This window comes from Lagopus leucura, unplaced genomic scaffold (assembly GCF_019238085.1).
Source record: "Lagopus leucura isolate 7727_CA_CO unplaced genomic scaffold, USGS_WTPT01 Super-Scaffold_73, whole genome shotgun sequence".
NCBI lineage: Eukaryota > Metazoa > Chordata > Aves > Galliformes > Phasianidae > Lagopus > Lagopus leucura.
In genome coordinates this window covers 32,438,764-32,582,942 of record NW_024962252.1, presented here as the reverse complement: position 1 = coordinate 32,582,942, position 144,179 = coordinate 32,438,764, and the positions used below count along the sequence as shown (strand labels likewise).

Genomic DNA, 144,179 nt, shown 5'->3' with positions numbered 1-144,179 from the left:
TGAGGCTAAAAGGGACATCTTCTCCCCTTGTTTCACAGGGACAGGTAAGGGGGGGTGGAACACAGAATAGGAGCTTCCAGTGCATCCTTCACAGTGTGTCAATTTATCTGTTTACACAAAAGGTATCATTGGTTTCAGTGAGGGAATAATATGTAGATAGCACTAAAATTAGGCTGTGATTATAGGCTTAGAGCCTTAACCAGACTGTGGTTCTTAACTCAGGATGTTTCAGTGAGATTATGACTGCAACTCTTGGCTGGAAGTGTTGAGAAAGAATAGGAGGAATCAGGGGTCCAACTCTTCCATCCCAAAATATTCCACCTGAAATACTACAACACTGCAATTTTATCACATGAAGGGAAACAAAGGGATATAAAAAGTTAAGAAAATTAGAACCTTTGGTTAAAGGGTAGATCCCTTTTAACTTGTAAATTAATTCTCATGCATTCTTCATCATTCAGTATATAACATTTGACTCTCACAATTGAGATTTAATTACAAAACTGCACCTTTCACAGGTAACCTCTAAATGCAGCCATCATTTCAGCAGGACAGACTGAAGGGAAAGACGTTCTCCTCAATGATTTATGAGCAGCACGTATTAAGTGTCCAATGCATGCCAGGTAATTGTACTGAGATACTAGGTTTTCACACCAGGTAAACAAATAAGAATAATGGAAAAACAACTGATTAACAGTTAGCTAAGTGCACCTGTGGGCAGTGTGCTTCGGCTCTGAAATGCAAAGCTTATCATGCAGACAATAGCTGCTGTCCCTTACAGGTCACCAGCTCTGCAGGGGTGAGAGCCAGAGGCTTGCAACAGGAGACCCTGAGAAAGGGAGGAAAAGATGGAGTGTGGGTGATGGTTTTTGTGGTAAAAATGTGGGCACCTTGATGTCAGAGCTTCATCTATGGCAAGTTCAAGCATGACAGAAAATGTGCTGGCTCTGGCCATGCCATGGACAAGAGCACCAGTGCCTGACAAGCTGTGAGCATCCACATGAAATTATGCCTGCAAAGGCCCTGCTAGCGAACAGCCCTGCCTCAGCCCTAGATTTATTCCATCTGTTATTAATGATGACCCCGAAGAACTGAAAGGAAGCTGCCCCTGCTCCTCCTGAGGGTCACTGACACACCGGTGAACCCAGTTTGTTTTCCAGCATCAGGTGTCTGGGCCAAGGGCTTGCCGGCTGTCCCTCCCCAGCCAAGCTGTAGGAGCTCAGGGCTTGGCTGCCTGCAGCCCCTGGGCCTGGAGCAGGTCTGGGTGGGCTCACACATGGGATGTGCAGCTTCCCAGGGTTGGGGTGAGGCTGAGGGTTCTGCTGGGGTGCACCCAAAGGCACTGCTTTATGCGGCAGCATGGTGGTACTTAGAGCATTGAGTTGAACCAGCCTATGGCGGGGACACATTCGTTTTTGCATGTAAAACTTCACATCCATTATGTCAGGGATACAGCATAGCGTTCTCTCAAATTGTTTGTAATTCAGCATTTAAAATGATACGGTGTTGTAAGTTAAGCAATTATCAAGACCTCAGTTCCAAGACACAGAGGTTCCAGGTTATAGGTCCCCTGAGTTTTATTTACTTTAATTCATGTCAGCTCATTATCAACCTCATCAGCAAGTGCAGACTTAAAAGTAAGCCTGGATCAGTCATTATTCTGGGTACACACATGTGGATTAGGGCTCTTTTCATCTGTGCAGTTTGGGAAAGGGGAGTGGAAATCTACATTGTTTCACTTTCCATTATTCAAATTTGGAAAATAATTTTTAAATGAGTCAGGAAGGCCACGGAGATCACTAATAACATCTTTTGTATCAGAAGTAATTTGGTTTGTAACTCTCTATGATAAAATCAAATAATCTTTTTATATCTGACCAAAATTACTTCGTAGAGTTCATGTTCTGTTGCTAATAATTATCATCCCAGTGTGTCTTTGAGCCATTAGGCAGTATGCTATGCCAATTTTCATGAGGAGGGTATGAGAACTAGAGACCCGATGGCTATGTCTGATGGATTCTCTGAGATGCACAAACTTTTCAGCTGGCTCCTGAGTAAGATGGGCACAAGTGGCCGAGCATAACTGAAATATCTCACAGACTACAGTCCACTCTGCATGTCCAGGAAGATGTCATAGTTCTCCATCACCCCATCCTCCTCCATTCAGCCCAGCTTACTCCTTTTGAAGGATAACAACCAACTTTATAAATCATGTCACTCGGTCACTAATTAAGCACTATCATTCTCATTTAAAACCATGTTGTTTCAAACTAAGAACGCTGGATTTCTAAACTTCTGTGGGAAGGTGTCAACTTGAGATTGAACTTATTTCTTTTGTAAAACTGTGGGCAAACTTCTTCATCTTTGCAAAGTCATGTCTCTGTCCCAAGGGATTTCTTGCTGCACTAAATCTCATAGCTATGTTTCTCATTTTGGGCATCACTCTGCACAGGTGGAGAAATATGATTCTAGTTTCTTCTTGAAAGCTTTACTTTATTCAGATTTCAACATAAAACATAGTATGTATTGGTGTTCTAGTCAAAATTTCATAATTTATTGGCCTTGTGCTGATGAATGAAGAGGTGAAGCCTCTTTACTTTCCCTTCCACTCAGAGGTCAATCAAAAACCTACAAAATACAAGCTGTTCTCTAATGTTAGCCACTGTATTAATTTCAATGTGGGGATGACATCCCTATGTGCATTTTCAAGATGCATCCATCACCAGGATTTTGCCTGGAGCACAGGGCTGGTAATGCACTGCATATCTGCTACCAGAATGTGCACCGTGCATGTGGTAACAGCAATGGGACAGAAAGAGAAGCCCTCATGTTGCACTTTTAGAAACTATACACTCTTCTTCCAAAGGGCATGAAGTTGCAGAGCCTTAGGGTTGTCTGCAGCAGTCTCTGCCAGCTCGGCCATTGAGCTCAGCATGCATAGTGTCCTATTTAAAAGCAAATGTAAAAATGAGGCAGGCAGGGAGAGATCATTTCTCAGATAATCTGGAGTCAGGCCATTTGGGCCTCAGCAGATTGTAACTGATATCTTGATTTTCAGCAGGAAGGAAATGGGTGACCAGGACAGTGTAATGAAAGGCTTTATTACCATATGGCACCTTACAAAGCTTGACTATTGTTCAGTGAGAAAGAATGAAAACTGCTTATTCAGATGAGCCCAAAAAGGAGAAAATAAAATCAAACTTTGCCAAGAGCCTAAAGACAGTGTGAAAAAAGACCTTGGCTGGCACATCAAGTATGGTCCCCTCCCTTGTGGTCCTTGCTGAGATACTCCACTGAGGTGACATTACTCTTCTATCTAACATGGTATGATACCAAAGTGCAGCTTTTGTCTGTGCAATCGCTGTATGACTGCTGGACTTTTTTTTCTGTGGCAGAGCAATAGCAGGGAAGGCCAGCAAGGAGCAGCAGGTGCTGCAAGGAGTGCAAAGTTCTGGAGTGCGACAGAGCCTTGGCAGCAGCGGCTGGCGCTTGTTTTCCCTTACTTTTGGTGGAAAAGTGTGTCAATGGATGTCAAGGTAAATTCGTCTCTTTCTCTCTTTCTTCCCTTCCCCCTCACCTCCCTCTCTCAAGGCTGTCTTTGTGTCATCTCTTCAAAGTACACTACCTGTAAAATATTGATTCACAGCAGGCTGAGCTGGCAGGTTTAGATTTCTTTTTCACTGGCAGCAATAATAAACTACTACAGACAGTGCAGACTCAGTACCAGTCTCATCATTGCACCACAAGCACATCAGTCTGTCTTCTGCGTGACTCAAGATAATGAAAAAAAGACCCAAAGGTATGTGGAAAGGAAGAAGCTGAACAACAACCACCAGAGACATCAAAGGTGCCTAAGGAGGCTGTAAGTTGAGGATGTAGCAAGTGCCACCCTAAATAGCAGTAACGGCAGCTCTGTTTATTCAAAATAACTTGTCAGAAAAAAACAATACAATAAAACAACCAGTGCCACCTGAGACAACAAACTAGAATAAACAAACCCTCTCCTTCCTCTGTTCAGCTTGAAAACAGGAATACCACCCACTCCTAGCTTGGTCTTTATGTTGTTGAAAACAGTGTCAGGAGTGATTACAGGAAGGTAAAAAGACCCTCAATAGCTTATGGCAGTGCTACGAAGATTGTGCCTGGTGGGAATGCAGGTAGACATACGTGTGCTATGAAATGTGTTCTGTTTTGATCACAGGCATTGCTTCTTTGGCTTACTAGCAACGAAAGGAGCAAGGAGAGGTCTTGACATAAGCCAGGTCCTGCTCTGCTGGCACTGCCCTACTCTGCAGAGCTGAGGTGACAGCAACACACAGGCAGGGGACAGAGCACATGCTGTCTGCAAACAACTGGGGCCTGGGGACATGCTCAGGTTAAGCTGGAGCAGTGTATTCTTTTTTTTCGGTTAGCACACCTGCTGTATTACTGTTCTGCTGAATATATATGTATATATGTATGTATGTATGTATGTATGTATGACTTTTTCCATTCAGCTGTCACTATTTTTATTCTAAACAGTTATCAGGTAGGAAATAATAGGAAAACATTATCATTTCTGTTTCTTTTTTTGTTGCCATCTCCCTCACATTTAAGAGCTTGGTGGAAGGAAAAGCAAACTGATGATGCCTAGGATGACAGGGAGAGGCCAGGTCTCTAGCTCTGTGTTCTGCTTTTACTGAAGCTTTTAGAAAGTGGTTCAAGCAGTCTGGACAGAAATTGATCTAAATGTGGCTGGAGGCCTCCTCAACTGTCACCGCATGGGATCTTGTCCTCTGATGTCTTTCTTCTTCTCAGGGGCAAAGAGAGACAGGCTATGAGAGGAGAGCATTTTTGCAGCAGGTTGTCCATTGTGCAGGCTAGTCTCACCATGCTGCTTGTGGGGAGAGGTTTGCCATGTGAAGAACTAATCATACATTCTTGTTTTACTTATTTTGAAGGGTGTGGGGCAGCTTTTGGTTCTCCTTATTTAATGTCTGAGATTTGCACCTTGCACAGCTCCAGCAAAGTTGTTGATCAAAGGGGCCAGAAAGTATCTCTGAGTCCAGAAGAGACAGTCCTGCAGGCTACTCATCTACTCCTCTTAACTTTCAGAGCCAGCACTGCACTGGGGAGCCCTTCCAGCAGGGGGACCTGGCTAGACCAAGGAGCCAGTGCTACAATGTGGCCAGTGAGATGGAATTTTGGCTGTTTCTGAACGGACACTGAGGGACTTTGGAAGGTGATGAGAGGAAAAATACTGCCCAGCTTTGGGTCTCTCCCCAGATGTCTGTGTCTAACTGATTCCCCAGATAGTCTGATGAAGATGAGCAAGCACTTTCAGTGTGTACTTTGCCTGGGCTGCTATGGGATTCTTGCTCAGGGAGTCATATCACAGCAATGTCAGTGCCCAGCCTCTAGTGGAGGGCTGTTCAGCTGCCATCTGACAAGGTGACCGAAAGGTGTCACACTCTGACAGTGCTGTAAAGTCTGTCTGAGTATGAAGTACTCAGAGACTACAGATGGTGTGTCCAAAATAGTGAAGTTGCCTCAAGAACCCTTGATGCCTGGCCAGCAGTGCTGATGGGCCTGGGGCTTGCAATGGATGTGTGTGCACCCACCAGGCATCCAAGGCCAGGCAGCATCTAACTGTGGAGCCCATGCTGAGCACAGCAGGGATTCATGTCCCTTGTTATTACTCAACCATTAATTTTCATGAAACCTGTAGGAATATGGTATCTTTCAGAAATCTTGCTCCTCTCATCAAGGGGATCAGAATTTACTAAGGAACAGCAGGTACATAAACATCATTTCCTTATGAACCAGGGCTTGTACTGAACACAAACTCACCTGGGTCTAGGAATAAAGATTCAGGTCTCAGCAACACAGACATCAGGAGGTGGTAATGCTGTGGTTACAATTTTGATGGTAATGCTGGGGTTGCAGTTTTCATGGGTACTACCATGGCTTTGGTGCTTGATGTCAATAATTTAGCATCAAGTTTTGTCAGTGGAGTTTTCTTGCAGCATCCACCTAGATGCAGACTAGAACTGGATGCAGGCTGTGTCACTGTGTGTAGGGAAGGAAGCAGCTCCCTTCTCAGGTATCCTCTGCTTATCTGAATGTGTGTATTGCTGGCCAGGACTGTGGGCCTTCATTTTGTGCTTTTCCTTGGCAGGAAGCCACACTCCCCTCTACAGGAAGGTGAGGATGAGGGAAACAAGGGGCTTGCATCCCTCTTGAGGCCATTCCCTGACTGTCTCAGCCATCAGGAAGATCCTTGAGCTTTAAGTGATCTTGGTAAACAGCTGAAGACCCAGTGGTTTGCTCTTCACCTGTGCCATTTACTCATTGCAAATACATGCCAGCCCTGCTGAGGGGGAGCTGGAGGCAGTGGTGCAATCTGGCCCCAGAGAGAGGGATAAGGATGCTTTGGGCACATGGTTGGCAGCAAACATTTATGAAATTTTCCTTTTTCATTCATTGCCAAATTTCAAACTTCTCTAAAATGAAGGAGAATAAGTGCTGGATAAGGCTCACAAGATAAAATTCTGAGAGAGAGTGACACATCTGAAATGAAGTCATTCTTTCTTTAAGTGTGGGCAGTGCCAAAGGCCTCTGCTCATGGAAAATTTCTTCCCTGCAGCTCTGGTGAGGACCAGCCCATTTCCACCCCACACCCATTCACTCTCACTTCTCCCCCTGGTTCCTGCATTCCCACCTTCAGTTCTGGGAGCTGTTTAAAGTACAAAAACTTCTGGGTTCATTAAAAACAAGTATGAGGGAGGAAACAGCAGCCCCCTCTCCTTTCCTTTGAGAATGTCTCACCATTTATGTACTGCCTCCTCTTAATCCCCTGTGCCTTTACGTGAGGTGGTGGAGCAGCTTTGGTGGAAGCTCTCCAGTCTGCACTACGCTGCACGGGAGTCCAAGCACCTCCTCTTGGTTCTCTTCTGGCTGTGGGCCCTGTGGGAGGAATTGTCTTCATGGGCTTCTGGTGAGAATGCTGGGTTTCAGTAATGCCAGCTTTCAGTAATGCCAACTTTATGGCAGAGGAGGCAATGGAGAAGCAAGGATGCTCTTGGTGCTTCTCCCCTGATGCCTGTCACTTAAGGATGTCTTCTGTCATTTTGCAGAGGGGGCCCACCACGAGGCAGGTGATACTGCTCCTTATGATGGTGAATTTGACTCTGCCTGCACCATTCAACACATTTCATTCCATGTGAAGTATATTTTCATATCATTTCAGTTGAAACATGTTTTTCTCCTTCCTCTTCATCCTCTTCTCCCTTCCCCACCCCTAGGCCACAGACTATCTATATCTGTTTTAACTTCTGCTTCACACCCCCTGAAACTTAAAACATTAATAGCCAAGCACCATGTGCTTTATCTGCCTGAGCCTCTCTGGGCTGCTGCTATGATGTCTTCTATTGCCACTGATCAAGGCAAGACAATGTTTCACCATATTCTCATTTGCACTGCATTTTTTTTTTCATTTATTCTCAGTGCTTGCTTGCTTGCATTTGGGTACAACAATCATGTGGTGCTGCTTCTGCCCATTGACAGGATATCTCATGCAATAAGGCTACTACTGCAAACACTTGCTGAAAGTAAATGTTTGAAACGTGTTTCTGCCTCGGATAAAGGTGTTTTGATGAGTGAGGCTGAAATTTGCTTTCTGTGGTCATTTAGCTCAGCACAGCTCAGTGAATGAAGCAGAATTCCAGGCCTGTCATTTACAAATTCTATTTGTAATCTGGTGTTGCAGTGAAGGCTAGACCACCATGTAAATGGTGAGGCAGTGGCACAGTTTGCCCAGAGAAATTGTCGATGTCCCATTCCTGAAAATGTTCAAGGCCAGGGTGGATGGGACTTGAAGCAACCAGGTCTAGCAGGAGGTTGGAATTGGATGGTCTTCAGGGTCTCTTCCAATCCAAATTATTCTGTGATTCTATGAATTTCGGACTCCTCTATTAAGAAGCGATATTGCTCCAAAGAAATGAAAATAGAGACCTTTGCTTTTTCCAGATTCTGTTCAAAATGCTGCATCTAATAACTACAGAGTTGGGATTCAGGTTGAAAAGAGTGATGGGGATTTCTTATGTCAAGACCCTGGAGAAAGCCCCAGCCTGGCCACAGCTGCAGAAATGAGCTGCAGTTCTCCTTGATCTTAAATTACATTTAGCAGGTCAAAATTATATTTTGCAGGAAAAAAATAATCTTTTTGCAAATTATTGTTTGTAACTCACCTTCTTTTTTTATGAATTCATTTCTTTTTTTTTTTGTCCTAGGAAGAATAGTACTCACAGTCTTTCCCCTTTATTCCCAGTTTATAGTATATATTGAGCATGTCTGATTAATTTAGACTTAATTCAATTTCGTGTTTTAAAAGCTTTTGTGTTTATATGCTCAGGCCTCCTTACTGGTGTCTTTGGTGTCTTTTAAATTCATTCTTGGTTGCATGCTGTAGACTTCAAAATTTTGCTTGTGATTTAATTCTGGGTTCCTGTTCCTTGTTCTTCTTGGTTATTAAAAGCAGAGCCATTCACTAGAGGTTTGTCTCTTCTGGAATTGTGTTTTTTTTTTTTTTTTTTGGTCACAGATTCTTTCCTCACTGAGGGAAGAGCCTCAATGAAGAGAAGTGATTTAAGAATTAATGTGATGGCTCTTGGCAAAAAGCATCCCAGAAAGCTCTTTTGATTTACTATTTTCACATGAAGGCTTTAAAGGATTTTTTTTGAGGGGGAAATCCTCTGTTTTTGTTGAGATAGGATTGATAACACCCCTGGCAGTGCTGTCCCAATTAGAGGGTAAAGTCATTCTCAAAATTTGAAGCAGAGCATATTGTCACACACAGTATTTTTACTGTTTTCTCTTTCTCCAGCACTAGTTCTTCCTCATAATTTTTTTCTTGCATGATAACAAGGGAAAAAAAACATCCAGACAATTTCATTTTCATCTTCTTTTTCATTATTTTCTTCATTTACATCAACTTTCTCTTTTCTGCACTTGTTGACTCAACCACACCACGGCTTATCCATAACTATTCTACAAACATAAAGGAGTCTGCAGAGATGCAGTGTATTTTTCCATAACTAGCATCCTTCTCCAGCCTTTCCCAAACTGCTTTTCATGCTGTTAATGTTACATATGTGCAAACACTGTGCATGGCACTGAGAGCTTTACCATTCCTTGTGCAGGGCTATTGCTGAGAGTACTAATGCAAAGGGACTAGGCAGACTAGACCTAGTCAGTGCTAGGAAACAACATAGGAGAGAAAGAAACTCAGGAGTAAATAAAAAGCACTAAAAGCCATTTTAGGACAGTAACTTTGAAACAAGAAGTGGAAAGATGACTCTCAATGTTGCCTGACATTAACTTCCAAAACAAGCAGCTTTTAACTTTGGTTATGAAAATAGACGTCTCTATTTTCTGCTTAGGGTAGTTTAGATTTTGGTTTTCCCAATGGGTTTATCTGCTTGGAAGGTTTTCTCAGTTCTGCCAATATGATCATTCCTGCATTAATGGCTGTTTATTGGTTAGTTTAAGCAGTCATAAGCTGAAGTGATCAAAAAGAGCATCTGCAGTGGGCTCTCAGCAAGCAGCAGGAAAGTGATGCCAGCAGTGGTGTAGCAGTGAAGGCCACATCTTGCTCTTGCTTTCACATACTTCTGCCCTTCCAAGTTATGGAGACTTGTTTATTTTACAGACGTTGGAAAGAAAAGTAGGCACCTTCTGTACCACACTGCTGCAATGGGATTCTTCACTCATCAGACTACACAATTAAGAGTGGCTTGCTGAACACCAGATCTACACATGGAGCCTCCTGTAGCCAGTGTTCTTGTCTGGCTACTGAGCTTACTAATAGGGGATGCCCAGGTGGCTTGTGTACTTCAAGCGAATGCTTTGAGAGGAAAGCTGAGCAAATCAAGGAGAAAAGAGTATTATTTCATGGAAACAGAATTGCTGTTTAAATTATCACCTGTTGAGAAGCCTACATCTTCTAAAATAATACAGGGTAAACACTTGGCTGCCAGGCAATTAAATCTCTTTTTAATTATTATTTTTCTTTTAGAGCACTTCATGCAAATAGCAACTGAGGCAGAATCATGTCTTAATATTGTTAAACTCTGTGTTTCCTTGTGCAGTTCTATATACTGATGTATCAGGGAAATTTTTAATCCATTGTAGTGTTTATGTTAACAAGAACACATGCAATGAATGCCAATAGCCAGAATTAAGGTTACCTTGGCTGCCAAATGGAAATTACCTTTTAACATATGGAAAATTACATAGAAGCATAAAAAACAGCCCTGCTGGCATGTAAGAGAGCATGAAGCATACACAGAAGAGACCTTGGGTCTGAGCAGCTCCTGCATGGAGTCAGTGAGGGTTTTGCCAGGAAGAAGGGGGAGAGAAACTAATTCCTGTGTGCTGGAATGAGTGCTGGGCCACTGCATCTTAACACTGTTAATGGTAGAATACAGTGCAACTTGGAATTGGACCTGCACAGCTGTAGCCATAGCACATATCTGTAGCTATCTGAAGCATCTGAAGCACTTCCAGCCTTGGTTAGGCATCTGCCTTATCTAGCATGGCTTGGGGCAGAAGCTGATGACGCCAACATCATTTTGAGAAGGGGAGTTCCCTTAGTCTGACTCGGGTGATAGATAGCACTGAGATGTGGGTGGTGTAAGGTAGTGACCCAGGTGGCAGAAAGGAATGGGTGAATGGTGGCTCTGACTGAGAACAGCAGGAGCTGGGGATATTCCAGGAGTGGTGTCAGATCTGGCAGAGACATTGTCCCCAGGCTGGCGCAGCACGCAGAGGGCAGTCTGGGCGCTCGCCCCTTTGCTCCTGGCTTGCAAAGGGAAGGACAAAAATGCACAAGCTGTTCTGAGCATTTCCAGCATTTAAGAGCTGATTGACTATCCTTTGCCGGGAAGTGGTGAGTGAGCAAGGGCAGCCAATCAGTGGGTTATGCTAAAAAAATACTTGGGCTCCTCCTTGCATCCTGCTGGTACTCACAAACTATAGCCAACCTGCTTTTCCCATGGTTTTTTTTTTTCTTTTTTTCCTCTTAAATGAGATTTGAGTGCTGCTTGGTAGCAGTCACAGTTTTCTCATTATTGATGTTACTGTATGAGCAAAGCACACTTGGAAGGAGATGCAGAACCTGAATAGTTTTAAAATAGAAGCACCAAGGTTTTTCTGTGAGTGTATATGTTTTCTCTGCCATTTAATTGATGGCCATATTCCCAAGAAAGCAAGTGCATGACGAGATGTTGATGTATCTCCCTTTTGTTAACCCTAGCACTGATCTGTTACAATTACTCCACAAAAAGGACCAAATAAAACAGCACAGTAAAATGGCTACTCACTGGAAATGTGAAAGATGGGACCCTGCTCCACGACTTGCACCAGAAAGCCAAAGCATTCATTGGGAAAAGCACACTGATAAAAACTGCATTGAACTTTGAATAAAGCAGAAGCATGGGTACTGCACATCTGAATACAAAATAAACAGCTGTGAAGATTTTGTTCTCATTATACAGATGCAAGATGATGTGACTCAAACCACTGAAGTCATTTCACACTCAAGGCATATTCATAGGACCTCTCCACAAGATGGTAAGCAAAAGCCACATATAGAAATTTTGAAAAATATATAAAAATCAGTCTCTTAATTATTTGGTTATTATTCAAAATATTCTAGTGTTTGTGCAAGAAGATGTGATGGACAGATGAGCCAAATTTTTACTATGCTAATCCCTTTTTTTTAATCATATTTCTGAATTCAATGTAACACAATGATGATCACTCCACAGAGACACCGCTGGCCAACAGCATGACCAAAGCAGAGCGGAGGGTCACATTGCTTAGCTATTCTCCTGAAACAGTTTACTGTCTAAACCCTTTCTACACATGGGCATTGTGACAACTGCAATAGACACGTTGAAAACTTAGAAAATGAGGTGGTAGAAAGTCTTTGGGGGCAGGGCATCATCCTTGATCTTTTGCAAATCTTTTGCTAGGCATCAATAGTGGTCCCTGACAAGGGACATTACGAAGAGCCCATTGGCCCTGCTGTTTGCAGCAGAGGTACAACCCCTGTATTCTGTGCGTGGAAAAATCTACCTCAGCTGAGTCTTAGGATGCAGTCTGCACAGTCCAGGAATGCTCAGACATCCTTGCTTGGCTGGTGCACACCGGCCTGGGGAAACCTCCTCTGTCATCTCTGGGCAGGTACAAGTCTGCTCTGTCACATCCTCTTGTGTCTTTTTGTATTCCTGCAGTGCAAGACCAATACTTCAATGAAAACATAAGTCCAGAACAGTTAGAACTGAACAGATGAAATACTGTGAATGCAAGGATATGTCTTATTCCTTTGACTAAAGGTAGATGGCACAGGAAATCTTTCAGCATTTTCGGTACAAATAGTTTCTGCCAGTGCTAGATATTGATTGCAGAAATGTATCTGCCACAAGACTGCTTTCAATTAAGCATTTCACCTTCAGAAATGAAAATATCCATTAAACTTGTTGGCTACACTTCAATTGGCTCCCAAAGTGGAGTATAGGTTTGCATTGTTTTCTCTAGTCTTATTTGCCTGTTTCTGTAGTACCTGTTGGTCCAGTGACACACAGAGACTGCTGCTTCCTATGCTCTCCATTTTGCCAGTGGCAGGAAACACATCTGAGCGGGGGTGCTCCTGCAGCTCCTTGTTGTCCCTTTCCTAACTATCCTCTTGTTCAGGACCTGTGCTCTGGTCATGGTACCCTTGTATCCATGCACATGGCAGTGGGCTGTGGAGCTATTATAGGCTCATTCTTCTTGTTTCAAATTGATGATGCAGGTGTCCTGCTAACTATCATAGAATCATAGCATGGCTTGGGTTGGAAGGGACCTCAAGGATCGTCAAGCTCCAACTCCTCTGCCACAAGCAGGGCTGCCAACCTCCATACAAAATACTAGACCAGGCTGCCCAGTGCCCCATCTAACCTGACCTTGAACACCTCCAGGGATGGAGCATCCACAACCTCTCTGGGTAGCTATGACTCTGTGTGGCCCTATGGGCTAATTCTCCTCAGGGTCAACAGGAGCCCTTGCACCAGTGCTGCCCCAGTGAGAGCCAGCTGTCATTGCTGAAGCCCTGTGATGCTGTTTTAGTGGTGTGAAGGGTCTCTAGGACTTGGTGTATCTCTGCCATCATTTCTGAAAGCATAGATGACCAAACCCTTATTAATAAAGAACAGTGGTGTTTAACATCACATCAGTAAGGGATTGTTCTTATCAAAAATATTGCAGTAAATGTGATTGGCAAAGGAGGTAGGATGTTATTAAATAGAAAGTGTTGTGATTACTTGTCGGACTTAAGTGTCTTTCATATAAAACAAACTGACACACAGGAGATTGGATTAATACTCCTTCTATTAGTGTCATGATCTTTTGCAATTTCAGATGTCGCAAAATTCCCCATTGCTTGTAGAACTGTAAATACGATATCAGGAATTATTGGTGTGATTATATTAGTTGATTGAAAGGCTGGCAAAAAGACACTGTTTCAGACTATTTAGAAGAGTATAATAATAATCAGCTGTGATTATATACCACTGTAAATTGAGGAGAAGTTAAAGATTTTTGCTCAGAAGCTCACAGTCCGTTACTGAAATTATTACCTTTAGACCAAGTACTTGTCAACAGAGTGCATGTTTGAAAGTATCAAGCCACTGATCTTGGAGAATGTTTCTGGACATTAAGCCCCTCTTACAACATAATTCTGGGAAGGGCAGCACTGCTGGGTCCTGCCCTCCTCTCTTGGGAATTGATGGCAGTTGTCTTCTAATGAGAAAAGCACTGAGACTCCGCACCAATGTCACAGTGGAGTCCCTGCTGAGAAAATGACACCAACAGAGAAAAACGTTCTTCTTTTGGTAGGGTGCATGAATATAAAGATACTTATAATTGGATTTCCTTAAAGACTTGGAGAACTAACACTCTTACAACTCTTCACATTGAAAGGAAGTTCTTTTAAATTCTATTAGTTCTCCAGCCTACATTTTTTAGAAAAGTGAGATGAACGGCTTCTGAAGCAAACCAGGAGCAATGAGGTGAGCAGCATTTGCATTCACAAGTAATTCTGTGGTGGCACATTGTCATCTTTTGTTGAAATATCGCAACTTTCAAAAAGAATCATTTGAAGCTAAAGAATTATGTTTCATCCTGTTTTCTAAAAAGTTACTCTGAATACACACTTTGAAATGACAATGTGAGATCTGACTGCCCTTTAGCATTGGTCTGTCACCTAAGATGCCTGTGTTCAAATCAAGGTCATTGTGTTTTCTCTCATCTTCTGATCACAGTGTACATGAAACTGTATCTACACCACTGACATCCCAACATTTGGTCTGAAAGTCTGTGACATATTCCATTTAGAAAATGATCAAGAGTGAACTAATAAGGGCACTGGATTTAAATACCAATCTCTGCATTAAATGGTTCCTCCAGATCAAAGTTAAAATCAGTGCAGATAGATGTGCTATACAGTATTAATGCCTTACAAGATTGAAAAGGCGATGTTTTAAATATCTGAGGAGTGTGGTGCTGAAGGACTTCTGAGCTTACTAATTGGTGGGAGAGCGTTGTCCCAAACTTTTAAGACAAAGCAACTACTGCAGAGTTAGGAAACATAAGACTTCTCTAGTCTGCCAACAGTTTCTGCCTTTAGGCAAATTGAGGCAAATAGCAACAACAGTGTACAGTCTGGCTTAAAATGATCATTAAAAGTGTATCTGTTTTAGTATTGCAGTCTGGATCAGGTGTATGCCTTTGAAACAAGCCTTTACCCCATGCTGTGCTTTAGCTGTGCTGTGTGAAAGCCTCTGTTCTTACAAACTTTTAAATGAAGCTACACTTGCAGACGAGCTCCAGGAATGCACACCAGCCACACATGGGCATTCAGCTCATGGGACCAGACTCAGAACAGCCTGAATTAAGGAAACATGTATGGGATCAACATTAGATTCTCCAAAGTACCTGTTTCTCTCTTGCATCTGCAGTTTTCGCCCTGGTCTGCACTGTTGACTAATGTAATTGGCACAAATGAAAATATTTGGGCCTTTCACTGAAAAAGACCAAGAACTTCTGGATTTTCATTTACTTATTTACAGTCTCACTGCTGTCTTATTTATTAGCAGTGTGCTTTTGTTCAGAAAGATGTTTCCAGAGTCCAGTCCCATCTTCCATAACCTCTTCTCCACAACTCAGGCAGAAATCTTGCCTCAAGTACTGGTTTTTCCCCATTTACTAATGGGAGAATGGTAGATTTGGAGAAACTGGTGAGCCTTGTTTTATCATTCTGGGGAAAACAGGTTTTGAAAGTGAGCTATATAGGGATATTGTTTTCTTTTTTGTTATTTTTGGGCCAAGTTCTGAACACCTTACAGAGGCAAAGCCTCTGAGAAGAACTGGTGACTGAGCCAGTGTTTCTGATATCAGTTTGGTGCTGCACCAGAATTGCCAGGTTGATGAATCAATGAGCACTAGGTGAGAAGACATGGCTAATCCAGGAAGCTCAGGTGCAAGCAGTGCACCTGAGTGATATGGGTCCACCCCTCCTCACTCTCATTTAAGTGTTAGAAGCCAAGGGAGCAATTCTTTAGGTGTTTCTTGGAAAAGTCTGTCTAGCATCTTTTTCCAGGTAAGGGAAAAGCAACCCCTTCTTTGTAGTGCTGTACGTCTTTGCTTCAGTACTGGAAGAACTTAGTTCCCAGGCCCTGTGATGCCTCCAGTGAGGTCTCTGTGTTTTTCTTTCTAGTTTTTCTTTCTAGGGCTGAATATCTGCACTATAGAAGCATTGGGAAGATGCTGGGGTGCCAAGCATTTCAGTACCTAAATTCCAGAAGGATTTTAGCCCTTTTTTGGCTGCTGGGAACTCTCCATCTATTTGTGTGTCAGTGCCTTATTTATACAGTGGAAATAATAGTGCTACTCCATCCCATTTTGCAAGCTGAAATCCATGAATATAGTCCTTGGGGTTAGCAGAAAGACTATGAAGATTGGGACTGTATAAATAGCCAGATAGATCTCTTAAGGAAACAGATGGTGGAGATATGGGAGGGATTTAATTTCCTTTTGAACAATTAAAATGAGAAAATGCCATAGTTCTACCTTACAAAATAAGGGAGTAAAAGTGGACTGGATTTTACTCTGCTAAAATGAAGTAATATGCAGATTTTGTAATTAGGAAGTGAAATTCTCTGATACATTGAGTTGCTTTTACTATCCAATGGTTTACAAAATCAGAGTTATCTCCAAGACTTATTGTAATGGGTTTAAATATACCCAGTGCCAATTAAAATGAATGGAAAAGGTTGTACCTGAACAATCACAGGTCTGGAACAGTGCGACTGTTAGTAATGTAACTTATGGAGAAGTTAGTTAGAAGTTAGCAGAATTTACTTGAGATTTAAGGAGGAATTAAATAATTTTCTGGTTCCTGCTGCTGAAGATCAGTGGGAACTGATGATAGGAAGGCACCAGATAAAAACCATACTACAGTGGCCTATTTGGGCATTAGAAATGAAAATCATTTTAAAATCAGCAGAAAAGAATGTGTAGGCATTATGTCTTCTGATGCATGCTACTCCATTTCTACTCTCCTGAGCTTCTATGCATGTGATTGCCATGCTGAGTCAGGTGACCAAATAGAGGGACCTCAGCTCAGCCACTGCACAAGCTTTCTCTTGATAGCAGTGTCTTGGGTGAGCAGATAGGTCCTGGTGGGCATTGTGTACCAGTGCCACAATGTACACTGACTTTGTTGCAGTAAATGCTGATGACATCTGCTACTGACACTGTCTGTTGGTCCTGCTTCTTTTGGATTGAGTATTTCTTAACGTACCTCTGGTTTTTATTCTGTTTCCATCAACATTCATTTTGCAGTCTCCTAGCTTGCAGTTATAAAGACTGAATGTTATGAATGATCACTCTTTGCTATAATAGCACCACTGTAATGGTCTCAGAATAATCTCAACTCTGTTGCTGTTTATTCTACTGACCTACAGAGATCTATGATATGTGGCTACCACTCATTAAATCCTACCTGCCAGGAGCTGAACTTGCTGTTTGTGTCAGTCCCAAAATTAATGGGACGGTAGTAAGGAAACTCCTGGTGTATACAAAGGAATAGAAACTCCATCATCTGCTTTCTTTGAGTTCCCTACTTGGTAGTTCCTGGTAATTAAGAGAACAGGATGCAAGATGGGAAGATGAAACCATTTCCATGTGTTGCAGATGTTTGCAGGGCACATGTGGAGGAATGCAAGCAGAACCCCAGCATCTAGGAAGGATGGCATCCTGAATTTCCAGCCACCTGTGGTTGTAACGGAGTTTGTCAATAAAGATTAAGTAAACCTATGTTCAAGAAAAAAGACTGCTAGCTGGTAGACTGGCAAATACATTAGTCCTCAAAACTGAGCTGACAATTATACCTTTTAATAATTACACTCCTATAAAAACCTTTCTGCTAATCTTAATACCTAGCAACCATTTTGAGACTTGTAATCTCATAAGCAAGTCAAGGAGTGAAATACTCCCTCACCAACTTTGCAGCTTAGAATTTGATGCTTATTGTCTGTGTTCAAAGCGGCCTCTCTGCATGCTTGCTGCACCTGTGCCTCCTGCACCAAAGTCATCTCTTGACAGAGCTCCTGTTAGACCAGTTCTCATGGTAGCTTCATGGATAGGACTTGACAAAACAGCCTGTCACTTACCTAGGAATCATAACATCCTCTCTTTTATTTTTTGTTTTGTGGAAATGAGACATTGGGATGAATACAGGTGGGGAAAAAAAAGAGGATAATCAGCCTTTGTTATAATGACAGCACTGGTGCATCTGTTCGCATGTTGCATGAGAATCTGAAACAATATGGTAATGTTAATGTGTGTGGGAAGTAAGCTTAGAGATTTCAGATTGTTCATTGCTGAAAATGCGGTCTGAGAGGAGAACATGACTGCATTTTATGTTTACTTCTAAAATCTCTTTTCCCCTGGGTTGTGTCCATAATTCAGCCCATTAATAATCAGGAACTTCCCATGAATCTATTTTATTTGGAAGCAGAACAGGTGTGAGGATTTAGTCACCCATTTAAATTGTATCATCCAGTGCGCAAGCTGGAACATATAGTTACACAAATACTTGCTGACATTTCACATAAATAAGGTGATCAAAGGCAAGACAAGTTCTCTCGGACTCTGAAATTAGGCAAACTATGTTTCCAGAAGACATCCTGTTCTGCCAGCAGCCATCTCCTAAGAGATTTTACCACGCACAAGGTACAATTCTCTAGGAAAATGACTTGGAAGCAAAGGTCCCAGGAGCAGCGTGTTCAATTAAGATCAACCAGTTTATTTCAAGCTCTGGCACACCGCTATTTCCTGCGTATGAAAGGAACAGTTCTGCAGGAGGAGGTGCTGGAGGAGATCACTTCACAACGGGGCCTCTGGAGGGGGCTGGGAGCTCGGGCCAGGAAGGAGGATGGGGAGGCACCTGCTTCAGTGGGCTGAGGAGCTCTGATACTGCCTAGGGAGGCAGCTGATGGGGGCACCGTGCCTTATAGAGCGTGTGGGCATTGTCTTTGACTCAATTGTCTCAATTGTCATTGTCTTTGGTGCTTACTTCTCTAGGAAAGGAAAGGCTGCATCCGCCACCTTTCTTTGTTTGAATTCAAATAAGTCATATACAAGAGAGCTTCACTGAGAATCAGCTAGAAGGAGGGAACCCAGGACTTAGTTTGGTTTGTTACAGCCACGCATCTCCCATCTACACTAGCCATTATCATTATTTCGTTCCAGTTAATAACATAATGTTTCTATCAGAAGCTTTTGTTTGGTAAAATCATGTTGCTCAAAGTGACTCCTAACTTTTCCAAATGTTGCATTCATTATTTTCTGCTTAATGCAATTGGTAGATTCTCCCATGATTTGACAGGAACGTTAATAGAAATCACAGTTCCCTTTTACAAGAACAGACCCTTTGTGATTGCCTCTTACCCCCTTCTGTGGTTTTTCAGAAATTCTGTTTCAGAAGTCTTCAGGAATTGTATTAAATACTACTGTTGTCATTTCTTTTCATTGAACACTTTCTTATTCTGAAAAGAGATACCTCATCTTAGATACAGGATCTGCATAATATGAACAGCGAAGCCCAGCATCCAGGAGACCTTCCATGTTTTTTTCCTTGTTTTCTTTCCTCCCCCTCTTGCATTATATTCTTCAGGTGCTCTTCTACTTGCTAAAGAATAAATACTCCTTGCATAACTTAAAATTTGCTCTGAAAGCAAAGGCATTTGGGTTAAATTTAAGTTTTGTATATGCTTCCATAGCCTTCCCTATCTTCTCTCAGAGTTGATTATATAAAGATAAAATTTCTTTTTGAATCCATGTGTACTTGAGACAGTACTGAAAAGCATTTAAAAGTGGGAGAAAATATGAAATTTTCATGTTGCAAGAAATTCTGGAGGGTATTTGCTGAGAAACCTGCTGTTGTGCTCCACATCTAGGCATTGTTATGTTGAAAATGCTCCTGAAAGTGCAGTGTGCCTGAAAGCATGAAAGCATGACATAAATGAAAAGTTGTGCTGGTGCTGGTGTATATATATAAATACCTGGGCATTTCTAAGATTTAGAATGATTGAAACAATTATAGGCAACACCAGCACAACTTTTCATTTATGTCATGCATATATATATATATATATATATATATATATGTTTTTTTTTTTTTTCCTTTGCCACTTTATCTTGCAAATAAGTCTGTTTAGAACACAGTAAAAGACTGGACTGAAAGTATCAGCCAGAAGGAAGAAACCCCACTCAGCTTCCCTCATTCCCATCTCTCCCAATTTCCACCTATGTTTTGATATCAAAACACTCCTTTACTTCATATCCCATAGTTGGAGGCAGTGAATTTTCTGCACTTTTATTCATTTTCTTCTGTCTTAAGAAAAAGAAAAAAAATCCATGTTCTTGCCAGAGAGGTACAGAGTGGATATTATCTAAACTTCCAGTGAATCACAGCTGACAGTGTTGCTATTTCTGGGCCACAGAATCACTCTTTGAACAAAATGCAATCGCTATGTCTTTTCAACCTGTGCTTCAGCAGAGTGAAACAGCAGGATTCCCGTACTGTATAATAACTGTCAGAAACAATTTCTGCTCTGTAAGTGAGGTGAAGCAAAATGTCAAAATATTTGAATACATTTCATTGAGGATATCTTCTTTTAAATTAGTGAAGGCTAGAGAAAGAGAATCCTATTCTCTCACATAATAAATATGCATGGAATAGAGGGGACAAGTGAATTCTAATAAAGCCTGGTCCTCGCTCGTTAATATGTTAGAGAACCACAACAATAAAACACAATAATTGTTAGTTAAAGAAATGCCAGCATCTGCCTTTTACCAGCACTCCTGAAAATATAAATTGCTATAAATTTAGCCTGTCTAAAGGCACTGTGTTAATTACCATATTTTATAAAATGTTGTGGGTAAAGGGGGGCGATCACAGGAATCCAGCCTAAGTATGTATATCTTGTCATAAGATCCACTGCATTCCTTGCTGCTCATTAAGTGACCTGCATTAGCTTTGCTTGTACACAGAGAAGAACGGTGAGGAAAACTTGCTAAACAAAACCTCATGGTTTTACAAGATTTTCCATCCCTGCACATCCTAAAGCGTCTTGTGAAGGAAATGGTTGAGGCTTTGCAAACTTATAGACTTGAGTTTCTTTCAGTACTGTCTCAAACTTGCAAGCAACTCTCTTGTGTTCTCATTTGGTGCTTGTGCGCATGAACTGGAGAGAAGGCACGTGTGTTAACAAACCCCGTGCCCTCCACTTAGCAGCTGTACAGTGGATTCATGTTCAAGAGAGTGCATAGGTTGAATACCCAATCTATATGCCCCAAGAGCTGCCAGCCATAAAACCCTTTTAGAAAAATTAATACCAGAGTCATGAAAGCTATAGAGTGCCACAAGAAAAGAGCTGCAACAGTGAAAGGTACAGCTGGCACCTGAAGTCCCCGCAGCAATGATGAAACTGTGCAAGTTCCTCAACTCTAAGAGACTAGACTTGACATGTGCCATAGACAAATGGACCCGCTATTCTTCTAGAGTTCTGCCAATCTGGTGCACCAGAACACTAGGAACAGAGGTGCAGCTGACATGTTTAATCTCCAGCTACAGCCAGTCTGGCAAAATTCCCAGGGAAGTGAAAAAAGCCAAACTAAGTAATAAGGAAAGGAGAAGGTACTCCTAGCTCTTGCAGTCATCTGTGGAAAAGGAAATGTCACTGTGGTGTTATGTTAAAAGCAAGCTAAAGACGTGTTTGTAAGTATGATTCCAGTAAAAGGAATATGGGAGTCTACAAAAATTTTCACTCCGTTTTCCTGAATGAGTGTTCTTGGTGACTATATTGAAATGTTGAAGTGGCTTTATCATTATGTTGTCTAGCAGAAATAACGAGTGCACTTTAATGAGATAGATGTACGTGCGCATGCACACATCCAAAGGCAGGAATTCTCTGTGTCAGTGAAAATTTGACTTGCCCCAAATTGATTTAGGATTTATTAGTTCACAGAGCTAATAATGGCACACTATGAAATAAGAGATCAGCCTTATTTATTGTTGTATAATTCCTTCAGTATTTGATACTGATGGACAACCATCTAATTCCTACTGTTTGACATTTTATCCTCTGCCTATCTAGAATCCACTCTAAAAGTCTGAGGATATAATCAGACCTTGCTATTGCAAATTACCATACTGTTTCAGAATGAAACACAAAAATTCTTTGTTAGCAAATATACATTTATGTAGATATGAAAAATAACTTTGTTGTGTGGTTTTCTGCTGAAACTAGCATCAGTCAATAATGCTGTTTTGAAATGGTGATCAAATTGTTTGCATTCCCAACCTGTGGTATTAAGCTAGATTAAATCTAGTGAATATCTAGCTACCCAGCTATCAGGAAGCATTTTGAGAGTAGTCCAATGCAGAGTGAGTAATGATAGATTACAGCACAATGCCTGCACCGAGTGCACTTCCAGTTCTACCAGTCCTGACAAAAGACATTATTATTAAAGTTTTGGTTTTTTGGGGGGATAGTTTTGGGGTTTTTTGCTTTTTTTTTTTTTTTTTTTTTTTTTGCATCTGACTGATACATTTCCCCTGTAGACAAGAAGAAAGCTGTGATTGCACTCATTTTGGGCTTGTTCAGCCTGGAGAAGAGAAGGCTGCGGGGTGACCTCATTGCAGCCTATCAATACCTGAAGGGAACCTACACCCAGGAGGGGAGTAAACTCTTCAAAAGGGCTGACAACAGCAGGACTAGGGGAAATGGATCCAAGTTGAAGGAGGGAAGATTTAGGTTGGGTGTTAGGGGGAAGTTCTTTACTAGGAGAGTGGTTAGGCCCTGGAATGGGCTGCCCGGGGAGGTTGTGGATGCCCCGTCCTTGGACGTGTTTAAGGCCAGGTTGGACGGGGTCCTGGGCAACCTGATCTGAATGTGTATGTTTGGTGGCCCTGCTAGGCAGGGGGGTTAGAACTACATGATCCTTGAGGTCCCTTCCAACCCGGGTGATTCTGTGATTCTGTGAAATGGGCTGTTTTATTCTGAAGGCAAGTGATAGCAAACAAATCATTTTGTTTTCTTCCAGATAAAACCTTCCTTGTTTGTGAGAATTCTGATTGTTGATATGATTGCTGAACTGTATTATTTAAAATCATGTATCTAGAGATTACAGGTTCTTTGGTAATACTGGGATGAAATTACAAACTATTTTGGCAGCATTCAGGGGAAGATAATGGCAACTCTGGGTAATGTACAGCAGTCTGTCAAAATTGCTGAAAAGAAATGGGAAATATCATCTAATCCACATAAATAGAGTGTAGGGAATATCAGACTCTCTGGAAAATGCTTGCTTTAGTTCTGGTGTGTCACAGGTAGCTATCTAGGGTAGAATTTTATCTCAGCTCACCAAACCATAGCAAATGCAGGATTGGTCGCAATTGCATGTTTGCCAGTAGTTTGAGTAAATTCAATAATCATCATTGCCTTGTTTTCCTCCTCATTTCTTTCTGTTCACCACTCTGCCTAATCTCTCCCTTTTTCTTATATTGTCTCACCCCTAGAATCAAGGTTTTGTCACTAATATGGTTCAATACATCCTTCATTACCCATTTCTTCTCTTCTCCACGCCATTTAAACTCTGGCAAATTAAATCTTATTTTGTCTATAATATCCCTGGATATGGACTCCTTGGCAATTGCTTCTTGCCTTGCTTACACTTTTTTGCCATCAGCTCTGATAGCAGGTTCCATAGGACTCACTTTTGAGCCTATGCTGTGCATGTAGCCAGATGGAAGCCATTCGAATGAGAAGTTCAGTACTTTTTTCTTAATGAACAACCTTTCAATGCATACTACTCTTTTTGCTCATTGCATAAAAGGTGCACTGTTGTTTTTTTTTCCTCCTTTTATTTGAAGATGATTGCTCAGGTTTTAGTGGTCTACCTGTTACTTTCAGGTAACCTTTCAGGTCAATCACGATGAGCAAATTTAAATGGTAGTTATTGCATTCAGTTAACATAGAACCATAGAATGATGGCTATTTTCACTCATATATACACAAGGGTAACAACTTGCTTTTGGAAGAATTTACATGGCATATATTCAAATGGCTTAAATTCCTTGAACAGCATTTTAAGTGTATGAAAGAATATGCTCCTTGGTAAGCATTAGGGAACATGCCATTTGCATTTCATATGTCAGTACTTTTTTTTGCTGTTATCCTGGCACCAAAGTATAGACACAGTATTACCGTGAGGTTTTCAAAAGTTTAAAATGTTTTTCTTTATGCTTATTCTAAAATGTTGATGGGGTTCTATCTGAATTTTCAGAAAATGCTTTACTGAGAAGGAAATCAACCATAAAAAGGTTTGCAAAGGTGGATATTTTGCTAGAGTCATAACCTTTCCTTACTTGCTTACAATAAAAAAGTCTTTCAGACTTGAATGTGGGAGTTCGATAGACTCAGTGGAATAAAGATGGTTTTCAACAAATAAATAATCGAGGAGGTACCGTAAGTCTGCTGTTGCCTTTCATGTATGCAGTGAGTCCTGGCTAATGTCCCTCACAGAAGCCAAAGCAAGAGCTGATGAATATAATTGACCCTATCCCAATTTAAATTTCCTGGATGATTTGATGTAGAAGGTTTGGATCGAATGTATCGAAGCAGGATAGCAGGTTTGGATCAATGCTTTTTTATATTACTGTAAGAGTAGAGCATCAAAATTCCTGTAAATATTTCTCATGTGGTTGCCAGTAATTATCCATGTAAACTACAAATGAAAAGCTTTAAAACTCTCTGTAATTTAAAGTATTAAATCAAGTGTATTCCCTATCTTTCTTACTTGTCCTGGGCTTTCATCTTTTTATCTCTTTCCTACCATAGACTATCTTTGTATTTTCTATATCCCTTTTCCTTCAGTCTTTATCTGGTCACACATTTGTTTTTGAATACCAGCCAGATCCTCAGGTCTGTGGTCTCCTTAGAGCCTTCCATTTAAGCAACAAATGGAGTGCAGTGCAATAGAAACAGGACTGTAATGAGTGGATCTATAAACTAATTGCAAAACATCTCATATTGCGCCTTGGATGAAGAGTGGGATGAACAGCAGTGAGCATCAAGGTGAGGCCCCTGTTTTTGGAAAGGTAATATTTTGCTTGCCTGGGACAGCTGTAACTGTGTTAGCTCAAGAACCATCACAGTGAAAACCTTTGGAGGATGTTAAACGTGTCCAAAAAGTTGTACCAGTTCCCGATAAATATTACATCTTTTGCCTTTGTGCATTTGTAGGTTAGCAGAAATAACAGCTGCACACTTTCTCATTTCCATAAAGAAACAAGGTTTCTTTTTCACCTAAGTCTTTCAAATAATCACAATATTCTCCAGTGATATTCATTATGACTAGAAATATCTCTTTGGAGGTAGATTAAGAACTTACGTGTTTTGGTTACTAATAGGATTCTACAACTTCTTTCTTAAATTCCAGTACATGCAGTTCCTTAAAGACTACTAGAATTGGTAAAAGAAACAACCAGATTTCTAGAAGTATCCTAAGTTATGAAGTCTGCTTTGCTGTAGGAACATCATATTTCTAGTGAGATATATTTGTTGTACACCCAGTGAGTTAAATGTTGTGTTTCTGGTGTGTATGATGTCTAACATGAGACCTGGGACTTGTGCCATCCAACCCATCTCAAGGCTTCAGCCATCAGAAGAGCCTGAAGATAAGTCAGGTACAAAAGGATACAATCTGTGCAAGTTTTAACTCACTGAGATGCAGAAGATAAGGCAAACAAATTGTATCTTCTAGACGGAGCGTTTTCTCCCTTGGGCACAGATGCAAAAAAAATCCCCCCCCAAAATCTGTATACTGTGTGAAGATTTATTTCCATGACTGAGACACATATAGCTTGGAAAAAAATGTTGCTAATGAAAAATACTATTCTGAAGAGCACAAAAAACACAAAACAAAACAAAAAAACCAACCCAAACTAAAAGTAACTGAGTAGAGTAATCAATAATGGCAAAAGGCTAATTAGCTATGAAATTGAGAATAAAAATGTCTATAGGATTTGACAGTAGAGCAGCATCTTATTGAGAAAAAGAAAGTCTTGGACCCTCTCAGAAGGATTTTGGTGCAGACATAATTCAGGAGAAAATGAATTCATTTAAGGCACTTCCTTAATCATAAGATTCTGTGTTACAGGAGAAACGAGACCTACAAAAATAATTAGGGGCATAGAGTGAATTCATTTACAAGGCGAAAGATAACTAGTTATCTTTGGTAGGTGATGATTAAGAGCGGAGAGGGATGAATAATAAGAATTTACAAATATTACAGGCATAAATATACAAAAAGCAGATTATGAATATGCAGTGAAGTATTTTTAAATCCAAGGACCAATGTTTGGACTGTAGGTGACTTATTTGCTAAGGGAAAAAATACATCAAATAGAGCCTTTCCTCTGCTCGAATCTGTCCCTGACATGGTGTAACTTTGTTATCTAAAGGCTATTTAGGATTCTGCTTGAAATGAATTTACTCCTCTTTTGGAAGAAAGTGTCTTCATTACAAAGCCCTTAGCGTGAACCTGTGCTGCTTCTCATTGTCTCAGCAAGGCAGCAGTGGAGTGCCCTGCCCCTTCCAAATGCTGTTGTACTGGCGTGGAAAAGGCTGGGAGCCTTGTATCACCCCTGTGCACTTGCTCTTTTACTGGGTGCAAGGAAACTGTCCCTCAGGAGCATCAGGAACTTACCTGTAATAAGCACAGGTAGGTTGTGAACCAGAAAGTGGTTTTATGAACTCACATTTCTGCAAAAATTGCCCATGTATGAAAGTCAATGGGAAAGTCTTTGCAGAAACAAGTTGTCATTAATTGCATGACATGGAGAATAGCGGGTATTAAATTCCAGACAGATGAAAGAAATGTATTAAGTACCTCTCTCATATAATCCTAAAGTTTCATCATAACAGGAGTTCTGTGCTCCTCAGTGACACCCAGACCAGCGTGAGGATTTTTTGAAAGCATCTCTACTTAAGGATTGAACCATCTGCTGCACTGGGCAATGTCAGCACAACAAAGAGGCATTGCAAGCCAGCGTCCTCCCTACTTGTCTTGCCACCAAGCCAGAAGTGTCCAACCTAGCAAGCTCTAACCCATTGTGTAATTACAGCTGATCTTCTTGGTAGGCAGGATGTTTCACAATAGCTGCAGGCTGTATCACTGGCATGAGCATCCAGAAGACACACTAAGAAAACAATAAAACGAGAATAAACAACACTAGCAGGTAGTTTGGTTGCTGCCAGCAACATCTGTGAATTAACTTGTTCTTTTAGAGTAGGCTGGAAAGCATTTCCTGTAACAGAACTAAAAGCAGTTTTTGAGCTGCCTTCTTTCTGACAAAATCTGCTGTGTACACCCGTTCTAATCCTGGTGACATGAAACACTCCTCTCAGAAGTGCTGCATGTCAATTTTATTTAGAAGGGGGAGAGTAGCTATCTCATTTGCTGAAAGTGAGAAAGGTTTGTGGTGTTCCCTTCTGCTGCACAAGAGCAAAAATCCAGTGCATTAGCTCTCCTCAGATAGATATTAATTTGCTGTGAAAGAATTCTGAAACTTAGAGTTCCTTAGAAAGTGGGTTTGATGATAATTAAATACATCCAAATAGGAATAAGCTAATCTCTAAGAAATATAGCAGTATATTTAATTTCCCAGTCCTCAGGTTCCTTTCCAGACCATAACATGCATGATCCTTTTAAGCAGAAGTCTCCACTGATTTGGGCTTTACTGTCTTTAATCAAGCAAATCCACCTCTGCATCAATTAAGACCTGAAGAATTAGCTCTGAATGTCATAAAAAAATGTGTATTTTAATTACATCTACAATGCATAAATTGATTACATAAAGCAATCTGTTCCCCCAGTTTTCAGCTCTCCTCGTGTGTCCTCCATCCTGCCATTTGAGTAATACAGTTTGGAGCAAGAAAGGTCAGGATTTTGATACCTGTGTCAATGAGCTCCTCTGCAGTACGACAAGGGACCTCTTTTTATTCAGTTTTAGAAGTCAGAATATATTTTTTCATTTCTTCATCACTATGCTTAGGTCTTCACAGTGTGAAATGTGATCTCTACCTGTTTGAATTATCTTTATTGATCACCAAAGATTTTTAAAGAGATGATGGAAAAATGCAGGCATCCTTTACTGCTGCTGCAATTCTAAGAACTGATGTTTTGGAATTTCCCTAAAATATCAGAGCATGCATTTTGTCGTTGTTTGTTTGTTTGCTTATTTATTTTGTTCTTTGCTTTTAATTTTATTTTAATCTTTCTAAGAAAGCTGGAGTTTGGAGAGCGGGCAGAGATTGTCTTCTGTGAATTAATGCCTACAGCTGCAGGCCACATGGGTTGAAATGAAGCTATTTCACAGCTCTTTTTCAGGTAAGTGGTTATGGTTGGAAGACTCTCTTGTTACCAGACATAGTCCTAATAACTATTATACGAGCTGGCTTTCTTCTGCAAATGTGAATACACAGAGATGATTTAAAATGTTGTACCTGCCCTGGCTTGGGAATAGCCATAAATGGCCTATTTCCTTTACACTAGCTGCAGGCTTTCTGAAGAACTGCTTCTATGTTGTTTTCAGGGAGTCCAGATGCTCAATAACAGTGGGAAAAAGAAAAGGTTCTTAACATTTCACTCTCAGTTTTATCAGCATATTAATGCTAGTACTGTTGAAGGCTTCTCTTTTGGCCCTTTGCTGTCAATACATTTTAAACCCAGCATCTAGCGGTACAAGCCAATTAAATCCCAAATTCACTTGTCAGAGCATTCCCTCTATGTGTCTGCCATGTTCTGGAGCCAAGTTCTTCAGTTTCTTGGTTTTAGTCCAAGAGGAAACATTAACAATAAATAACTATGAAGATCAATGTGCTGGGAATTAAAATGGTATCTATTAAAAGCACTCCATTAAAATGATCTTGAAATATATTATGTGAAAATTAAATAAAAGCTGTAATATTAAATCTCCAAAGAAATAAATGGAATAACTCCTGAAAAAAAAAAAAAAAAAAAAAAAAAACAACCAAAAAAACCCCCCCAAAAAAACCAAACCAACCCAAACCAACTGTAAATGAGGTGCCTGGTGTTTTTAAACTGTTCAGATATTTTTGGCAGCTTACACAGTAAGGCAGTGCTGTAAATCAGAGAATTCCAAACAACTTTCAATTGCCTTTAAGCGTATTTTGGCCTCAGCTCTCAGTGTGGACAAATGTCACAGAGGAGAAGAAATCTGGCTCAAAACTAGTGAAGTATGAGCTCTGAAAAAAACTTACATATGCACAATATGTGACATTCTATTATATTTTTAACAACATTTCAAGGTTGGATACATAATTCATGGCATTTTTGATGTCTTGAGAGAAAGTGTAGTGGTGTAAAATTTCTGGATCAGCATATTTTGGCTTGGGAGTGTACCCATACCTCTGAAATTTTTTCAGTTCCCTTGAAACTATTATGAATATAAAAACTCCAGTGCTACGATCCAAAGCCCACCGAAAAATCATCCCACTTATTCCAAAATGTCATCTGAATCTGCGTGCACTTTTTAACAGAAGGGATTCATTCCTTGTGCTGAGTAGGTTACGTAAAAATATAAGGCAATATAGCAGCATCCATTTCAGTGAGCTGCTCCTTCAGAAAGCAGTCATCACTTAGAGAGGGGCCCACGGTCTTCTGAGTTTTCTATTGTACTTTTCACCACAATGGTAACACAAAATGCCCCATACCCAGCAGGTATTCTTGGCTTGGCATCGCATGAGCTTTGTTTTTAAGGCGATGTCCAGACAGTCACTGCCCTCAGTCCACTCGCTGTCTTGGTGTGATGCTCTTGCAGCATCCCCCATGCTCATCCTACAGCTGGGCCTTGTCTGGAAGTGTTGAGAAATGAGTAAATCTCCATGTCAGCAAACTCCTGTGAGTTTGTTTTCCCTTGGGTGGTCTAAATCTGTTCATTTTTTTGTTGTTGGAAATGAAAACTGAGTTATATGGCTGTATACAGCTCTGACTCACCTTGGTGCTGAGGTCAGCCTGAACTGAAGCACGGTTCACCCCTTTGGCACGCCCTGGCAACCAACCAGGAGTGAAGCACTCACAGTGCAGACTCTTTCGTCAGCTCTGAGAGGCTCCCTGGACTGTCTCAACTCCCCTGAAGCTCTGTCATGGAGGCTTGCCATCTTAGTGTGCTGGGCTGGAGGCCCATAGGGAAGCCCTTCAGGGAGATCAGGCAGTAGCAAGCAGCAGCAGAAGGAAGAGGGCAGGAAGAGGGAGCACTGTGACAATAAGTACTGTGTTATGTGCTTGAGACTTGAAAAGAAAGTGCTGTTAGAAATGAAAATAAAGAATAGGTAATGTCCTTAGTCTCAGGAATGAAATATCCCTTTAATAACCGTTTTCCTTTGCTATTTTTATGGTGATGTCAAAGTCTTGTGATTTTGCACAGATCTCTGGTGGACTAGAATGACTCAGGGCCAGTCACACCCAACGCCCATAGCACATAACAACAGAACAGTCAGATTCTTATGGAGCTTCTGAGCGTCACTCAGTTGGTGCACTCTTCTCTCCCTCCCCACAACAGATCAATTTACAACCAGGAAACATAATAAATATAATAAATATTATAATAATATAAAATATTATATATATATATAATATTATAAAATATTTCATATTATTATAATAATATAAATAATAAATATAATAAATATCCACCCTAGAGACTCTTTAACTGTAGATGTCCCTGTTCATTGCAGGAGAATTGGACTAGATGACCTTTAAAGGTCCCTTCGAACTCGAATGATTCCATGATTCTATTATTCTAGGGTGATTCTTTAATCCAACTCCTTGCCATCGTGCTTTATTGCTTTACTCCATGGTGATGCATTCCTTGGGGTTCAGCCCTGCAAGTTGTCCCCCTACAGGTGTGGTTGCTGTGAGAACAAGACTGGGTGGAGAGTTCTCATACAAGTGTAGTGTGCACAACTGTTCTAAAAAGCCTCTTCCATAAGTAGCATTAGCAATAGGGAGTGCCAAATTAAGAGCAATGTGAAATCCTTGCAAATAGTGTCTAAATGATGGAGACAATAACAGTGTAAATAACTTGGTAATTTAAATAGCTGGTTTATAAATAAACCAGAGTCAATATATATTCCTGCTGGTCTCTAAAGAAATTAGACCAGTAAATTCCTGTGAATCACAATAAGGAACATATTTTGTGCATTTAAAATAAATCTCAAAGCTGCATGATGAAGTACTTTTAATTATTGCAGAGTGGTACAGGCAGCAGCTTTATATATTTTATCTCTCAAATCAATAACAAAAGAAGTGCTCTGTAGGAACTGATGCAGTACTTTCACAAGAAAAGAAGTTGTACTTAAAATGATACAGTCAAATGCTAACCTCGGTTTGTCCTTGCTAAGTCATTTTATTTGGAATAGATCCTAAAATGCAGTTGGTTACTTCATGAAGGGTTACCATACTTAGAAGAATGTGATGTACCTCAAGCTGGCTAAAATTTTGGTGGGGTTTGCATTTTAGTTATAACTTAAAGGAAAAAAAATGCAGAAATACTACTCCTTGACTTTATAAGCAACAGGCATGGAAGCAGGGATAATTTCTCTAAACACTCTTTTTATTTAAAATATTTGAAAGGAGCTCTGCAAGGTGGGCACTTGAGAACAGTATTTTATTTTAAAAGAAGCTAAAAAGTGCTCACAGTAGGCAAAATCCCCAAATGGAGCCTTTAGGCCATTGCATTCAGCAGGTAGCCTGGATTGTTAGCATAATAGTAAAACTCCAACAGTGACACTTGAAGCAAAACTTTATGCATTTTTAAAGACAGCTAAAAAAATGAATCCGATCCTTGCATTCCTGTTTTCAGACATGCCACTGGAAAAAATAAGCCAATTTACAGCCTTGGTAAACCAAGATCAACATTCCAGAGTGACCTCTGAATGCCTCCTATTCTTGCAGCACGGATGCTTAGGGGATACTGGTGCCCTCTGAGGTCAGCGTAGATCCATCTTCAGAAAATTCAACTTACTTATAAGCTTCTTCATGATCAAATGACCCCCATCTGTCCTACAGACCTTCATGACTCTTTAGGGCCATTCTTTTGCAGTCTCTTCAAAAATACGTGGTCAGTGTTTGTTGCTGAGCACATGTGCATGAACTGCATGTACACGGGGCACCATGTAGCACTAAAGAGCAAACGGCTGTGATGTCTTCTGCCCAACTTGTCCCAGCCAGCCTCTCTCCTCCCGCAGGAGGAAGCACAGCAGGAAGGAGCACTTTTCCCAAGAAAAGCTTGGCCATGGGAGGGGCACTGATTTCAGAAGGCACACAGGAGCATTGACTCAGCTCAGGTCATCAATCCTCACCCAGTAGAGACAGATGCACTGCTTCAGAGTGAAAGAGAGCCACGTTGTGAATAGCAGCACTTTCTACTGCTTTTTCCTTTCGCCTATGTGTGCCAGCCAGGCTCCATGCAGAGTAACTCTTTTTAGCTGACAAGAGTCAGCATGATCTCAGTGCAAAGCGACACGTTTGCCATCTGCAGAAAGCCATGGGTTAAAGCACAACTGACCTTCAAACTTTGCCAGCATTCGCAGTGCTCTGCTGAAGCTAAATGCTAGGCTAATTTATGAATGGGACAACTCATCAGCAGAATTGTAATGAATAGACGATGTGCCCATTCATTATTTTTCCATCTCTAACTGTTCATAAACAGCCCAGTGATAATTAACTGAAATTCTGCCTTTATAGAAAAGTGACACTCCATAAATGCCAAATTGTGCTATTGTCATATGTACACACTGGGTTTCCATGAATGTATAAATTCAGCAATTACCTCTGGAAAAGTAGTTTATTAAAGAAGAGGAAAGTCATACAGCAATTAAAATCCAAGAAACAAACAGAACGTCCTCCTGATTCAAACATTCAATGACAGTAAACAGGGCAATACAATCAGGAAGAAAGGCCCTGCCCTAATCAGTGAAGGTGATTTTTCACATAGCTAAAGATGCTGCTCAGTGAGGGATGGTTCAGCCCATCTGCAATCAGCTGAGGGAGGCTTTGAGACACTCAGCATCAGAAATTTATGCCTGGGGAAGCAGGACCTCAACTCACACAACTCTATCAGAAGGTCAGCTCTCTTTTACAGAACAAACAGAAGCCCCCAAATTTTCCAGCCTTCCTAGAAAATTACCCTCCAAAAGATGAACTGACCTTTACCAGCCCTGGACTTCACACGTGGCTGAGGGAGGTGTGAGCTGCTGCTTTCATCTCAATGAGATGTTAATTCTAATTTCTTGTTTCTCAGGGGAAACACTGACTCCCACCAGTAGGGGTGGCTGTGGGAGTTGGGTGGATGTAGGAAGTGGGACATTTCTGGGCACTTAGGGTACAGCTGTGACAGGAGAAGGGAGGAGGATGCTACTGCTGAGAAGGAAAATTTTCCTCTAAATGCTGATGAGCTGTGGGGTGGCAGGGAAAGAGACTGTGGCTGACACCTTGGTTCATCATCTCTGGAAAGGTGAGTAAAAATAGAGTCAGTTGAATAGTCAGCATAGAATTCTAGAGGAAACTGAGGAGTACAAAAAGTGATGCTGACCCCAGCTCTGTTAGTGTGGGTGCACGAGCAGTTCTGGAGCCAAAGCTCTCCTATCCTGTCCTCAGTACTGGCTGTGTTTGGCTGAACTCCCCACCAGAGCTGTGCAAGCTGGGAGCATGCCTGCACAGAGCGGCTAACGGTGCCTTCTTGCTGGACCGAGGTGCTGTGCCCAGCTGCTTGAAGGAGTTTGTCCCGTGTCTCCATCTCTGCATGGGAAGGTGGGGGACACTGACGCAATCAGCTAGTGACACTGGTGGCACAAGCATGTTCAGCTGCACTGCCCTTTCCCATTGCAAAGAGGTGTCTTGCCCCACAGCACTCTTTTATCAGGGGAATACCTGGGCTCTCCAGCTCCCACGTGAGTGCAGGTGCTGGCGGGACGAAGAATAGCACTTGGGAATAGTGTGAATTAGTTAATATATTATTAATATTATAATTAATAATATAAATTAATTTATATTATTATTTATATTAATTAATAATAAAATAATATAAATAATTATAATATTCCTTATTAATATAGGAATAATAGAATGGGAGTGAGGAGCAGAGGATTTTCTGTTTTTCCAGACATGCCGCTTGGCTTATATTGCTACTTCACTTGCAAGCCCAAAGTATGAGTCTGGGGCCCAGGACAGTCAGGAAATGGATCCCCCATGCTGACTTGGTGTGTGCACACACAACTTGAACAGTGTGGTGCTGCTTTTAGACAACTCTTTGCGAGCCCTTGTCTGCATGCAGCAGTTTTCCAGCGGCCAGAGTGATGAGGAGATCCTCCTGTCCACAGCAGGTGCCAGTGTTGATTCATGGCTCAGCCTGCATGGTTGCTTAGCTATGCAGCTGCCAACCCCCTGCTTCCCACATCTCCAAGCAGTTCCTGAAGTGAAGACTTCTCCAGCGAGGGAATGCACTGGGCCTAGAGAGGCAACTTCTTTTGATGAGGACCTTTCAAACCTCTTTGACCTGACCTCCCTGACAAAAGAGCCCTTCAAAGAAGATGAACTGTTTCATGTGGCAGCAATTTCTCACGTCAATCAAGAAGATTTTTTTTCTTATAGCAACAACTCTCTATCCTTTCCCCACAAAATTATTCACTTTAATACAGCTATCCTCCTCTCTACAGTGAACACCCTTGGGTAGCATCTTCCAGTGTGTCACAGACACACTTTTCTATTCATAATTTCCATATTTTATTTTCTTTTAAAAAGGGGGGAAAGGGAGTGAATTGAGCTTTCTTTGATTAATATTCTTCTTTTGCATTTTTAAAATACACATCTTGTGAAGAGCAAGCTACTGTTTGAGATCTGGTGGTCTTCTGAATATCTTTTAAGGAATAGATGCTCAACTTTCTCTTTAAAAAAAAAAAAAAAAAAAAAGGTGGAATGTTTGACCTGTTGGCCTTGAATTTTTAACTCAGCTTTCTGCCTTAAAATATCACTGCAGCACTATTTGAACTTCTGTGACATTGGGAGATAGAAGTCAGATAAATATTTTTGATCTTGAAATAACTACTAAATTGCAACGGGAATCTGTAACCTTGAACCCATATTTCAGCCATGAAGGAAATAATATGGCTGCACAATTCAGAGGAAGTCATAAAATCTGCTTAAAATGCCCTACAACAGATTTCCAGCACACGAAATTTTCCAGTTTTGAAAGGCCATTCTCTTACATTCCTGCCAGGCTCAGAGGGAGCCTTGGCCTCATCTGTGACTCAGGAAACTTCCATGTCTTTGGGATGGAGAGATTTCCTTCACGGTGATTTAAAGCATCTGTCATGATCCTTGAGGAGGAAACACAAAAGCAAGAAGAAGAAAAGAAATTCTCTAGTAGATTAGTACGGAAGAAAATAATATGTCCTCCTTAATCTGTTTAGAGATCTGCAACACCTCAAGAGCTTCAGCTGAGATGGATGGATGGTCAGGAAGTCAATGAGGTGGTCAAATACATATCCATGGTTTAGTTGTGTTGTCATTGTTCCAGGACTTCCCTCACATTTCCACTTTCCACCATATGGTTGTCATTACCTCAAATGTGCGATATTCATAAGTGCTGGAGATGTTCATAAATAGAATTCTATGATGCTAATAGTTAAGAATGTGTACAGCCTATGTCCATCCTCTTAGCTGCTGCTAATTACTCTCCACCTCCTCATTCGTTCAGTGTTTTCTCAAATTGAGAAGTAACCATTTTATCTATTTATTTGGAAGATAAATTGACTTAATAGGCTTTACAAAAAAAATTAGAAAAACTGCACTTTCAGAATGAGACCAAATCAAGTCTAACTAGTTAAGTCTCCAAAATGGGAGGTTTTAAAGAAATAAAAAAAAAAAATTCACAGGAATTCTCTTGGATTATAAATGTTGCAAAATCAAGGGTTATAAGGCTGGGAAAAAGGGTAGAAAGGCAGCTGATCTTTAATTCTGGTCTCTGAGCTAGGTTTTTTGTTACAGTGTGAAGCAGTTTTGCCAGAATTCCTGGTTGCTGTGAATCATGACAAACATTTGTTTTGTGGTGCTTGCCACCATTATGCTTAGCCCCTGTGCAACAGCAGAGCATCCTGACTGTCACACACAGCTAGAGCTGGGAATACTGCTGCTAGCTGAGGCTGGGACAGAGTGGTACATTACTTCTTCCATTGCATATCAGAGCCTGAGGAAAACTGAGGCTGGGTTTTAGTTATCTAGTCATTGAGAGCAGCCCTGCAGAGAAGGACTTGGGGATCCTGGTAGATGGGAAGCTGGATATGAGCCAGCAGTTTGTGCTTGCAGCCTGGAAGGTCAACTGTGTTCTGGACTGCATTAAAAAAGGGTGGCCAGCAGGGAGAGGGAGGTGATTGTCCCCCTCTACTCAGCTCTTGTGAGGCCCCATCTGGAGTACTGCGTCCAGGCCTGGGGCCCCCAGTACAGGAAGGACGTAGAGCTCTTGGAGCAGGTCCAGAGGAGGGCCACTAAGATGATCAGAGGGCTGGAGCATCTCTCCTGTGAGGAAAGGTTGAGGGAACTGTGCTTGTTTAGCTTGGAGAAGAGAAAGCTCTGTGAGGACCTCATTGTGGACTTCCAACATTTGAATGGAGTGTATTTTACAAGGTTGGATAGTGATAGGACAAGGGGGAATGGTTTTAAACTAAGACGGGGGAGGTTTAGGTTAGATATTAGGGGGAAGTTTATCATTTCCACAGAGGGTGGTGACACACTGGAACAAGGAGGTTGTAGATGCCCCATCCCTGGAGGCATTCAAGGCCAGGCTGGATGTGGCTCTGGGCAGCCTGGCCTGGTGGTTGGCGACCCTGCACGTAGCAGGGGGGTTGAAACTCGGTGATCATTGTGGTCCTTTTCAACCCAGGCCATTCTATGATTCTATGATTGATCTCCTGCCCAAACACGGATTTCTAACTCCTCCTGCTTATTCCCCACGCTGCATGCATTGGTGCACAGGCATTCCAGGGAGCGAGCTGAGCATGCCCATTTCACCCTAGTGGAGTGGGAGGCTAACTGGCCTTAATCAGTACTAGCGAGCTGCCCCACCAGTGCAAGTCCAGCTGCAACCCCATCCCCTTTCAAATCCAGCTTTAAGCTCTCGGCATGAGCCCTGCTAATTCCCGTCCCAGAACCCCTTTGCCACTGTGACATAAACCTTTTCCATGCATTACTGTCAGGTCTGGTGACTTACAAAACCATCCACTATCAAAGAACCCAAAGCCCTGCCTGTAGCACCAGTCTCATAGCCAGGCATTTGTGTATTGGCAGAGGCTCAACACCCCGCCAGAAAGGCTGCAGCCAGCAAGGCGCGCACACCAACACCGTTTGCTCACCCTGTGCGCTCTGTGGGTGGCAGCTAGCTGCTGCCCTCCCGGAGGCTACTTATGGCCAGGTAGCCTGCTCCACAGTGAGCAGTGCCAGCTGCGCCCTTGCGAGCTTGGCAGCCTGACCACAAGCTGGCAGCCCCCTGACACAGGCAAAGCACTTTTGCTGGCTTCTAGAAGCCCCTAGAGGAGCATTTCATCGGCCCTTTTTGCTTCAGATCCCTTCCCCAGCGCAGTCTTACATGCTCTGAAGCTGTTCATTGCAGAAAGAGCTTGCTCTTATTGCTAGAAGAAATAAGGATAACAATTCTCTGAAGGGTAGCGAGACTTTTATTAAATTATGTTTTTAAAAATCTGAAAGATCTCAGTCTGAAATGGTATGATGCAAACGATGATCTTAGGGCTGAGATTCAGTTCTCTATTAATATGTCAATAATAAAACCATGACAATGAAGGCAGAGTCTAGGCACTGGCAGGTTTCAGTTCTGTGGTCTTCTTTTATCCAGGCCTGAAGCTGGTGTTGTTTCTGCAACTGCTCAGGCTTCCATCTAGACTCTGGGAAGTGCTGGGGAGGCAATACAATACTCAGAAGACCACTTAGTCTTGCTCTTCCACCAGCATTTCCCCTCCTCTGTTTGAAGGATGTTCTCATGCTCGTTTGTCCCTTTCACTGGTGGCAGCGTGCAGGAAGAGCTGTCAGGTGGTTGCTCTTCAGTTCCGCTGCCTGACTTGTAGCAATCGTTGTTAGTCTTGGATTGTTTTAGGGACACCAGGAGCTGCCAGTACAGCCTTTCCATAGCGAGCAAGTCCGATTTCTCTGTGCTCCTCACGGAAGCCAGAGTTGAAAGGCTGGTGGGTTTCAGTTTTGCCAACTGCTTTTCTCTCCAGGCTCAGAGCTGGTCCTCGGGATGGTCTTGCTATTGGTCCTGCTTTCTTGTGCACTTTGGAAAGTGCTGGGGAGAGCATATGCCAAAAACGCCTCTTGGTCTCGTAGTCCCACCAGCGTTTTCTCTCCTCTGTTTGAACGAGGCCCACCTGGAAGACCTTCCCTTTCACTGGTGGCTTTGTGAAGTTGGAGATCTCAGGTGGCAGGTCTTCAACTCCACCGCCTAGCCTAGGACGCTGACGGAGCGTCCTGGGGGTCCCGCGTGCCACCAGAATCTGCGGGCGCTGGTCCTGTCTGGGAAACCTGCCGGGTTTCCCCGCAGAGCTCGTGGTACCAGTGGCAGAGTCCGTGTGCAGAGAGGGGCACCGACTGCGCAGCAAGAAAGGCCGGATCTTTCCTGGCTGGATGAGATGGGGCAGGATGGGACTGCCCTGCCGTGGCGATGCTTGCTGCTGGGAGCAACGTGGCCTGCACAGGGGGCTCCTGTGCCTGCCTGCCTGCCTCTTAGCACCTGTAAAACAGGGAGCGGGCGTGAGCCACAGTAGGGCAGGGGGGCACCAGGGATCTTCCAGGCCCACCCGGCCTGGCTGCCACGTGACAGAGGCTGGTACGAGGTTTGGCTTCTCCCGGGGGGCTGGCCCTGCCTGGGAACATGCCAGGCTGACCCTCAGGGGACTCACCTGACTTCGATGCCACCACTTGCAGACACCATGTCCACCATTGCTGGCGCCAGTCAGAACCCTACGGGCACACGAACGTGGCACAGTGAAAGGACTTGCGGGGCAGCCCTCACCCCCACCCCAAAGCCCTCAGTCACCTAGCCTCAAGTGACTCCCATCCTCAAATTTCCCTACCTGTCGGCGCCAGGAAACGGTGAGCAGAGACACCCCAGCCACCAGGAGCAGGAGGCTGGGGACAAGGAGAACGCTGTCGACAACCATCGCTCAAAGCAGGTCACGACCGCACTGGCAGAAGCCAAGTACTGGCCGCTGGATCACATGGGCAGAGCCATGAGATCATAATCCAGCGGGTGGGGATAACTCTGTGAGGTCACAGCCCACACGGAAGTAGGCTGGCAGTAGCCCCCAGCATGGGGATGGGGGGAGTTATGGACATAACTTGAGTATAATAAAAAATACATAAAATTGGAGCTTTGACAACAAGTGAACATGTGTCCCAGTTTGGGGAGCATCCTTGAGATGCGCTGCTGCCATCCTTGCTTCAAACACCTGAGTTAGGCTCAAGTTAGAATGGGAAAGCGGTTTGAGATGGCTTTTAGTTCTCACCATCCCAGTTCTTTTTTAATGGGTAATTAAATGAATCCTCTTCAAACTGAAACTGCTTTGTGCAGAGTTGTACCTGGTGTGTGACCTCCCCCTCCTTATCTGAGTTGTTCCATCATATCGTTCACCCCACCACTGTGAGCAGGGTAAGCAAGAGAGCAGATGGGGGGCGGGGGCATGGCAGTCAAGGACAGTGCCCCCACAACTTCAGGATTCTCATAAGGTAGCATTCCAGGCACTGGTGTAATTGCTTTTGTCTGAGCAATGCAGATCTGGGCTCCTCAGGACAGCCTCCAGCACTACAGACAGAGACAGTGAAGGCATTTAGTAACTCCGCCTTCTCTGTATCTTCTGTTACCAGGGCATCCACCTCATTCATCAGTGGGCCTACCCTGCCCCTGCTGTTGTTTTGTCTGCAGTGTACTCGAAGAAGCCCTTTCTGTTGTCCTTGCCCGCTCTTGCCAGGTTAACCTCTAAGGAGGCCTTAGCTTTCCTAGTGGCCTCCCTTCGTCCTCTGACAACAGTCTTATATTCCTCCCAGGTGGCCAGCCCTCCTTCCATGATCTGTAGACTCTCCTCTTCGACTTGAGTTAGCCCAGCAGTTCCCTCTTTATCCACGCAGGTTTCCTGACTCCCTTGCTTGACCTGCTACCTGTTTGGGATGCTCTGATCATGAGCCTGGAAGCAGCAGCCCTCGAATGCTAACCAACTATCTCGGGCCCCTTTACCTTCAAGTACCCTGTCCCATGGGATTTCCCCTAGCAATTGCTAGAAAAGGACCAAGTTGGCCCTACTGAAGTCCAGGGTGGTGAATCTGCTTAGTTTTCTATTCCTGCCACTTGAGATCCTCAACTCCATCATCTCCTGGTCACTGCAACCAAGGCTGCCCTCAACCTTCACCACTTCAACTGTGCCCTCCTTGTCAGTGAGAACAAGATCCAGCAGCGCTCCTCTCCTACTTGGCTCATCCACCGTTTGCATCAGGAAGTTATCATCAGTGCACTGGAGGAACCTCTTGGGTGGCTTGTGGATGGCTGGCTGAGCAGACCTTCTGGCAAAGATCAGGGTAGTTAAAATCCCCCCTGATAACCAGGGCTTGTAATTGCGAGGCTGATACCAGCTGCCTGTAGGAGGCCTTGTCAGCTTCCTAGTTCTGATCCAGCGGCCTGTAATAGACACCCACAACAGTGCCACCCATGCCAGTCTGCCTCTAAATTCCCACCCACAGTCTCTCAGCCCGCTCCTCATCCAGCCCTGGACAGTACTCCATGCATTCCAGTTGCTCTCTCACATAACGAGCAACTCCACCACCTCGCCTTGCTGGCCTGTCTTTCCTGGGAAGGACACAGCCATCCACGAACACATTCCAGCCATGTGATCTGTCCCACCAGGTCTCTGTAATTGCCACCAGATCTCAGGGTGGAGGCCAGTCACAAGCGGCGTCCCCCAGAGGTCAGTCCTGGGACCGGTCCTCTGCAACATCTTCATCAGTGACACAGATGAAGGCGCCGAGTGCACCTTCAGCAAGTTTGCAGGTGACACCAAGCCGAGCAGTGCAGGCGATACACTGGGAGGAAGGGAAGCCATCGAGAGGGACCTGGACAGGCTGCAGAAGTGGGCCCATGAAAACCTAATGAGGTGCAATAAGGCCAAGTGCAGGGAGTTGCACTTGGGTCGGGGCAATCCCAGGTATTTATACCAACTGGGGGCACATCTCCTTGAGAGCAGCCCTGCGGAGAAGGACTTGGGGATCCGGTAGATGGGAAGCTGGACATGAGCCAGCAGTGTGCGCCCGCAGCTCGGGAGGCCAACTGTGTTCTGGGCTGCATTAAAAAGGGGTGGCCAGCAGGGAGAGGGAGGTGATTGTCCCCCTCTGCTCGGCTCTTGTGAGGCCCCATCTGCAGCACTGCGTCCAGGCCTGGGGCCTCCAGTACAGGAAGGACATGGAGCTCTGAGAATGGTCCAGAGCAGGGCCACTAAGATGAACAGACGGCTGGAGCACCTATCCTATGAGGAAAGGTTGAGGGACCTGGGCTTGTTTAGCATGGAGAAGAGAAGGCTCCAGGGAGACCTCATTGTGACCTTCCAGTACTGGAAGGGAGCACATAAACAGAAGGTGGAAGAGCTGTTTACAAGGATGGATAGTGATAGGACAAGGGGGAATGGTTTTAAGCTGAGACAGGGGAGGTTTAGGTTAGATATTAGGAGGAAGTTTTTCTCCCAGAGGGTGGTGACGCACTGGAACAGGTTGCCCAAGGAGGTTGTGGATGCCCCATCCCTGGAGGCATTCAAGGCCAGGCTGGATGTGGCTCTGGGCAGCCTGGTCTTGTGGTTGGAGATCCTGCATATTGCAGGGGGGTTGAAACTTGATGATCATTTCAAAGCTGGCCATTCTATGATTCTATGATTCTACGATTTTTTTAGGTACCAGTAAACACAACCATTCTGTGCTAGAACATACCTAACCTGTGTATTATTTCTTTAAATGGAAAATGAGAATTTGAAATGACCTTTGTTGTAGCTCTTCTTTGGACACGTAGATACGGGGCAGGAATTCTCACCCAGGTCTCTAGTTTCCACAGAAACTTGCACTGCCTGAACTTCCACCTCTAATATATGTATATATATATTTCAATCCAGAGATCATTGATGCAAGCAGTTTTTACAGACTACAGCTGTCCAACAGATGAATTTATGAGAACTCTTGAGGATCAGCACCTGCACAGGGTAGTGACAGGGAGTGCTGTGCAGGAGGTCTCCTGGTGGAGGAGCTCGGAGGCAGGAGTGGGAGCACCGCAGCAGCCGCGGCCGCGGCGCCCGGCCACCGGCTGCTCGCTGTCCAGCCCTGGGACACGGCCGCTTTGGGATGGCAGGGAGGTGACAAACGGGGCGGGGGGCGAGAGGACGAGGGGGCTGGGGAGTGCCAAGGGAGGGTGCTGAGGCTGTAAGCGGTGCGCGGTGAAGATTTGGGGTTGTTGCACGCAGGCGGAGGAGGAGGGGAATGAGAATATAGGACACGGTTTCATCGTAAACTAGGCTTCGCTAATGATGCGGCTCTCAGAACTGCTTGTTTTCGAACTTGCAAAGAGTCTGTCAAGTGCTGCCTTTTTTTCTCTCTTAGGCTTTTCTCCTCATTACTGTGTTCTTTTCTTTATTGCCGTCCCATGCTGTGACTTTGATTCTCCTCTCTGAGTCACAATGCATCAGCTGCCTCTTCATATCTCGAAACACATTTACATCAGCGTTAATATAAAAGTGTATTTTGGCATAGTAATTATATCCAGTTATTGACCATGTAATCAGTAGTGCAGTTCTGGTAGAACCTTTGCTGTCAGCTCAATCAAGTCATCAATCAAAGCAATAAGAGTTTGAATATATAGCCCTGCAAAGGTCCTAATAGTTGCTTTATTTTCAAAGGGCAAAAGGGGACATGAGTTTTGTTTTTTCTCCTCCTGACCACATACAAAGCTGCCACATAAGATGATTTCATCCTTTTGTTCATACTTCAAGCCACCCTGGGATGAGGCACAGACCACCCCAGGTGCTGGAAGCAGATCACAGGGAGCCCTGGGCTGCACAGAGGAGAACAGCAGGCCGCATCACACCTGGACATGGCAGGGCCTCAGGGGGAGGGGGGGGGACCTCAGCCCCCTCCCACCATGAGGGCATTGCATTCCCTCAAGAAGTGAAAATCAGGCTGTCACATCAGCATGGGGCTAGGGAGCAGGCCTGACCTCCCGCCAGCCACACACCTTGGCATGCCCTTGGTGCATGGCAGATTCTTTCTTTCCCCCCCCCCCCCAGTACAGCTGAGATGTGCCTAGCCCCTGTTCTCAGCCCTCCTCTCAGCCATCTTGCACCAAGTCTGGATTATCTGTCCGTCCTGCAGCTCCCCTTTGTGAGCACCAGGCCTCTGCTTCCTGCTGGGACAATGCTACTGTCCCAGTCTGCAGGTCCTCCTGTTGTTTCAGGGCCAAATGCAGTAATGGCAAAACCAGAGTGCCACGTTTACCTGTTAGGTCAGTAGGAGCATCCCAGCGGGCCCCCAGTAGACACAGCATCAAGTGCCACACAGTGTGTGTTGGTCAGTCTGTGCCTTTTTGAGCCTTAGAGCCAGAGCCAGCTTCTGGATAGCTGTATAGACACCACGGCTGTGGCTAGGCAATGTGAGCACCTGGGTGGAGCACACTTCTGCAAGAGTGTGTGAACTGGTGGGAGGCAGTGCACAGCTCTCTCATCCTGTATGAGGTGTCTGAGCTATTCTGCTGTCTTAAAGGAACTTGATGTTCAGGCAAAGTGAATTAGCACTATAGAATCTAAGACACTTAACAGAGCTTTATGCCAGGCATCCAAGGGGACTGGTTTGCTGTCTTCTGCTCCTATAGGATACGTCATTATGATATAGGAGAATCTCTAAATGATGCACTCTTTCCAGCAGCATGACTTGGTTCTTGCACATTCCAGTTTAGAGGTGAATTACTTTAATTAACAAGTTTTACCAATATGAAGTTTCAGTGCCAGCACACATGAAATAAGAGGTGGACGATGGTTTCCAGGATTAAAAAGAAATTGCCCACTGCTAGCACTAACCTCTCTGTTGCCAGTTGTCAGACTGACGCCACAGCAGTTCCATGTTGGTTTGTACTCTTTGCAGGGTATATGGGCTATGATAGATGTGTACACATCCTTAAAACTCTTCAGTGCATCTGAGACTGCTTGTTTGATCAAAGTGCTTCAGGAAAGCTGTGTTTTTAAAAGGCAGTTCAGAGACTTTTGAGAAAAGAGTATACAACGTGTTGCTTTTGTTCCTTTAAGACTTTCAGTATAATGAAGGCAACATTGTTTATGTACTCCAGAGTCAGCCTTGCCCTGTGTGCATAACACCTGTAGCTCAGGCTTTGCGGTCTCACCCTCTGCAGTGAGATTTCCTGACCATGGGTTCTCCCTCCTTCATTCACAGTCATCAGGCCAACTGAGGGACACAGGAGAGTCCCCAGAGTTGGGCTGCAGCAGGGTTGTTCAAGGTACCTTCTAGGTAGGGGCAGCTCCCAAAGCCCCTTGCAGATCTCTCCCCACCTCTCATCTCAGCCCTCAGTCCACATGAATGCTTCCTGTGTCAGCTGGGACTTTCACAGTCTGAACAGGTGGCACAACGTGGTTAAAGCTATAGTTCAGATGTGAATTTAATGTACGACATAAATGCAGCCTGTGAGTAAAACAGGGAGGCTCAAAGTTTGGACTGTAGTCTGAGACACTTGTTATGTGTACTTTTACAACCATGAGCTGGCCATAAGTGGTCCTCCACTACCTGTTTACAGATCTTTCTGAAATCTGACTGCAGCATCTGCTGGCAATGTTGTCAACATATATGTTAGTTTTTTTGTTTTTTTTTTTTTTTTTAATGCATATTCATGTGGTAGGTCACTTATACATAGTATAAACAATAACAGACCAAGGACTATGTCTGGTGGACCCCAACAGAACTAGGCTGAAAAGAAGATTTAGTGCTTCTCGCAACAATATTTTGTTGGCAATTTGACAGCTTTGACCTAAGCCAAGTGACAGCGTTAGGTGATACACAGTATGCTGACAACTTATTACATAAAGTATCATGGTTGGCTGTCAAAAGCTTTCTTGGAATCTAGAAATATAGCTCTGGCCAATTTTTATGGCAGTGAAAATGTGTTCAGTAATTTCTACCAAGGCAGTTGCTGAGTGGGAAGGCTGAAAGACAGGGCTGATGGAGAGTTATTTGATAGCAACAACAAGTTGGCCACCTACAATTGGGCAGGTTTATCCACATGGTTTTGTAACCTTCTCAGCAGTGATTCAGACTTTATGATAGTGTGGATGATTCCCTTTATTCTCAGGGGGGAAAAAAAAACCATAATCCCAGAGAAAATAACATGCTACCTATTTCCTTTTTAATCTAAACGTGCATTGGGCAGGAGTAGCAATGGATGTGAATAATGAAGCGATGGCAGGTAGAGTCTGTGACTCAGAAATAGAGGGCAGCAGGCTCATGCTGTGGAGCCGTGGAGCTCTGTGATGGCCAGTGGGCTCTGGTAGCCTTGTGTGACCTGCTAGAGTTTAAAGAGCCCAGAATCTGGTCCCACAGGAGTCAAAGGTTTTCTGTAATTTTGCTTGTAATAAAGAAGAGATGAAACTTAGACTGTGTCATACAGTTTTGATAGGAGGATTAATATGACAGGAGTGGTCAGTTTGGGGCACCAAAAGCCCAAAAGCACTGGGGCTTTCCTGAGCATCCCTCCCTTTGCTCTTGCAGAGTTCAGTGCACATCCAAGCAGCTGGAAGAATGCAAAGTGCACAGGAAAGGGCAGGTAACTGTACTGCAGAAGCATAAAGCAGCAGGCACACGACCCACATACCCATCAACAGAGGTACCCTACAAACTTTGTCCAGATTGAGGCTTTTTGATGTAGTCCCTTTCCAACCTCAACCATTCTGTGACACTATGAAGACCCACTGCCCATTTATGCACCTGCTAGTTGCTGGCCACCAAACCTAGCTCTTTGGCCATGGTTTGGTGGCTGTGCAGGAGCCTGACCCATGGGACATGGAAAAGAAGCAAAACTGGAGTTGAGGCACAAGGGTTATCAGTGTCACTCTCTCCTTTATGTGTAGCATTATAAAACAAACCAGCATGGTGACTGAGGTAGCCACAGGCAAACATTTTTGACTGTCTGCACATGATCAGACAGGCAGACCCATTCTCCTGGCATGTCTGGCACAGCCTTAATTAAGGAAGTCAGGAGCTGGAGTTGAAGCTGCGGTATCACATTTCACATAATGTGAGAATTGATGGTTTCCTACAGTCAGCACTGACAAAAATCTTTCCTTCCTCCAAGTTCAAAGCAACTGTTGAACATGCAGATGGGTCGTATCTACACCTTTCCCCTCACAGCAGAAAGTGCGTTAGATGATTAAGAATTTAAACTGCATGGTGAGTGAGGATCCCTGCAGTTTTGAGGAATAAGGGTTTCCTTAGAAACCAAGAAATGTAGTTTAGGAGCAGACGTTTATGAGGGTGAATATGTACACCATCAATTAACACCTTGTTTCGTTCACAAGTTCAGTTATATTTACAACACTGCTATGAATCAGTGAAAGCAGACAGTTTTGTGTGTGCATCAGGGCTGTGAAAGATATACTCTGTGCTACCAGACAAACAGGGATTCACACCATATGGCTGATTCAGGAGTTTTGACCGATTTAGAGCAAATGCACAGTAATTTCCCCCTGGGCTGGTTAGAATGAATATTAATAAAGATCAGAAATGACAAATAGGGGAATGGACAGTGATTGTTCCCAGGTTACAGCCCTCTAAACCTCATGCAAGCTTTTGAAGCTGCTAACTTGGCAAAGCCAGTGGTTTGCACCTGGCTTCCGTGGTATTTTCGTCTGGTCACAGTAAAATCCCACCAACTGTTCCCGGGTCAGAGTGGAGGACAGTTGGCTGCAGTCTGATGTCTGGAGGAGCTCGTAGGCTGAACGTGCTCAAAAAGCAGCCAGGAAGGCCACAAGGAGACTGCGGAAGATGAACTCGGCACAGACAACCAACCTGTGGTGTTGGTTTCCCTGGAGCCAGTTCTGTGTCCATCCTGGTACTTGGGCACCCTCACATCACACGTCCACAACCTGAGATATGGCCATCACAGATAGCGCAGCAGTGCAGCTGACAACCAGAAGAGTAAACGATTGTGGATCCAGCTGGCATAAAATTAACTCTGGTTTTATCTTACTTTCACTGAAGGAGATTTATTCTCCTCCTTTGCAAGAAGATAATTTAGAAGATAGTTTATAATTGGCTACGAGAGTGTCCTCAATTCAATTTCTGATCAGCTTGTGTAGTGGAAATAATGAATAATGGGTTTTGAGCCCAAACTTGAAGTCCATATTTGGTGCTAAAGCAGAATTTTGTGTCCCCCCTGTGCTGACCAGCTGCCACGATCAGAGCACAGCACCCCCTGCCTGCAGAAGCACCACCGAGGCTGCACCCAAGGCAGGCTGATCCCTGAAGGACAGACTCTGCTTGCAGCTGGAGGAGGTGGGAGATGAAATTTTTCATCCAGTGGCTTATTTCAGGACAGGTGAGCTGAAAGAATTCAATTAAAAATGGCTCAGCTAATTCTGAGAGGTGGTTAATAGAAGGAATGCTTGCCTGTGTTAAAAAATTCATCTGTTTGAGGAACTTTCTCACAAATGCTCTGGAGTAGTGTCTTCCTATTTGGCAGGATGTGTGACTTCCCTATGAGAGATTTGGGTTGGTTTTTTTTTTTTGCAGTAGTTCTGAATATTCTCATATACGGGTAAAACTGGAATTAATACACACTCTCTAACGTGAGAGTTGGTTTTCTTAAACTGAATGATTAAGTAAGTTGATGACACTTTGGGAATTTTATATGACTTCTTGATTTTCTCTTCTATTAATTCTCTATTTGGATTTTGGGCACCAGTGTTCTACAGTATTCATTTTGTATGCATTTTACTTCCCAAGAGAATACATGAGGGAATATTAAGTTAAAAATTCAAACATTAAATAATACCCAAACTTCATCATCCCTTGTCCACCAGTGTGCACACCAAACTGTAAAGAAAAGCAACTTTTTCATCAACTATGTGCCATTTTATGGTTAATAAATCATAGAATCATAGAATGGCCTGGGTTGAAAAGGACCACAGTGATTATCAACTTTCAACCCCCCTGCTGTGTGGAGGGTCGCCAACCACCAGACCAGGCTGCCCAGAGCCACATCCAGCCTGGCCTTGAATGCCTCCAGGGATGGGGCATCCACAACCTCCTTGGGCAACCTGTTCCAGTGCATCACCACCCCCTGAGTGAAAAACTTCCTCATTTATTTCATTTCCCTTTTTCAGACTGCTTTATTTTATGCTATTGTGTTTTCTATATGTTTAATTTCTGGTCCAAAAGTAAGTTTTCTTATTTTCCCATGGCTTGCAAGGTGCTCCTCATGGAAATAGCTTCCTGATTCAAATACAGCTTTAATTTTGCAACACTATTGACGTCAGATAGGAGTGGAAAGACAACCACAGCCTGGAAATGGTCTCCTTTCTTCTGGAGATGCACTGCCTCATCTGCAACCACTTGAGAAGAAGAAGCAGAAGTCCTGCACAGGCTGCTCTGTTTTGGACACAAGCTTGTTTCAAAATCTTCTGGCTGATCGTAGTAAAATCAGTTTTGAACTAAAAAATATAGTTATGAAAGTAACACCTAATGCAGATAATTACAAAGAGTTCAAGCTAAGGTTTTTCAAACAGTCTCCACTGTTGCATAACCTATGTTTTAGGATTTGATTTCCCCACCTGTGCAATATTCTCATTCAGCTGCTGTGTAGCAAGTAGATTGTCTATCCGTTAACAGGAAATAAAAACATAACAGACCCAAGATCTATGTAATCAGAAGAACATGTAGGAAAGAAAAGAAAGCATGGCCAGGCTGGGCGTGAAGGACCACATCGTGAATGGGATCTTTGCAACTTTTGACCCACTGCAAACATGAGACCTCAGTCTGTGAAAATACAGTGGGCGTAAAAATCCAGTCAGCCTATGGCAGCTGGGTGAGCCAAAGAGTGGCTTTCCATCTGCCTTTCCATCAGGGAGGCTGGTGGGCACCTTGTGAATGCTTCCATCAGGCCTCTGGCAGATGTGCTTGCGTGTGCTCTGTCTGCTCAGCCCAGCTCCCAGTGCCTCTTGGCAGAGCCACGACAAAGATAAATGGAGGTGTGAAAGCTATATTTACACAGCTTTAAACATACTCTGTGCTGAAGATTTAAAGGCTTGCTGAGAGGTGATGCGACAGGCTTCAACGGGGAGCGCGTCCCACGGAGCCCTGATGCCTCATTCAGGTCATGCCTCTCCTATGACTTCTCTGAAGAGAAATCTTCCTGAGGGAAGAGATGCAGCGTGTTGTTTGGATGTTTGAAAAACAGACTTTTTTTTTTTTTTGTGGGCAAAATCCATTTGGTAATGAAGTTTGATCCCTAATCTCAAGAAAGCAGGAACGTTGCTCTCCCAGAAATGTTCTTAACTATTCAAAAAATCATTTTAATCTTCCAGATAGCAAATAAATCATATATGAAAAGAAATGAACACTGGAAGTTGAAATCCTACAAAAAAGTTACTTTAAAAAAGAAGTTGATTTCGCATCATTTGTCAAAAAACAAACAAACAAACAAAAAAGCAAAGGTAGAAGTATTGCATTAAGTTTTCATTGTTTGCCATTTAAATAACATCTTAATTTGGCGTACCTTTAAACATTAGTCTTACACTTTATAGCCTTAATGTTAATGCTGGAAAAACAGAAGCTGCAAAAAATCTTTGTGGCAATGTACATTCTCACTGAGTCTGTTTTCAAATTCACATAATAATGACAAAGCTGGAGTAAATTGTTGATATATTTTGAGGACTGTCAACCTATTTTTCCTTCAGGATGACTTTGGAATTTTATGACAGAGAGTGGCATAAAGCAGATATCGAGACAAAAACATGTCTTTAATAAACAGTACTTTACTGCATAAAGAAATCAGCATCCATTCCACATCTCCTTTCAAGAAATCCCTTTTTGATTCCGATTCACTGATAGAAAACACAGGGTATGAATGGCAATAAACATCGTGATATAAAATAAGAAATAAATTTTCATTGTAAAATATTATTTGGCTAGGTCTTGGATGCTGAATAAAATATTCATGAATCAAGGCAGTCAAAATCTTCATGCTGCTGCTTTGCATGTGCAAGGGATGAAGTACTGCTGCTGTTACCAGACAGTAAGAAAGGGATGTGGGCCATTTGTGCTACTAGCACAGGTAGTGAGTCGGCACTAGCTTTTACACTGAAGCAAATGAGGTGGGATTCAACTGTCCAGATTGTAGCCAGAGGTATGTGAGAGTTCTGGCCACTGCTGTGGGAGGCTGTTTTTCTCAAAAGCCAGTTCTGATCCTCAGAGGATGCAGTTCCAATGAGTCTGCAGTCCATGGAGAGATGAAGGAGACAGTGACAGAGAGGTCTGGCTGCTCTCCATTGCATGCAGGAGTTACAGCCCTTCCAGCTCCGGCTCTTCTTCCCTGGCCTTATTGTACAGCAAAATAATTCAGCAGAAAGAAAAGTAAAACGCCTGAACCAGGTGAAACTTAAATAGTATAAAATTGTGATTTGTGAAGCAAAACTGCTGAATGAGTAAAAGAAAAAGAAGCATGAAAGATCTCATATTAGGTTTTCCATTTCAAAAGACCTGGCTGTAGATTGACCCTCCCTGCGTTCTTCAGGCTTTAATTAATTAAAAGCAGGGAGAAAGTTAGGATTTTGGTTCAGGTTAAATATTCCAGACTCGAACAGAAGATGTTGCTTTAATGACCTGGACACTATCCAGGAAGTATGCAAAGGCTAGCAGGCACTTTTGACAGCTAATATATCTGATAAAAAAGAGCATTCTGGCCAATTAAAGAACTGGGGTGGAAATAATGGTTTGTCACCAAGTGTGTAGCTGAGGCCAATTGGTCCAGATTAACCAATGGGTTATCCTTTGTAAGTGAATTTAAAGGTCACAATGAGCTGTCTTGGTGGGTAAAAGATAAAAATGTTAAATTAATATGGTGGCAAAAGATTTTCAAATGTGAGACACGGAAATAAAAGTTAGATTTGCAAATCATGCAGAATCACCTGGAGTGGACTAAGCAAATTGCTCTTATGGTAGAAGGTCATTAAGAAAAAAGTGTGAATAAAAGTACGAATTCCATCCACTATAGAAAGCAGAGGTTTCCTTAAATGTATGCAGGTAAATATTCTCCTGAAGGTCTTCAGTATAAACTAACAACTGGGAGCATATGCATCTGTACTCTTGCACAGAGCAAGGGGGGACTTTTTGGGGCTGTCTAGTTTCCACTTTCTACAATACAACACATCATTATATTATTAATAGCTGACCTACACAACACTACTTTATCATGAAGGGACCACCTCTATTCTCACTGCACATGTCAGTATTTTTATTTTAGTTAGTATTTTAGCACAGACTGGTCTGGGGACAAATCCCACTAAGGAGGACTTTTCCATCCTGTTTTTCTCTACAGTTTTCCATTGCACAGAGAGGTGAATTTTGACACTTGCTCTGGACAAGCAAGACTCCAGCATGTCCATGTGTTGTATTGGGAACTCTAGGATGGCTGTGGTGCTACTGCTTTGGTGTCTGTGTTTTGGCCATGGTAGCCTGTAGTCTAATGCAGTAACAATAAGAATAAGTCTAATGGTCAGACCAGAGTCACTAAGGTTGTGTTGATTGAGTATATGGAACTAAATCCAGGCAGCAGGGGATAAAGAACTGAACACAAAAGCTTACACTCGGTGCTGGGTGTGATACCTGTTCCTCCCAGCCTTGCTCTACACCTGCTTCTTGCTTGGTCCTGCTCACTCCTGATACTCTGATAAAGGTGGGGATGTGAAAGGCCACTGTGGGCTGAAAGGATGTTTATACTGTAAATAGTGACTGGTCAGCCAAGAACTGAACAAGGAAAGATTGCATCTTCCTGCTCCTTCCATTCTGGTACTGTTTTGTGCGCATATGTGTATTTCAACATCCTTCTTACAACCGCAGGTCCACCTGAGGTGTGCAAACCGCCATTCCAGCAGGACTGGCCACCAGAAAGCAGCAGAATCCCTGAGGGGGCTCAAAACTCCTTTTAAAAGCATCGAACTCCACTTGGGCACATAGCATTGAAATACTGATGCCAAGCTTTGAGATTTTGGGACTTCAAGAATGGATTATTACATGCATGCAACCAGTGATCATAAACTGTATTTATTTTACTCTATGTGAGTGCAAAGAATGCCCCAAACACACATAAAGCAGCTATTTATTTCTTTGTGGAGCGTTTAAAATACTTGTTCTTCCATGGATTACCCATATGAGTGAATGAACTTAAACCAATAAGCAGCTGATTCTGAGCCAAATTTTCAGTGGATATTAAAAAAAAGATGTACACGTATCTATGAAAGTGTGCATTGCCACATGAGGTAAATGCATGTAAATGAAGATATCCAAGTACAATGTCCATAAAGTGTTGATGAAAGGTTCTTTATTGATACTGAAGTCACCTTGTTGAATTGCAAATTTTGGCTTCATTTCCTTTTCTGTAACCAGTGCAAAAGCAAAGAAAGGATCTGATTTCCTGGAAGCAGGTTTGTCTTATCTGTTAATATATGGCCCCACCTTTTACACTGGATGAATATATTTGTACGTCCTTCGTTGGCATAACTTGGAACAAAAAGGAGGAGATATCTTGATTTTACAGAGAGAAACAGCTATTTTGAGAATGAATTCTAGGGAAGTATTCTAATATTTCTTTAAAGAAAATGTGGAAATAAATCACATCTAGCCAGAGCAGTAGGAAATTGTCCTTTCAGTAGAAGGAATTACAGCTTTTAGTATATGGCAGGGGAATATATACTGCTTTATGGGGATTTGTAAAAGACAGCCATGTTAAAGTTAGTTAAAGTTATGGGGGAGATTCTTTAGGATGGGAACTTTAAAGACAGTGAATAATACATTAGTCTAATTCTCATTTTTTTGAAAGTAATTGAAGAACTTGGACCTATGCTGAATTTAGAGAGCACATGAGAGCACACCTTGGTGATGGTGTTGAGGATCCCAACTGCTGCTCCAGCCCTGATGTGATTTATGCCAACCTGCAGCAGCGCATTCAGCTCTGAGGTCCCTAGCATAAGAAAAGCATGGACCTGTCAGAACAAGTCCAGAGGAGGGCCATGAGGATGATCAGACGTCTGGGGCACCTCTCCTATGAGGACAGGGTGGGAGAGTTGGGATTGTTCAGCCTTGAGCAGGTCATGGCTTTGGGCAGACTTCACTGCAGCTTTCCACCTACAGAGGGTCTATAGAAAAGATGGGGAGGGGCTCTTTTTCAGAGAATCTAATGATAGGACAAGTGGAAACGGTTAAAAACTGAACGAGATATTATTACATATTATTAGATATTATTAGATATTATGAAGAAATTCTTCATTATGAAGATGTTGAAATTATGTTTAGTACTTGATACTCAACATTGTTTTCAAGACAGCACTCAGGCAGTGCCATTTTACCATTTTCTGCACCAACTTCGTTTTACCAAAGTCCTACTCATACTTAATTTAGTGCAAGCTCCTAAATGCCTTGCTCATTTTTGTAGGATTGTTTAGGATGCTTCTGAAACCCCGAGAAAGTGAGGTAATTGATGCAATACAAAATACATAAATATACCTATTCAATATTTGACATTTCAATGAAAACACTATTCTGCTTAGAGATAGTATTGTCTAGAGTGCTAGAGTGAGAAACATCGCAACTTAAATTCACAGAACTGGCAAAAACTCCTTCTGAAATCAAAATATTTCTTTCATGAGATGCAAAATACAAAGAAATAAAGCTCAGTCAAACTTTTCCTCCACTCCTGGTAAGTAATGTGTAAAATGAAAAAAACCCCTATCCAACAACAACAAACAGAGCCTTCTTGACCCAGCTGACTTCACTTGCTGGTGCTTTTTCTCCCTATCCCCAGCTGTCATTGCATCTCACCTCCTGTAAGCAGCTCAGTCTCATTAAAAGCAATATGGTGAAACTAGCCACATCATTATACTCACTTAGACCAAGCTCTTGTAGGCAGCACTTACTGCTCATAACAACTGCCACTTAGGATTTGTGAACCCCTATTGGCACCTTCATGGTGGTTTTTTGTTTGTTTGTTTTTTGTGCGTGTGTGTTTTATTTTTTTCTTTCTTGGAAATCTACATGTCTTCAGAACAACTAAAATTCACAAGAACAAACTAATTAATGGATTCCAATTTTGACAGCTACAAGAAGACAGATGAGAAAGTAACATGCTTCTGGCAGCGTGTTATCAATTGGGAGGCACCAGTGCATTGCCTCTACGTGGCACAGTGAGCTGGAACCGACACTGACAGATGACACAGCCCTTGACAGTGAAGCCTGTATGAGCTGACAGCTCCACTCCCGCTCAGGCAGGTCCACATTCGGCACTGGAACTGAACCAGGATGATTTGCAGAATATGCTTGCTTTTATCTTCCCCTGGATATACAGTGGGCAAGCGGAATAATACTGCCAAGTTCTTTACATCCAGCAGTGGATCCCAGGATGTGCGCTAGAAAATTACAGCTATAACATGCATTAAGACTTTACTATCTGAACATAAAAATGAACTAAAACAATTAACAAGCATAATTACCTCCCTGGCTTCCCACAGACTCGTCCGTGTCTCCTAGCTGAGCTCTCCAGTATGCACCATGGGGCTTGCTTCAAGTAAGCCTCTGCTGCATCTAGGCACCTGAACCGACCCCTGTTACGTGGATCCTGCAGTGTCAACAAAGGGGTGAATACACACTCCTGCCTTTCTTTCAGGTGGATATTAATTGGGTTTCTCCTCAGACTTGTAGGAACTTGTACCTGCACCCCTCTGTCAAACTTGGTAGCAGTTGGCCAAAGGCTTCAGGGGTGGAGAGAGGATGTGGATGCACATTCAAAGACAGAGCATGACAACATAAAGTGAATTTCCTGCGAAAACAAGGCTAATATGGCAAAGTCAGGGTTTTGTCATTCCATCGATTCAAGAGAGATATCTACTCTTAAGAGTAAATTTAGTTGGAGTGCAGAGGCCCTGACAGCCTTATCTAACTCTTCTCTAAGGGGACAGGGATGCTGGAGGCACCTGCGTAAGTGAATGCTGTGGTGAATTACATCCCAACAGCAAGTATCTCATCATTAGTATGATAGGTGATAGGTCTTAGTATGATAGGTATTTGTTCCAGTTCTCCTCACTTAGAGTACATATATGAACTCGGGCAGAGACTGTACTTGTTCAAATGGAGCAGAATACGGAACCAGTGTTCTCTTGTGGATTTAAGTTTTGTCTTAATGAAGAAACAGTCCAGTCAAATTAGCTTTAATCAGCCCAGATCTTCAAGAAACTTTTTTCCTTCATCTCTAATACTATATTTTTTTTTTCTCAGATAACATTACAGAGGAACTGAGAGCCCTATTAAAGGGAAAATGCATGTTTTATGGCCCTGGTGAGGAGGTTTATTGCAGCCAGCATATCTAAGTCCCTCACTCCCTACAGCTCCACACGGCCCCTCTGGCCGCTTCCATCCTGTTCATTACGGCCTCCTTTGGCCCCTCAGAGCAGCTGTCAGTGCTCCCCTGGCCCTGCACTGAGGTGACACGGGCAATAATGCCGGCATGAGCCAGAGCAGCATTGGGCACACTTGGTCACGCTCAGCACCTGTCAGTGGGAGCTATTGAGAAGATTGATGGGGGGTTATATAGCCTTGTTTGTGCACATGTGCTTCAGAATAGGGTGTATAACTAGAGAGAGCATAATTCTGCTAGCTTCAGAGGGACCATTTGTATCCTTAATATCATGTTCATGTTTTAAGGACTTAGCTGATTTGGGACCTAAATATGAAATTTGTGTTGGAGGCGCGTTTGCCTGGCTTTCTCTGTGAGAGCATGGCCCATGCATACTGTCATTTCATCTGCTTGGGGTTTTGTAGGACCACAGAATAGGAAGTGCATTTCCTACAGCCTGTTTTTGACTTTTTTGAAGTTTGTAAGAAAAGAAAAAAGTTCATTAAAAGATGGTCTATACCAAGGCAGCTGTTTTCTTCTTTTAAGTGCTTTTCTCAGTGAAGATCTATGATGAAAACAGTAAGTGTTTTTTTTTTAGATACTGATATTTTTGCTTACTGTTATGCTTTCAGGTGATGTATGTAAAAAATTCTGCTGGATGTTCTCAGGAAAAGGTATTTAGTGAGGATCCAGATCAACAAGACTTCCCCTTGAGTCAACAAGAAGGAATCTGTACTTCTTCTTCCAGGCTGCCTCTGTGCATCACACTCTCTTTCCTGAGAAAGTAAACAGAATCCACAGCCTGGGTTACTCCAGCTTCTCAAGTGGATTCTGTCATTGGGAAAAAGCATGTTAGTATTACTGCTTGTCTTATGCTAATGTGCAGACAGTCCTATCCCAACTTCATGGTCAAGGACAGGGAGGGAAAAAGAAGCATTTCCCTAAAGCTGTGTTATCATCCCGTGTCAGGCCATGAAGCTCCAGGTTCTTCTGAAGCAATGGCACAAGGCACAGAAAGCCATATTCTCATCTCAATTTGTTCTGAGTGCAGAGTTACTGCTAAGTACTTCCTTCCAGTACCTTATAACTGTCTGAGAAGTTTCCTCCCACAAGGAAATTTCAAATCTCTCTCTTCTTAGCCAAAAACTGTTTGAAACAGAAGAACAATGGCTTTCACCATGAAATTATTTTCAAAGTCAAAAGCATTACATTTCCTGGATCTAGGTCCTCAAACACATATGTTGCGTCAGGTTAATATTCTAAGGAGAAAATGTTTGGATAAGCTAAGGATATGTGAGGAGATCTCCTTCTCTCTTAGTTCATGCCAGTGAAAACTTGTTTCATAGAACCAGATAGAAAAACATCAGTGGTGTTCTTAATTTGTAGGCATTTAAAAAAGAAACATACCCTTGTATGGGGATAAAAGTACCTTATGGATACTGCTTCTGATTTAAGAAAAGCCTTCCCAAGCACAAAACAAACATGCTGTGGAGGTGCTCAGCAGCATTATAACTGGGTGCCCTGGATGTTCTTCTGTAAAGGTCAACAGAAATAGTTATTTAGAAATCAGGTCCTCACTTCAGTCCCTCCAATATGAAAATGAGCAGTGAATTGACTACCCTTCATAAAGCACCTTGTGACAAGAAGCTCAGCTGTTTGGCTATTCAGTACTGAAAGTATTGCCATTCCAGGCTTTTTTTTTCTTCGCTCTGATATCAGTTGTGAGAGTTGCATCCTTGTACACTTACAAAACAAAGCAAGATCACTCAACAGGCAATTTGTGAACTCTGCCTATCTAGGGTAGGAGCTGAATCCAAATTCAAACTAGATCCAGATGAAATATTTATGAGTACTCACAGATAGATATTTGCACAGAGGTACATGGATATAGACAAATTCAGATTATCTGGTTTTCTCCCCCATAATCAGACTGTTCCTGGATGACTCACTTAGATATATTTTAAATGGCTTGTATTTATATTCATGGTGTTATACATATCTGTGTTCTTGCTGGCTTAGATAGATTTTAAAATGCCACAATGAAATTTCATGGAGCCTGATAAAGCTGGATAGCAAACTTTCTTAAACAGAATGAAATAGTACTAACATCATACAAGGCTATCCAAGACATTCTTCAGCATCTTTAAATGCAACACTAAATGTGCTGTTATTTTTCCTTGACATTTTTTGATCAAGTTTTCTTTTTTATATCTACAGCCCAGGAATACAGCAATATTTCTTTACAGCCTTGCTTATCAAGAAACTCTTGAACAGGGGAAGCTATGGTGAGCCATGTTTTGTAATGCTGTAAGTGAGGAAGCTCACTGACCTCACGAAGGCTCTGGCAGTTCAACTCAGTAGGACCTGACTTCTCTGCTGGATCCAAATTATGGAGATCAACATAACACACACTTAACATACACAAGCTGAGTATGTACTGTGATACTGTCAGAAAAAAAAAAAAAAAAAAAAAAAAAAAAGGTACATTATGCACACAGAAGGAAAAACCAGCATAAGTTTTTTCATGGCATTTTCACTCTCTTTCCTCCATCCTGCACTGAGACACGTACAAGTGGTGTCCTTGATTGTTTCCTGTCTTTGCTAGGAAGCCATCCGTGGAAGAGAAGTCCACCAAAAGCTGTTAAAAGCAGAACAATATCTCTGTCTCAGAAGAGATGCAAATTCATGGTTTCTAGGAGAGAATTTGGGGAAATTTTGACTTTATGTTTTCCCTATTCTTATACTTTTCTGTAGACACCTGCCCTTGGACACTGCTGATAAATGGGTGTTGGGCTAGATGGATCTTTTACTCTTTAGAATCAAAGAGGCTGAGAGCTGATGTAAACCCACACTAGTTTATATTCTGAAAGTAGAAATGCTAGCTGATATTTGGAGTGCATTAAATGCTGATAATGACATTTTGCTCTTTTCTAGAGAACACACTCTCCAGGATTTTTGTTGAGTAATCAGACTCACCTACTTGGAATATTCTTGCAAAGCTCCTTGTTGTTTGGCTCTTTTATCTGGGAGGGGCTAGTGTATTGCTTTTTGTGGTGAAATCACAGCTGGCATGTGGCTGATGGGATTCCATGCTGCATGAAAAGTTTTTCTGCTGTACCTTTGAAAGACAGAAATAAGCAGTAGGGAAAATGCAGTGCAGATAAAAAGAAATGAGTAAGTGGGAAAGAGTTTATTCTTCTGTGAGCATTACACATTAATGACATTGGAATAGCCTTTTTTTTTTTTTAAACGTGGTTTCTTTCGTGGTGAGGAAGAGATTTTCCAGTGGTTGAGTAACAGAGCAGAGGTTCAGGTTATTTGGCTTGAGTTTTTGCCCTCTCCCAATAACTTCATGCACATCTATATTACTAAATGAACAAGGACCAAAGATGAAGGACCCTGGACCCCAGCAACCCACCCTACTGGCTGTTTTCCTACTCTTGGCTGTGTTTGGATCCCTGCAGACAGCTCATTCAAAGACAAGGCACCAGCACCTTCTCCACTGAACTTGTTCCCTGAAGGGCAGTGGGGAGGGGACTGCCTTAGCCCTGGCTCTGTGAACCCAATGCAGCCCTTGTCTGCAAAGTGGAAGTGATAACTCCTTCTGCTGTCCTCTCTGACAAATCTGAGTCAGGAGCTGTCTTTAACAACAGTTTTTAGGCAGCTATATTAACAATGTCATGATCCCAGCTGAAAACAAGAAACACTACTGTAAGCTTACTAAATAATAAAAATGTAGGTAGTTTTTGATAAAGTGACTCTAGTAGAAAATTACAAGATTTCCCTTTACTCTTCCTGAATGCGACTGCTTTTGAAAGATGTTTGGAGGGATCATCAGAAATAAATACAGGAATTCTGCTTCAAAGCATTCTCAATAATTTCCTCAATTAGCCATCCATGTTTACTGTACTCATAATATGTGCTGTGTTACATTTGTTATCTGTAATCTCTTTGTTGTTTTTGATTCTCCTGAAAAGCATTTTCCCTTCCAATGAGAAGCAACCAAAAGGACTTTCATTCAGGGAAATATGTTTGGCATCCAAACGTCCGGGATACGTAGGAGTTGTATCCTTTCTATGCAGTTCCATTTAGTGCAGCTTAACTCTTTCCTGTCTCTGCATAGTGAGGTCAGACTTAGGAATGCTGCTGTAGAAAATGATGCTGCTGCTGCACCGGAGTGCCTGCCAGCTCTGACCCAGCTGAGCATCTGCCCCAAGCTGGGGCTGCGGGAGGCAGGGAGCTCTGTGGGTGCTGGCAACACGGGGCTGGCTGACCTGAGGAACTGGCTGAGATCCTTACAGGCTTTTTCACTCTGAGAGAGAAATATAGAAGAGAAGGCAGGAACTAGCATCTGGCTCACCAGCAGAAAGGTTTCAAGCCAAATGACTCACTTCTGGAGGAGTCAGAGCTCTTCAGAGAATATGACTTATGAGGGAATTCAGTAGCTGGGATTTATTTATTGTTCAGGACTTGTTGAGCTTTTTGTAGATCTTAAACAGTACTGCATACAGAAAGAATAAAGACTTCAGGTTCATGTGCTTTACTTTGAGGACAAACTTCATAAATGGTCACTTGCTGTGAAATACCCATAACAAATAGCCAGTTTTAAAATTCTTATTGTTTTCCGGATCGTAAGAGCCTGATACTTATTTATGTGAAGATGGGAAAACAAGCACCCGCCTATGTTTGTGGACATGTTGTTTGTGAAATTGTTCTGCCTGGATGAGAGAAGGACCTTCTTATGAGGTCTCCTCTTTTTTTTTTTTTTTTCTTTTTTTTTTTCCCTTGGTTCTGCAGATAAAGCTTTGCCAAAGAGGTTGTGTAGACATCGATCTCACAAAACTGAGTCACCTCATGTACTAACCACTCTGCTTCCCTGCCTCCTGCAGCCCCCTCTTGGGACCAGTGTGGTCAGGAAAAAGCTAAACTGATGAAAATGTGAACATCCATTTCAAACAGCTGGACACAAAGTAAGATCATAGACTCAGAGGATTGTAGAATCATAAATTTGTAGAACCGTTTCAGATGGAAGAGATCTTTAGACATCATCTAGTCCAACTCCCCTGCAGTGAACAGGGACATCTACAGCTAGGTCAGGCTGCTCAGAGCCCCATTCGGCCTTGAATATGTTCAAGGATAGATTTAGATTGGAAAAGACCCATAAGATCACAAGGTCCAACCATCACATAACAAGACGTACCATTGTAACACAACGGATTACTTTGAGCACAATTTGATTTTCATTACCTTTAATATTTCACATGATCTGCAACAGCTTATGCCTTTAGGACCTTCAAGTGTTTGCTGCAGCATAATAATATATATCAGAATAAATCCACAATTTACTCTGGGTGTCACTGAAAATTAAATGGAACGTAAGCCCGAAATCAGAGACATTATCCTATGTAATAATCTTAGTGGAGCACTTACCTTTGCAGTAATAACCAGAAGTGATTATACTGTATGATTTTCGAGAAGAACCTCCCCACTGAAAATTGCTTGACACGTGTTGATATCTTTTCCCTTCAACAAGTGACACAAAAGATTTTTTGAGTAGCTTTTTCCACAACACTTCGCAGCTTCAGAACAACCCCTTCCACATGGGACAGAGAATGATCTGATATCTGCTTGTGATAAAATTACTGCATATCACTGCTGCTTCACTGCAATATGACTTGAAACAATCTGAATTGAACTCTTTAACAGCAGCAGTCCCAGCATGGCAGTTTTGGAGTAATTTGCAAGTCTATTTTTAATTAACTGATTTCATTGTATTCACTATAACTGCAAACAAAACACACTAACAGAAAGATTTTGTGTTTAGAATTTTTAAATTTACTGGTAAAAACCTTGCCAGACCATTGTCTAGGGGAAAAAAAAAAGTTGCATTTTTCTGTTCTGTGAGTGTTCATTGTTTTGTTTGTCTGTTTGTTTTCTTGTCACAATGAAGGATAATAGGAAAAGGTGATCTAAAGCAACTTCATACAGTCCACTGTATGAAGTCCACTTGCAGGTGGCACTTTTACTACTGCTGTCCTGATTTACTCATTTCAGTAAGTTTACATAGTATTTCCATATTTATCTGTTATGGAAGTGAAGAATGGTCATAAATAATGCAAGAAGTCTCCTAATTATGAAGAAAAACATATCTAAGAAATTTTAAAACTATTTTACCAACAGACTGTAGCTGCATTTTATAATTACAAGGAAGTGTAATGTTTTAATGAGCTAAATAGTATTGTTTGTCTAAGCACAAGGAGATGAGCTAGAAGAGTAAAAATTTCTGTCAGTAGCTGCTATTCTTGGACCACATCTCCTACTCTATTGCAAGGTAGAGCTGACATTACAAACATTTGCCTTTTGACACCAAGCAAGCCAGAATAAAAGAAGGCAAAATTGCTACATGAAGTTTTATCTCTTTCCCCCTGGAAAGCAGATGCAGGCAAAGAAAATGATTTTGAAGGTGTTGTCCTGGTGATGGAGAGCTGCTGGCCTCCCACACACTGCGTATGATCAGACCCTGCCAGCTGTATTTGCAGCTAGGAAAGGAGCAGGTGGAAAGACTTCAGTGACGAGGCACCCTGCTAAGCAGACCCTGCCTGGGCCCTGCAAATTCCCCTATCCAAAACACAAGGGGTTTCCTCTTTTCTGAATGATGGGTCCCCCAGGGATCCCAGATCTTCTGAGAGGGCAGGGCTAGGGCCTTCATCTTCATAGCTGCAATAAAAGGAGGTGCTGGCAACGCTTCTGTGATTGACACAGTATAATGCTACTGTTCCCCTGCTCCTTGTCCCAGCAGCAAGAAAGCAGGAGTGGGGATGTGCAGGGAAGTTGCTAGATGCCCAAGAAGCTGCTTTAATGTGCTATTTTCCTGCCAGCAGCAGGGTGTGGCATTAGGCAAACTGCCTACGCATGCAGCCAGCTCTAACCAGAGCACTTGGGTTTTGGTGGGGCTGGGATTTTCAGTGTTTCTGAGTTTGGACACCTGAGGAAGGATTCATTTGCATTAAGATACATTTATTTAGGGTTGAAAACATGGGGGTTTAGTGGCAGCTTACACTAGGCTTCCAGCTGCTGGTCCAGAGGAATGAGAGTTGCTCATAGGTGCTAGGTCATGTCTGCCAGTCACAGCATCACAGAACGGCCAGGGTTGGAAGGGACCTCAAGGATCATGATATCACAGGACATCTCAAATAACATCAAGTGTTTATATTTAGGTAACTAAACATGGAGATTGCTACAGGTGTCCACCAACAAGATGTCTATTTATTGAGACAAGAACTTACCTACCCCCTATGCAGGCACTTAAACATATGCATATGTATCTGGAGCTGAGAACCCTCCCACATTCTTTTTTCTTTATCCATCTAATTGGCCATCCTTAATTGTTGATGAAATTGTGGTGACGTCTAAGAGGTACACAATTTGAGATTAAGTAGTGAATTAGCAAAGTTAGCTTTAAAGACAGGTGTGATGGTGGCAGACAGAGAATACTCATCTGTAGCACACTGGCTTACATGGCAGCAATATCAGCTACTTACTGCAGAAGACTACAGAGAGTTAACTGACTTTTAGTGTCAGCATGCAGGTTGTCCTGCTGACAGTAAAATGGACTGCTGTGGAAAGCAGCATTTCTTCTAACTGAGCTTTTACCATACTCCATTGCAAGATAGTCAGCTTTTGTCAGTCTGCCAAAATGTGGGTCTACTACATAGAAGGTGTACCTGGTTGTCTGTGCTTGAATTTGGACAATCCTGTTTGTTCCTGTTCAGTCAACACCACATCAGATCAGAAATTTTAAACATATATCTGCCAATGTAGGAATCATGATGAGATTTCTTAATTTCTTTCTGATGCTGCAATTGAAAGTCCAAAAAGGAGAACAAGAAATAGTCTGTTTCATCTAGATGTTGACTACATATTAGAGAAACAGCAGGAGAAAAAAAAATTAATACTAGACTGGGCTGAACTTGAAAAGTCTTGGTGGGTGATGAAGAAATGCCATTGGATAAACTTGGAAAGCTAAAGAACGTTGTGCAATTTATCCAAGCAACTTTATTCACTTGCATTCAGCTCACAAAGCTTGGTGCTTAAACAGGATATATAATCCCAAATTTAGGTGCTGTAATGGGCAATTATCCCTGGGTGAATAAAAATAAGACAGAATTTGTGCCCCCTATTGCAAATACCTACGTATGAAAAGTTGGATTCTAAATATTTGCTTCCCTCGCTCAGAACAATTATCAGACTTCATATTTTAAGTACTACACTTTATAGCTTGCAAACAACAGTCATGGGTTTTAATGTATTTAATTTTACTGGCCTGGCTTTCACATATTTTAAGAGCTTTCTACATTGCATTGGCAGCACCGAAAAAAAATTAACTTGCCAGAGGGGTATAAAGGGTCTCTAAATGAAAGTCAGGTCTCAGTTATTCTATTTCCCGACATCAAAGTCCTGGGTATTAGGCTGTTTGAGGTTTCTGCTACCTACCCTACATCCATATGAAAGTGAAATTATGCAGTGAAAAATGTGCTAGGATGAATGAAATATTTTCCCCTTCTGTTGTTGTGTTTTGTCTCCTTGCAGTTAAAAGCAGCATAAAATGTGCAATTGAATCCTGTTCGCTTGATATTAAGATAATAATTTCATGCACTTGCCCATACAAACAATACTGCAATGAAAACTGAATACATTCCTGCAGCCTAGAAGCACTCATAGTAAATAGCTCTGATCTAAATTAAATAATAAAACTTTTCTAATTAGGCATGGTAGAAAGGCTAAAGAAGAGTGATGGCAGGAAATACCTTTTTCCTCATGCTATGGGGATGGAAATGCAGTGACATCATTTCTGTTGCCAAGCTCTAGAGGAGATTATAATAGGATATAATTGTTGCTTGCTCATTTGATTGAACTCCAAAACTATATCAAATAACACTTAATTATACACATGAATATCGTTTCAGAAGAGAACTCAGAACTGAGAGCTCAGTGTAAGCAGAAGCATTTAATAATTATACAACTCCTGTAGATGCAAATAGATAACTCACTGCTAATTAGTCTGCAGTTTTATGCTTGCAATATCGTAAGTAAATTTGTTGAAAATTAGTCAGGAGCCTGAACATACAGTTTTACTATAGCTCCATCTGGTACGTGCCCTCCGATTACCCAGCACGTTGGCTAGCTGTTTGAGGGATGCATTTGATATCTGGCCAAGTTGAAAGGTCTACCGGAGGTAAAACAATGCCCACCCTTTTACAAGGGGATCATTGTTGTTTAACAATAAAGCTCTCTGGCTTATTTGAATGTCAACAATTCAGAAAAGTTGATGTTTGGAGCCATCAAATAAAATGTTTTTGTGAAACAGTTTATTATTTCAGTGGTAATTATTTGAATCATTCATGGTAAAGGATGTTTGCTAATGAGAGCTTGGCTGCTGTAAATTCCAGGGAGACTGAATGCTCTTTGTGCTGACAAAAAGGCCCAAATCACTGGAGAGAGACTGACTGGACAAATCATTCATCTATGCAAATGCCAGCTGAAATGGTCAGATGCATTTATTACCCTCCTCATTATAGTAAACAAGGCAGAAATCGTGACTGGCAGTTATCAACTTGCCCTGAAGTATGATTTGTTCTCCTACCACTATTTAAATGAGAGGAAGAAAGGCATGCCACCAGGGACTTTGTCGGTTTATAAAAGAGTAAATGTCACATAGCTCAGTGCTTAAAGACTTTTGATTGACAAATGTTTTATTTGACATATCAAACAATAATGGTTTTCATATCAAATAGTTCATATTTGTTAGCAGAAATTTAACCCTTGAAAGAGCGAGCACTGACTTTTCAGATTGCTCTGAATCCAGATGGAAAGTTACAAGTAAAAAGAAACTCCAACTGGGTGCACTGGAAAGACTCACACAGCATCAAGAAAGATGTTCTTTAACAGAGGCTTCAAAAGAACTGCTGTCATAAGGAAGTGGTATACAACTGAAGAAAATGAAAGACCTGAAGAAAATACTGTAGCAGTTTGAAGAAGCTCTAAACAGAATCTGTCTCACCCTCTGACCACGTTCCCAGGACATCAATGGCTATATCAGAACAGGCTACAGCCCAACTTGTCTGAGGAATGTATGAGCTTTGATAACCAGAAATAATACTGAGGGGGGAAAAAAAAAAGGAAAAACAAGAAATAAAAAGAGGCAAATAAATATAAAAGCAGTTGTGGCTTATTTATTTATTGTGTACATTTCTGTGTTGGTGATCTGTCATTATTGAATATGAACCTATTATTATATATATGGTTCTGAGACCCCATATAAATGTCTACAAAATCATGCCTCGTCTAGTGTAATTATATGTCACTAAGTGATGTATTTCACATCATTTGCTGATGATATCTTTTCACCTTCGTTAGTTGGTACAAGAATCAGATGGAAAGAGTATGAATGCTATAACCAAAGGTGAATGCACAGTTTTATCATTTGAGAATGATCTCTTTCAGCTTTATAGGAAAAGAGGACAAACTCTAAGTCGGGTCCTTTAAAGCTTTTTCCATCCAGAACACTGAACTAGATCTCAAGAAAAAAATCCTGATGCAGAGGAAAAATGAAAGATTGTAAGGTATTGTAAGAGGAAAATAAACTTCTTTGATAGTGACTTGATGGGAGAGAGAAAACCCACAAAACTTCCTACCTACCTATATCTTCTAACATATGCATACTGTTGAGATGCCATTCTGCACTTCAAGTAGCCTTGTAGAGAAATATTAAGTGGAAAAGAAGCAAGAAAAAACCTACCAGAAGGATGCTCTGCGCTACTGCTGGAATATAATGTGATTTTAATAATAGCATGAAAATGAATAATACTGCCTATTAGCTAGCATGATAGAGCAACGAGTTAAAAGCAAACAATGTCTATATAATGCTTTATGGCTCTTGTGAATCAAACATTAACTGATTCGTTTTTTCATTAGCTCTATGAAGTAGAACTATTAATCCTCCTTTGTGATGGGAGAACATCTGCATATGTAGATAGGTGATAGATATTTAAGGTCACTTAGCTAGCTGCAGCAGACCCAGGTGTTACTACTTAGAGCATCTGATTGCTGCTTACATGCATGGCTATTACAGTATGCTAAGACTATGTATGGAGACATTTCCTGCTGAAAATGGATTGCCACAGCATTTACTTGTACTGCATCTCTCTGCTAGGATCATTTAAAAATCCCTCTCATTAATATAATTTTAAAAACACTTCTTGTCATCATAGCTGTTGCTACTGTCATTAGAAATGCAGTATTTTTCATTGCAACCTGAGTTACTGATTCCAAGTACCAGTTTCCTACATGTGGAAGCAGGCTGGCCTGGCACATCAAAGTAATAGCCTCTGACAGTTGGGCTGTGACACCAAGTATATGGCAGGAGAAGTCCTCCTCCGATATGATGGAACCACAAGGACATCTGACGAGAAACACATTAGGACAGAAGACTGCGAGCATTCTGGCTGATCATAAAATAATCCGACAATGCAGAGAAGAAAACATCCCCTCGCCCTTTTTTTCCCTAACTTAGCTTCTATTATTATATACAAGTTCCTCTTGCATTCTGTTCCTAATGCAGTCTGAATACACCTATAAAAGTCATTTGTTACCAGCATTTTATAGGCATTTTGAGATTACCTTTCTGTCTCAGGATACAGCCAAATTTATTTATGAGAGTTCCTGCTTCTCCTTCTTTCTACACCCCCATATTTCCCTTTTATCATCCTTCTGCTCCTAAATCCTTCCTCTGTCTCAGAATCTGGGGTGTTTAACTACTCCCATTGGCCCTGTGTTCTGGCTGTCATCAATCTCCTTCAGAACTGCCACATCATTCCAGAGCCACCCTTTCTGCAGGTGGTAAGGGTGCTGTCACCACGGTGCAAGAGGCAGACAAATGTTTAGTTGTGGAGACAGGACAAGGCACTGCAACCTTGCAAAAGCTATAAATAGCATTCTTGGCTCCAAGATTTTGCAACTGAAGAGGAAAAGCAAGGTGCTAATGAGGCAGGGTGGAGCTCTTGCTCTTTGATGACATTGCTGGTCTCCATTTTCTCCACTGGAGAAAAAGCTAAAGAAGTTGATTAATGTAGTGCAAGAAGGTTTCAGGATCAACTTTCAGGAATGTGAAGTAAACAACATTTTCTCAAGCAGTCAGTATGTCGCATCTACAGCAATGCCACCTTCAAGATTTACAGAGTGCACAGAAATAGTGATTGTCAGGAAACTATGAACAGGACAACATTGGGTCCACAGGATTGTAACATCAGGAGAGAGGGAAAATCTCACTGGCAAAGCTGAATAACTTGCATTAGTACGTACTGGAAGCTAACAGCAAGAAGGAAAAAGCTGTCTCATCTTGCCAGCTGCTCCAAGTGACTTGGTGTCACTTGGAGGTGAGTGTGTCACACATACACAGTTTTCTGTACATCCCAAGCCTCCCGAGGTTGAACAGGAACTGCAGATGTCACTGCAGCTTCAGGCTTGGACTGCTGGTCCCTAAGTATGCCCTGCAAATAGCACAGAAAGCTTTTGGTACCAGCAAGTACAGAAACCATAAGCAAAAACAAACAAAAATCAACCAAACAAACCAAACCAAACCCCACTCTTCTGGTGACTCTGCTGTATTTAAAAGCTGAGGATGAAGTAGTTCTCCCATGAAAAGACATTCCAGTGCTCTTAGCAACTCCACTTTGTTACCTTGTTTTTGGATGAACCAATTATTTACAGTACCAGTAATTCACTGGCAAATCTCAGGCATGACATATTGGAGGAAAGAGCTCCGGGAAGAACTGACCTACCTACAATCTTCCTTAAATGACTTTATAATGGGGTAATTCCAGACACTTCAAAGGACTTACCCTCAGTCAGAAGTGCATAAATCAGTATGGAAGTAGGCCAAATATTTATATATATTTGTAGTCCAAAAAATATTTAACAGTATCGTAATTATCTGAAGTCATTGGCAGATATGCTGAATAGCCTCAAACATAAGAGAGAGTGGAAGAAATAAAACAAACTGCAAAGGCAGTTTTACATTAAAAAATGGTTACTTACTCAGTCTGATCTGTACCCCATACAAAGATATTAATATCAGTATTTTCATTATTCAGAACTCTTTCAGTAACTGCATCCAAATTAACATAACCATCTATTTCCATGTGAGCAAGAATTCATGCTAATTGTACATTAATTCCGAGGATGAATAATTGAGGTATCAGATGCAACAGCTCAAAAACCTAAATCTTGTTTAGTGCTAAAGTAGCAAGTTCTAAGCCTTAAGTTAATCAAGAAAACTATACGTAGGTCTTCATTAACACACCAGGAATCAATCCCCAGCTGATAAAATCACAGACCACACAGGCTTAACTCTATCATACTTCAGTTATTCTGAACACCTCTGTGTGTTTCAACTTCCACAGCACTGATAATGCTACAGTTTGAAACTGCAGCCACACATTGTGCTTTGAGTCCTTTTTCCAAAGCAATAATGGAATGCGTAGATCTGGAAAATAATTATTTTTAAACTGTGCCTACTCTTTTTTGTTTGTTTTGTTTGTTTGGGATCTAGTTTGTTTGGAAGCTAGCAATTACTTCTGCTTCTTTAAGTTTCTCTATAGCAGTGCTGCACAAAGAGCTATGTGTAGATGTCCTGCAGTGTATGATTGTTCTACATACACATATGACATTATGTTGCTTGATAATGTTGTTTATTCATGCTTTCTCTATAAAAATGATCTACATCACAAACCTTCATCACCTATGAAAAACAGCCAAATTCCTGCAAGAAAATATGATGTTTTAAAAAGCTCTAACCATACAAAATAGAAAGGAGCTGGCTAAATAAACTAAGATGCAAAAGCTGATGAACTACTTTTAACTAAGAGCTAGCTTATTAATGTCTAGATGTAAGATGGAAAGAGAGAATTCAATTCACTAAGGTAGAAAATCCCACTGTAATTAATAGATAATAAAAAAGTCAGAACCTTGAGTTCTACGTTCTGACTGCTGGAATACTATGGTGGTATCCAAGCTCACTGACGAAATGTCAGTCCAGTTGTTTCTGTTGATATAGAAAATTCCTTCTTAGATGGAGATCCAGATATATTATTTTGTACTTGCACCATGTCTCTAACTTGTGGGACATCAACAAATTGAAAAATTAAAGGTATTTCCTGCAAACATATGTGCGTGTGTGCACACCTACTACAGTGTAACTTGGAGCTGTTGGTTGCAAGGAAGGGGAGGTGGCTACAAGCTCCTTAGAAGCCAGAGCTCATGAAGTCTTTCCTGAAATTGGCTGCTAAAAGCTTATATATTTTATATATTACAAATTATCTGCTGGAAACAAAAAGTAGAAGAAACACCAGAGACTTCTTGCCAGTAGCAAGTCCTCTTTCTCAGTACATTCTTCTAGTTTGCTCGATATTCTGGAAAAACGCTTAAATGACAAACTCAGATGGATCTCCTGAACCCACTTACCCCTCATCTGGGAGGACTGAACTTCTGATGATGAATAAACCTTATCTCTTTGAGATGTGTTCCTTTTTTTGTGTCCTTGCATTCTGAAGAACTCATTAGGTTAATCAAGAGGCCATTAGGTCATTAAGTGCCTAAATTTTGTTAGATTTCCCACAACTTTTTTAGAGTTTTTCAGGAATTATTTTGTTTTAGAACAAGGCAATAAAATAAAATGCTATATTGTAATCTGTAGTCTGATCTGTTCCATCACAAAATAAGTGCTGCAAAATGTTTTCTGTATTTCCACTTTATTCATTTATTTATCTATTTATTAATAAAACATAGCAAGAAGTAAAACCTCCTTCAATATTTGTGGGTAATATTTTCAATACTGCTTTTAAATATATCACTTTTGGTCTCATGCTGATGCGATATCTTTAGCAGTGGATAAATGTCCTAGTTAATAAGCATATGTCTTTACGTTAGCGTATTCATATAGGTGACAGTGGCATGTAGTTGATGCACACATTATTTCTGAAAGAAAACTTCTGCACATCTGATCCTTCATTGGAAGCTTAAGACACTGGTTGAAAAGCACCAGCAACTCTGAGTTCATTGGCACTGATAATAATGCTCCTATTGAACTGACTGGAACAGTGATAGGAACTTTGCAGTACGTTTCACAGTTCTCCAGATTTCTGACCCTTGGGTGGAATCAACTTACTGTTTGCCTTCTGTAAGCATTCAGCTTTGCTGAGCTCTTCTCTGACTGATGTTGCCATTGTGAGATGTGACAGCATTTGGATGAGCCACAGATAGTTTTGCCACCATGGAACTCAACTGGCATATAAAAATATATCTGGTCACATGAACAAGTTATAAAGGACTGAAAATAGTTATGTGATGCTTGATGAGAGGCTAACAATGTGTTTTTGTGAAGCTAAATGACATATCTCCATTGAAAAAAAATGTGGTATTGAAGTACTGCATTGCACCTGTATATATTCCCTTGGCTTTTGTGCTAAAAAATAAATAAATAAATAAATAAATAAAGCAGTGTAGCCTTTACACATAACTATTTCAGAACTACCAGTCATCTGCCCCTTGCTGCCAGTCAGGCTCACACAGCCATTATACAAGAAAATATGAGAAACTACTGGAGTGATAAAGGAAACTTCAGCCGATCAACGATTACAACCGATTGATACAATGAACTCAATAAAACAGAGTCTTGCTAATTATTAGGACATTCCTTTCACCATGAAAAACAAGACCTTGCTCAAATGTACCTTACATCTCTTTCTAGTTGTAATGTGAAGAGAGAATCAACTATCCTCATTCCTTGAGCACAGACTCCTGTGATACTGTTCTGCACTCCTAGCAGCCTGCAAGGAAAGCCCAGAGACTAGAAGCAGCTGGCAGTGCAGCAGAAGCACTTGGCTTCAGAAATCTGACATTCAGAAGGTTAAAGCAATGGGTCCGGTGTGAAGAAAGTAGGTGTTTTGCCAGAACTGCCTCTGGGAAAGTTTTTACGACATAGACACCTACAGCATTTACTTGTCTGCTGGAATAGAGAAGGGGTGGTAGCCCAAGGGCCAAGGGAATTTCTTACTTATTCTTTCAATTGTTATTCAGGTTTCAATGTTACTGTATATCTTACTAAAATGTTATACAAGCTTTACATTCCCACTCTTAAATTTCAATCGAGTACAGTAACAAGCTGTGCAGTGTCAACACAAAAGCTTAATAAGATCGTATCTCTCTCTGTCTCTTTAGATCCCTATACGAAGACTATTGCTGGTTAAAATTAGCATATTATCCTTACTGGATCCTGCTGTTGCTGACAAAGGATTCTGATTTAAAACTTGTCTGAAGATTCTTGCACAACAACCTCCTTGGATACAGTGCTTTTTATTATCTCACATTTCCTAATCCTCATTAAAAACCTTAAGAAATCTTCAGTTAACACATCCTTTCCAGGCTTCAGGATTACTGCTCATAGGTATATTTCTGCAGAAAGATAAAAAAGAAATGACTTTTAACTATGATAAGACAGGTAATGCTGTATTTTGTTAATTTTTTTTTTTTTTCTGATTCTTTCTGCTTTTTTAAAAAAAGTTTAATTACATCTCAGGCTGAGTGCTTCTGCATTAGCTGCAGTCTTTAGGTACTCAAATGCTGCAGCATATCTTGTTGTATAATTTGATAATACATACTAGGTGCTTTGCAGAAGACAGAGCAAGATATTGCTCCTGCCCCAGTTACTGCAGAGTCTAAATTGTGTGTGACCTGCTGAGAACCAGTGCCAAGCAGCAGAGAGACTGTTAGATGAAGTACTGCAGAGGCTTAACTGTATATAATGTTTAAGGACATACTTTGACTGTGGCATATCCTTCTCTTTATCTTTTAATAAAAGCACAGGAGAAAAAAAAAAAAAAAGATAAAATGCAGCAAATGTAATTAACTACAAAATTTGGTGCTTTCACAGAGCATAGCTGAGGACGCTATGCAAAACAGTGTGACGTGGGAAAACATAAAAGAGAAAATAAAAAATTTCCTCTGCAAAAACAGCCAGAGAAATAGAAGGGAATTCTTTTCTCACTTCATTCAGGCTGGCATGGAAAGCAAGGACTTGTTAGCCCTGGTTCATGAAAACACTTACAAACATTTAAATATACTGAGTGAAGAGTCTCATTGACTTCACATACTATCTCTTCCACTTCAAAGAATATATGTAATTTCACAAATCAAAAAGCAGGAATGCTAGCCCAAGAGGCAGCGATTTGTTTCCTGTGGTGGGTTAATATCCTGGGATGCGGAGGAAAACAGAGAGAACAACTCACTCCAATAGCAACAGTGCCCTGTGTACACAGTGCTGCTTTGTGGTTAACACTTGGCTAAGTCTGTTGTATTAAAAATAATCCACTGATTAAAATGATCTCATCATTTTTATAGTTTCACTGAATACTTAAAATACAAAGCTTTGCTAAGGGGTAACAATATCCAGTTTCCTACTGGGAGCAGAAAATGATGACTTTTAAAGTCGGGTATTTTTTTCCATGCTTTATTTACAGAATGTTTTCAGAAAACGAACTCAGGTCTCCCTCTTTCTTGGCAAATTTCAGTGAAGTGATACCCTGTTTCAGGAGGAGCTGTTTTATGACTCTTTACCCCAAGCTCAGGTAAAGCTTCCTTGCTGAATAAGCACATTTTTCCTTCTCACTACAAACATTTTTGTCACATACTTGCACTTCTGCTATGAGGAAAGGTTGAGGGAACTGGGATTGTTTAGCTTGGAGAAGAGAAGGTTCTGGGGAGACCTCATTGTAGTCTTCCAGTACATGCAGGGAGCATATAAACAGGAGGTGGAACAGCTGTTTACAAGGATGGATAGTGATAGGACAAGGGGGAATGGTCTTAAACTGTGACAGGGAAGGTTTATGTTAGATATTAGGAGGAAGTTTTTCACCCAGAGGGTGGTGACGCACTGGAACTGGTTGCCCAAGGAGGTTGTGGATGCCCCATCCCTGGAGGCATTCAAGGCCAGGCTGGATGTGGCTCTGGGCAGCCTGGTCTGGTGGTTGGCGACCCTGCATGTAGCAGGGGGTTGAAACTGGATGATCACTGTGGGTCCTTTTCAACCCAGGCCATTCTGTGATTCTATGATTCTGTGATTTTATGGTATACATTTTCAAAGGTCAGCTTGGATGTTTATAATTGTTTTGAACACGTGGTCAAAGTCAGAACCAGTATTTCCTGCCCTAAGTGCAGTGTGTTGGGGCAGTGCATATGCTAACATGACTTTGGGTGATATTTGCATCTGTTTCAGCTTTATTTCATTTTATTAATGTGTGTGTATCTTAATGTAATACTGCTTAAGGATTGGGAGTAAGTTAAGAAAAGGTACTCATTACGTTTTGCAGCTTTCCTTTAGTCACTGTTCGGAAAAGATTAAATAATAGACCTCTTTTGCATTATGTCTCACAATAGACTTGTTTTGCGTTATGCCTCACAACTTATTTCTTGTGCCCGTGCTGCAGATTGCCTCATTTAATGATCATTGTTTTCCACGTGCTCTAATTGCCTGCACATGAAACCGCTGCATGCGTACAAAAAAACAGATATCGATGAGCTTGGGTGGTATTTTCCAAAAACATTAAAGATGATTAAAGATCTCTTACCTAAAGGCAAGTGCCAGGCAGCACAAGGACTGCCCAAGAGCTTCCTAGTGGCAGGCGCACCACGACCACAGCCTGTCAATGCCTTCTGCAGCCCCACCTCCTGTGGAGCGCAGCTGGGAGGAATGCATGGCCTGACAGTCATCTCCGTGAGCACCGCAGGACCTGGAAACTGGGCTTCAAAAAAGCACGAGTGCTTGGGCATGTGTATCAAATTAAGGAGTACGGAAGCAAAAGATGACACTTATTTTGCAACGTGCCAGTTAGGGCCCCCAGAGCCACAGCGATGCGCTGGAGCAAGTACTCATTAGGCTCAGCTAAAATCAGGGCTCCCTGATGGCATGCTGGCACCTCAGCACGACGTTAAGAGCCTGGTCAGGCTGGGGCTGGAGTTACAAGCCGCTTTTTCCCAAGTCTTAAGGACTAAGTACCACGGACACAGGCCGGACAAGAGCGGAAGGGCTTCCAGACAGCCGTGACAGCCAGCAAGCAGCAGGCAAAGGAGAGAAAACAAGGAAGACATAAGCAAGAAAGGACTCAGCTCAACCCCCTCCATTGCTTTGACTGCACGCGGCAATTAAAACCACCGAACGCCGGGCCGGGCACACCGCGCGGCCCAAAGCCCATCCACCGCCCCTCCCCAGCGCCCCGCCCGTCACGGCCGTAGCGCCCGCCCCCGCCGCGCCGCGGGCACGCGCAGCCTGCAGCCCCGCCCCCTGCGGCGACGCCCCGCCCTCCCTCGCCGTGCGGGGCTTCCGGCGGCGTTAGGCGCGGCGGCGCGGGGGGCTCCGCCCTGCGCACGGGTACGACGGCGGCGGCTCAGCGCGGGGCGGCGGGGCGGGGCGGGGCCGGGCGGCCCGTCTGGGCTCCTCCTCTCGGGGCAGAGCGGGGAGGGGGTGGCCGGCGGTAGGCCGGGCGGGCGCAGGTGTGTGTGTGCGCGCCGGGCCGCGTGGGCTGACGGGGCGCGGGCGGGTGGCGGCGGGGTGCGGAAGCTCGGCTGCGTGCCGGAGCTCGGCTTCGTGCCACGCTCCGGTGTGCGGTCCTAGTGGTAGGCCTCGGCCCGGAGCTGGGGAGAGCTGGGCGTTGGGCGGGCAGCTGGGGGAACGCACGTGTGTGGGGAGCTCGAAGGTGTGCCTACGGCGTGCGTAGCGGGGCGTCGCCGGTGGCATTGGAACGCGTGGCGTTAATGTGCTCGGAACAGCGGGCTGTCCGCTGGTACCGGCTGCTGCCCGCGGGGGGCACGTGTAGTACTGCAACTGGCGGGGCGAAGCAAGGCCGGGGGGTACTGCCGAGCGGTGGTGGGTGTCTGCGTTGGGCTGATGCGTGCCGTGTGAGCTGTATGACATCCGTGAGGTCTGAGGATGGGCGGTCGCAGCGTGGCCTGATGGCCGCAGGGCGATGACCTGCAGGAAGGAAGCGGTTGGCCGGCCGGTCAGCGGTGTGCAGAGTATGAACGTGTGGGGTGGTGGGAACTAACAGTGAGAGAGTGGCCTCGGTCTGCTTACTGAGAGCGGTGCTGAGTGAGGTGGTGCACAGGTTTAGTGTGCTGCTTGTGCGTTGCTCATACCTGGGCTTCCTGAAGCTTGGGGCTGCAAGGTGTTTTGCTTTTACACAGTGAGGAGAGAGCTGGCTGGAGCAATGTGAGCGACACGTGGCTTTCCTTTTTCCTGAAAGTGGGGGTTTCCAATGCAGGTAGTAGGCCAGATGTTCAGAATGAAGTGGTACAATGCTGTTGGCTTTATGCTTTGTTTAGGAGCTATTTTTAAAAAGGCTTACCTGGTGATTTGCACGTAGTGGGAAGTAGTTTCTGCGATGTCTAGACAAACTCCAGCAGGCAGTGTGGTCACCTTGGATACATAACAGATGCTCAATAAACATTCGTCTCAGCAGTACTTGCATTCTAAGCCATTCAGTGAGCGCTGGTCCTTGCAGGGAGGAGGAGCAACTTGTGAAATAATTTGAGATGCTCAGATTGTGAATGTTTTGTTGCTCATGACAACAACACAGTCAAGATTTTAAATGGACAGAATTGTCTTCACATTCTGTTGTTGTTGCAAGCTCTATGTTGAGAAGTTTCACATATGTAAAATGGCAGAGTTTTACTGCCAGATGACATTGCACGAAGAAACAGAAAGTAGGGCCTGAGTATAAACTACATTGTAAGAGCTTACTAATTTCTAATCAATATCAGCTCCAAATCTCAATAGTTTGAGTGCAGACACTGATATAATCTTCATAATCAATAGTGACAGATGCTCATCTATGGTAAAAATGCTCTGTTTTAGCCTATAATGTAAGGCTCCAGTATTCTCTCTGTGCATTGATGTGTGAAGAGATTTCTCCCTGACCATCTTTTAGCTGATACACATACACTAAATCACATTAATCTATTGTTTCTGTCATTTATGTATTCAAGTTGTCATTGTTGCCGTTTCTTTTATATTCAAGTGAAAGGAAAGTACAGAGACACCAGTTTGAGATTGGCAAAGCTGCTGTAAAGAGAAGTTATTGCCTCTCTGTCTTTTAAAAATCAAATTTGGTGTACCAGTGGCTCATATATACAGCATTTACTTCTCTTGAAACAGGATGAACTCTGCTCTAACACAGTGTGTTGCTCGGGGGTGAAATACGCCAGCCTCTATTTTTCTAGGTATAATGTATGCTTTTTACACATATCCTTTGCTTGGGTGCCCTCCAATATTTTTGGTATGTACTTCCCACATTTTTCTAGCTTTCTGGCTGGTAAATACCTATGTATTGCCCACATGCCCTACTTCTGTACTTGTGGGAGAAGACTGAATACTAGCGAGTGGAATTGATATGCCCTGTAAAAGAGGATGAAGTAGCATAGAATCAACAGGGTAGGAAAAGACCTCCAAGATGATCTAGTCCTACCATCCACCTACAACCAATATTTCCCCACTACATCATGTCCTTTAGTGCAATATATAAACATTTCTTGACCACCTCCAGGGATGGTGGCTCAAGCACCACCCTGGGCAGCCCATTCCAGTTCTTGACCAAAGAGTCACACAAAGAAATCTAGCACTCCTGAATGCTTTTGTTTAGTCAGTGCCTGTTCCAATTAAATATGTGGACAAACAACATTTTTCTTTAGCAAGATGTGTTGAAAGAAGAAGAGGTGAATTAGTCTCAGAAGGCTTTTCATGTGTATAGTTAATTGTATAGAAGGGAATTTTCTTGCACAGTTGTCAATTAAGTAATTGATGAATTTTGAAAGAAAGTAGCATTTCTTTACAAAGGAAGTTTTACTCTAGATCTAGCTTAATTTGATTCTCTGAGTCCCATCTCTTGTGTAAAATTGAAGGCACCCCTTCCATGGTGCTTTGAGCTTGGTGGCTTGGGGGTGTTGTAGTCTGGCTACCCCTTTGTGCCAGCCCTGATTTCCATGAGGCAGCCATATGTTGGTTCAGGAGCTGAGCTGCCTGAAGTTGGCCCTGGCAGGAGAGAGGCAGAATGGATCTGAGTAGGCCCCAGAGTTGAAGCTGCTGCAGAAACAGGGTCTGCTCTGTGGCTATGAAGCAGGAGTGAGGGTGTAGGCAGCTGAGCTGGGGGGTGCAGGGGCAGCCCTGCCCAAAGCAGGGGGTTGGGGCTGGGTGGACCTTAAGGTCTCTTCCAGCCTGAACTGTTCTGTAATTCTATGAATTTTCTATGAATGTACAACAGGACAGAGGTACTGTCAGTGGTTGGAAGATAGAGCTGAATGTGTCCAAGTGGATTTCTTAAAAATTATCAAGCAGTTTAGGAAGGAAAAAAAAATTCTCCACGTAAACTCTAGAGATGTTTATCCTGATGCTTTGCCTAGCCCTGGGCCTGCTTTTTTATACTTGCTGGATTAGATCCCTTTAATCAGAAGTCTAACCAAGTGGTAGTTTCTGAACATCTGTCTGTATCACCTGGCCATACTCATCTATGTTTAATGTAATTCTTCACTAGCTTATTATCCTTCCACTTTCTCGGCAATTTTTCGTTGGTCTTTTAAATCCACATAATTCTTAATGCTTTTAAAATGTCAGAGGAAGAATTTATACTTTTATGGTAGTCCTAGTCTTTATTTATCCTAGTCTTTATTTATCCTTCTTTTGTGATATTTTTCTCTTTCCTCTTACTTTACGTAAGCTATTATATCCTGTATTACTTTTAACTCTTTAATATCCCTTTACTTGCATTGCTCAGACTAGAGTGTTTATATGAAAAGCCATGTTCTGTGCTCTTTTTCTTCATACTTCCCAACTTGAGCCTGTTGGCCCATATCAGCCAAAATAGAAGAAACAATGTCAATCTCAAGGCTATCAGATTCTTATCGATTTTACGAAAGTCATTAAAGTTGACAGGGGGAATGGCCCTCAGCCAGCTGGTTTCCCTCCTTGTTGTGAGCTATTAGGAAGCATGCCTGAGTTTGTGCTGCTCATCACGAGCAGGTCGGTAGTGTGTTGGGCTGTGACTGGAGGAACCTCAGAGTTCACACTGCAGGCGTGAAGTCATGCAGGGTGCTTGCGTGAGATCAATGGTTTGCAATTCTCTTGACATACTCCGAACTGGTTGACTCAGAATTGAGCTCTGTGAAGTCCTAAGTTATGTGGAGCAGGTTTCAAACTGTGCTCGTCAGTGAAACTTTGTGAGAAGCTCATGTCTGTGCTGATTGACACGTGATGCTAGGGCTTGGCACCAGTGAGTTTGTTGACGTTTAATGTCTGTTGGCATAACTGTAAGGAGACTTTATTTAAGAGGATGGAAACTGCAGAAGAGGAATGTATTTTTAAACTTCACTTGTGCCTTATGGCAGCCCCATGCCCAAATTATAATCTTATTATTATTATTTTTATTTTAGAAGAGATCAGGAGGGTTAGCACTTTTCATTCCTCGGTGTCTTTTCTAAAAGATGGTTCAAATGGGATGTTTGGGGAAAATGTGACATTATTTGGCTTTGGCATTCCAGCAGAGCTTAAAGTGGATCCAGAATGCCATCTTATGCATTTCCTTCTGCTCTGAATGTCAGGAGCAATTCATGTTGTTGACAGCTATGTCAACACGTGAAGCTGAATGAAGGACAGGAGCTAAACAACAAGCTAATAATAGAAGAGGCAAAGAAGTGAGAACTGAACACTTCGTTAGTAAACTTTCTCACTGTCATGAGTAAGAGGACCAAACAGTGCAGCCAGCCTTATCCACTTCTGCATGTGCCTTGTTGACAGTGTTCTAACGGAAGAGAGCTGTTCATATGTGCATTTTGTGAGTATAAGTTACCCAAGTAACATGCATGCTGACCTGCATACAAAAGCTACTCTGTTTCCTGTCTATTTTGCTTATTCATGTACTGTAGTTTAAACTTCTACTTTGAAAAGAACTCTCAAGTCTGGCCCCTTATCTACCCATTCTGTATGGCAAAATATGGCCCCACATGCACCCATTCCAAATGGTGCAAGTGCTTTTTGTCTCCCAGGCAATGAAGAGGCATCATGTTAATTACTGTTTGATACATTTTCTGCAGTTGAAGAGTCATCGCTGTTGGTTCAGCGGTTACGACATGCTCTGAGATACGCTAACTGGCAACCCCAGCACAGGCTGTTGAAGACATTTATTCTGAGATAGGCTTAGTCATCTCTGTGCCAGCCCCTAGCAGGTTGCAGGCACTGCTCCTTGTTTTTCCTAGTAAAGCAGACAAATAAGCTAATCTGGAAGCCGGCAGAAAAACAGTCTGCAGTAGTGGAGGGTGTGATTATGCAGTGCTGTATTATTGTCCTAGAGTGTGGTGTACCACTAGCAGAAATCAGAGAATACAGTCCAAGTTCTGTTGTGTGGTGGTAAATCTAACAGTTTACGTCATGCAGGTATGGAGTGGCTGCTAAATATGGGACAAGCATGTGTAAGAGGATCTGTATTAGTAGGGAGTATGATACAGCCCTTCTGTGTCCTGAAAAAAACAAACAAACATTCAGCTATGAATATTTCTTCACTGTTGTAAAGCTTTACTACAGAGGCTTATCTTGATTTTGTCTTTTTCTAGTAGTTAAACCTACTTGTTTGTCTTACTTGTGGCTCAGTTTAGGCTATGTAAAACACACTGGTATCCTTAATTGTGCTGATTTTTATTTTTATTTTTTTTCAGGGTGGCTCTCTATGTAAATATACTACATCTTGAGTCCTGTTGAATTGTTACATAAATTATTTCCCTTATCAGAATTGAAATGCTTTCAATGGGCACTTCTGCTTCTGATGCCTTCACTCTTCTGAAGACTTACTTTGTTGCGTGGCTTAAAAGAAGATGATACTGTTAATGAATTGTGAACATCCTTCAGGAGGCTGGCTACCCTTCAGTGGTTGGTTAATGCTGTCATGGACAACTTCAAAGGGTAATGGCAGTATTTTTGTGAAACTGTTTGGTCTAGTTCTCTGATCTGGGAAGGATTGAGTTAAGTTTATAGTTTAGATGAATTGCCTGTAGCAATTTTGTTTTACTCTGAATAAAAATGACAAGCTGGAGTAATAGGTTTGCTGTCCGACTTTTGTCCGACTTCCTATATGAACTGTCTTTGAGCAGTGTGTTTATTCTCCAGACTTCATTATAGTCTAGATATATTTGAGCTCTCTTTAAATTAAGTAATCTGGGTCCTGGGAACAGTTTTGGTGGGAATTGCAAGCAGTGAAGTAACTTAGGTTTTGTTGCACTGTATTTTGCTGCAGCTTGTCTAGGTATCCAGCTACTTATTTCAAAAGTTGGTTTTTCTTTAAATTATTTTAAAAGTACACCACGGGTAGTTTTATTTGTAAATTTGGAAACAACTTCTGCAGTTGTTTACTGTAGAAGTTTTAATTTCGTACTTGACTTTGTGAGTCAGTGAAAGATTTTTTCTTTTATTGCTCTTGGTAGATCCTTGAAAATAACAATTTCAGTATTAATGTTTTTGTTACTTGAGGGTTAGTTTTGGCTAATATTTCTTCATAATCTTCTTTTTTAAATGCAGTAAGTGGTAAGCCACACTTAGTAACCTGCAAATAAATAATTGTTATAAAATGTGATAGTTTGTTAATGTTTTAGTAACAGTATGTTGTTTAAGAGATACTTGAAAGACTAAAGTTTGTTTCCTAGGACATATTTTATCTGCTTACTGTGTTTCTTCGTTCTGTTTTGTCAGCTCTATTTCAAACCACCACAAGCTGTTATTGCACCTTATAAAGGACTCCTGACCTTTTGCATCTTCATGAGTCATATCTAGATGCCACCGGTGTTTCCCATGTTAACAGTTCTGAGCATGTTTTACTATATGTGCCTTCGGCGCCGAGCTAGGACAGCTACAAGAGGGGAGATGAACAGCCGGAGGGCTATTGAATCAAACACCCGAGCCTTACCTATCAATGTTGAGATAGTTCAGTATGCCAAAGAAGTGTTGGATTTCAGCTCTCATTATGGTAGTGAAAACAGCATGTCTTATACCATGTGGAATCTGGCAGGTATTCCAAACGTGTACCCTAGCTCTGGTGACTTTACTCAGACTGCCGTGTTTCGAACTTATGGGACCTGGTGGGATCACTGCCCTAGTGCTCGGCTGCCATTCAAGAGGACTCCAACCACCTTCTGTAGCCAGGACTATGTGGAACTTGCTTTTGAGGAGCCAGTGTATCCCACTGCAGTGCACATTCTGGAAACGTATCATCCTGGAGCTGTAGTTAGGATTTTGGCGTGCTCTGCAAATCCTTATTCACAAAACCCACCAGCTGAAGTAAGGTAATTTTTCTCTTTCTTTTTGTGCTTTAGAACAGGCTTTTATCCTATAAGATGTTAAATATCTGACCCCCTGACGTTTTATTTCTATGTGTGTTTAAAGCTATGGTGACCTGTCTTTGTAGCGACTTCAGAGATGTGGATTTATTTCCTTGTATCAGTTAACACAGATCCTAATATCAGATTTAATTTGGATAAAGACAGTTTGTGTTGGAATTTTCGGAGCAATTATTGCTACGTATGCTCAAAAGTCCCTTGTGAATTGGCACTTCTCAGTAACTCTCCAATAATAAGGGAAAATTGCCCAGAAGGTACTCGGGATTTGTGGCTGCAGTATCACCCTGCTGCAAGTAACCATAAACTGTTCTCTCTGCATGCAGTAGGTTGTAGGTTGTATGTATGGTAGAATTAGGCACTGTAACACATTTCATGTGGAAATAAGGATAAAACCAGAAGTATAGAATGGTCAGACAGAAGGTGATGTCATCTGTCTGATATTTATTTTTGATCTGATCAACAGGTGTGAGTCGCACTTGATTTTAAGTTTGTTTCACAGACCAAAAGCAATCCATTTGTTTTTCCTCATAGCTGGAACTTGTGATGAATCACAGAATCACTCAGGTTGGAAAGGAACTTAAAGATCATGAAGTTCCAGTTTGGGAGCTGGGAAGATGGAGCTGGGGAGAAGAAAGAGTAAGACTGGGGGAATGTAATTACGATGATAAAGGAAAAGTGTGGTGTGATGAGGTGTGAAGCTCATAGAGAGGAGGTCTGGAAATAAGACGAAGAGACAACATGTTAAAGTACAGTGGAGAAAAGCTGTAGATACATGCAAAGTATTATCAAAAAGAAATTAAATTATACCGGACTTCCAAAGGTAGGGAGAACTATTGGACGAAGGACTTAACAAGACATGTGCAAATAGCAAATAGCAGCAAATGGTATATTCACCTGAAGTGCATACTTTGGCAGTATAAGCCAAAGTATAAGCTAATGGTTAGGTGTTGGATGTTTTTTCTCTAACCTGTTTTTTAAAGATAAAACTAGAAAGCATACTTTAAAGTTTTAGTATTCCATGCTTCCTACTAGTAGTCTGTTGATATTTATTCAAATGTCCTAGAAAATAGCTGTCATGTTATGCATTCAGAATTCCCGGGTAATCTGTTTTGTGTGGTTCTGTCAATTATTGTTGATTAGTGAATTATACAGCTCTGTAATGCAATGTGTAGATACTGTGTGGGTCTAAATTAAACTTCTGAATTGAAGGAACAGTGATAGGTCAAACTATTAATGGTAGGTCTAACTTAAGAGGTAGGAGTGTTTGGCACTAATATAGAACTTATTTATAGTACTGTCTGATGTAAACACAGCTTTTCAAATTTAGAACCTAATACGTAATGACATCTGGCCAATTTTCTGTGAACTTTAATTTTACTTGTTTCTTTAATGATATAGGATAGATTTTATGTAGAGATTATTTCTGTAACTGTTGACAGTATTGCATTAGAGCCATAGTAAGATAGGGTGCTTCAGTGCAATGCAAGGATATACTTTTGAGAAGTAACTTATGCTGTCTTATGGAAGTCTCTAACTAGTTCTTTCTTCCTAAAATTCATTTTGTTTCAATTTAATGTAAAGATCCAGAAGTGTTCAGGAAATGTTGTGAGAAGAAGCTATTAGTATAGTGCACCGAGGAAAAAAAAAAAAAGTAAAAGGTGCAGATAGCTGAAAGAAAATATAAGAGAAAAATACTCATTAAAATCTTTAGGATTTGTTTTATAGCTCTTGGGGTGTGGTCAGCTCTGAGATAAAGGAGACCAAATTAATTGTGGAATCTAATCTGTTGTAAGAGGGAGAAGGTATGTTGAGATGTTTAAATGTTGTACTTAGTGGGTTGTACTAGGCCAGCTGAATAATCTTTTTTTCCTCCTTGAACTCAATATTTAAAATGTCGCCACATCCAAGAATTTGCTGTGTGCAAAAGCTTATAAACTGCAAGAGGCTCTGTAAGGACTTGGTGTACTGCAGTCCTTGTGTAAGAAGATTTCATGTATTTTTGTAGAAAAACATCTGTAGCCCATAGCTGGCCCACAGGTTGCCCTTTTGTTCACTAGATACTTATGTCAGTGAATCTTCTGGGGAAGAGGAGGCTAAGGGGAGACCTTATTGCTCTCTTCAAATACCTGATAGGGGATTACGGTGAGTGTGGGGTTGGTTTCTTCTCACTGGTGGCAGGGGACAAAGTGAGGGGAAATGGCCTCAAGTTGCACCAGAGGAGGGTTAGGTTGGATATCAGGAAAAACTTCTTTACAGAAAGGGTTGTTAAGCACTGGAATAGGATCCCCAGGGAGGTGATTGAGTCAACATTCCTGGACGTGTTTAAAAACCATATGGATGTGGTGCTCAGAGATGTGATTTAGTGGAGGGTTGTTAGAGCTAGGATAGTATGGTCAGGTTGTGGTTGGACTTTGATGATCTTGAAGGTCTTTTCCAACCTGAGCAATTCTGTGATTCTATGAATGATGGGTTGTAGGTGTTCAGAAAAGGATTCTCAGTGATGCACTTCTAGTAGTGGTGAATTATATATTTTTGTCAATTACAACTTTGCATGGCACTACTCAGATCAGGTTTTTTCAGTCTTTTTACAGGTGGGATCAACTCTTCATGTAGTGGGAGAAAGCATTAATTTATGTTTGAGATTGGAATGTAATTGTGTCTAATTCTAGTGCTTACACACAACAATTAATTTGATCTTTTTTCATTATACTTTATCCACAACTTTCAGCATTTACAGTACTGTCATCTAATCTTTTTTGTGATGAAGAAATCTCCCCCTGGTTTTGTTATATTATGCTTATTTTGTTATATATGATATATTTGTATCATAATGCACAAAAATGTTTGTTCTGGACTTGCTGGTGGAGATGAGTCCCTCTTCAGCCAGCAGAAGAATCACAGCTCTATGCAGCAGTAATGGGGCTGTTCCAGCTGATCTGGCTTCAGCTGAGCCTAGCCAGGAAAGGGAGACCTTTTGTTTTATTTCTCATACTGTATTTGATGAATAAGATATAGGTAGATTCTGTAATGAAGACAGTGTTTTGTTTTCCTCCTCATCTATCCGGAATGTTTACTCCTGACAATTCCCTACTGGCTTCTTTGGTATCAATCCTTTTGAAACATTCTGATTCTCCCAGTGCTTTGTTAGTTGCTGTCAGACAGGAAGAGTTTGTGTGTGTTTAAATGGGAGCTTTCAAGTCAGAATTTTTTTTTTCCTGAAGTTTTCAACTTTTTCCCTTTACAAAAATAACTTTGATTTTTAAATTTAGAATATAAAAGAAAAAATGGTCCTTGTTCTTCTTCAATCATTGTTTTTTTTTTTTTTTAACTTAATTTGACAGTTTCTCTTATCTCATGTACCTTATAGTGACACCACATATTCATGTACTTTTATAAGAGCTCTAAAGCAGCTTTCTAACTAGTCTGGGATATGTGGCAGTGCTTGGGGATGTTTCATACTGTATGTCCTCACTGTTATGCAATGATTACTTTTTTTTGTAGATTGGGATGTTTTATGTTTTTTTTTTTGTTTATTTACTTTGGTGTCTTTAAAACTTTTAATTCCTCTTCCCCTGGCTTGTTTTCCACAGATGAAGTATAATACTAATAAGGTTGTTTTTTAAAGGTGAGATGCTAAGCATTCTACTGGCTGGGAGCAGTTCCAGAACTACCAGTGGCAACATTCTGCTTCTTGTAGTCATACCATTTCACAGAATCAGAATCATGGGGGTTCAAAGGGGCCTTCAGAAATCAAGCTCAATCCCTCAGCAAAGCAGGCCCCTACAGCAGGCTGCACAGGTGGGCATCCAGGAGGGCCTTGAATACCTCCAGAGAACATGAATTCACAACCTCCCTGAGCAGCCTGTTCCAGTGCTCTGTCACCCTTACTGTGAAGAAGTTCTTTTGTATACTGGTGTGGTTCCTATGCTCCATTTTATGGACATTTTCCATTGTCCTGTCCCCACAGACTGCTGAAAAGAGGTTGGCCACGTCTCCTTGACTTCCACACTTAAGATATAAAGATTAGTAAGATCCCCTCTCAGTCGTCTTTTCTCAAGGCTGAACAGATCCAGGTTGCTCAGCCTTTCCTCACAAGGGAGATGCTCCAGGCCCTTTATTATCTTTGTGGCTCTCTGCACATTCGTTACTGTTTAATTTTTTTCATGTTTAGAATTTTGCTTGATGTTCTTACGAAGTTGAAGTTCAAAATTTGATTTTGTTTTTGTAGATGAACAGCCTGGCTCAGTATTTTCAGCATTAGCTGTGCTTGCTGCAGTCAAGTCTCATTCTCTTTAAGGTCTTGACACCCATAAGCTGCTGCAAAGAGAACAGCAGGCTAAGGAGATTGGATAGTGTGGAAGATTCAGTGTCCTTAGTTAAGGGAACTCATTTTATATAGGCAATAGTCTCTCTAGAAGTCTAAACCAGGTGTGAATGTCGTTAATTTCTTTTGCTAGCAGACATGTTTGAATTAAAAAATAAGAAAATAAAAACCTTCTATAAATGGATAAATGGAATGAAACTAGGAAGATAGTGTACTGAATTCAAACAATAGATCCATGACATTTTAAAGACAGTGGCATTCCAATGGTGATTCTACCATCTGTTTCCTGTGAATCTCAGTTGAAAGCACCCCAAACACTGCTGTTACTATCAACACCTTACAATGTGGTAAGGGGTCTTCAGGGCTGTATCATATTTGTCTAGCTAAGTTCTAACTGTTTGCATTCTTACTTCTTGACATCCTCAGGGAAACAAATTTTAATCTTGTCAAGTTGACTGTTGCAGAGGAATGAGTTTTGGGTTTTTGGGACAGTCATTTTTGAGAAACACTCAAAAAGCTCATTTGGAGAAGGCAATTATTTCAAATAACTTTTGCTATTTTATATACCCTTTGAGCATTCTTGTACTCCTGTTTGCTGTTCTGCCACCTCTGTTATTTCAGAATTGAACTTGAAGTAGAAATGAAAATCTACGTATTCCTTTATGGTAATTAGACTGCTTAGGTGCTGTGAACTCTGCTTATCACCTTATCACAAACTCCATAAAATCTAAATGGAAAAACTTCACTGAGGTTCCCATTTTGTCTAGTCTCTTAAACACATTACAGATGTGACTTCCTCTCTGTCGCTGTAAAGGCTGTGGCTTCCTGGCATATTGCTGGTAAAAGCTTCTTATTGAAGCAGCATTAGTGCTTTGGAGTATTTTCATGAGCCTTGACTTGAGGACATCTGCTAGAGTTGAGGACAATGTCCTACCTTCAGTAATTTGATTTAACTTGATTTTTGAGAGCGCAGAGAGCCTAGTTAAAGAAGGGGGGAAACAGGAAATTTTCTTTGAATTTTCCAGATATTTGTTCAGAGGCAATTTCTTCTTCTTGGTTTAAATAGATTCTGGAGAATTTTAAGGCTGCCTCTGTTTGTTCCAAACTCAGTAGTGAATCACAGAATTGTAGGGGTTGGAAGGGACCTCTAGAGATCATCGAGACCAATCTCCCTGCCAAAGCACGTTCCTTAAACCAGGTTGCACAGGTAGGTGTCCAGGCGAAACTTGAACATCTCCAGAGAAGGAGATTCCACAGCCCCCCTGGGCAGCCTGTTCCAGTGCTCCGTCACCTCACCGTAAAGAAGTTCTTGCGCACATTTGTGCGGAACTTCCTATGCTGCAGCTTATGTCCGTTTCCCCTTGTCCTGTCTCCACGTACCACTGAAAGAAGACTGGCCTCACCACTATGGCCCCCACACCTCAGATATTTATAAACCTGGATTAGATCCCCTCTCAGCCTTCTTTTCTCAAGGCTGAACAGACCCAGTTCGCTCAGCCTTTCTTCATAGGGGAAATGCTCCAAGCCCTTCACCATTTTTGTGGCCCTCCGCTGGGACAGGGCAGAGTAGAGGGGGAGGATCACCTCCTTTGACCTGCTGGCCACACTCTTTTTAATGCACCCCAGTAAGCCATTGGCCTTTTTGGCCACAAGGGCACACTGCTGGCTCATGGCCAACCTGTCGTCCACCAGGATGCCCAGGTCCCTTTCCGCAGAGCTCCTCTCCAGCTGCTCATCCCCCAACCTGTACTGGTGCATTCAATTATTCCTCCCCATATGCAAGACTCTACACTTGATTTTGTTGAACCTCATCCGGTTTCTTACTGCCCAGCGCTCCAGCCTGTCCAGGTCTCGCTGAATGGCAGCACAGCCTTCAGGCGTGTCAGCCAATCCTCCCAACTTCGTATCATCAGCAAACTTGCTGAGGGTGGCCACTATCCCCTCATCAAGGTCATTGATGAAGATGTTGAACAAGACCAGACCCAACACAGACCTGTAACCACTGGTTACAGGTCTCCAGCCGGACTCTGCACCACCAACAACGACCCTCTGCACTCTGCCAGTCAGCCAGTTCTCAACCCACCTCACTGTCCACTTGTCTATCCCACACTTCCTCAGCTTTGTTATAAGGATGTCGTGGGAGACAGTATCAAATGCCTTTCTAAAATCAAGGTAGACTATATCTACAACTCTTCCCCCATCCACCCAGCATGTGACAACATCCTAGAAAGCCACAAGGTTGGTTGAGCACGACCTCCCCTTGAAGCTAGACTTCCCCAGAAGCTAATCAGGTACCCATCCTCAAACCAGAACTAACTCAAAACCCTTTAGAAGAGAGGCATTTTAGATAACTGTAATGAAGGATACTCCAGAACATAAGAAATGCAGTTCTTTCTGTGGCTTCTTGGAAACTTAAGTTTCTTTCATCCATTTCCAAGTATGCAGTCTTTGTTCCCATTCGGATTGTAGCACAGTGAGAGTCAAAGCACTGATCCTCGATGAAGAGACTGCTTCCAGTTGCATCAGTGGGTGTATTAAGAGAATGAGTACAGTAGGGAAGAGCATATCTACCAACCCCAACTCAGAGCAATTACAGTGACCTGATTTTGTGTGTGGTGTCACCAAGGGAGAGAACAACAACAAATGCAACCTTGTAGACTGGAGGTTTTGTAGTTAAACCAACACCTAACTCCATGGAAGATGGATTAGTGAGTGGGCTGTTGATGAAAAAGAGAGAGCAGTATGAGGATGATGGAAAATAGTTACTGATCTTGTTCATCAGCACTTGGTTTGTAATGCGGAGTCTTACAGGACTGTAAAAGTCCTGCTGTGTCTTTGATTTACTGTTCTCTAGTTTATTACAAAAACTGGTAGCTGGAGGCACTGAAGGAGATTTTTGCTTTGCAGTTTGATGAATCTAGACCTCCAGATGCATTTTTTTTGTAGAGCTACTGCTAGTTAATCTTTTCTCTAGGGCCTCAAAAGAAAAGTCAGTAACTAAGGCATGTTCTGTTAAAAGCAGATGATACTGTACATGTTATTTAGTGAGGAAAAAAAATAGCCTTGAGTTTCCCTTAGGATAATCTGAGTGGGTATATGAAAGTGTTTAAACAAAATAGCAAGTGGTGATCTGAGTATGTTCAAGAAAGGTCATGTGTGGTGCCAACATTAAATATTTGCATAGGGAATTGACCTGTGCAAGAGAGTGTGACAGTGAAACTAAATCTTATACTTTTTCTGAGAGTAGAAGTTCCTCTCCTAAATTAATGAAATGTTTTATAGCTTCCAGTACCTTGGGGACCTACAGGAAAGCTGGGGAGGGACTTTTTAGAAGGGATGTAGAGACAGGACAAGGAGAAATGGTTTTAAACTGGAAGAGGATAGATTTAGTTGAGATATTAAGAAGAAATTCTTTGCTGTAAGGGTGGTGAGACGCTGGAACACATTGCCCAGTGAGGTTGTGGATTCCCTCTCACTAGAGGTATTCGAGGCCAGGCTGAATGGGGCTTTGAGCAGCCTGGTCTGGAGGAAGGTGTCCCTGCCTGTAGCAGGAGGGTTAGAACTAGATGATCTTAAAGATCCCTTCCAACCTAAAACATTCTATGATTCTCTTAGTAGAAAGTCTCTCACAAAAATGCAAAATATTGAAAAAACAAACCTGTTGATCTTACAGCAGAGTGTGTTTGTACTGCTGACATGCCGTGTGTTCACCAATCCTCTATGTTTGGTTTTAGTTCATTGCTTTTTGTTTCCTTTTGACAGAAGACATCTGCAAGCCTCCAATTGTGCTGTAAGGTATTTGTGGTCAGTGCCATGATGCAGGATAGGAAAATTTATCTGTGCTTTCCTAAAAATGTCTGTTGTGAAATGGAAGTTTCAGCCAATATGGATTTTCATATCCTTGAAATTGGAGCAAATATCAAGTTTCTCTGCCTTGTTAATATTGTATTATGTTTTAGTGGAAGTCCTTTCATATGTTTTGCTTTCTGTTACAATGGCCAGAGTTTAATCTATTCTGGAAAACAAACCATGTGTAATATTTCTCTGCACTCTACCGCACCTGTCAGTCCTGAACAATATTTTAAAGCTCATGTTAGTGACAACTGTTATGAGGAGCAGAGCTACTGAGATGTTTCCTGGTACCTAGCTTTCTATCAGGCCTTGCATCTCTGAGGCCTGTGGGACAAGACAAGCAGGCTAAGAGACATCTTTGGAGTTGGGATTGGGCTGATATGAAAAAGGTGGAAGAGATGGGGAAGCGTCTGGATTTTGCACTCCGATGGCAGTAAGCATAAACCAAAGAATCACAGAATCAAAGGGAGTAGAAGCAGTGACTGCTGGAGGTTTCTTTCTTGACTAGAAACTAGACTTGAGGATAAGGGAGAGGAGAGAAGGTGCTCATCTAATGGAAGAGATTTGAAGTTTGTGTGCAAGTATGTATGCAAGCTCTGTCTGTGCCCTGAACAACCTTCTGTCACCAAATCAAAGATAAAAATATTTTAGTTTTGCAGTAAGACAATTTTAGGGTTTTTTTTTCAGCAGACTGTTTTAAAGAATGATGTGAAGATTATATTTCTCTGGTATTATTTAACCATTACAATTCATGAGATAATTTGACAAATAAATACTTCTAAAAGTAATATTTTGCTTACTTTAGATAGATAAATCAAATACGGGTGTTTTTTATAAAGGAATTTGTTGATATTGCAGTTTGAACTACTTTGATGTGAATGAGTGAGAACTGTGGGTTTTGCTTTTTTCCCCTCTTTGTATATTTTGTGAAAATCTTGTGTGGGAAGTGAAGTCAACTGAGTGTGTATTTGAGTTGCTTGACAGGACTGTTCCCTGCTTATTTGTACTAACAGGCAAATTATTGTCAAGACATCTTTTATCATTTGGTTACAATAACCTTACCTGTGAAGTGTTGGAATAATTTGTGTGTATATAATGGTAATCTAACACAAGTGCATGACAATGAGTATACAGTTTGCTTGGTTAGCAACGCAGAGAAAATGTGCTATGATTGTAGTGTGTCCTGTTAAACTCATCCTTTGGAAATTTACCAAATCTAGTGACAAACATTACTATTTTCATTGGCCTTTCAACCGTTTTTTCTCACTTCTTAAGTAATTCTGGCAAAAGCACCCTGTCTGTGTTCAGAAATTGGATTTGTAACTTTAATCTTAATCTCTGTATTTGCATGCACTTATTTTTACAGGTGGGAAGTCCTCTGGTCTGAGGCACCTACAAAAGTGAATGGTCCCCAGGCTCGGCAATTCACACCTAGTATCAAACAAATCAACTTTCCCACAAATCTAATTCGGCTGGAAGTGAACAGTTCTCTTCTGGACTATTACACTGAATTAGATGCAGTAGTACTACATGGTGTGAAAGAGAGACCTGTGCTCTCACTTAAGGCTTCAATGATTGATATGAATGATATTGATGAAGATGAGGATGAAGAGAAGTATGGCTGTGGAATGGATACTCTCAATAAACAGTTCAGCATCGTTGCCCTCAAAGAATGGCCAAGTAATGGATATTTTGATAAGCTGCCTTATGAGGTAAGAAAATCATGTTTATACTTAATACAGTTGTCTTAATGATTGAATGTAAAGGTGATGTATGGAGTAGTGATCAAGACTGCTGTTTTTTCCAGTTCCTTGCATTCTTTTGTGAGTCTCCTGCAACTATTGTATAGATATGCCTGAGTTGCAGTAGTCAGTCTGCTTCAATGGGTGGCTATTAACAAGCCAGTTTGCCAGTATATGCATAGTTATGGTACTTTTATTTCTCAGGAGTCTCTTTGCTCATGCGCAGTTTCTTATGCCTGTTATTCTTGCCTTTCATCTCTGGCTTTGTACAACTGGAAGATCCTAAGTTCATGATACAAGTAGATTTAGTCCTTGATAGAGAAGACACAAAAGAGAGTAAAAGAATGAATGTGACCTGGAAGTAGGGGTAGTTTGTAATTGGTTAAAAGTTTCTTTCCCTGATCTTTTTATAGAATGCCCAAAACTTGGTTCTTGCAGCTGCCATAAAATGTTCATATTCTGTGCAGGTGTTTTGAATCATGATGCAAGTTACAAAAAAAAAAAAAAAAAAAAAAAAAAAGCTATAGCTGAACTTCTGCACACTCTTATTTTGATGCGTTTGCTACTTTTTAGTCTATTACTGGCACAGAAAATAGTTGTAAAGTGCTCTTTTCAAATCCCCTACCAGTGGAGCAGTTGCAGGTAGGCTCAGCATCTGTGCAGGTAAATATCTTTTGTCCTGTCGTTTCCTATGTGGTATTGCTGAATATTGCATGCTGACCTGTAACATGGGAGGCTGATACACCAGTGAGAGTAAGAAAGGAGAGTCCAAATGATCACCTTTGCCTCTTCTAAAATAAGCTGGATTAGCAGTGGAGAGGAGCTTCTACTTGGTGCTCAGAACTCTGGACTTCACAGTTCTTCCAATTGACAGTTCTTGTTTACTGCAGTAATGCATCAAATGCAAAAGAGTGCTTTTGGCTTGAATCAGGTAGGTTCATTTATGAAAGCAGAGAGGAGGAGGATGAGAAATGCTGCCACTGATTGCAGGACACATTCAGAAATATGTGATTTAATCAGATAGTTTTGTGTTTTTTGTCATGTCCTTTTTTTTGATCTGTGGGATTTTCTTCTGTATTGAAGAAAAAGAAAATACGCCAAAAGGAGAGGGAATAATTATCCCCTCTTTTAAATGTTTATTTCCATTCATGAGTTGTTGCCAGTGCTGCAATGGAACAACAAATGAGGGTGCTGATTTCATCCTGAGTTAGCAGCAGCACTGTTGTTTTTTAATTCTCTAGGGTGCATATAGTGGTCAGTGTATTTCACTGTTGGTCCTTCTGTATCTGTAAGGTGGTTTAGTGGTTATGCAGAGGTGTGGTTGAGTCCAGAACATGTAAATGTCTCTCTCTCTCTTTTTTTTTTTTTAGTGTCTACAATTAATTACAGAGAAAATGTGATTTAAATCTGGGAAGTCTTTTTTGAAAAGGCTTGATAAGTTGATTTGTAGTATAGTTGCCAATCAGAGAGGCAACTATTAATTAATCTCATTTTTGTTCTGCATAATTACACAAATCATCAAGATTCTAATATGTATAATTATATGTGGTCTTATTATTCCTAAGATCTTCTGTCTGTATGTACTTTATTGTGCTTTTCTGCTTACTTTTTTTTTTTTACTGGCTTTCTTTTTTATCCATTTTTTAACAAGTTTGCTTTCATGAATGCATTTATATGGTCTATCAATACCAAACACTTTTTTTTTTTTTTTCTTCGATTTAAAGAACCTGAAAATATGGCTAGAATACTTACCAGGGAACTACAAAAGAGTATTCCTGGACAGGGTTTGTGACAGTAGCAATACCCGTCTCTGCTTTCTCTGTCCAGCTGGAAGGCTTGGTTACAGAAACAACAAAAATGTTGTGCTTTGTAGTGTGGCAACGTTTTATCCCATCTGAAATGGGAACAGTATCTACATGCTGTTTTTGAGAATGACAAGTGTCAGATTTTTCTGGAAGTGTTCAGAGAAAGTACTGGTGAAGTAAAGAAAGCAAAGCACCAACTCCTTCCAGTTTTGACTTTGATATGTTACATGAAGAAGATGTATCTTTTTATAGGTTCCTGCGGCACATTATGAATGTGAAGCTGTTCTTAGTCTTCATACTTGCCTGTTTCTTACTTCAGCTGTTTCAGGCTCTTCATACAACCCTACATAATTCACGAAATGTTCAGCCTGAATGGTCTTCTATGCTGATCTTAAAGTAGACAGCAGTTCTTTTGCTTTCCATGCCTTTCTGAAACTTCTGTAGACCATGCTTTCTTAGATTATGTTGCTTTCAGAATGGCTTACTGAGTGTGAGCTGTAAAAACATTGTTATGGTCTAATTTGCACAAAATAAGAGGATGCTCACATCCTGGGGCAGAGAGTTCCTTAGAAGTAAAGAGCTTGATGAGAGAATTTTCCTTCCTTGCTCATGCACTGCTTAATATTTTTAACATCCTTAATATCTGTAGAGTACTTGTTCTCAAAATTAACTTAACGTTGAGAGAGGATTTTGTAGGAGCATCTTCATGTCCTTGCCTTTTGCATTTGATTAGCTTGTGCTGCTTGTAAGGTCGAAGGAATAAGGCCTTTGTCATATTCAGATTTGCAGAGTGCTTCAGACCTGGTGGCCTGAACAAGTTGAGAGCCTTCAATAAAGGGGAGAAATGCCTGCCATGGTGTGCTGTGTGTGCAGTGTGAGACTCAATATGGTACACCAGGTCCTGAGAACTTAACTCCTGTTCTCCTCAGCAAAGCAAGAGGAATACTTTGGACTGCAGCATGCAGTATCTTTCTGTTTTGAAAATTTGTATAAAGAAATAAAAGAATCAGATCTTTGTCATCCTTGAAGCTGTTGTAAGCAGCTTCAGAAAAAAAGAATAACACAAGGTTTATGAGCAATTTGTGTCTGTTGGGAAAGTGAGTTTTTCCACTAAGTGTGGATTCAACACCTGCATTCCATGAGGAAAAGGCCTTAAATCTAAGAGATGCATTGAATGCAAGCCCTTAAATGTAAGGCCCTTAACTGATGCTTAAAAGAACTGAAATAATAAGCAGGACCATTTCTCAGTCATATGCTTTTTCCCCCCTCCTCCCAGTAAACTTCTTGCATCATTCCAGAACAAATGCTTCAAGAGTAAATATTTGCAGGCTTTCAGATAATTTGTAAGATTTTGTGCCTCTCTTTGGATTGAGAATCTCACAAGGGTCTTAAAGGCTGTTTTAAGCTTTTTAATCACCATATGGCATGAGATCCCTTCAGGTAATGGCTAATATACTGCCAGTTGCTGTAGCAGACTAGGCTCTGAGTGATGGCTCGTGGAGATCTTTGCAGCGTTAGTCTTTCTGAAGCCTTGATAATTTGTCTATCAGTCTATCAGTAAGATGCTTTCTGTTCTTCACATCAAAGTGGGGGTTAAAACCTTCAGCCTTTCATTTCCGAGGGGTTGAGTGCTTGTATGCTTGTGTTATAAAATGCTTTGGTGCAGCTGAACTTGACATGAGTAGAATAAAGGAAAGGAGAGATTAAAATGGTAGCATGCAAGCTATAGGATCACGGAACAAGGGACTGTGTTTTCTTAAACTATGCTGAGGAATGCCAGTAGTCACAGGATGTCATCATCTGCTTCCTTTCATCCTTCTTTTCCTTTTTGTGCACAGATCCTTTATCTGAGCATTTCTTGATGTCAACTCTAGTTCTTTAGAGTAAGTTGTGGCAGCTCTGGCTGCAGAACAAAAAATAAGTATTCCTGAATTATAGTTTGTATAGGCCGATGTGTTTTCATATTGGAAGGGCTCAAATAGAAAAATGGAAGGAGGAAATTCATAGTGCAGAAATTTCAGGATTGACAAACATTTGAGGATTGTCTTCTGACCTGATCAGTTTTTGCATTATTGTACTCTAGCCAAAGAAATTGTATTATTAGTTATAAATGATTATTTCTTGCTGTGATTCATATTAAAAAAAAAAAAAAAAAAAAAAAAAAAAAAAAAGCTGGAGAAACGTTATTGGTAAGTGCTATTAGAAGCTGTGTGCCTGGGGTTTTATCCTGTGTGTGAAGTGTGTGATGGAGATCCTGTCTGAGCTTATAAGTGAACTTTGCACTGTATGAGATTTCTGTTTTTTGAAGATGTATGTTTTGAATTTATAATTCAAAATGAAGGTGAATGTTTAAGATGCTACAGTCAGGGACTGCAACGATTTAAACAAAAACAGCAGGCAAATCAGGTGTGACTCAGGGTCTTTTTGTTGTGCAGATAGCACAGCAAATTCATATGTTGATGTTTGCTGGGTTGTTGAGAGTTACTATCTGGAAACCTCCAATTTTTGGATGTTCTCTCAAGCATTTATTGATCTCATCACATCTCTGAATCTGGACATACGCGGTGTGTTTTGCCTAGAAATGGGACAGAAAGTACTTCTGTTTTCATTTTTGATCCATCAAAGGCAAGCAGCGTTTGTTTTAGCTATATTTTCTTTTTATTTTTCCAATTATCTGTGTTTTTACTGAACAGCTTATGAGAGTGTGAAACAACCGTGGTTGTAATAATTTTTCATAAATCCGGAGTTAAAGCTAAAATGTGATGGCAGGAAACAATGTTGTAAATAGATTTTCAAAGTAGATATTCCATTCTGTGGCGTTCATGGAATTACTGTAAGCACAGCGTAGCACAATGGGAGCACGTTTTGTCACACACAGTGGTATCAAATGGTATTCTGTGCTGGGATATATGTACGCAGATAGCAGACTGCTGACAGATGCCAGCAGTGGTTAATGGGTATTAGCATGTAGATTTGGATCCTGTTATATTTGTTTAATCAAAAGCAAGAAAAAAATTATCACTACAACAATATGAAGTATTGCATTATATGTTTTTAATCCCAGATATTTCATCTTGGGTGGGAAGGATTGCAGTATCTCTGTGTTATGAAATACTCTTTAAAGTTATCAGTGAGTGTAAAGTATATTGAGGCATCTGTGGTTTCATTCACCATTACGTTTGCTGCTCAGAAATCATAAAGAAATTTTTTTTCCCCAATGAACAGAACTAGTGTTTCTCTGCACCAGACATTAATTATACCAAATTAATTGTAGACATAAATTTAGCTAACTGCAGCTATAATGGCTGAGCTCTTTGCTATAGAAAACTTAATAAATAAACATCGGAAAAGTCTGAGGGAGAAGACAAAATAGATATTTAGTTGGATTACAGAATGCAAAGTAGCTGAAAGGTTGCAGGACAGCTTGAAATTGTTTTCAGAATATTGAAAAATTGTTCAAAGTTAATAGATGATCTTTAAAATATGTGTATGTATTTAGATACATGCTAACAGGATGTAACAGTAACTTCTAAGGTTGAACAGTAGGTCTGAACAAAGCAAAATAACCCCCAGATGTTAGCTTGGGATCACATGTGTGGTAGCTCCTAGTCAGCTTGCGATGTGTTGTATCAAAATGCCAGCAACCGAAGTGTCAGTCTAGGAAGTGACTTTTGTTGAGTGGTGTTATGTGGTAATGTCTGCCTTGGTCTTCAGCTTCCAGCTGAGGTAAAAAGCCAGAGGTGTTTTTCGGACAGGGAAGAAGACTTGAAATCAAGGTTCAGAAAACCTCAGTATATGCAAGCACTTCTCTGGCATTGGATTTAATGTTAAGTTGCTGAAGAGTTCGTAGATATGTGGAATGTTTGATGTCCAAACAGTAAATCTGGGGCTGAGTCAGAAGTAATAGGGCTTGCTTCAGATTAAGCTGTTGTTGCTTTAATTTACACTGTCTCACTGATTCATTGAAGAGAGTTAGTTTTCCTCCTCTGCTTGGAAGCGATTTACTCACTTAATTACATAACCAGAGTGCTGGTGCTGATAGCTGTGAAAGAGCCACAGTAAACTAAAGGTAATTTTTAGACAGAATTTTACAAGAGCGCTTTCTCTCAGATTTCTAAGCTAAGGGAGAAATTTTTATTGAAGGTTTTTGTTATTCCCTGAAGTGATTACTTATGTGTATTTCTGTTAATCTTTCTTCAGAAAGAAAACCAGAGCTTGATAGGAGATGGGATTTTTCTTCATCTGAGTGTAAAAAGTCTTTTTAAAAAGGTATACAGTGGTGCTAGTGAGAAGGGCTGGTGATTATTCTGAAGCTGAGATGATTCAATTTGATAAAGGCAAAAAGGGGTGATACTTCTCAGTTTTGACTCTCGCATACAACCAGATAAGAGATTACTTCATAAAAGACAAGCTGAATCTATTTGATTTTTTTTATCTTGTTGCGTAGTCCAGCACTGGTGGGAGAGTGGAAAAGGATACCAGGTAGAAGACAAAACACTGATTTATTTATTTATTTTAGAGAAGGGTGCAGAGGAATAACTCTGAAATCAATTCAGGTTGTGGGGAAACTGGGGCACGATCTGATATCATGTACTCTTCAACTATGCTACCACCTTATAACTAAATCCAGAGAATAAAGAGGATCCCAGCACAGTGTTATGATCAATGAGAGTACAGACATTATGAAGGGAAATATGTAAACATAGTGTTTACATATGTATTACTGTTTGAATTAGCATAGGTAAAGAAACTTCTGATTTGAAAGCTTCCTGTCACTTTTATTTGCTGATCTGCTTTTCCCTTTCTTGTTTATTATGTTGTCAAATCGAGAAGGAAGTGCAATCCTACTTAATAGTTAATCAATGTTCTATTTGAGAAGTTACTTTTAAGTAAAAGAACTTACCTTTCTTTGAAGTTAAAATGCGTTTTCTTATTCCTTTGCAGATTTTCCTTAGCATTTCAAGTGCTGTATGACCATCTGTGCCTTTTTTCCCCCTGTTTTTAATATAGCTCATCCAGTTGATTTTGAGTCACCTTACAGTACCAGACCTGTGTAGACTAGCACAAACCTGTAAGCTGCTGTATCAACATTGCTGTGATCCTCTGCAGTACATTCATCTCAGTTTACAGCCTTATTGGGCAAGAATTAATGACACATCTCTGGAGCACCTACAGTCTCGCTGCACTCTCATCCAGTGGCTGAATTTATCTTGGACTGGAAACAGGGGAGCCATCTCTGTTTCTGGATTTAGCAGGTCAGTGCTAAATGTTTGTCAGTATTTTGACAAGCTGTTTGCAGAGCTGCTGCACAGCACTTTGTCACTGAGTAACTGAAACCTTGCTAAAAGACAGGAAATGTCTTTGATTTACCAAAAAGAGTGTGATTGTTATGATGTGGGAGGGGACGTTAAAACAGTAAGAGGTGCTAAATAGGGAAGTAGGAGTCTTTTCTGTCTGTAGTCTGCGAGATCCAAACTGCCTGTGATTGAGTGGTTTCTTCCAGTGGGAGAAGTGTTTTGCTTTCTTCTGGGATTCTGAAAGACTCCATGAGAACTAAGCAATAGGAAATTCATCCTATGAAGAAAGCATCTGTAGTTGTTCTGTGTACAAAGGAGTCATCAGTAGGACTGTATTAGAATGGCTGCAGTAGTAAACTGATTACAGTGCATGGTTACAAGGTATGGGCCCTAAGTAATCACTGGAGTGCAATGTAAATGCAAATATTTTCATAAAAATGATTTAAAACATTAGTCCTTTTGGAAAGCAGGGGGTTTGCGTGTGCGTCTTCACACTGAGTTGAAAATATGTCTATGCTATAGGTTATTAAAGCAGCAAATATGCAGGGATTCTTCTCTGTATAACATCAGTGTTCGCTGCTTCCTTAACATATCATTTTTTTGCTGCTTCACTCATTTGCATTAGTTAAACAGCATTTATCAACACATTTCGTTTAAACAAAAATTGCTGTTTCAACTAAGAGATGATCAACAACAGCGGGTGAACTTGACTGATAAGAAACAGAAATGTTTAATATATTTAAAAATGTCTTGGCTTTCATTTGTTTTCTGAATTAAAAGGTTAAAAGGTATTGGAACGTTTTCTTTCCTTTGGTGTCTGAGTGCCTTCCTTGAGGCACTAGAGGACAATCATTTGAAGAAATACTTCATCAAGATGAGAATGTCACTTCCCTTTTACTGACCTTAAGGTATAACCCAAGGGCCCTATGCTGTGCTCTTTTGTTCTTGTTGGGAGAAAAAGGAGATGGGCATCACCTAGTTTAATTGGATACAAGATATCTCCTAAATTTGGATTTCACGTTAGATTATGCTGAATATAAATGTATAAGCTTTAATTCAACTCTGAAACAGTGAAGTGTTTGCTTTCTGATGTTTAGCTTATTAAGTTGGTCTTTATGAAAACTTAAAGATGTGTGTCTTCATATGATATTTTTCATTTTTTTTCTTTTAAATATGCAGTGCTGTTAAAAATTTTGCGTAGCATTGAAAGAAATGAATGTCTAAGCTCAGCGAATTGTGAACTTGCAATCCTGTCATTTGGCTTCCAGTTCGTTGAAAACATCTTTTAACTAATTAACTGTTTTTACTTTCTTTTTTTTTTTTTTTTTTTTTTTTTACTACTAAAATAATAGCATTTACTTTTAGTCAGCATTTCTAAAATTACTGTATCACCGTGACGTGTTAATTGCATGATCCAGTACATGCTAGTCATGAACTCCCAGCTTTTCCTTTTGGATCTCTAGACATTTCTCACCTTGCCTGACTTTCGGGATTTATTAGCCAAACCAGAATTTCCAAAGAATGGAATTACTTTGACTTTTTTAGGAATTCTATTTCTTTTTAGTTTACTCTTCAGTTTACCTTCAGTAGAGGAGGTTTGGCAGTCGTCCAGGGAGGATGCATTGCTTGTTTTCTCAGTTACCAGCTGATGCCTTCCTGAAAACTTATTCATGCTTTTGATTTACAATTGTCCATTGCAAGAATGAAATACTTATGACTCTACGTATGAAAGCAGAGGACATTACCACTATATTATTAATGTAAAGTCTTTATTAATGTAAAATCTTATCTTGCTGCTCACTGTATGTTTCTGAAAACAATTGCTGGCTTCTCTTCATGCTTCTCTGACTTTTTCCTGTTCTTGGTATTCTTTCTTTCTGCAAATAAAATTTTAGGTATGGCAGTGAGGTGTCCTGTAGAATAATGAGCTGTGGTTTGTTTGTTTGTTTTTCATTTTGGGTTTAGTTGGTTAAAAACAATAAAGTCTTCCTGTAACTTGAGGCTCAAACTAACCTAAATTGCTTGTTCCAGTACTTCAGGTTTGATGCCCCATCCCTGGAGGCATTCAAGACCAGGCTGGATGTGGCTCTGGGCGTCAGCCTGGTCTAGTGGTTGATTACCCTGCACGTAGCAGGGGGAGGTTGAACCTGGATGATCACTGTCCTCTTCAACCCGTGCCATTTTATGTTTCTGTGATCCATTTTATGGTAAGCTGCTATATAAGCAACCATGAACAGCTGTCAAGCCACTGCAGTGGAAATATAGAGAATTCTGCCTGGAAGCTGTAACAGTCTGAAGGACACCATTACCTTACTTATAAAGACCACGTTATGTTTGTCCATTTAAAGAGAGGAAAAGTAATTTTCTAAATGAAATTCCTAAGTAACCTTACAAACACAACAAATTGCTGCAGTATAAAGTCAACAAAATGCTAAAACCTAATTACATTATCCTCAGTAGATAAGAAACATTTAACTTTTGCAGAGCCTCCTTTTGTTTTATTTTTGCACTTTTCTCAGTACTTGGTATTAAAATTTGCACTGTTGAGTTGAAAACCACTTGAATTAGTTTGATTCTTCCAGCTGTCCTGTTTAGATTCTGATTTCTGCAAGTAGATGCCTATTGATGTGGTACTCTTGCTTGAGTTTTATTTGGAAAATATCTTTAAAATGTTTTTATCCATATTTTCTTATGAATCTTAGAAGAGGTGAATTGTATAAATGTGTGCTGCTTAAAAAAAAAAATCCAAATGTGCTTTCCTGCAAAAGTGGACTGAAGTAGAAACTTTTTCTTAAAGAGTAGTTTAAGAAATGACTGAAGCAAATTTTGTGTTATCATGAGCAGATAGAATGCTTCAGGCATATGAACGTCCTGAGGCAAAGCTGAAGGTATTTTAACTTATTGATAGCATCTGCTCCTTAGGGCTAAAAATGACTATCATAAAATTTTCATTTCAGCATATAATATAAATTAACTGAACTTTGTCTTTTAGATTGCACTAAAAGTATACAGAAAAGTGAAAGACAAGTGTTTGAGCAATCTCAAGTGTCTGGAATGTAAAATGACAGGGAGTAAACAAAGATTTCACAGAAAACTTCACATAATCAATGCATTCTCTTGGCATTAGTGGTGTGCAGTGAATTTGTTCATGCAATGGGAATGTCAGCATGGGACAATAAGACCTGTATAGGAAAAGTGAAGCAGGTTGATTGGAGGTATAGTAAACACCAAGATGTTGAATAATTGCTCTGAGTTTTTAACAGGTGAATGATGATGACAGCTTAGAAACAGACTTCTGCGTGCAGATTTCTGTGTATCATTGGTAGTACAAACAGTATGATTCTGTAAAATAACCACTAGAGTAAATGTGATGTGTTCAAAACCCTCTTTAGTACATGTCTAAAAGTGTTTGGGGGATTTTATTTGGGAGGTCTTAGGCAGTCAACTCTGGCATGAACAGTGCTTCTCTTGTACCTTGGTATTTTAATTTTGAATCATAGGAAATATTAGATACAGACTGATTTCAGAACTCACTCTCCAAGTCTAAGGTGGGATAGAGCTGGGAGGGAGATGAACATCAAAGCAGTGCTGGAAAGTGAGAAGGGTGGCAGGGCAGTTGCAACTAGATAATTTTTAAGGTCCCTCCCAACTTATAAGCCATTCTATGATTCTCTGAAAATAAACAAAAAGACTGAAATGCTGTAGTTTAGAATGAAGGTGAATTTAAAACTCTGTTGTAGTGCCTAGCAAACTAAGTGTACATATTTAGATTCTTCTAGGTTGTTTGATCCTATTTCATAATAGGTAAGAAAGAACTTCAGAAATTGTCTGAAGCACTGGTAATAAAGAAAAAAGACTAATAAGATGAGTGACTGCAGAAAGGAAGAGATCCTATAAGTGGGATGCAGTCAGTCTTCAGTGAGTAAAGGAGAGGTATGTGAGGAAGCATTCCTTTGGATAGCAAGTGCTTTTGTTGGAGATGCTGTTCTGAAGTAAGTCATTGCCAGGCAGCCTTCCAGTATTTGCTGAGTCTCAGGAATTTGAAGGAAATACCACTTCTGTTTGGAAAGCCTGAGAACCCATGTTCTACCTTGCTATAAGCCTTTGGAGATCTGCATGGAAAGAATTTAGAAAAACCTTCTGCCCCAAGCAGGCTGTGCAGTGTAAGCAGAGGATGGGGAGAACTCAGAAGTACTGACTATTGTACTCTGCAATGTTCTGTTTGCTGACTCCCTCAAATTTCCCTTTCTGTTTCTGTTCACTGCTTCCCTTCATGCCTGTCAGTTTGTTCTTATATCCTGCTGTGTCTCCCTTACTGCCCTCGACTTAATTTCTTCTTAATGTCTCCTAAATAACTTATTCTGAAAAGGAAGTAAAGTCACAAATAAGTGCAGTGCTCATTGCTATTGCTGGTTTTGCTCAGTCCTTGTGTTCTAAGTATAATGAAGATAAAATGTTACCAGGATAACTCTTCAAGCTGGTGTGCTTTTTCTTATCCAAGTCTAAGGGATCAAAGAATGCTTCTCTGACTTAGTAATGTTAACTTCTAATACTGACAGGAGAAGAAAAGTGTTGATCTGTAGCAATATTTATAATGGCTGAATCCTGTTAAATTATATGGCAGTTAACCTAACATCCATTATTGTAATGGAATAGTTAATAAAATATTTATCCATTAGCAAATTGGAAGCTAGAGGCATAATAAATGGCAATTGACAGGGTTTTATGGAAACTATCACCATTGGAACAAACCCAGTGATTTGTTGATGAAAGAAGCCATATGAATGTGTTGTTAAAGCACTCACTGAAGAGAGGAATTGGCTAATTGGCAATCAGCAGTGAATCAGTACATCCCTACTCAAAGTTCCAAGGAATCTACTTCCTGTTTCTCCACGACAGTGTTGAACTCTGCTGCTGGTCTGAAATAGCAGTCTAATGTTTAGATATCTGGTATTAATTCTGCTGAACTGTCAAGTCATTTTGCTTCTGACACTCTTCTGTAAGAAAGCTCACAGGTCTAGCTTACTGGTGAATTCAAGGTATCTGGTATGAAAACAACAAATAACTGCTTGATGTTTGATTACTTTTTACAAGCTAAAATGGATTCTGAAGAGAGACTGTGGGGTTGCACAAAAATAATGGAAGAGATTTGAATGCCACTTAAGAGCATACTTAGCAAAACCCCCAAGTGCTCTGTCTCTCTTTCTCAGAGCCTCTCTTTGTCGCTTTCTGTAAGCTCATGAACATTAGGGACCTCTGAAGGTCACCTACTCCAAGCTCCCACTTGAGGTGCTGCTGACCCCAGCTCTGGATCAGGTCAATTGAAGTTTCAGATGACTCTTGGAAGCTTCCTGGAGTGGAGGTTGCACTCTGCAATCTCCTTTTCTCTCCCTGTTGCATAGGATCTGTATAATGGAAAGTAAGGCAGGGCGCTGGGTAGCATGCAAGATGAATCAGGAAAGTTGGTGATCATGAATAACAGGTAGACATAAGTGTATAATGAAAAATAAGGAAAGAAGATTTAATAACGTGCATCTTGAGAAAGGGACATCAAGTCCTCATTATTCTTTAGTGTCATTTTGTAATGCCTTCATTGTCTGGGAGCAAATTGCAAGAAGGAAGCATCTTCCAACTTTCTAAACTGAATATTCAAGGCCAGCAAAACCTTTGTTTTTCTTTACCCCTTGCAGTGATGATTTTGCAATTTGCTTTCAAGGTAGAATTGTTTTCTACAGCTGCTTTAATGGCATCAGTGTCCTCATATCGTGTATAGCTTAATATAGTCTTTTGTGTTTCTTAAAATGTATGTATCAAATACTGTTTTATACAAAAACTATAATATCTAGGTTACATATGGTATCTAATGCTGATGAAACAGTGTTAACTGTCAGACCACCTTTAGTTTTCGAATATGATGTCTAACTCAGCAACTCATTAGTTTGCTCTTCAGGATCTGTACAGATTTGGTTCACAAGTAATTTCTTCAGAGTGGTTATGATTAATTTACTTTAACCTAATCATATTTTCCATTAATTAATTCAGATGTATATCTGAATTAGTGCTGTAGTCTGTACGTTTTTCATTGCTGGAAGAAAGTATTTCCTGTTTTACCATGCTTACCATGCTTACAGTTTTAGCATTATTCAAAGATTTATTTTTCACCAGAAATGTGAATTTTTTTGCAGGTTCTTGAAAGTCTGTGGCTCTGAACTTGTACGTCTTGAGTTGTCTTGTGGCCATTTCCTCAATGAAACATGTTTGGAGGTCATTACTGAAACGTGTCCTAATCTTCAGGAATTAAATCTCTCATCATGTGATAAGATACCACCTCAAGCTTTCAACCACATAGCCAAAGTGGGCAGCCTCAAGCGTCTTGTTCTTTACCGAACAAAAGTGGAGGTAGGAAAAAGTGTTTTAATGCCCAGCATGCGCTTCAAGTTGTTTTCTTATGTTTGGTTTGGTGTTTTTTTTTTGGTACTCCATGTGCTTCCTCATCCAAGGTTTAGCTAGTTGTAATGGTGTTAGAGTTAATGCAAGATAGTTAGAAGGTCAACCATCTTGAATTGTAGGCATTTGCTGTAGGTTTTGTTGGCAATTACAGCAAAAATAGTGTCCCTTAATAACTTATTACTTCATGGTATTTAGTCTGTGTTTTGAAATCTTACATACACTTAACAATTACCTTTTTTTTTTTTCTTCTCCAAACTAAAGAATTAGTCAGCCCTGCTTTTAAGTGCTTTTGGATAGACTTCTGATTCATTCTACCTTGGATGTATCTGTTGTGTTTGTAGCTCTGTAGTCTTTCTGTAAATCTTGGGTGAATCTCCTTACCTCATTTTGTGTGGGCTTTGTAGTAGAGATAATTGGTGCAGGTTTTTCAGAAAGTCTGAAAAGTACTGGTCATCTCTGTGCTCTGGCAGAAATCATCTTCAAGGATCTCAGATCATTGTATCAGATGATCATTGTGGTCCTTTTCAACGCAGGCCATTCTATGATTCTGTGATTGTATAATTTTGTTTCTACTGATGATTGAACAATCTTCTTGATTTTAGTCAAGTAACTTAGTTTGAGATTTCACATTTGTAATAGAGCAGCACCTAAATTCCTTCTGAACCTGACTGGTGACTGTCACTTCTCAGCTATCATTTGCTGAGAAGAACTTGAAATTGGATTGGCTGTAGATAGTAAAGATTCCCTGATTTTTTTTTTTTTAATTTTTTTTTTAAGCTTTAAATTGACTTTTGTGTATGAGCAAGTGCCTGCTTGTAGCTAACAAGAAAATTTGTTCACAATCAAACTTGGGGATTTGCTTATTTTTTTTTAAATAAGTTTAAATAAAAAGCACTGCTCCTTACAAAACATATAAGAGAAATTTTTAGAGACATAAGTAGGCAAGTTGGACAGGATGCTTTTATGTTGCTTGTTATTATGAAGCTTTTTACCAACATACACTATGCCTCACAGGTGAGAAAGTAAAGGAAAATGTAACATAGTATTTGAATCAGAGGATTAGGGTTACAGAAGTGACAGTTCAATAAAAATAACTTTACTTTTCTCCCCATTACTTTCTTTTCATACAAATGTCTGTTTTTTCCTGTAAAAATTAGGCTGCTTTTCCTTCTGTGCTCTTCATCTGATACTAGGATGTTAGGTAGTAACTACATGCAAACAAGACTAGATAGATAGTTTGATCCAGTATGCTCTGGAGCAAACTAGACTTCTCTAAAACACATCAGAGAATTGTAAGCATTCTTGATTTTTTTTTTTTTTGTTATTTTATTGTTTTGGGTTGTTTTTTTTTTTTGTTAAATATCTACTGCTGATTCCTTGCTGGAGCTTCAAACAATGGAGCAATTCTAATGTTTAATAAGTAACTTGGCATTATATTCTTATTGGAATAAGGCTGGAACTGCTCAGAGAGAAGAATCTGAGGCTCTGAATCAACTACAGAAAACTGCTAACAAGTATGTGTTTGTTAAGAGAAAGTAAGAAGGTGAGATGAGCTAAGCTATGTGTGCTATGGTTCTGTGCAGAAATTCTTTCTCAGAATTCAAAAGAAAAAGGCAAATAAAAAATCCTTTCATTCCATTTGGTACACCATTTCCTTAAATAAATTAGTAGCTTCTTGTTTTTTTCTCTGAAGAACAAACCAAGTTTTTTTATCTTAATTTTCTTCTCACATCATATTCTAGAGTGGCAAAGGTTCAGATCCTATCATAAATATTAACATGTCATTTTTTTTATTTATTTATCTTTTTTTTTTGTGATGCAAAGATGGCATCCCTGTTTATTAATCTCCTTGATGTAGGATTGGGATGATGTGCTCCTGGAGAATTTGAAGCAGTTGTGAAAACGTGAAGAGGGAATGAATATGGAGTGATACAAGTAAAAGGTTGACTTGAAATGGGATGTCCTGTAGGGTATCACAGTTTTCTTTTTGTGCATCTTGCTGCACAATTAGACACAGTCACTGAAATTGAAATGTAGTGAAACTGGATCAAATAGAGAAGGCGATACCTTTTACGCTTGTAAACAGTCAGACGAATTTATTGTCACAGCTGATCAAAGTAAACGCAAGTTGAATTATTTAATGGAAGTGATCATATTTCTGTGTGCCCCAAATGGCAACACTAAAGAGAAAAAGAAAAGAAAGAAATAGGAATTAAAGCTTTTGCTGACATTTGAAGAAGTACTCCTCTGTTATTTGTGATGCCTGTGTAAAAGGGGTTATATTCTTTCTCTGCAAGTATCAGTCCCCGTTGAAAATGCAGTACTGTGCTAGAGCACATCTGCATGAACAGTACAGCTTGTTCTTCTAGTTGTTAATTTAGGTGTGTCATTAAGTAACATAGATTATGGAATTAACCTTCCCTGTCCGTCTTGTCTGTATGATCGTAAAGCTGTTTATGTTCCTGCATGATGCTTTATAAGGTACAGCATTAACATTAAAGAAGTGTTCAAATAAAAACAAATTACCTGTACTATTACTCAGACTACATCTTGCTTTCTCTTTTTTAATGGAAAAAGGGACAAACTGACATTTAAATTACTCATACTTTTCTGCTTATGTGATTACGATGCTAAAAGATAAGTTCTGGGAAAATACTCTGCAGAAAATTAATTTTTACATGTGAGACATAGGAAAACAAACTGAAAATTTGCAACATACTATGTAATCACCTGAGCAGTCCTTTTGGCAGTTTCTTGTTTTAGCTGTTACCTTTGAACAGATTTTTCTTTAAAAAACATACTGTCTCTGTAAGCTCCAAATTTTAAGTGCATGCTTTCAGTGAGATGCGCAATTCTGACGTTCTTCTACTTACTGTCTTTCAGCATGATAAACACCTCATTTATATTTTGAAAGAGTTTATGATCTTTGGTCCTAACCCTGCTGAATGTTAAGGCAATACATTTCCTTGACGTACTGAGTGGAATTTTCTGTTTACAGAGTTGGTTTCCAGCTTCTACGGTGAAGCTCCCAGCACCACGAAAATACTTTCCACACTGTTTTTCAAGGAGTGCCCAGTGACTTCTGCTAACTTGTTTGAAGCCAAACAAAAGCAAAACAAAAATTCTTAGATCGCTGTGATCCTCTGCACTGAATGCAGCCGTTTTCCAAGCTTTCAATTCATTAAGAAAGGTTTTGATTCTACATCTGCTTGAAATAATTTGTAACATGCTTTGAGAAACAAATCCCAATTTTTTGTAAATGTTAAGTTCTGCTAACTCAAGTCCCCTATTATATTTGTGAGTTTTTGTGCTGGAAGTTCTGGTATTTGCTGATACACGACTCCTTAGCATTTATTCATTGAGAGCATATTCTCAGCATAGTTTAAGCACTTGTTGGCATTGATGTATTTAAAAACCACAATGAACAAAGACGGCATTATTGTGTACAGTAATGGGCAATGCGTGTCTTTATGGCTTGAGTCCGTTATCTTGATGTAATGCTTATTACGAGGTATTTCACCCATACATGCAGCTCTGTCAAAATTCTATTTTAAAGAAACCAAAGCCACAATTACAGTAGAAAAACTTCAGTCTCATTATTGCTGGCTGTAATTTTTAATGTATGATTGTATATTTCATGTTGCATGGTATGATGAATTCTTTATAGCACGTGAAGAAAAAATTTAAAGCTTGTATTAGAGATACAAATTGAAATACAAAATGAACTGACTTAAAATCATCTGGACAAATGACTTTGCACACATTTTAAAATATTGTTTTTACAAGTTATAACAAGATATCTCTGAACAAGAGCAAATTCAGAATTTGGGCCACTGTTAGAAAAGATATTGGAGGATTTCGGATACCTGGAAGACACATAGGAATCTTGCTTTTTTTTTATGTCATGAGCAATGGAAAAGTTAATGCTGACATAAAATCAGATGTCTTAGAAGTAACCTCTTATGGGTGATGCTGTATTTCTGACAACTGTTGTCTGAGACTTTTCAGCCTGGATAAAATTTCATTGGCTTGGGCACAAATCCTTAGGATTAAGAGTTGCTAAAACGGAAAAACAGTGAAAGCTTCTAGCTAGAAGGTATGTTCTTAGAAGAGAATTGAGCCAGTGACAAATAGGCAGTACAGGGCCTTGATGCCTGCTGATCAGGGAGTTTTCTTATTTGTGTGCTTTTTTGACCCAGGAAGTTCTAGTATGATAAAGCATTCTTTGTTGTAACTATGAAATAGAACTTCTTCATTGACGAAAGATTAAGACTGTGATAAGTAAGAAATTGGTTACAATATATTGTTTTTTAAAGGACTGATGGAAAATACTCATAACAATTTTTCTGTATTTTTACTTATTTAAGCCAAAATTGGATCGAATTTTCTCCATTACTGACAATGGGTTCAAATTATGAGGTTATCTTTTTTTTCTTGCAAGGAGTTGTATTAGAACTTCCTTTCATCTGGTTTTACATACAGAAATAAGTTGCCATTCCAAAGGTACTGTAGTCATGTATAGTAATAGCTGCAGTTCAAAAGAGGAATTCACTGATGTGCTGCCATTGAGATTATTTGTCTCCACATTACACAGGTGCATATAGTGGTTGCTATTCACTAAGAAATTTCCGGAAGCCCCAAAGCTGAGTTCACATCTAGTTAAGTGTCTTCATTATTTTTTATTGTAGTTAGAAGTAATTATCTTCACTTCCTGAAATATCTTGGCAAGAGCTATACATGGCAGAGTTTGTGGCAGTGAGAGGGGGAACTATAGTGCAAAGGACGATAATCCAGGATGTTTCTTTTAGGGGAAGAGTTATCAGTGCTTTCAGAAAGGTCATTATCCCAGTGGCAGGAGTTTCTTGTTTCCCTGGAAGTGGGATGCAGGAGGTGTGTGCTGCCAGTGTGGCCTTTGGGCAGCCCCAGGTAGCACGCTTTCCTTCTCTTCCTTCGGGCTGTGCAGAGGGTGCTGTACAGGACTCCTTTACCAGCAGAGCATACAAAAGATTTTCTTTGTTTCCTTAGCCACTTTGAGGTTTCTACACTCATAAACTTTAGAACTTCAAAACGTCACAAAGCAAAACCTGAAATGGTTGAGAGCAGTGAAGGAAAGCTTCACCTGCCTGTTGAGTGGAGAATGCTTAGTCCGCAGGAGGTATGCATGATTTTTGGGGTAGCAGGCCATGCCCACAGCCGTGCCACAGTGCCCATTGCATCTCTCACTGTGACTTGAATTCTGCTGCCAGCCATCATCATCATTCTGTTTTTCTGTTCTTCACCTTTGAACAGTTTATTTGACTTTGAGTGCATCTAATGATAATGACAATGTTGGTACTGCAGCTGTCCAGAATGATGCAGCGAGAGTGTTCGCATTAAAAGATATGTTAGGTGTTTGCTCTGGTAGACGAAGCAGCTGAATTTGGTTGATAATAAAACAGTATTTCTTATAGGAGTTCAAGGTGGGGTAGGTATAGTATATTCATTTGCTACTTTCTTTATCATCTTTATTTTTTGACTGCATGACAGTAATTGCTGTGCCGTATTACTTTTGTGCAGAACAAGGCAGTTGTCAATGAAGCAGTTTTGTATTTGCAGCGGTAGAGGCAGCACTTACTATGTGTATGTTGAAGGCTGAGTTGTTTTGAGCGAATCTGTTCCCAAGCAAATAACTGTAAGTTTGTTGGCCTGAACCAGCTGGTTCTGATCTCCTTTGTTGTAAATTTAAACCTTTTGAGTACAGAAGGAAAGCCTCTGTTCACATCATGAGTAGAGAAAGGTTTCTGTGAATGAATTTCTGAGAATATTTTGAAGGCTCAACTTAAGACAGTGTGGGTTCAATTGAAGGGTTGAGAGAGATGGTACATTTCATTGGCCTCACCGTAGTCTGTCCAGTTTTCCATCTGTTTCTTGTTGCAGAATTTTAAGGGACAGGACACTGACTGTGACTTCTATTAGGAAGATAGAACACTTAAGAGTACTTTGCAGTTATCTCCTGCTTGCCCAGTTAATACACTCGTGTTTTGGGTTTTCACTCAGGTTATTAGTTCTTACTGAAAGGAATACTGTTGTCAGGCGTTCTGTCAGATTAATAGCATTCCAAAGTATAACTGTGTTGCATCACATGTATACTGTTTTTTGATGGCTTGTAGTAAATGTCTGATTGCTATATCAACTTTTTTAGCTGAGTGCATTGAGAAATGTGAATTTGACTTGTACACAAACAGTATGTGACAGGACTACTCAGTATTTGGGGTTCTGTAAATCTTTACTGTTTGCCTGATCAAATCTTTTGATAATTTTCTTTCTGCTTTATAAAAAGGTGATTGCTCGTGGAATCAAGTTGTATAAAAGTTAGCTGGTACAGTTGTTTAATATAGTTCTAGAAAGCCTGATTCTAACCTGAAAGCAAATGTTTTAAACAATATTTTAACATAGATCGGTAAAATAAGATGACAATGATGCCTACAATCATCAGTAAATACTGTGATAGCACCTGTTATTAAATATAACAACTGCAAAAACTCATATGCAAGAGCAACTCGCTGCAAGGGCTCTTCAAGATGCGTTTTTAAAGGAGAGATAAGTAACTGAAATATGAGAAAAGAAATTGTGGTCTTAAGGAACTCTCTTAAATTAATTCCTTGATATTATGGAAAAATGCAATATTCTCATTGTGGTAAGCCTGCAAATATAGGCATGTTATCTGATATTTGCCTGAGACTAATGTTATATAACTATGTGAACGTAAGCGGAAACAACAGGGTTGGGGGCATGGGGCAGGGAACATTGGAGATGAGGTTGTCATTTGGAACTGATAAGAAAAAATAATAACAACTTTGTCCTTTCATATAAGGCAATTATGGAGGGAAGAAATTTAAGCTTTTTTTTCTACTCCTAACTTGAAATTTCAATGTTGAAATATGTATTCATGCAAAACTCAGAATTTTTCATGTGTGATTGCCAGAGATTTAGTAATTCAGTGATCAAAAACATAGGAAGCAAGGGAAGTCTAGTTTAAAAAATGGAGAAAACAGCCTATCAGAGTTTGAGATTTTGTCAGCATTTACTTCACTCAAAAAAAAAACAACAAAAAAAGGAAAAATTACAGGAGAAGAGAGACTTGTGAAGTATTTAGGCTGTCTTGCTTCATTGAGGGGGCTGCAAGAATTTCCAGTCTATATCAGACCCGTTTCTTCTGATTGCACTGTAGGGGAAAAAAAGCAGACTTTTTTTTTTTTGTTCCCAGCATTAAAAGTAGAAGAAGTTTAAGATCTTTCTGTAAAGAGTTTATAAAAACATGTAGACCTATCCCAACCTTAGAAGTAAAACTATGTTATTTTTTCTGTAGTTCTTCCATTAGTATTCCACAGGCAAAATGTTCTTATTATGGCAGAGCCGGTGTATCATAACCGTCTTCTGTATTTGTAAAAAGCTTTATATTCTGGACTATTTGACGGTGAAACTGCAGCGAGTAGATGGTCCAAGACTGAAAGTGCATCCTTCATGAGTGAGCCAAGTGTACTATAGACAGAAGGGGCTTTTCTGTTAAGTGATACTAATCTCAGGATATCATATCTCTTGGATGCTTTCCTTATCATACCAACATCAGAAATAATTTGCACTTCTGGTTGGATCATGAATGCAAAAAGTCCTGAAAAAATTGCAGTGGGATTCAGCCTTACTAGATGTATTACTCTGTCACCAGTATTTGATTTCTCCACTGTCCATTCAAGCCAGCTGCACTCTTGCAACTTGCAAGTCAGAATGTACATGTGATGTGTAAGGTCTTTACAAAGGCAGGTAGGATGGAAGTTAGTCCAGTATCAGCTATTTAACTGTGGTATGCATAGCACAGAAATGTGTTCCAGGCCAGCTGTGTTACCAAATGAAAGACTTACTCATGTTTGGGCAGAACTCTCTTGTCTCATGTGGAATGAGTTAGGATTTCAAAAGGTAATCTCTCTTCTTGTCCAAGACAGGATCAACTCTGTTGATGTCGTTTCTGACATGTTAGTCTAGCCTGTTCTTAAAGACTTCAGAGACTCTTCAGGGTGTCTCCTTTCCATTTCTGAGGTTTGGGACTAACTGTTGTGCCGTAAAATATTTCTATAATCTGTTCTAAAAGGCTGTGTTTAACAGCAGTATTGTGTCATCCTTCTGTGCAGCTTGATGCCAGTCTTCTCTCCTCAAGCAATTTGTGCGTGACTTCAGCTGTAAGCATTTTCATCATCTAAAAACCATTCCTGGAAATGGATAATAGGATCTTATTTGACTGCTCAGAACTCTTCTTCCTGCTGTTTGTGCTGTCTTATAAAAATTGACTGTTCACCAGTTACTGCTTTGATTGGATGGCAGAAGAAATTTGGACCACTGAGGTGTCTACTGTTTGCCTTCTGCAGTTTGAGCATGCATGAAGGGGAGCCGGTTCAAAACCAGCCCTTACCTTTGCTACAGGGCAACCTTAGAAAGTCTCCAAACTATGCATATCTTCGCTACTAAGCTCACAAATGAAGTGTTATGTGGGGAGTCTTTGATTTGACAGCCTCTGCTTGGCTGAGGAAGTGCAATTGGATTCTCTCCAGTTGAAGCTTGCTGGTCCAGAATTTAGGTGGCCTGTGCTCCTCTTATAACGAGCTCTGACATCTGAGGTTTGGCCTGCCTTACAGCTTCAAGGTCAGGTGATTGCCTCATTCTTCTCTGCTTACACAGGAATGTTATCACTCATCTTGTGTTCAAGACAAGTCAGAGAGATGAATTGTACAGACAGATGGCTTGAAACAGAGTCAGGTTATTACAATGATAGTTCTTGATGTGCAGTGCATATGTATTCTGTGAGCTGCCATTCTTTCCTGCTATTTTGATGTCCTTTACCACCTGTATTTGCAATTGACTGAGGTTCAACTAGGCATATTCAAAGAAAGGTGGTTGTTTTTTGTTTTTCTTTTTTTTTCCTCTTGACATATGCAGAAACAGCCTCCAGTTATGGGAGAACAGGCACAGCTTCTGAAGAAAGTCTGCTTTCTTGTGTTGAGGCCTGTGCATGCTCCAGAAGAAGAATTAACCTACACTGAGTGTAGCTACTATTGAGTAACTTATTGTTTACTCTTGGGCTAGATTTGGCAGGCTGTGTGATGGTATGCTATGGTGTTCTACCATGATGCTTTTTTATTACTCACGTTTCTGGTGCTTATCTTCTTCCTGTTGTTTTTTCTTTTTTTTTTGTTTTGTTTTGTTTTTTTTTTTTTTTTTTGTTTTAAATTGTTGTTTAAAGTAATACTTTAGCTATTACAAGTTGTGAAAAGACCTCTGAAAATGTGGACTCAGTGCATATAGTACAGGAAGGACTCCCTTGGACTAAAGTATTCTGAGAGAGTCACTAAATTCCTGTTCACATTAGCTTATTTTTGTGATCAAGACCACTATGAATATTGATCTCCTTACCTAGATCACTCTTCCCTAAAGGAGTGTCATTATGGAATAGATCTTACGTCCTCAGTCTGCTCAGCGTATCTATATGCTTCTGAATTATGTCAATTAAGGAAAAGTATTGCTGCTTTCTGTCCTTTCAGGCCATTGTTTAAATTTCACTTTAGAAACTACTGCAGAAAAAAACGTGGTCAAATACATTGAGTTATTCAGTTTTATTGTAGAGTCACCTGGAGGAAAACCTGCTTAGCATTGGATATTAAGAGACTGATGCTTTTAGCTCTGATATTTAAGATTTATAGAGAGATGTAAGGATTTCTTTATTTATTTTGGAAGTCTGAGTAGGTTCTAAAGCGCAGAGTTTTCAGGGAGGAAAAGAATAAAGGATTTCTCACTCTATTAGAGTTGCTCGTTTATTCATTTTTAATGCTCCAAATAAAGCGCTTACTTAATAAGTACTTTAGTTTAAACACATTGGATATTTACACATTTACTAGCTTTAAAGTGCTCCTAAGTGTTACCTCTTTTATAATGACTTTTTAATGCTGTTATGTTTAATTCCCTAGTTTACCCTTCTCTTTAAAAACATAAATGAAAGTCAGTTGAGCAAGCAGATAGTGGCTTTGTAAGACCTCTGCAAAGATGTTTGTGAGGAAGGCTTGTTTGTATCCTCAACCTTCAGGCTGCTTTTGGGAAATCAAATCTCAGAAGGCCAAGCTGGCAGCTGAAGTTCTATCCATGTTAAGTATTGGGTGTTTCTAATTGCTCCCTTGAGATGCCTAAATTAGATGTCTGGAATGGTCTCCATGAATACTCTACCCACTGTCTGTGTTCTACATCTGCCAGTGTTTCAGTGCAAGGGATCACGTAGTTCTTCACAGTGCCATGAAAAAAGATAATGGTCCTGCTGAGTTTCTTTGGAATATAATGACTGAAAAAACTCAGTAAAGCATTTTACCATTAGGTGTGTGAAAACAAACGACTTTATATTAGCACATATAGATAGGTATCTTTTATAGTTCACATGTCTACAAATAGTTTACTGGTATTCCTGTAGAAATTGTACACGTTAGCAGTTGATTTTGTCCTTTGTATACTGCTTCTTTTTCTTGTGTGTGTATGAGAGAGACTGTTGTGTATCCTATATACATACACAGACTTTAGTTATCTTACGGAACTTACTGTAGTCTTCAAGCTTACAAAAACTAATTAAGTGGTAAATGTGTCAGGTATGGTGCACAGATATTTCTGTTTTAAATCCCAGGCTGTGTCCTTCTCTGCACTTGTTTATATTTCAAACCACAAAACAGAATATGGCTACAGACAATGCAGAGGAGTCTTTTCTCTATTTTAGAAATGCAAATAAAAAACCATGAGGTTTCACTTGTCATAGAACAGAATAGCCATGTACTTAGCATTTTGTAAGATACATCTGCGTTCCAGTATAATTTCAGGCTGAGTAATGTGCAGTACTTTCTGAAAAGAATGGCTGTGATAAATGGCAGAAACATGACTGTAAAGTACACATTATATCTGTTTCAGCCCGTATGCTGGTAGTGACAGGTGCTCAATGGTTGTCAGCATCCCTGTCAGCACGGAGACTCCTTTGACATTAAAGTCACCAGCTCGGTCCCAATGCTGCGCTGCTCTATTGGCAGTTCCATCAGGCTGCGGCCGATGAGAGAATGTCAGTGCTCTGCTGTTCTGCTGGTGTGTCACCAGCCCTTTGTGATTTTGGTCTGGCCTTGCCGGTTGTTTGAACTTGCCACACTTATTCTTCAGCAGCTTTCCTGGGGGAAATGAGCTGATAGGTCATGAGTGGATAGGTATCTTCAGGGCAATTCAAAACCACATCCAAAGTGACTTGTGTAAAGGTTTGTAATGATTACTGTTACTTTAAGCCAATCAATGGGCAGATTACCTGGGGACTCATTAAGTGGCATTTGTTGTGTCTGTAACAGAGTTTTGAGCTGTGTTTCAGGAAATGCAGTGACAGCCTTTAATGCTTAATTGACCTCTTCTCTTTGTTTCACGTTCCATATTTCCTTCTGATGCATTCCCTTGTGGCAGCAAACAGCCCTGCTCAGTATCCTGAACTTCTGCTCAGAGCTTCAACACCTCAGCCTGGGCAGCTGCGTCATGGTGAGTAGCTGGAGTGCTGTGTGCGCACACCTGTACTTCTAAACTTGACCTGATTGTGTTTCACAGAGTTGTGTTAAATGCTGGGTTGATGTTAGATGAGGTATCAAACTTCCGAAAGATTCGAGCTGGATGTAACTTAATCATCTTTTTAAAGATTGTATGTCAGTTTCACAGGTTTAAAATCTAGCTTGTGGTGTTTTTTTTTTTCCATTGCTCTTCATCCTCTTCCTAAATTTTGGAACATTTCTTATGTGCATAGTCACCAAAACAATTAAGACTTTTTTTTTTGGAAATTCAGACCAAGTCATAATTCATAGCAAACCAAGACTTGTGTGTGACACTACAATCATAAGCACAAGAATGTTTTCAGCAGAAGCTATTTGAGTCATGTAGACTTCCTGGGCACGCACACTGAATTGAAGAAAGAAAATATGGGGCTTGGAATCCCTGCACAGAGCTCATCTAAACTTTACTGAACATGCATATCAGGGTTGTATGCACTGGGACTTAACTTTCTGTCTCTGGTGATAAACGCATCTGACAACACATCAGGTAAACTTCCCTGCAGTTTCAGAAGCAAGTGACAAAGCAGAATTGACTCAGCCTTCCCCACTTTGACTCATGGGCAGAGGAAGAAAGCAGCACGCTATTTTCCAGCAACTCTAGTCTTCCTATGATTTTTGATAGTGGATTTCATTTCTTCTACCTGTGGAGTTGGGGTACTTTGAGCACCTTTGGCTTGTCTGAGGTAAACAGTAATGTTCCCATAAGGAAGTGTAGCAAGTGATCAACCTAGAATGAAAATAGGTGCCCTCTTTAATGCAAAAACACTTGTAGTTGCTGTTTCTATTGTCATAAATACAATTTTAATAATCTCTTGAAGAAAAGGAGGGAGTTTTCAAAGAAAATGAACTTCTAACTGCATTTTCACTGATCCTCAGTGTCAAGTGAATATAAAAGCACGTATGTCTGGGAGTAAATAGGAACTTTATTTTTGTCTCATGTAGGAGTAGACCTCAGTGTACAGTGAGTAATTTTCAGAGCTCTTTAGAAGCGACAGATGCTTAGGATGGATCTGTGGATGTGTTAGCAAATAAATCTTGAAGCACCTATGTGTGTCTAGAAGGGTGGTATACATGACAAAATGTTTATTTTCCTTGCAGATTGAAGACTATGATCTTATAGCAAGCATGATGGGAGCAAAATGCAAAAAGCTTCGCAGTCTGGATCTTTGGAGATGTAAAAACATAACTGAAAATGGAATAGCAGAGTTGGCTTCAGGCTGCCAGCTTTTGGAAGAACTTGATCTCGGCTGGTGCCCCACGTTACAGAGCAGTACGGGTTGTTTCACAAACCTTGCACGTAAACTCCCGAACTTACAAAAGCTCTTTCTTACGGCCAACAGGTCTGTGTGTGACACAGACATTGAAGAGCTTGCAGCTAACTGTACTCATTTACGGCAGCTAGATATATTGGGTAAGAAAATGTAGGAATATTGGTATATATTTTACTATTGGTATATATTTTACTGTTCTCAGAAGCCTGAGTTATAAAAGGAATCCATGTGGTCAAACTGCTGCCTAGATGTATTTATATATATTTATATGTTTGTATAAAAATATGACTTAGCTTGTGGAAAGAAATGAGAGATAAGTAGTAACTGCAATTGTTTTCTGACACCTAAATTCTTTAGATTCTACTAATTGTGTAATTTGATTGTTTACTTACATATGTTACTTAAGCTAAGAATTGTGTATTTGTTCCAGTAACTTTTAGTTTCATGATAATCAGTATATTTAACGGAAATCTTTTGATTTTGCTTCAGAAGATGCAGTCTCCTCTTCTTGTTTCTGCTTTTGTTTTTTAATTTCTATAAAGTGTGACAAAGTATATTGATAGTGGGACTTCCTGATTAATAAACGGGTTTCTGGTTTTGCACAGTATAGGTTCGCCTGGCAGTATTAGCAATCTTTGTCTCTTTTAACAGGAATTGAATTTGTCTCTTTAAAGGGAAAAATGTTATTAATAACAAAACTTTAAATGGAATTACCACTGAGGTGGAAAAGAAGTGATGAGATGCAAAGAATGCATCAAATCTTAGATTTCTAATAATCTGTGCTGTCTATAGCTAAAAACAGTTTGGGAAATCCAAACTAAATATGTGTCGGATCTTGAGTAAGGACTTTGGGAATTGTAGTTTTATTCTTTCTGTGGCAGAATGTGGGATTATCTTTAAAAGGAACAGTCTGTGACAGTGATGGTAGTCTTAACATTGATGTGGGGAAAATTTCTTCATCCTTGTCTTAACTTATTTTCACAAGGTTGGTTGAAAAATGAAGATTTAAATTATTAAAGAGAAGAAAGTAGTTGTACTGCTTATTTTCAGTATTTAATAATATTTTGAGAAGGTAATACATTTAGGTTGGGAGTGGTGCTCCAGAGAAACAGTGCCTTTTACTCAAAGAATGTTACAAGCAAGCTTAAGCCTTACCTGTGTTTCTCATTACAAAAATTTACCACGTGGCTGCAAGTTGTCACCACAATATAGATAGTAAATGCTCTTTTACTTAGTTTTAGTTTTACTTATCTATAAATTAGAAAGCTACCTTCTCTCCAACATGGAAGGAGAATGAACTGATGAAAACTTAAGTCCACTTAGTACATATTATTCTGGATTAATGCATAAGTTTTCGGGTGTTAATATATGCTTTTGCCTATGGTTAAGGGCACATGTTTTGTAGCTAGACTAGCAGGGATATACATTTCACTGTTCAGATATGAAAAGTTTCCAAAAGACATAATGAATACAGTCTTTCATAAACATGTATGTTCTCCTGACCACCCACATACATGCTGTTACAATGGCATTGTGTCTGCCCACAAATCGGTCTGACCTTTTCACTGTACCAAAGGCTGCAGAATGAATAGCTCAGTTGTGTTAAGCCTGCAGATAAGTCTGCTAGTTCTGCTGCCTCTCTGCCAGCACTGAAGGGTTTTTGCCACACTTCTCCTTTAACAATTGAATTCGCATTTGAATTCAGTTTAACATCTCATTGATGTTTTTGTTGAAAAATGTGTGAACATAGAGTGGAATTCTCTTCCATTCCCTAGGTGCCTACCGGTGTTACTGAGTCAAGTGGGTTTGTAGTCAACCTTACCTGATAAAGAAGCAAATTGTGTTCAGGAGGGTGCTCTCTAGAGGATATCCAGTTGAATTATCCACACCACAGGTTATTACCAAAAATCTCAGTGTCTACTCCCGTGATTTGCTTTCTTTCTTCAGAGTAATACTTAGCTGAATGCAACTTTTTTTTTTTTTTTCTCTACTATAATCAGTACATTCTTCACAATGCATGTGAAGAAGTGATCCAGCTATTGTGGTACTAGTAAGAGAACTCTTCGTGTCTTCTTTTAAATATGGAAGCCATTACATTACAGTCTGTGGTTCAAAGAAGGAGTGAGTTGTCAAGCAGAATCACAACCTTGCTGAGATCATCTGGAGGTAGAGTTGCCAGATATTCAAATATAAATTCAGAAATCTCTTAGGAACCCAAGACCTGCTCTCTTACATCACAAGAATGCTGAGAAAATCATAAATCTCATTATGTGCTCTGACTTCTGGCTGCTGATGTAGGACCATGCTATCTCTATTAACTGTGTAAATTCTTAATATGATTTTTTTCCTTTTAAAGAAGGATGACAACAGGTCTGAAGCTATTAGAGGCTCGAGGTCAGTTCTCGGCTTTGCAAGATTAACCTTGAACGTTGGGTCTCCTCTATGATGTGAATGAAAAGGAGATTCTCGTACTGCATCCTTTGTCATTTCCCAAGTAAAAAATGGCTGGATTACACATGCATATGTTAAGGGCATAGAAGTATTACTGCTGGGTTAGCAGTGCACGCAGCAAGAGAACTTACTTTGTCTCAACTACACTGCATAAAAGCTTGATTTTATTTTGCTGTATACAGGAACTTACCTAAGTAGAGATCAAAATGTCTCGCCTTGCAGCATAATCACCAGTGTGGACAATACTTTGCTTGTTTCTCTGTTCAACTGGTAGAACATACAAGTGTGGCAGGGAAAAATTCTTGGTTCAGTTACAGAATATTTATACTCCCACTGTGTTCAGAACTGAAGGAAATCTAAGCCTCTCAAAGAAAGCTTGTTGAACTGTTCTTCATTTAAGTATTAAAAAAAAAAAAGGTTATATGTACTTTGGATGCCAAGGTGGTTCTACAGCTTGCTGCCCATCTGTCCTTTTCTTGGTGTCGCTGTTATTGTTTGATAATTCCCTTCTTCTTGATTTGGTGCAATGAAAGAAGATGAAAATTGCCAGTTTCTATGTGCTGCGTAAAATTATTGGCCCACATAAAGCATTGTTTGATGGGTAGCTTTGTTTAAATTGTGTGTAAAGCATGCTTAAGAAAGTAAGGTTCTGTTAAAATCATGGTTTGGTTTCATATCTGCTGTATTTATAATACAGTTTGGAAGAAGCATGATGAAGTAAGTGTGTCACTAAGTACATGAGTATGTTTCTTGGGTTTTTTAGTTATGGTATTTCTTTTACCCAGTACATACTGAGCTGCCTATTTACAAGTATCTTCTACTTCTCTGCCTGCATCTTTTCCACTAATAGATAGGGTAGACTATGCAGGAATTATTTCTTTTTGTTCACCTGAGGAATGTAGAGTGATCCAGCTACGATTATCTTGTATTTTTATAGTGTTGCAGTACAGTGTTCAGTGTTACGATACTTGTAAAAGAAACCTCATGTCAAGACAGGTGACCACCTGAATTGGCAGTGCCAATAGCTTTAAATGTATGCCATATCAGCTGCTTAGTTGTGTTGCTGTGAGTACCAGTTGCTATCAAGGAGAACAGTAAGTCATATTAACCTCACTTCCCAAAAGTCTTAACTTTCTCTGTCTTGCACAAAGACTAATAGAAAGTAGGCACCCTTGTTACTGCAGAATTTGTATACTATCTGCATACCAGCATGTCCTACACATTTCTGAGCAACAGCAAAACCAACAACCCCCTTGCCAGCTGTCAAAATCTTCAGCTTTCTCTTGAGGGCATCAACACATAGCTAGTCAATTCAAACATATAAATGTGCACTACGTTTAAACTTTAATTAGAGTTCTGTAAATCGAGTCGAGTGTAAAGAATGAAAGGCTAATCTGGTTGGTTGGGGAGGAAAAGGAAAAGTGAGAGTGATTGGGAGAATAGTGCTAGTTATTTCTGGGTATCTTTTATTTTTTTTTTTTTAGCCCAGCAACATGTGTGTTATTTTTGAGTAAAAGATGAAAGCTGTTTTTTCATGTGCACCCTTTTGAAAGGTTCATATTAGTGTATTTTTAACTGAAATTACTGGAGGCCCATTTAAAAAAAAAAAAAAAACTTCAATATTGTTCTTAATTATCATTTGTGTATCCATCCCTTTTGCCCCAGAAGTTGTGACTCTGGCAGTTTTCCAGATGTGGTACTTCTGTAGTCATCATACAGTCAACTGCCCGAGTATTTGAGGATTTGGATGTATCATGCATATAGGTGAAATCATTTGCAGCTAATAAGCATAACTGTTCTTGCATATAAATCATTACTCAAAGCACCTTTCATGAAAAGGATATCAGGTTTTTTTTCAGGACTGTAAACTGAGTGACAGAAAAAAAGGCAGATGTTATGAATTTACTCAATCAAATAGTAAAGGTCCAGAAGCCTCCAAACTGTAGGAAAATGTGCAGTGTAGCTAACTAGCATATTTTGTCAGTTTTTGAAAGGCAAGGAAATATATGCTATATTATACTTCTGAAATGCTTTTGAATGTGCTTTTGAGGAATGTGTCTCATTAATTCGGCATTGTATAACATAGAGTAAGTCTGTGGATGTTTGCTTATTCCCTGGTCTGAATGACCAAACACTGCAAACACCGACTAGCCTTTTTAGCTTTGAAGAAGGTTTTTCCTAATGTAAAATTTTAAGTCTGGGGATGAAGAAAGTAAGAGGTGCAATAAAACTTGTACTTAGATGACCTATTTGGTTCTAAATCCATTAAAAGTCTTAAATTAAGCCATAGGTCAACTGTCAAAGTTCAGATAGGAAGGAATGAGGAGGACCCTCTTACTACACACAAAATGGCTAGGCATCTATATATAGCATTTTGTAAAAAGGTTTGGATTTTTATCTTAAAAGCTGAGATGGTCAAACAAAACTAGTTTTAAATGAAGATGCTAATGCAGTAGCAATTTTAGGTGTGGTAGAAGGATGATAGCATTATTTCAGCTGAAACATTAGAGCAGATCCTTCTGATAGGGCAATGGTACTATGGTACAATTATGATTAAGGGAAGTAAATAACTAAAGAATATCACAAAATTTGTGTGTGTGCCAATAGGACTGCTGTATCAACTGCCTGACCACTGTGGTGACAGTGATTATATGATGGTAAAAGTTAAAAGTCACAATAATGATACGCCTTAATTACCTCCCTGTAGGTGAGGTAGAATTTGATAACGTGATAACAGAGACAGAGTAATGTTCCTAAATAACTAATTCAAGATTCTACTGCAGAATAGGTGAAAACCACATTTAGAGACCCCTGTGCTTACACAGAGAACTACAGGAGACTACTAGAAACAGTCATCTTTCTGGAAATGAGTCCTGTTCAAAGGAGGAAAATAAGAAGGTGAAACAGCATCACAGTAAGGCAGAAATGGACCATTAATGAGCTATTGGCTAAAGGTAGTGCTAAAATGGCATTTCAGGTATGTTGGAAGAAGTTTACAGGAGAATTACGGAGACTGGTAGATAAACGGTGTGTCTGGCCACTCAGATATGAGAAGGCTCTTGCAGGAAAACATCTTATTAGTGCTTGCTGCAAGGGGGTTCAAGTAGGCTGCAACTTTAGACCCATTCTCTCCAGAATAGCCTGGAAAGCTGTCTTAAACTGGAATGCTGATACAGGAAGCTTTTGAACAAATTAATATGTTGAGCAGTAATAAATTGTTAGCACTAATATTTATGCAGTATTTCTAAACGAGCTCACATGCAAAACTGTTAGTATGATTTATCACTTAAATTGGCCCCAGCGCTGGAGAAATGAAGGGCTGAAATGTGCAACTGGACATGAAAATTGTTAAGATATTGTGAAAGGGAGCTCCATCCCTGTGAGATCTTTCACCTATTAGGTGTTTCAAACCTAGAACTTCAAACACCGATACAATCTGGATAGTATTGGATTTTCAGAAGTTTTTAGCAAGGCTGTTCTGTTTTTGTAACAAGCTGTTTTCTGTCTTAGAGAAGGCGTTTAAGTGAGAGAAAGCAAAGGATAAGAATATATTGTCGCTTTTAAGTCACTGCTGTGGTCACCAAGGACCATAATGTGATAGGTGCTGTCTCATCTGTTAATGAGTAATGCAGGCAAAGGGGTGAATAAGCCATACCAGAACTTGCTGATAATGCATAAGCAATTAAGAAAGAAAAATCTGAAGCTGTAGAATTTAAGGCTGAAGATTTGCAAAATGATCCTGTGATACTTAGTACCAGATGATAAAGCAAGAGGAAGAAAGAGTTGCATCGGGTTAGGAATGATTTAGAAAAAGTGGAATGTCAGTGCTTTACCAATAGATGTCTGCTAGTAGATATTCACAGGCCTGCTGGATGCGTAAGCTCTTTAGAGTCGGTAGAAATTGAGTAGTGTGTCACACTGTGGACATCCATGCTTGGTTTACTTTCTGGAATAACTTGCCTGGCTACCAGCTACTCCAATAAGGTGTGTGTGTCCAACCTTTACGCTTGCTTGAGCTGCATTAAGTGGAGAGGAATTGTTCTTGGACTGCGTGTCATACAATAATAGAATGGCTTAGGTTGAAAGGGACATTAAAGATCATCTAGTTCCAACCCCCAGCCACGGGCAGGGTTGTCAACCACTACATGGGACTGCTGGGAGTCCCATTCAACCTGACGTTGAACGATCCTTTCAAGGGTAGGGCATCCACAAATTCTCTGAGAAACCTGTTCTATCACCTCACCTTCCTCCTGAGTAAAGAACTACTTCCCAGCATCAAACCTAAATTTCCCCTCTTTTACTTCAGATTCCCTTTGTCCTATCACTGTCAGTGTAAAAAGTCCTGCTTATAACCTTCCTTTAAGTTCTGGAAGGCTACTATTAAGTCTCTCCAGAGCCTTTTCCTTTCTGAGCTAAACAAGCCCAACTCCCTCTTCATAAGAGAGATGCTCCAGCCTTCTGATCATCTTCTTAGCCTGCTCCAACAACTCTGTATTCTTCTTGTGCTGGGGAAAATTGAACAAACTAGGCAGGAGTCAAACCTACAGTCGTCTTATTCATAGCCAGATGTGTTATCCATTGCACCACTGGCTCCAGTAAAATGCATAATGTAGTTAATATAATAGGCAACTAAGCTGCTTTTATTTTTAATATATTTTATTAAAATGTAAAAAAAAAAAAAAAAAAAAAAAAGCAACAAGGACATAAAACTAGTGGGTTATTTGAGTTTGTTTTTGTGAAGCAAATGCATCATTGTGGTTTGGTGAAGGTGCTACAATCCTCAATCCTCAGTGAGTTCTTGAGGTGTTCATCAGAGATTTTTGATGAAATTTTACATTTTTCCTGCTTCATCCTTGCCAGCAATTGTTCACAAATACGTGTACTGCCAAAAAGTGATGATGTGAATAAGGCATGATTGTGAAGCAAGGAATATCTTTCTCAGATGAGATAGGTCTTATAAAAGTCTGGTAGAGACATGATCAATTTTCCTTTGAGTCAAATATGATTGCAACTCTGTGTGTTCCAATTTCAAATTCTCAGGTACTGTATTTATGTAGACTGAAAGTGGAGTTGCAAATATATCAAAAAATTGATTTTTTTTTTCAATCTTGAAACTCGTTGTCAAATTCCTTTATCAATATAGAAAGCACTGCTGCCTGTTTTTGCTGTTCACAGGACTGTGTATAGCCAAGGTGTCAAAATGCATAGAATTATTTGCCATAATTTGAGCCAGCTCTGCACTGCGCCCTTCCCGTGCCCCAGATAGTGTTGGTCAAACAGCAGTGTTTGGTTGTCGCTGAACAATCCGGGTGTGCATCTGGAGCCAGGCTGAGTCACTCGGTGTGGGAGAGCCACTGCCACAATGGTGTGACAGCAGTGGGGTGGGCTGCAGTATGAGCTGTGCCAGGCAACATACAGCCCACAGGCCTTGGGTTGGACATGCCTGCAGTAAGGCGTGGGTCTCCTGTCAGTCCTGTGACCTGTCTGCCAGGTGTGTAGTAGTCTTTTGAGAACCGTTCCTGCATGATGTGGGTATAATACCTGTAGCCGCTCTAGAGCCCTAGAAGCCTTGCTGATGTATTTGGAGTTGGAAGAGCCTATAGCAGTGTGTGTTTTGCCAGGCATTGCAGCCAGCAGAAAAGTCGCAAGAACATGAGTGTAGTGTAGTATTTTCCTGTGTAGCCAAAGCCCAGGATCTAGTCACTGGCTCTTGTGGCTTTTGGATACTTTGGTCAGCTTCTGTATTTAGAAATTTCTCTTGAAGTTGTAAAGTTTATTCTGAGAAGCAAACGATCTAATTGAATAGCTGAGTTAGGAAAATGCAACAGGCTTCTTAAAAGCAAAAATTATACAAAGACTGCCACTGAAGTTTTTCATTTGAAATCTGATTGAAATAATGTAAATAAACATTGCATTACTAGCGTTCTTCTCGTGCAATATTAGCAGCTTTAAAACAAACAACAATTCTTTTTAACTTTGCATTTTTTCTTTTGTTTGTTTGTTTGTTTTCAAACAGGAACGAGGATGGTAAGCCCAGCATCTTTAAGAAAACTGCTGGAGTCTTGTAAAGATCTTTCTTTACTCGATGTGTCCTTCTGTTCACAGATTGATAACAGAGTTGTCCTAGAACTGAATGCCAACTTTCCTAATGTGTTCATAAAGAAGAGTTTCACCCAGTGACTCACTACATATGCTGCTATGGAATTCCTTTGACAGTTATTTCCTGTGGATTTGTGCTGATTTTTTTTTTTTTTTATGAAGAGTTCCTATGAAATAGTGGATTGTATTAATTACTTGCACAAATGGGTAAAATACATTTTAAATTTAAATCTATTATGCATTTCCTAGAGCTGATATTGTACCTAATAATTGTTTTACTCTGTTAATCGGTGGCACTGCATGTTTTTAAATACTAGCCATATGTATGGCTGTAATGGCAAGAAAATGAAAAACATCTTACATGTCCCTTTATAGGGTGTTATACCCAGCAAATATGTTAATATCTAGATAAATGAAAATGTTGAATAATTACTAGTAAGAAGAAAAAAATGGGTGCTTCCTTTTTTATTTATGTGTATATGTGTGTATGTGTATATAAACGTGTACAGATCTACTGCACACATATGGTAGCATTTTAATTTGGTCTGCAGCACAACATCTTATGGTCAGGCCTACAATTAGTTATTTGAAAAGCTTTTGAGCTTCATTAAGAATGGATTGGAAAGACAGGTTTTCATTTTTTGTGGCAATGAACTGCATCTGATAGATTTTCATCCCTTCCTCCATCTGAAATAGATGTAGTGATGTTTTACAGTCCAGCCTAAGTGACACAACAAATAAATTCAAGAACCTGCCACCTGAACTTGTAGCAGAAATGAAAGAGAAAATTGCCAGCTGCTTCTTGGTGTTGGATATAAAGTTGGAGCTGTACACAGTGTCATAACTGATGTGTAGAAAATTCCAGACCAATTCTCTTTACACACTCAAGACGGTTGGTTTGTATACATCTAATTATCCTGCACAGTATGTAAAATATAGTACTTAAGTTAATGCATTAGCAAATGTCCCTTGCACAGGAATAAAATCTGTCAAGTTGTTAAGAACAAGCATGTTTGTTCAGTAAAACAGCAATGAAAATACAGTAGTTTTGGAGGGAGAGCAATGCGTTCTGGTGGTTTAGTAGTCTAAGCTATTGGATTTGAGGGTTTTTTGTGTGTTTTCTTTCCCTAGAGGTGAGAGCTCTAAGTACTGTTGCACTCTCTCTCTTCAGCACTGTTGAAATGTTGAAGAAGGAAAACTGTTGATGAACTATTTACGGGTTTTGTTCCTTTTGCACTTCCTTGGATGAAGCTTTTCTCTTTTTTTCTTTAATACCACTGCTAGAATATGTTGTTGTGTACATCAAGAATTGAAGTTATTTTTTTTTACCTATTTAGCTATTACTGATGAATATGGACCATGAAATACAGCTTGTCGTTTGATATTGGCTCCACTGTTACTGTCGCGATGGCACTTATTACCTACTGGAAGAAGAGGGAAAATATTCATCTGACAGAAATACGTTATTGCACTGAGGACCACTGGCAAAGAATACTTCTTTTCATGCAGTACATAACCATCCAGTGGTAGAGGACTTCTACAAATTGTTAAAGATTTGACAATCTCTGCAATTCGTGAATGAACACTCTGAACTCTTGTGCAGGTGCCAATACTTTTCAAACTGTGTCACAAAACAGCTAGAAACCCATATCTGATTTTTATAAAAAGACCTCATTCTTTTGATTTTTTTAATGTTACAGAATCTTTTGGGAATTCCAGATCCAAAGAAGGGCAATGCACAGTTGGCTTCTTGTTTCATCTTTTTCCTCTGCACAGATGGCACTATGGGATTTCCAGCCATATCCATTCCACTTTGTTTCTTTGTTTGTTTTTAGTAGCCTGGACATTGTCAGAGAACTTCAAATTCAGATTTTGTGTTCCCCGCTGACAGACGTCAACTTTGGCATAATTCTGTGTGAAACCTCATTTCTTTCAGTCAGGTTTAGGTTGATTTACTTTTCTGGGAACTTTTTAATATTTTTTTTTATCTATAACTAATATTTTTCATTGTAATTTAATATTGAAGGTTATTGTCAATATTGCTAATATTGAATTGTTATTGTCTACAGGTAGTTATCTACCTGTAGAAGAATACAGGCTCAGATAATGGGACTTTAGAAAGAACAGTATTTTTTAAAAAATGTTTTTGTTGAAAAATTTCACTTCTCAGGGTGCATCTGTGTTCATCTTTTTTGTTTTTGTTTTTTCTTAAGAGATCTTGTTTTCCACTGTAAATAGGATGGGATGCGGATGAAGTGATATCCATTGTGCCTTTAAACTGGTAAACTAAATAGTATAGAGTCATTGCTGTAGCATCAGTGAGTCAAATAAGTGTTTTTGTAATCATGTGTGTGTGAAGGATTTCATTCTCTATTGCTTTTTAGGTGGTATAAAGGAGGTTTAAATTGACATTTAGTTGTTCATACTAAGGGATATTTTTCTTTCTTTTGTGCCTTCTGTTTAAAGCTGGTTTTATCAGAAGTTCTCTACTGTAATTGGAAAGATAAATTGAAATCTGCTCTTTATTTGGGCTATTTCAAACTTGGCTGTTGCTAATGTAATTAATTCAAATAGCTGAGAAATAATTGGGGAAGACTTTCATCTATAATTGCACACTTTAACCTTCAATCAGTGGGTAAGAATCTCTTTTAGCTATGGCTTTATACCTCCAAGATGTCTTCCAGCAAAGTGAGGAAAGGCTGGACTTCGTATTTCTGATATTTCCACGATAAGAAAATAAGCTACATTTAGACCTTCCTTATGTCACAATGAAGCAAAAGTAAGTTGCTGTATTTTGTGGTAGTTTTATTTTATACTTAGGCGTGTATATATGTACACACATATGTACATTTATATATACACTTATGTATAAATCTCAACATTCTTCATTTAAGAATTACTTTAGTGAAGTACACATAACAGCAGAAGGTGTTTTCTAGCAGCTGTGTTTTAAAATGTTGTTCTACAGCTGATGGAGAGGACTGTGTTTCTCTCCATCTGTGCAACAGGAAAAACCTGGGGCCTGGGCAGTGCAGGTGTGCTGGATTTCCTGTGTTGCTTTGCCAAAGTGCCTTTTGTTCGTCTACAGGTGAGAGATATTACAAGGTATGGTAGAGTGGGGATGCAAAGTCTGATAACTACTGTGGTCTCTCTCCACGTGAAGTGGTCATATAGAGGGAAATTTGTTTTACTTTCATTTAATCCAAAGTGAATGATGCCAATTGTTCTGGAACTGAGTGGTCTTTTCCAATGGTCAGCCATCCCTCAGTCACATTATCTAAATTCTGCTTTTAAGGATACTCCACTTTTTTTATCTTGTTTTTTGATGTTGTCTATCTTTCCTAATCATTGTAAAAGATGTGTTTTGGCAATGAATGTTAAAAAATGCATTGCTAAAATGCCTTTAAAAAAAAAAAAAGTTACATGCTGTGAAGTTCTCCTGTTCTTAAACTAAAGGGGGATTTGCTGTAGTGTATGAATGAAGTTGGCATGAGCTGTCATACAGGGAGAGAAGTCATGTTTAATGTCAATGGGAATTTAACCATTTAAAACAGTTTCCCAAATTTTGATGTTTCTAATTCAGTGGTGTACTTGTATTCATAATCATGAATTGTTTTGATAGACTAAATAGCTTTCTGGACATGGTTGAAGCTGCTTATGTTTAAATTATGCACTTGATTAAGTACATTAGCATGCAGGACTTGTGTAGAAGAACGACTTTTCACAGCAGTTTGAAACTTTTAATCCCTATGTGCTTAGAGATCTAAATTTGGGACCAAAAAAAAAAAAACCCTAACAAAATAGGGGAAGCTCACTGTATTTCTTGCCCAATTGTTAGGGCTCTCATGTCATCCTTTCCAGATATAAGCTGTCCAGTAATCATGGTACATAGCGAGTGGAACTCAGTAAGTGCTTTTTCTCTGAAAGTTTGACATCTGGTTTAAGTGAGGAATCTGGGCACCTCTAGAGAGCTATTAATCTCCTCCTTAGATGTTTGAGAAAAGTCAAATGAATCGTTTCCTGAGGCCTCCCTGAGGAGGCTCTGGAAGCTGTGATTTAGCTCAGGTTAGATACTTTGCTTTCAGAATACTAACCTGAGGTTAATTCCATCCAGCATTGTTCTACCAGCCTTGGAATAGCAAAAAAAGTTAGAACAACATCCATCCCCAAACATCAAAACTTTCGAAAATCTATCCAGAAGGAAGCAAATTAAGGAGAAGCTGAATTGAAAAGTCTGTCTTTATAATGCCAGGAACTGCTTCTACTCTTGAGTCCCTTGGCAATGTCCAGGGTGTCTTTTTCTTAAATTGAAATGCATCCCCTTTCTCTATTTTAAAACATCATCTACCTACCTATCTGGCTATACGTATAGTTCTGTAAATGCATGAGATTAACTGGGAAACATAATTAATATATTGCAGTTATTTTTTATAATCTTTCGTATTGCTGTAATTAAGACTATGACTACTTTAAGTGCTTTCCTGTCATCAGAAATGTTACCCACTGTGCTCTTGCAAAATTGTGTGTTTAGTCCTAATTTATACTGTGTGTACTTACTGCATCTTATGGGATATGTTTCACACGTGAAATCTGCAGGACTGCTCAATTTACAAAAACTAGATAAAATGTAGCATTTTTCTTATATGGAGCTTGGGAGTGGCTTTATGTATTGATTTACATGTTCGTTATTACTCTTTTGCAATGATTCCATATGTTGTAGCTTTTGATATTGCTAGGCTAAAGATTTCTGGTTTAATGCATCTGTACATGCTGTGTTAGACACGGACAACTTTTTTCCAAAATAAAAGTGTTTGTCTTTCACTGAGATGGTAATTTCTGTGACTCCGGGTTTCTGACTAAAGGACTCTTTCATTAAATCTTACCACGTGAAGGACAAGGTCAGTCCTACACGTCCTCCTCTTCAGTCTGGAGAAGAGGAGGCCCAGGGGAGACCTCATTGCTCTCTATAACTACCTGAAGGGAGGTTGTAGTGAGCTGGGGGTCGGCCTCTTCTCTCGTGTAACTGGTGATAGGACTAGAGGGAATGGCTTCAAGCTGTGCCAGTGGAGATTTAGGTTGGACGTTAGAAAATAGTACTTTTCTGAAAGAGTGGTCAGGCACTGGAATGGGCTGCCCAGGGAGGTGATGGAGTCACAGACCCTGGAGGTCTTCAAGGAATGGTTGGATGTTGTGTTGAGGGACATGGTTTACTGAGTATATTGGTGATAGGGGGGTGGTTGGACTGGATGATTTTGAAGGACTTTTCCAACCTTAGTGATTCGGTGATTCTGTGATGTGATAGTTGACATAGGGAAGCATCAAGGCATGAGTCTTGTTTGTTAAGGGCCTTCAAAGGACTTTGGCAAAAGGTAGCTCTTGTTAGGAAGATTCAGTAATAGCAGACAATAATGGCATTTGTCTGTTTAGTTGATGGATAAAGTACTGTTATTTTAGTTTGAATTGTGGAGCTCTGGGTGGTTTTGATTTAAGAATATCTGTTATGACAGTCACCCCAAGTTGTAGAGGATCCTTTGTGAGGAATGAAGTTTTTCTCTTCTGTGTTTTGTTCTCCTCTAGAAACAAACAAATGTATTAAACCAGCAAACCCAATAAACACCAAAACACAACTGTTTGAAGTCTCTTTTCTTGGATACTGAAGAAATACCAAATCATAGAATGGTTTGGGTTGGAAGGGACCTCTAAGATCATGTAGTTCCAACCCCCTGCTAAGGCAGGGACACCTCCCTCTAGACCAGGTTGCTCACAGCCCCATCCAGCCTGGTCTTGAACACCTCCAGGGAAGGGGCATCCACAACCTTTCTGAGCAGTGTGTTCCAGTCTCTCATCACCCTCACAGTAAAGAACTTCTTCCTAACATCTAGTCTAAATCTACCCTCTTTCAGTTTAAAGCCATTTCTCCGTCCCTGTCACTACATGCCCGTATGAAAAGTCCCTCCCCAGCTTTCCTGTAGGCTCCCTTCAGGTACTGGAAGGCTGTTATAAGGTTCCCCCGGAGCCTTGTCCAGGCTGAAGAGCCCCAGCTCTCTCAACCTGTCCCCTCAGGGGAGGTGCTCCAGCCCTCTGATCATTTTCATGGCCCTCCTCTGGACCTATTCCAACAGCTCAATGACCTTCTTCTGGCAGCCCCAGAACTGGGCACAGTACTCCAGGTGGAGCCTCATGAGAGCAGAGTAGAGGGGCAGAATCACCTCCCTCCACCAGCTGGTTACAGTTCTTTTGATGCAACCCAGGATACAGTTGGCCTTCTGAGCTGCAAGAGCGCATTGCTGGCTCATGTTGAGTCTTTTGTCAACTGACACTCCCAAATCCTTCTCCTCAGGGCTGCTCTTAAGCCATTCTCTGCTCAGCCTTTATCTATGCTCTGGACTGCCCTGACCCCCGTGCAGGACCTTACACTTGGCCTTGCTGAATTTCCTGAGTTTGGCATGGGTCCACCTCTCAAGCCTGTCCAGGTCCCTCTGGAGACAGCATCCCTTCCCTGTAGCATGTCAACTGCACCACTCTGCTTGATGTGGTCTACAAACTTACTGAGGGTGCAGTTGATCCCACTGTCATCCACGTTGCCTACAAAGGCAGTTTAATAATACTGGTCCCAGCACTGATTCCCGAGGAACACCACTTGTCACCAGTCTCCACTTGGACGCTGAGCCACTGACCACAACTCTCTGAGTGCAACCATCCAGCCAATTCCTTATCTGGCAAGTGATCCATCCCTCAAATCCATTTTTCTCCAATTTGACAACCAGGATGTTGTGTGGAACAGTGTCATATCAAGTAAGTTGAGAAAATAAGCAAATGGGAGGGAGGAAGTTCTAGGGAGATAATGAATCTAATATGGCAAATTCACCATCCTTTGTGTGTTTATTTCCCATTATACTATTGTGAACAGCTCTTGGCTAGTGACAGTTTTACTGTCAATATGATCTTCTGCTCACCGTCAAGAGGTGGGTTCTTAATGTTGCTCCGTTTAGATTTACTTTCCTCATGGTAATGCCATAGACTTCTGCACTCCATACAGCACTCTGCAGATGGAAGCCACTTGTGATTTGAAAACCAATGGCTGGGCCATGCTTGCAGCTAGTTTGGAATAGCTACCAAAAATGACATAAAATCATCAGGAGTTAGTATGTTCACAAGGGAACATACTTGCACTTTCTGATTTAACTTTCAGTTACAGACAAATCCTAATTACCAGCTGTCCCTTGAGCCATCTTAATAGAATTGATTTGATAATCTCATTCACAAAACCATTACAGCTCTTCAGCATCTTGTTGGCTTTTGGCATTCATCTTCTCAGTGGGCTTGTGAAGGATGTAGAGTGTGTTAAAGCTGACCAGATCTCCGCAAGTGAGGTGCATCAATAGCCTGGGATGTTTTTCTGCTCACACTGTGTGTGTGTGTGTGTGTATGTGCGCACTGTCTGAAGGAGAGCCATTTTCAGACCTGCAAACATAAAACCTGAATTCATTTTAAAAGGATTTCTCTCTCTCCTGCCTTGTCACAACCAATGATCTGCTCATGAAGAAGTGAAATTGCTTCTGACACATTCTTGTGATACCAGGCAAAGTATGCACAGGCAGGCCAATAGTCATACGCAGAAAGAAGAGTTAAACTCACCCAACAAGTGAGGAGGCTCTCTGGCTGCACAGCTCTCCTTTGCAGGAAGCAGCCTTCATCCATGAGATGCTCTCCCTTCAGTGGCTGGCCCTTTTATGAGCCCAGGGTGGCTCCACCCTGGGTCTACCCCTTCTGATCATGTGGAAAGTACAGGTGCAAAGCAATATTTTTCTTAATTTTCTGCTGTAACAATGAGAGTTTAACAACAAGCTGCTTCTGTGTTACATTTTAAAGGGGCTAATTTATATAGAAGACCTGCAACTGAGGAAACAGTTCCGGACAGTAATTGTACATGATTCTGATCTGCATGCAGCACCACAACCAAATTATGCCCTATTTTTTAATAACAAATCAAGAAGGAGAAAAAGGGTAATGATCTCTGAGCATGTTTTCTGTAGCTGGGGGATGTTTGTGTCATCTACTTTTAAATGTCTAGAATAGGGGCTGAAGTTAAAGAGATTGGTATCGCAGGATCTCTTTGCTCTTTATGGCTATGTCTCTGCACATGGCAGCTCAAATCAGGAGATCAGTCTTGAAATGGCATCTGGAGAAGCTTCCTGGTGTGGGTGGATGGGTGGACTCGGAGGAAGAGGCTGTTCATCCTGCGATGTTCCCTATCAGTCCCCTAGCTTCCCTTGCATCCACCAAAGCTTCCACAGAGCTTTCTGTGCTCTGTTGGTTTAATTGCAGCTGATGGCTTCCTACAAAACATCTTGAAGGAAAGCCTTTTATTTTCTGCTATTTGAATGTTTAAATTGAGTGCTAAAACCAGAAGGAAGCAGGCAATAAAGCACAGTGAGAATAACAAATAACAAACAAGAAGCAGGCAGGAGTGTGTTGGTTGGGCAAATGTCTTGATTTAAATTAGCTTACATGAGGACAGCTACTTCTGATTTTGTTTTAGGACTCTGTAACTTTTAGATAAATCCTCTCACTAATTCATCCAGAAGATATCCAAACCAAGGCTGTTTATTTTCACGTCATAGCAGTGGTTCAAACCCTCAATATTGCTGTGAACGTATGAGGACATAGATGGCCTATTTGGCTTCAATAACTTTCCTAGTTAAGGTCTGTTGAGAAGCAGACACTGGGAAGTTCAGTCTAGAAAAGCAGGCAAGTACATATTTAGGGGATGTTGAAGACTGTTTAGCAAAACCAGAAGCATAAAATGGTGGTAGCAGTTCATGGATGTGCTTTTCATGGCTATTTCCTGATATGAGCTTTATGGGCCCACAAAGGTTATATCCATGTGTTTTGCAGTTGCAGTCTTAGAATATTCTGAGAGCTATGTCTGTATATGTGATCTTAGATATCACGTTTACTCTCTGTGCTGTCATTTCATAAGTCGTATGCATTCAGCACTCACCCATCTTTCGCTTTGAGCTCCTTTTAGTACTCTAGCAGTGTTTACCTCGGTGTTCTGTATATTTGTATTGAATATTTCCCTCTGAGGATTTTTTTTACTTGACTACATTGACTACATTCAAAATGATCTTTTTTTTCCCTCTGAGTATTCTGCTTGACCAGTAGTAAACTGAAGGCATGTTATCAGTGTATTGCTCAGATTTGACTGCTGCGTCTTCTCCGCATCTCCACATAAACCCAGAGATCTCTGCAAGTGCAGGCACAGCTCAGGTCCAGACTGCCTCCTCCTTGGTTGGATACCTGTGGCAGATACTACTTGGCATTTGTTTGTGGTGTGAAGTGTTGACAAAAGGGTTTTACATGTGTGTGCACAGAAGGGGAAGTTAGACCTCTACTCTGCCCTCGTGAGGCCTCATCTAGAGTGCTGCATCCAGGCCCTGGACCCCCAGCACAAGAAAAATGTGGAGCTGTTGAAGTGGGTCCAGAGAAGGGCACGAGGATGATCAGAGGGCTGGAGCATCTTTCATATAAAGAAAGGCCAAGGGAGCTGGGCTTTTTAGCTTGGAGAAGACAAGGCTCCAGGGAGAGCTCACTGCATCCTTCTAGTAGTTGAAGTGAGCTTACAAGCAGGAGGGGGCTGACTTTTTACATAGGCAGACAGTGACAGGACAAGGGGGAATGATTTTAAACTAAAAGGAGAGAGAATTAGGTTAGACATTAGGAAGAAATTCTTTACTAACATGGCAGTGAGGCGCTGGCACAGGCTGCCCGGAGAAGCTGTGGATACCCCAGAGCTTATTATCAACACTATTAAGAGTGTTGTAGTTTTCTTCTGTTACTGCCAGTATAAAAAAGTTGGAATTAACGTCCTTACCGAGTTGTCAGTGTCTGCTAATTCAGAGATGACAATTGTGTTAAAATATATTCAGTGTACAGTGTTTATCTTGCTCTGAAAACTTAATTTGTATCCCTTTGACTGTGTTGCAGAATATCAACTGTGCATAAAAAAATAATAAATAAAACAGAAAACTATATGTATTTATCTACACTCATTGGTCTTTTGTGCACTCATTTAAAAAAAAAAAAAAAGAGCTGAAATAAATCATAAGATATAAGAGCAGTTTGAGCGTATTTTTCACTGTTCGTTTTGAAATGTGAATCCTGAATGTTTTAAGAGACAAATCTGTGAGTTTTTCTTTCTGTATTGCTGCTTAATATTTAGATTACTGTAGCTCTATTAAAGCATATAGGACTTGGCGCACTGCACATAGTGTTTCACTGCCTGAGGCAGTTTGTGATCTAGGTACAGAGCGAGAGACAGCAGATGGATCTGGGCAGACGGGATGTAAAACAGAACATGGAGATGACAATGTACTGAGAGAGGCCTCCTAGAGAGTAATTGCTGAATTTCTTTCCAGAATGATTTCCTACTTGAACACAAATGATGTGACCACAAAGTATTTCCAACGCTGTTAGTGGTAAGGGTAGTGATGTATTTGTATTTAGGTGCTGCAGAACTTCTGTAACAGGGTGGCTTAGCAAAGATTTCACAGAGTTCTGTGCCTTTGAAAGTAGGAAATAGAAAGTGATGGGTTATTGGCTGGACTCCATTTGTCCAGAACCCCCTGGAAAGAGCTGCTTGGGTAGACTTTGTCTTCCCGCTTCATCACTGGTCTAGAAAATTTGTTTTCTGATTCAGAACTGTTTCCCATGTGGATATAGGTGCAATCAGTGATCATTTGCTTTTAGACAAGGTTCACTAAGAGTGTTCCTTGGATTCGCCTGCTATACTGTTAATTGTTCGAGGCAACGCTCCTGTAAAAGCTGCTAAAATGAATACTTTGTGTATTTCTTGTGTCTCTGAGGAAACCTTCCTTAAGACTTCTTTTAATCTCCAGCACCTGCAGCCTCAGTTTATGCTTTTGTCTCACAGCTTTGCCTCAGGCCAGCATCGCTTCACACATGCTGCAACCATCTTCTAGCAGCACCGTGCAGCTGCCGGAGCTTCTGGGTGTTGAGAACTGCTAAGTATGAGCCTGGACCCTTGTTCTGTGTGTCCTGACAAAGTGCAGCTGGCTTTTGGTACATGCAGAGTGCAGTTTCAGGCTTCATGTCTGTCTGTCCTGTGTTTGACAGATTTTTCAGCGCTGCTTCTGCAGTTCTGAAAGTTCACGTGTCTGAGTGGAGGTTGTCAGGTGACTTCATTTCTATGTGTAAGGCAAACTGTTAGGAAAAGAAAAGAAAAAAAAATGACACAAAACCAACACAGACAAACCCAGATTTTAAAATATTTCAGGATTTCCAGATTTTAATGCCTGGGAGGTTGCAATGCACTTTATCACTTTATTGTCTGGCAGGAGTGCTTTATTATTTGAGGAAGCGAAAGCAATTACGTGTTCTCAATACTTATATAGATTTACATGTTATCAGTCCAGAGGGACTGAGGTACATTTAATGTTCTATGAAAATGTTCAAAAAATGTCGATGTGGCTCTGCTGCTTTAAGATGCAATTGGCAACTTTAATTGAATATAAGCAAAACAATGTAGATCTGATACCATGAGTGCTACAAATGTGTATCCACTGGTGATATCAAATGTTGTCGTATACAATGCAGACGTTTATTGTTTTTATGTAATACTTCCTACTGAAGTATTGGAAAGCCCGAAATAGAAATGCTCTGATGTGATGACCATGCAGTCCTGAACTGTCAGACTTCTAACTCCTAAAGAAGTGCAACAGCATTTTTGTGACAAGGTCATATCCTTTTCTCTCATACACATGGTTATGTTTTATTAGGGCTCTTATTTTGCTTTTAGAAAGTGCTCGAAAGCAGGTCAGTGCTAATGAAAACTGGAATAGAGATAAAGTTGTGTTTACATCTAGGAACATGATGGATTTAAGCAGTTCTCACTCTTGCAGCAAGATGCTGCTGGAAAGTTTGGTCTTATGTCTACTATCGCTTTTTAACACCTGTTTGTGGGACCCTGTGCTGGCAGCAGCTGTTGCTGGGCAGTGACTGCAGTGAAGTGCCAGTGCTGAACTGTTGAGGTGGGCCTTTTGGAAATACCTGGAATTGGTGTTTGGGGATGAACTTGCTGTACAGTATCTGTTTAGGCATTTTAGAAATAAGACAGAGTCTTTAGCAGGGTTTGTTGTGATAAGACAGGGGGAAATGGTTTCAAACTAAAAGAGGTGAAATTGAGACTGGAGCTAAGGGAATTGCTTGTTTACAATAAGTACGGTGTGGCACTGGAACAGGCTGCCCAGAGAGATGGTAGAAGCCCCGTCCTTGGAGACTCTCAAGGTCAGGATGGACAGCGCTCTGAGCACCCTGATCTAGCTGCAGGTGCCCCTGTTCATTACAGGAGAGTTGGACTAGATGACCTAGAAAGATCCCTTTCAACACAAACCATTCTATGACTCTATTTTCATTGCATTTTGGCAGTGACTTTTGTTCAGTCATTGTGGGGCGTTTGTGCATGCATTGATCTGACCATGCAGAGGGTTTGGTTTGCTGGAGGTGGTGAAACACTGCTTCCAGTGTTCGCATTTTCCCCCATATACTGCACTAAAGGATAGCGTGACTCAGAGTAACTTATTTCCTGCAGAACTTCTTTCTGAGGTCTGTGGCTGCAGCCCAAGGCTGAGTATGAGGTCAGTAGGGCCTGGGTGGCAGCAGGGCAGGAGCCCCTGGGCTCATGGTGGCTGCACTCACTGACGAGGCTGGGGCGCATCGCTGAGCTCCCCACCCACTCTGCACGTGGCTGTGATCAGAAAACGTTCGCTGCACCGCGTGCTGATCGATCCGTGAGAGCTCAAACGGGATGCGAGACTGAACCTTTGAATTAGCTAAAAGAAGGGATTTGAAAGAGCAAAATATAGCGAGTGCTGATCCAACCTAGAGATCTACAGTGCAGCTTTGATTTTTATGTTTTTTTCTAATACTTTTAAATAATTCAGTCTCTTCCAAGCACGACGGCAGCTTTCAAGTGAAGGCATTGATCCAACAGCTCTCCGAGAGGCACGGAGGCCCAAGATGGCAGCGCTGCAGGAAGGAGGCAGGAGGGAGGGGAGCAAGCTGGGTGCCGCCTGTCACCTGCTGACAGGAAGCGGGCAGCTCACAGCCCACTTCACTCTGGTTTGTCACATGCGGTCCGGGAGCGTTTTTTGTGTCTGCCAGTGGGTGAGAGCTGAACCTAAGGTGCTCCCTAGAAGACTCTTGCAGATGACCTCCATGAGAGAATATGTTGTGTTTTCAGCCACCCATCGTTTGGCCTCAGGGTTGCCTAAGAGTCACTGTCCCTTGAGCAGGTCCAGGGGCTGGATGGGAGCTGAGGGGCACAAGGCAGGACCCTAACCCTAAGCCGAGGGGCTGAGCAGTGTGTTTTTATGGTGGACTGCTTGAGGAGGCATCTGTGTTATACAATGGAACTGCTTGGTTCCAATGTGCGGTTTACACATTGAGGGTGTTTGGCAGCACCTGTGCGTGAGACAGGTCAGTGTTCTCCAACTATACAGAGTGCCCGCTCTGCCCTTTCGGAGCTGGACCTTCCTCGTCGCTCCCTGCCTGCTCTGGGAGAGCCCCGTGCCTCAGCTGACATGGGGCTGACACGGCCCCGAGCCGCCCTGGGAGGTGCCGCCACCGCCGATCCCGCTGCAGCAGCCGCGGCGCAGCACTTGTCAGTCCCGCTATGGAGCGCGTCCCCAGCCGAAGCCCAGCCACACAGCGGGGCGTTCCTTCCCGAGCAGGATCGCGCTGGGGCGTTCCGTGCCGCCGGGGTGCCGGCGGTGCTCGGTGAGGGCGTTTGTTGAGGAAAAGGACCCGGGCAGCCCGCGCACCCCCGTCGTCTCCCAGAGGCCCCGTCCCTCGGGCGCCCGGCGCCGGCCCCGCACGGGCGGTGGCGGCCGCTGGGGGGAGCCCGCGCTCCACGCGCGGCCCCGGGCGCTGCCCAGCGGGGGCCGGGACCGGGGGCGGCCCGGGAGCGGGGCAGCGCCCGCGGTGCGGCCCTGAAGAAGGAGAATGGGGAGCCCCGCCGGGACCCCGCCCCGGGCAGGGCGGCCCTGGGGGAGCGGACAGAGGCCGACGGAGGCGGCCGCTGGGCCGCACAGCCCGGAGCGGCTCCTTTGCCCGGTGGCGGAGTCGGCGCCCGCCGGCGGCCGTGGGAGGGTCGGGCCGCCGCTGCGTTTGTGCGCCCCGCGGGGTTTGTGCCGCACGGCAATTGGCAAAGGTTAGCAGCGCGTCCGGAGATCCCGCGTAATCCCAGCTTAAATATTAAAAGTCTGAGCAGCCCGGGCCGAGTATTTACCGATGTAACTCCATAGATTTCCCTCCAGAGCCGCACTTCTAAGAATTTACGGGACTTCTTTTTAATTATTATTATTATTTTTTTTTTCCCCTGCATCTTTTCCCACTCCTGGGTTATGCATTTACCAAACTAGCGGGGAGGGGGTTGGGGGAGGGCCAACAATACCCGGGGAGCGGTCTGTAACGTGAGAGAAAGGCGAGATTCGGCCCCAGAGCCGCTCCAGGGGATCCGCAGCCACGGGCGGACCGAATCGCGCAGCCGAAGCCCGGCAGAGCCGGGGGGTGCGACGGGAACGGGGCTCCGCTCTCAGCGCTGCAGTAGCCGCAGCCCCCGGACAGCTGTGCGGGGAGAGGGGCTCAGGCGGGAACATGGCTGTAATTACAATTCCCCATCGGAGGAGCGTGGCTGAGGGAGAGATCTTATCAATTAATAGTAACGTTAATTTGAATCTCGTGGAATAGGTTGGCTGAAAATACACCTCCTTCTAAATATCCTCGTTGGACGAAAAAAAAAAAAAAAAAAAAAAAAAAAGAAGAAGACGGAAAGAGAAAAGCGGGGGTGGGATGGGGTGGAAAAGGAATGTTTCAACCGAAGCCCAAGCAGGGGAAATTGGGGGGAAGAAACGCGCCGCTTTGGATAGAAATAATTATTTGGGGGGGAGGGGGGTGGGGGAGGAGGGGAAATAAAAATAAGAATATAAAAAATACGTGTGTATCTGCGAGAGACGGCAGCTTTTACATGGGGAAAATCGAGGAGCGCTCCCGCCCGCCGACGCGGTGTTTTCATCGTGCTCTCGGCCCGCGAGCTGTTAAGGAGAAAAATAAAGGGATGGGAACGTGCGCCAACAGTTTGCCGTGAAATAAGAGTTAAAAGAAGTAATAGAACTAATCACTGTCTCCTCAAATCAAGTAGAAAACATTTCAATGCACTAATTAGAGTAATTAGAATAATAAGACTGCCTATATGTGGTAAGACAATGTGTACAAACAACTTTATTTAATGTATACTGGTAATCAGCGGTGCGTGCGTGCCTGAATGCTCAGTGCAATAAAATTCACCCCCGTCCGCCCAAACAATCAAATACAAATTAGTTTAATGATTGTGCCTGCTCGGATGTCTTAGAAATCCGCAGGCGGAGGGAAATAAATAGCCCCATCCTCGTGCGCGCCTCTCCCCTACTGACCGAGGGGCCGATGGCTCCGCGCACTTGGCAATGAATGACTGCAGACATGAATGAATCGGGGAGGGAAGGGGAATTAATGAATGAGTCGGGCCGAAAGCGGCCCCCGACTTTCGGAGGGAGCCTCTCTCCGCCTCCCGCCGGGGCTGCTCCGGGAGGGCGCGGGGCTGCGGGGCTGCGGGGCTGCGGGGCCGCGCGGCTCGGGCAGAACCGGCTGCTTCCTGGAGTATCGCGTTTGGGAAGTTCTTTTGTTAATTTTACTGTTTCTGCTGAACCACGCTTTGCCTTTTTGCTTCAGCCCGTTTTCCCCGGAACGGCACCCGCTCCTCAAAGTGCGGCCAAGCGCAAAGCTGCCCGGCCGAGAGCGACTTAACGCTGAGCTGCTCGGAGCATCTCCCAGCCCCGACGGCAGCCGCACAGCACCCGCACCTCCGAACGTCTTTTCTATTCCCTTTCACATCGGCCCGGAGCGGCAGCAGAGCCTCTCATAGTCCGTTTCCCAAATACACCAGAAACGAATCACTCTCAGGCAGAGGGGCGGCGGAGGGCCGCGTTCTCCAGGCCCCATCCCGGAGTCCGAGTGGCCGCCATCGCGCCCCGCTGCTACCCGCGGCTCTTTCCCACGCGTGGGCCGGGCCGGGGGCAGCAGCTCCAGGTCACAGCCCCGTGCCCGAGGGTGGCCGGGCGCTGCCCTCCCGCAGCACGCAGCCCCGCGCAAATCCAACCGCAACAAAGAGCCATAAACCCCCACCCCCAGCGTGGCTTGGGCCAACTTCTGGGGCTGGAGGAGGCTGAGGATGGCCACAGACTGAGGCTGCCTCAGCGGAGCGGTGCGAGGGCTCGGCCTCAGCATCCGCAAGCAGAAACCGAGAGCGAGGAGAAGCGGCGGCCCTGCAGCGGCCTCTCTCCCCGTCGGGGCTCTGCGGAGCCGCCGAGGGCAGCGCAGAACAGCGCCCGGCCCGGGGAGCTACCGGCCGGGCCGTGAGCTCCTTCACGGGCTTCGGGACACCGATTCAGCCTCTACTCGAGCGAGCGAGGCGAGGAGCCAGTGCTCTTCTTGCCGACATCTAACAGAACGGCTGTGGCCGAGCCTAGCTCGCTGCGCGCACCTTGACATCCACCTGCAGACAGCGCACTCTACCACCACCACTCCGTGGGTTCTTCCCTTTTCTCTTTCCCTCAGATCAAGCAGAGGGAAGCAACCACACGGGCCGGCCTCCCTTTGGCAGCACACGCCGAGCTGGGCACGGAGCAGCCCGGCGGGCACCAAAGCGGCCACCCCGCGTCCATCCCCGCGGCCTCGGGCCTGCCCCGCGCCCAGGGCTGACCGAGCCCCTGCCCGCCCCACACGTGAGCGTTGGGAAAAACGCACGGCTCCCTCCGAGCCCCCCGAAGCGTCCTGCAGAGGGCAGAGGCTGCCCGCGTTCCGCAGCCGACCCGGCGGGATATTGACCAAGGACTTCAAATCCATACCCGGCTTAAACATTTTACCCGTCAGCACGTCTGCGGTCACAAAACACTTCTTCTTTCTGTCACTTCGCTTCGAAACTATTGATAAGATCATTTAGCTGAATCTGTTCGGGATGAGTGTAATATTGACTAGGAGTTAGAAAAGATGATTAAATCTAATAAGCCGAGAAACTCTCGGGAAGGGGGAGAAAGAGCAGGACGTTTGCCCTACGAAGCAGAGCAGAGCCCCAAAGGCCCTAGCACTTCCTCCACACGCTGCCGCTGCCGCCGGCACCCACCGGCACGGCCCCGATACTCGGTACCCGGCTCCGGATCACGCAGCCGCCCCGCTCCGGCCCGGCGGCCCGGCCTCAGCGGCGCTCCCCACGGAGAAGCTCCGCCTTTCCTTTCCTCTTTTCT

At 41.3% G+C, this 144,179-nt stretch overlaps 1 protein-coding gene across 7 annotated transcripts; it reads left to right on the top strand.

The window, feature by feature from the left end:
- Positions 1-74,843: 74,843 nt before the first annotated feature.
- Positions 74,844-131,640, top strand: FBXL4 (F-box and leucine rich repeat protein 4). 7 transcript variants are annotated; one of them, XR_006180840.1, is made up of 10 exons: positions 74,844-74,897; positions 80,225-80,468; positions 81,252-81,841; positions 91,438-91,783; positions 98,629-98,873; positions 105,101-105,314; positions 116,862-116,933; positions 118,097-118,409; positions 126,737-127,026; positions 128,157-131,640. XR_006180840.1 is itself a non-coding variant. In XM_042880982.1 (10 exons), exons 3-10 carry the CDS (start codon positions 81,333-81,335, stop codon positions 128,199-128,201), a joined length of 1,755 nt encoding a protein of 584 aa, XP_042736916.1. In that variant the 5' UTR covers positions 74,844-74,897; positions 80,225-80,468; positions 81,252-81,332; the 3' UTR covers positions 128,202-131,640. The 7 variants fall into 7 exon arrangements, 6 of the variants coding, with proteins under 6 accessions (XP_042736916.1, XP_042736906.1, XP_042736883.1 ...); XM_042880982.1 differs by having other exon boundaries at positions 126,737-126,747; XM_042880972.1 differs by having other exon boundaries at positions 126,737-126,747; positions 126,826-131,640.
- Positions 131,641-144,179: the final 12,539 nt, after the last annotated feature.

Excerpts from the sequence above, each read along its gene's own strand:
- FBXL4 (XM_042880949.1), top strand. The coding sequence starts at position 81,333 with ATGCCACCGGTGTTTCCCATGTTAACAGTTCTGAGCATGTTTTACTAT. Across the intron at positions 81,842-91,437 it reads AACCCACCAGCTGAAGTAAG|GTGGGAAGTCCTCTGGTCTG; the intron begins GTAATTTTTCTC and ends TTATTTTTACAG. Across the intron at positions 116,934-118,096 it reads GCCTGGGCAGCTGCGTCATG|ATTGAAGACTATGATCTTAT; the intron begins GTGAGTAGCTGG and ends TTTTCCTTGCAG.